The sequence below is a fragment of the Oncorhynchus mykiss genome, chromosome 18, assembly GCF_013265735.2.
Source record: "Oncorhynchus mykiss isolate Arlee chromosome 18, USDA_OmykA_1.1, whole genome shotgun sequence".
Lineage (NCBI taxonomy): Eukaryota > Metazoa > Chordata > Actinopteri > Salmoniformes > Salmonidae > Oncorhynchus > Oncorhynchus mykiss.
In genome coordinates, this window is record NC_048582.1 from 24,827,607 (window position 1) to 24,971,785 (window position 144,179).

At 42.6% G+C, this 144,179-nt stretch overlaps 1 protein-coding gene across 2 annotated transcripts; it reads right to left on the reverse strand.

Moving 5' to 3' along the window:
• Nucleotides 1–35,366: 35,366 nt before the first annotated feature.
• LOC110495893 (neuroligin-4, X-linked-like) lies at nucleotides 35,367–112,316 on the reverse strand. Of its 2 annotated transcripts, XM_036952403.1 has the most exons (7): nucleotides 111,879–112,316; nucleotides 105,896–106,676; nucleotides 91,834–91,896; nucleotides 84,288–84,440; nucleotides 47,981–48,166; nucleotides 40,883–41,672; nucleotides 35,367–37,793 (listed from the first exon to the last, which is right to left on the reverse strand). In XM_036952403.1, the coding sequence occupies exons 2-7, from the start codon at nucleotides 106,401–106,403 to the stop codon at nucleotides 36,899–36,901; spliced, it is 2,595 nt and encodes an 864-aa protein (XP_036808298.1). In that variant the 5' UTR covers nucleotides 106,404–106,676; nucleotides 111,879–112,316; the 3' UTR covers nucleotides 35,367–36,898. The 2 variants fall into 2 exon arrangements, with proteins under 2 accessions (XP_036808298.1, XP_036808299.1); XM_036952404.1 differs by lacking the exon at nucleotides 91,834–91,896.
• Between the last annotated feature and the right edge of the window lie 31,863 nt (nucleotides 112,317–144,179).

Consider the following 144,179-nt stretch of genomic DNA (forward strand, 5'->3'; position numbering starts at 1 on the left):
TTATTATGGTCTGATGTGGAGACTAGTGTGGTGATTCTCTCTCTTAAGAAATACACCTCAATGAGACGTGAATCATTAAAATGACACAATGCTTTACAACTAATGATGGTTCATCCACAAAAAAAAAGATTTGTTTTATGTGTACTTATTACAATCGCTAGTTTCAGGTCTACGCACTACAGTTTAGGTGCACCCACTACAGTTTAGGTGTACCCACTACAGTTTAGGTGTACCCACTACAGTTTAGTCAGTTTAGATGAACATGTTGGCTAGCAGAGTTCATACATGGTTGTGTGTCAACCTCAAGTGCACCCATCAGACGAATCTTAAAAAATGCAATTTCTGTATGTATGTATGTATGTATGGGGTGGCAGGTACCCTGGTGGTTACAGCGTTGGACTAGTAACTGGAAGGTTGCAACATCAAATTCCTGTGCTGACAAGGTAAACATCTGTCGTTCTGCCCCTGAACAAGGCAGTTAACCCACTGTTCCTAGGCCGTCAATGAAAATAGGAATTTGTTCTTAACTGACTTGCCTAGTTAAATCAAAAAAAAAAAAGGCTTTGAACTCAAAGTGCTTTTCTGTTAGCATAGTTTTCCTGATATGTCTGGAACACATAATACCATAGGGACCTGAGTAAGGTCTTCCTTTTGTGTTTCCTTTTGGGAATAGACTCTTTTACCTTGTTCTCTATCAGAGACATCTCTTATTTTCAAATTCCCTTGCTTCTATTCCTGCTCTTGTTCATTTAAAGGTCATTAGTTCTCACCCACAGATCCCCCTCTTCTCGGTGTGATAAATAATGCTCGCTCTCTTTCGCTCTCTCGCTCTCTCTCTCTCTTTCGCTCTCTCTCTCTCTCTCTCTTTTTCGCTCTCTCTCTTTCGCTCTCTCTCTCTTTCGCTCTCTCTCTCTCCCTCTCTCTCTCTCTCCCTCTCTCTCTCTCTCTCCCTTTTTTCAAAAGACAGCTTCATGATTTTATCCGAAGAAGCAGCAACATCCCACACTCTGATCAGAGTCTGATGGTGAGATGAAGATGAGGCTACTGCTATTGCGAGTAGGATAAGAAGCCCAGTGAGTCAGCTGCTTGAGTCAACAGTTGCTCTAATCTATTAAATCATTTTCAATTACTGTGAAGTATTTTTTTTGTAGTGTGTGTATGTGTGTGCTTCATGTTTGCATTCACAACCCTTAGAAACAACAAGCATCACAGATCACACTACTCGTTTGCACTACAAAAACTGCCCCATGGTAGTATGAAATGTTAAAATAAATCTGGACTGTCCTTTGGATCTTATGAATATAGACTCTGCAGTTCCCTTTCGACGCAAAATGCCCATCACTGGAATTAAAATGTCAAGACACAAATGAGCTCCTAAGCCCCATATTTTATAATCAAACAGTGCACTAGGGATAATTTCAATGCCAGAAATAGAACCAAATCAAATGCTTCAATGGAACAAGACGAGGATCGTGCCCCCCCCTCCCCCCCCCAGACCATGTCTACACTGTGCGCAAAGAGGCATCGTGGCCAGATTACTCTGCATATGAATTTCCTTGCGAATATTGCCACTTCATAGCACCCATCTAAGAAATTCATTTACAGCCACTTACAACAAATTGATATTTTGAGGGACTGAGCAAGTGATTACTGTACATCGGCTGGTTCATGAATAATTTCCTTGAAATGAGCCTCTCGAAGAAGAGTGGGAGAGAGAGGGGGAGAGAGAAAGAGAGGGAGCGATAGAGAAGGAGAGGGGGAAAGGGGGAGAGAGAAGGAGAGGTGGGAGGAGATAGGAGAGAAGGCAAGGGGGAGAGAGGCAGAAGGGGAGAGAGACAGAAATAGAGACAAAGGAGAGAGACAGGGAGAGAAAGAGGGTAAAAGAGGAAGAGAGAGAGGGAGCGAGAGGGTTCCTCTTCACCGTGTCACTCGACCCTGGTGTTAGAGTTTCACACACTGAAGAGCCATCTTCGGGGCTGCATCTCTGATACAGAAATGGCATCCCATCCTCGTCGAGAGGAGAGTGGAGGAGAGGGGAGCCAAGGGCTGCGGGCTGATGCAGCAGCCTCCTTTGCATGGTAATTTGAGTAGGAAACAAGGGCCCTGTCATTAGTGCATGTCATCTCACACACTCAGACAGAGAGGAGAGGTAAAGTGAGCAGAGATAGAGAGAGAGAGCGAGAGCGAAAGAGGGAGAAAGTGGTCGGCAGCGGGACTCGTGCGTGGGCGGCGACACCCACCTCAAGGTAGGGAGAGGCCCACAATACTAATGCCAACGTAAATAGTGGGTGAACAGACAGACAGAGAGAGATGGAGATGGATTTGTTCCTATCTCGCTTTTTCAGTGACAGACAGACACAGTTAAACACTGACATGCTAGACAGCCGACTGTTAGACAGGGCAATCCCACTCATTTGTTCTAGTAGTAATGATATCAATATAACCCAGTAATCCTTTTGTTTATGTTACTGGAGGGAAAAGGGTTATATGCTGTATTAATTGCTGAAGTATGGTAGACTTTGGCAGTACTGTTGTTGAGAGGTTATGGCAGTGGGCAAGATTCAAGGGCAAGATTCCCAGTACACCCTGTTACCCAGCTGACTTCATTCAAACTAATGAGGGTATGAGTCGCTCACGCCATACACACATACACGTGCGCGCCGTGGACACACGCGTGCACATACACACACACACACACATGCGTGCCAGTACACACACAAACACCCCACACCACACACATGACGGTGTGTCTGGGCTGGGGAAGCTACATGTCCCAAAGAAAGGTCATGGTAGATGACGATAAAGGCTATGGAATCGAGAGGGTTCTCTCCTGTCACTGACAAGAATCTCCCTTTCGCTCCCTTTCATCAATGGGCAATTGTCAGATATGCTGACTGGGCCTTCACCAATACCTGTCAATCACACTAGCCCATTCCATCCACCATTACACCCACTTACCCTGCAGTAGAGAGAGGAGAGAGGATAGAGATACCATGTTAGGGTTGTCTGATCCAGTGCTGCCTGCTGTTATAAGTCAATTTCAGTCCCGGGCAGAATGCAAGGCCACATTCAGTTGTCGAACATTGAAGAGAGAAATGCCATGATTAGAGCCAACATGATTCCTTGGTCTGTCATAGAGGCATGTTTGTTCCATGTAACATATTTCCATCTGAACGTTCCAAAACATTGAGTCCTGCTGAACAAGCCCATGGCAAGTAACAAAATACGTTTCCACACAACCTAAAAATGTATTTAGTACTATTGTGACCAAAAATGAAATATAACCAAATATAGCCAAAATATAATATAACCAAAAGAATGATCTACCGGGCTAAATACACATCTGTACCTGTTCATCTTAAGGAGTTTTTCTCCGTTTTGCATTAGCTGTATGTCCTGTGAGAAAAACACAGTTAAAGGGATGGGTCCTCTGAGTAAAGCAACAGCTTTGACTGGAGAGAGAGAGAGAATGTCACATCTACATTTATGATCTGGCAGTGGAAGCACAGCCTGAAACACCTCACTGTCGTCAAGGCAACACAAGAAGAATTTGCACACAAGAGGGATGAGCATCCATAGAAGAAAGATAAGTGTTACAAGGGCCAGATTGAAGAACCCTCTCTGCACCTGTTGTTTTTTTCTCCCAGGGAATAGAGTATGGAAGTTAGGATGCTAATCAAACTAAAGTGTAGAGAAAGACAAGGTTATTGTTATTCCTTTTTTAGGCTATGAAAATAAGGAGAACTGTAAAAGTGCAGCTTTCGTAAAACCCTGGATTCTGGCCCTACTCCGTTTTAAACGTAGTCCGCGTAATTCAGTTTTAACTGCCTTAGAATTTGTTGTACAAAACAAAAAGGATTGCAACACACATACACAAATACGTTGCGTGTTCGTTTATGAGATTATATTAGCCACCTGTTGGTGTCTGGCATTTTGACAGGCACAGACAGTGAAATTGGTTCTCATAAAAAGCCCCTGTCAGGTACACATGTCAGACTGCAGTCTGGCCCCAGCTGGAGGAATTAGAAACACAAAGATTATTTCTAAAGATGAATCATGCAATCTGCTTCTATTTTTCTAGTAACCTTTTCAAAGTCCTCTTTGAGTTGTTCTATAACTTTACAGTGGGCTAAGAGTGTTTTGATCATTTTTTGTGGGCGGGTTGTGTCGTAACTTGTGTCGTGACATGCTGTGCTAATCATCATAACAACTCAAATAAATATTTTGTGGAACCAAAAGCTATGTTGTTATTTTAGTTAACCATAGAATAAAAAATATTTGACATGATACATACCAATACTTTTAAGGCCTTGGTTTTATTCATTGCCAGTTCCCTCATAACCGTCATCATGCTGCGATTTCCAAACAAGAATATTAAAATGCTATCCACAGTCCTGTTAGACACAAGTCTGTCACGCAGGATGACAGCAAGATTACTGGTTGGAGAGAGGAAAGAGATGCACTCTTCCCCTTCTGTTTCTGTGCTTTAGAACACATAACTAGTGCTGCCCCATCTCTCCCTCCCTTGGCGTGCTGAAGGACGGCTGAATTAGGTGTCTGACTGTAGGCTTGTTATGCCTGCTGGGGTAAATGCATAGCGTGCTCTGGTGCCTAATTTACCACTGTGCCTTTTACAGACACGACTCCCCCAGATTATACACCACCCAACCCACCCAACATAAACAGCAAAGCGCAGAGACGCACAGCGGCGGCATCTGTGTTCCGTTACGCCAGCCGGGAGTGGAGTGGCGTTGGTTGGAATTGATGATTGATCAGCGGGTTGATTGATTATGATTCATTCATCAGTCGGCAACGTTCACCCGGAGTGTCTCTCCCGACGCTGGCAGCTCATTTGTTTATATTAGAGGGACATCAGGGTAAAGTGGCTTTGTGTTTTAAGGCCTGTGTGCATCAGTCTTCAGTCACTCCACCACAGCACCCATCTTTCTGGACGAGTCACGTATAAAATGTAATGGATCCTAGTATCCAAATGTCCATTCTTTGGCAGTTTTCTGTAGCATGCGACATTAATACCTAGTCAATCATAAATGTGTTCCACGTGGATGAATATTGTGTGCGCACTTTTTTCCAATACACAAATAAACCACGCAAATATTTAAGATTGGGTTGGTGAAAGCCATCTCCAGACAGCCATCAAATGTTAGGACAAAAGTTTCAGCTGCCTGGTCTCGTGAAACAAAAAATGGCTCCTGTTTATCTGACCATCTAGCAGTGGTACTGAACATTAAAGGTGGATATGATCAGTCAGAGAGTACGTGTTGATAATGTCAGACAGATCTGTCGGTTAGAGGAGCTCGATGCCTCCCCAGACAGCTGTACTTTCCTGATATCTGACCTTTAGTGTAATCTACCCATCTTTAATTGTCAGAGTGAACTTTATCTGAAATAGATTCATTATTGTACCCCCTCAGTGCTCCAACTATCTCTTTTCTCTGGCGGTGATGTATATTGATATTTCTTTGTGTCTTATTCTTCAGACAGCGCCCGTAACCCTAGAGCTTTTTGCAGTTTATTTTTTCAGTGACTAAAAAACTGTCTGAGAGTGAAAGTGTTGGTCGATTTTTATGCAATTATTTGAATTTCAAACCCGTCCTTTAAATTGACTGAGTTGATTGAATGGAAGTGAATGTAACGTGTCAGTCATAATGAGGTCCATAGAGTTGGTGGTCAACTTAATTAAGATCTGACTACTATACCAACGTGTAGTAATTCATCTGGGTAGTAATACATGTGTTCACCTCTTCAACACTAAAGGCAAACCCCTGACTTGAGATTTCCACACACACACACACACACACACACACACACACACACACACACACACACACACTTACCACTTCACGCACTCCTGCACATGCCAAACACACACTTATTGACACACGCACACGCACACACATGATCCTGTGCTGTTTCACCTGGAGGGACAGACTGCATTCTGCTGTCGGTCGAAATCCCATTTTGTTTTACTTTACCGTTTCCCTGTTGAGCTTCCATACGTAAAGCCTGCAGACATTTGTTAACACGGCACGATAAAAGGCTGTTTTGAATTATTTTAGCACATTCGTTTTTCCTTCTCTTGTCTCGGGTCTCTCTCGCGATACCCCTGTTTGTGTTTTTTCCCCACTCCCTCTGGACATTATGTATGCGCCAAGCATGTCAACCAGTAAATGGAGCGTCAAGGTCACCGTTAAATGCAGGAAGCATACAGTAATGAACCTTACAATCTAGTATCTAGAACCAGAATGCCTCAGAAGGCACTGAATTCTTCTCACTACAGGATGTTCACCTTATAAACAGTCTTACTACAAAATAAGGTAAGACTTTATTTGGGGCTTCCGAGAGGCGCAGCGGTCTAAGGCGCTGCATCTTAGTGCTAGAGGCATCATTACAGACCCTGGTTCGATCCTGGGATGCATCACAACGGCCGTGATTGGGAGTCCTATAGGACGATGCACAATTGGCACAGCGTCGTCCGGATTAGGGGAGGGTTTGGCCAGGATAGGCCGTCCATAAAATAAGAATGTAAAATAAGAATTTGATAAGAAATAAGAATTTGTTCTTAACTAACTTGCCTAGTGAAATAAAGGTAAAATAAAAATGTGGATAGTCCATCTGTAGATGTTCTACAAACTATCAGGAACATTTCAACTACCTCTCTACCAACCCCTATTCTTTACAGCTTTCACACCTGAAATATTTGTGATGTTTGTTTAAAACCTCACTGATTATAGTAAATAGCGGTGTCTTCTTTGGGCACGTCTCCCTTGTAGAACACTTTAGTTATGTAATGATCACTGGAGGTTTACAGATAACTGCCAAAATAATGGAAACACTTGAGTACATGAGGGATACAATGTATATTGAAAGCAGGTGTGGTTCATGAGTTAATTTAGACCATTATTTTAGCTACCATGGCTCTGCCCCCATAGGATGACAATACCCTGAGCCACAGGGCACGAGTGGTCTCTGAATGGTTTGATGATTAGGAACACTATGTAAACCATATGCCATGGCCGTCTCAGTCACCAGATCTCAACCTAATTTAACATTTATGGGAGATTCTGGAGAGACGCCTGAGACATTGTTTTCCACCACCATCAACAGAACACCAAATTATAGAATTTCTTGTGGAAGAATATTAAAGTGAGAATCCCACCAATAGAGTTCCACATTGTAGAATCTATGCCAAGGTGCATTGTAACTGTTTTGGCTCATGGTGGCCCAACGCCCTATTAAAGACACTTTATGTTGGTGTTTCCTTTATTTTGGCAGTTATTGTACCTGTATGTCAGAGGTAACCCAGCAAACCAAAATTGGTTCTGTGAAAGTTCTCAGAACATTCGTTAGGTTGCGGCTGTCACGTGTGCTCCCTCTCCAGCCTCTAGGTCACCAGGCTGCTCGTTATGGCACACACCTGTCACCATCGTTACGCACAACAGCACATTATGACACTCACCTGGACTCCATCACCTCCCTGATTACCTGCCATATATATGTCACTCCCTTTGGTTCCTTCCCCAGGCGTCATCGTTTCGGTTCCTGTGTCTTGTCTGTGCGTTGTTCGTGTTTTCGTGCGTTGGATTATGTTACGTTGATTTATTAAAACACTCACTCCCTGAACTTGCTTCCCGACTCTCAGCACACATTGTTACAGCGGCAAATATTCTCATGACAAAAAAACTGTCCAACTGTGCTGATGATTATACAACGTTTGTATTAAACATTTGCCTGATGTTGCAAGAACGTTCTCCGAACACATTCATACTTTCACTACGTTCACTACCTGGATACCCAATGAGAACGTTTGGAGAATGGTGGTTGATCTGTGGTGGTTGCTACAGATGTTGTGCACAACATTTTAGTGAATGTTAGGACAATATTCCAAGGATATTTCATTCATAACATTTCCAGATGTAATTCTTTTGAATCCAAAAACATTATTTTAATGTTTTTAGGATGTTATCATCCTAATGTTAGATAAAACCCTAACTTGAACTTAATGGGAATCTTTGCAAATTATCCAGGAATGTTCCCAGTTTGCTGGAAATACAGTATTCCCAAATGTCTCCTCTGATCTGATTTCTTTCAAGTGTGCCACAGTTACTACAACTACCACTGAGCCTTGAGCGGGTTTACTTTCTGTTCAAGTTGAATTGTGTTGCCGCACCAACGGATACGTCAGGGAGCATTTACATTTCATGGGAAGATCCCAGACAAGATCGACTCCATGACCAGCCATTCTGGCTCTGCAGCTCCCCAGGCAAAGCCAACATGGCCGTTAGTTTCCACACAGGAAGTGTCAGAAGCTGCCAGAGGGCAGCGACAGGTTGCCTGTCTGTCTGTTCCTTCTGCACCATTAGAGAACAATGCTTCTCCCAGGGGCCATTTTACTCACTTTAAGTCTCACTGGCATGTGTGATACTGTGACCATGGTGCGATATCACCAGCAGCACTGCCACTGACTGAAATAAGTACCATGTCATAGATGAGAAGGATTGCGTTATTTTGAGAGATCAATCACCCAAGTCCAGAGTAAAATCACATAGTATGATAACCTGCACTAGGACTGGACACATTGCAGCTGCTCTGTAAACCAAATGACAAAAATAACACAACATTTACAAAACAATGCTCATAACATCACGAATATCCATGCCAATACACGATGTTAGTGTTTCTTTTGTTTTGTATATATAATTTGCATCACACTACTCACAGGTAGTTGACATCGTGACATGAAAGATTGAATCAAATAACCTCTAGATCTCCAGCCTAGAAGGCAATCATGTGTGACGGACTATTAATGAGATATGGGCTGTGTCCCAAATGGCACCCTACTCCCTGACCTTAACCCCATCGGCCCTGGTCAAAAGTAGTGTGCTATCAGGGGAATAGGGTGCCATTTGGGATGCACCTACAGACAGAAGAATCACACGAATTAAGAACATGAGAGCAAAGAAGCTGCTCATTACCATTCAAGAGGAGCTGTAAGACAATGACCTTTCCTCTGTCTGCAAGCTAAAACCAAGTTGTATTGCTAAATCACAAGTGGCCATCATTATTCACAAGTCCTTGAATGAAGAAAAAAACCTTAGACTTTATCTTTCAGGATTACATTCAAGAGATCGTGGACCTTGTGATGAAGGCTTGTTTCAAGTGTTTATTTAACCTAACATAGCGGCGTTTCTTTCCTTCTTTTCCCGATGAGCAAAAAATAACTGTCCAGGGAGGTTCTCTTCTGCACTGTTCAACCAATTCAGTAAATATGGATGAAGAGTTAAGATGGAGTGTCGACCTTGTTACTGTCCAAAAGTGGATGTGATGTCACAGGCTCTCTTTACATTTTCCCTGAAAACCGGTTGCACGGGATGCAACCGGTTTTCAGGGAAAATGTAAAGAGAGACTGTCTCTGCCAACCTGCTGAGGGTGGTGCACATGCTACCTGAGATGTTTATACAGTTTTTCTAATTTGCTTAAACGCAAAAATTGGTTCCTGAAGCACAAAAACCTTTACGCCATTCCCAAAAACACACACATTTCCCATAACCGTAAACACGATTCACCTGTTTCCACACGTTTTAATATTCAACTCTTTCTGCAAAACTTTACACAAAAGTGGCTTCAGAAATCATTCATTGCACAATATATTCATTCAGCAGCCACATGCTCTCAATATAATTAACTCAAGTCATCACAAACTAAACTCAAAGAGCACACCTTTCTCCAGGTGCAAACACTAAGCCTCAAAATTGTTAACACACCAATCAGAATTGCAGGATCAGTAAATATGGCCTAGATGCATGTCAATGTGCTTTGGAACAATGGATCCTAACAATGCCGAAGTTGCAAGACAACAGAGAGGAAGAGGACGACAACAACAACAACAACAACAAAGACAATTCATCTCAGATGAAATCCGTGCCACCCTAGTTCATCATGTGCTCGTACATGGGAGGACTATGAGAAAAGCTGGACAGCTAGTGCAACCCAACCTAAGCCATTACTAGGTTGCATCCATTGTCGATACTTTCAGAAGGGAAAACAGGTCGTTTACCTTGTTGTTACTGGGATACATGTAATGTTGTAGTGCATATAGACTGAATCTCCACTTTGTTCTCAGTGTAGCTTTTACCACAGTAATGGATGATAGGTCAGTAATGGTCAGGCGGAGACATATCACAGCTGAGCAGGAGACTGCCCTGGTGACTGACAATAATGCCATCCTTTTGAGGGGAATTCAAACCCAAATAGTTGAAGACCAGGTAGTCTTCCAGGGAATTGACACCATCATCATTTCCACCATTGACTGGATCGTTCAAAAGAACCACATAAGGACAAAGCAGCTGTAATGTGTGCCTTTTGAAAGGAATTCAAACAGAGTTAAAGAGCAACGATGTCCAGGTAATTGCTATTCTGTACAGAATTTTGACAGTATGTAGAGTATGGCCCATCTCTCCAGCATATCAATACTGTACTGTATAGTAATGTGTTACAGTACACAATCAGTACACAATCTTTCATTCCAGTACAGTAGCACACTACAGTACTGTATTTGTAGTACAGTAAAATGTGTGTTTTTGGACTTCTGTAGAGAATCTTTGAGCTGGATGCTATGGCTGACCCACAGGAGTACATGTTCTTCAACGAGGCAGGGTTCAACCTAATAAAAATGTGCAAAAGGGGGCGCAACATTGGTCACCGTGCCATCATACAAGTTCCTGGCCAGAGGGGAGGCCACGTCACCCTATGTGCAGCAATCGTGGCGTCCTCCTCCACCGTGTCAAAGAGGGTCCATACAACACGGCACAACTCCTTCAATTTCTAGATCAGCTGCACAACCTTATTCAACAGGAAGGGGAGCCAGGGCAACCAGACCAAGCCCAATATGTTGTCATTTGGGATCATGCGAGTTTCCATTTGGCTGCTCTGGTTCGCGCCTGGTTCAATGACCACCCCAGGTTCACCCTTCTTTTTTTGCCAGCATATTCCTGCCCAAAAATGTTATAATTCAGCATGGCAGTAAAGAGTGTATGACAGCAACCCCTACGCACAGCAAAACCTCCTGGAGACATTGGTGGACGCCTGTGGTGATGTCTGGAGTCTATCCAGGGTTTTCTAAGGCACACAAGGGCATTTTTCCCATGCTGCCTGGCAAGAGCAAACATAATGTGTGACTTTGATGAGATATTATGGCCTGACCCAGACCTGAGATGAGATGATGAGAATGCTGATGCTGATGCTGAGTAACCTGTACATTTGCTGTATTTGGAAATATAGCTTTTGGACTCTTCCTTACATGTTTTGTCAGTGTGACATTTCAAAGGTCAGGTTTTTGGCCAAAACAGCATATACAGTAGTATTCCCAAATGCACTAATGTAAGAGGTATTTATTACAGTACTGTTTTGAATGTCTCTTGCCAGGGTGTTCCTGAAAGGATTTTCTGGATATTCAGTGCTGTGATTTGACAAAGTTCCAAATTCTTTATCTGAAAACCTATTCTAAACATTTTGGTGGCAGTGTTTTGAATGAATCCCTCCAGTGTGTAAAAAACAGTCATGTAGTCTGTTTTTGACAGCTTGTGTGTGTTGTCTGAGGGCAAAGTTTGAATTGGGACGCAGAAGTTACATGTTTGTACTGTTGTGTGTGAGTTTTAAAATTGTGTGTGAAGATTTGAGCAAATGGTGAGTTGTTTCAAGAATTGTGTCTAAGCAATTGAGAAAAACTGTAATTGAATTGGATGTAAGGACATCAGGGCTGACATATCATTCTCTCCTTCAGAGAACCGAGGTTACTCAAATCAATACGCTTTGGTCATCCTTCAGTCTGTACTGTTGTTCTCAACCGCGTGAAACAAGTAACACAAAGCGCCAGTTTACAAACTGGACCAGATGCCAGAGGAATTGAGTACAGCTTCAGTTTGGTCATCTCTAAGGCTGCCTGTCTAACCATACATACAGTGCACCCCTTCCCTTATTGCACATTTTGTTACATTACACCCGTATTCTAAGATTGATTCAAAAATAGTAATAATCCTCATACATCAACACACAATAGCCCATAATGATGAAGCAAAAAACGATTTTTTAAAAACATTTTGCACTTTTCTAAAAAAATAAAAAACAGATATCTTATTTACATTAGAATTCAGACCCTTTCCTATGAGACTCGAAATTGAGCTCAGGTGCATCCTGTTTCCATTGATCATCCTTGAGATGTTTTAACAACTTGATTGGAGTCCACCTGTGACAAATTCAATTGATTGGACATGATTTGGAAAGGCACACACCTGTCTATATAAGGTCCCACAGATGAGAGTGCATGTCAAAGCAAAAAACAAGCCATGAGTGTGAAGGAATTGTTCGTAGAGCTCCAAGACAAGATTGTGTCGAGGCACAGATCTGGGGAAGGGTACCAAAAAATTTCTGCAGCATTGAAGGTCCCCAAGAACACAGAGGCCTAAATGCCAAGCATCACGTCTCGAGGAATCCTGGCACCATCCCTACAGTGAAGCATGGTGATGGCATCATCATGCTGTGGGGATGTTTTTCAGCGGCAGGGCCTGGGAGACTAGTCAAGATCGAGGGAAAGCAGATCTGAGCAAAGTACAGAGTTCTTTGATGAAAACCTGGGGTGAAGGTTCACCTTCCAAACAGACAACGACCCTACGCACACAGACAAGACAATGCAGGAGTGGTTTTTGAACAAGTCTCTGTATGTCCTTGAGTGGCCCAGCCAAAGCCCGGACTTGAACCTGATCGAACATCTCTGGAGAGACCTGAAAATAGCTGTGCAGCGACGCTCCCCATCCATCCTCACAGAGCTTGCAAGGATTTGCAGAGAATACTCTGAGAAACTCCCAAAATAAAGCTGTGCCAAGCTTGTAGCGTCCTTCCCAAGAAGACTCGAGACTGTAAATGCTGCCAAAGGTGCTTCAACAAATTACTGAGTAAAGGGTATGAATACTTAGGTAAATGTGATATCCTCAATTTTTTTTATTTTATATACATTTGCAAAAATGTTTTTGCTTTGTCAATATGGGGTATTGTATGTAGATTGATGAGGGGGGAAAAAATGAAATACTTAAAATACTTAATAAGGCTGTAACATAACAAAATGTGGAAAAAGTACAGCAGGCCTACCTTCCCATACCCAGACTAATAACTCAGCTGTCAAGCTAGAGTTGACCTTCTGAGTGACCTCGATTCAACCTATCATAGATTATGTGTGCCCCCTGCTAGCCTCCCCTCAGCCAGTGGACAGCATGGTCTGACACTCACCCAATTATCCTCATTCTGGAGCTGGCTGGATGATTGCCAGGCAGTAAAAACACATAGTTCTGGTCTTTGTGCATATTAAGTACAAACAACAAAAAAATTTGCAAAATGTTAAAATAACAGAGTAATATCTTTCTAGCAGCCCTGTGTCACATATTATTGTCCCCCTCAACATCCACATCTGTGATAATATTGGCAGATTGTCAACAAATTCTCACACACAGTGTTGTTGTAATTGATTTGGTGTGTGTGTGTGTGTGTGTTTAGAACCCAGCCTCAGTACTAAGCCTTAATTTAACAAAAGCTACCCCCTGTTGTGAGGGTGGGGTACAGTGTAGACACAGATGAAAGATGCTCTGTCCTACTTTGTTTGTGTTTTTTGTGTACATGTGTGTATTTGTGCCTGCCTGTGTGTGGCTGTGTGCGTTGTGTGTTTGTGAGTGTGTGCGCGCGTACATGCGTGAATGTGTGCGTACATGCGTGAATGTGTGCATGCAAGTGAGTGTGTGTGCAAGCCTGTACGTGTTTTCAGATGAGTAGCTCAGGCAAGTAAAGTGTTGATTAGGACTCACACTGTGTCTCTGTAGCAATTAACACATACTCCAAATTGCTAATTAGTCTGTTTTACTCTCACTCTCTCTCCTCTCTCTCTCTTGCTCACTTGCTCTTGCTCTCATTCTGTTTTTTGTCCGAAGTAATGTGTTTACTGGGCAATATGGTGGCATTAGCTTGTGTTCTTGAAAAGCCTGGCAAGGACATCCAAGAACGCAAGGCAAAAGAAATTGGCCACAAAAAAACATACAATTCCTGAAATCTTTGTTTTGAATTTTATTTGTCAGGTCATGACTCAACGGAATTATATTTTTTTAAGAAAGGAACATTATTTTAATCTCGGGTACTGAAAACTGTTTCAGGAATCCAAACTCATACTGTGAGTTACCTCTCTACCCTAAATGTTTTCTGCCACTGTTGCTATGGTTTTTGATGAATATCCCTAAATGATAACATTATGGCGGTAATCTAAGTCAGTAAATGAAACATTTTCCTCTGCTTTGAATTATCGAGAAAGCACAGAGCATTTACCTACAATACAAGGAAATATAATTAACTTTATGACATTACATGACATACAGTTCTCCTTTAGTCAAAGGTCAAATAGGGGGTGCTTATATTTGTCCTGTTTCATACATGTAACGCGAACCGTGATAAGACCCAGATGCAGCCACAGGAGGCAGACAGTTTGAATCTCAGATGTTTATTACAAAACAGGGGCAGTGAAATGGCAGGTCAAGTGCAGGCAGAGGTCAGTAATCGAAGGCAACGTCAATCAGGGGCAGAACGGCAGGCAGATTCAGGGTAGGCCGAACGGTCAGAACCGGGAAGACTAGAAAACAGAAACTAGAGATACTGAAAACACATTGGTAAGGCTTGACAAGATAAGACGAACTGGCAACAGACCAACAGAAAATGCAGGTATAAGTACACAGGGGAAAAATGGGAGACACTTGGTGGGGGGGTGGAAACAAGCATAAGACAGGTGAATCAAATCAGGGTGTGACAGTACACCCCCCCTACCCGGGCATATATCTAGTTGACAGGGGTGGAACACAGCGATGAGGGTTGGGTCCAGGATGTTCCTAGCAGGGACCCAGCACCTGTCCTCTGGGTCATAACCCTCCCAGTCGTCCAGGTACTGGAATCCCCTGCCCCAAGGTCGAGCACTCCGGAGGCGCCTCACCATGGCCTTTGATGAGATGCGGGAGAAGGAGACAAAGGGCTGTGAGGCATAGGCTTAATCCTAGACACAAGAAAATTGGGATGTATACGGAGGGTGTGAGGCAACAGAAGACAAACAGAAGAGGGGCTAAGAATCTCCTTGGCTAAGAGTAACTTGGGCAGGGGAATGAAATGGGCGGCTTTGGAAAACCTATCCACCACCATAAGGATAGTGGTGTTGCCATCTGATGGAGGGTAACGAAGTAAAGGGATACATGGGACCAGGGGTGGTGAGGAACAGGGAGTGGTTGAAGGAGGCCAACCGGAGCTTGCCGCGGAGTCTTATTCTGAGCACACACTGTGCAGGTGAAGATGAATGCAGAGACGTCAGAAACCAAGGAGGCCACCAAAAATGTTGTTGTACAAAGGCCAGGGTCTGAAGGGAGCTAGGATGATAGAGAGAAATGAGCCCATTCCAGGACCGGGGAACCGGGAAGAGTCTGGGACAAACATCTGGTTAGCCGGGACGGATCCGGATGGATAAAGATGGGAGCTGTGGTGAATCGATGCTTGAGGTCCGAGAATGCCCGATCAGCAGCTGGAGAACACGTGAACGGGACCTTGGGAGAGGTGAGTGCTGAAAGGGGGGAAGCCAGGGTCCTGTAACCCTGGATGAAACGGCAATAGAAATGAGCAAACCCAGGAAGAGTTGCAGCTGCAGGAGAACCGGTTCAATGTCACAGAGAACAGAGTTAACAAGGGCCTGGAACACTGCAGGAGTGTTGATCAGTGCAAATGGTGTATTAAAGGCTGTCTTCCTCTCGTCTCTTTCCTGTACCTGCACCAGATGGTAGGCGTGCCGAAGGTCCATCTTCCAGAAGATCATAGCCCCCCGGAGAGGTTCGAAAGCCGAGGTGGTGACGTTTTTGACATACTGTTCTCTATCAAAGCTCAAATAGGGGGTGCTTATATTTGTCCTGTTTCATACATGTAACACGACCGGTGATAAGACCCAGATGTAGCCACAGGAGGCAGACATTTAGAATCTCAGATGTTTATTACAAAACAGAGGGCAGGCAAACGGCAGGTCAAGGGGTAGGCAGTGGTCAGTAATCCAAGGCAACGTTAATCATGGGCAGAACGGCAGGCAGGCTCAGGGCAGGCAGAATGTTCAGAATCGGTAAGACTAGAAGACAGAAACTAGAGATACTGGAAAACGTGAATACACGCTGGTAAGACTTGACAAGACAACGCCGGTATAAGTACACAGGGGATAATGGGGAGAAATGGGAGACACCTGGTGGGGGGCGGAGACAAGCACAAGACAGGTGAAACAGATTAGGGTGCGACAACATGTACAAGTATTAATCTGTACAAGTGTGTGGTGTGAATTGGAAATATGTTTCTAGCATATCCCACTCCCCCTAAGACACCCTCAGAGAGGGGTAATGCCTCTTTATCAGTGAGTGGTGTTTATGCTGAACCATAAAAGGCCCTGAAAGAAGGATATTAGTGATTATAGTTATTACATACAGGCGTGTAGGCTTTGTATGGTTATGATTGTAGAACATTTAAGACAACACTTTTGCCCGGGGAAATATGGACATAGATTTTTCAATAAATACTGTGAATTCAGAGGAGGCTGGTGGGAGGAGCTATAGGAGGACTGGCTCATTGCAATGGCTGGAATGCAATGACTCCGTTCCATTGATTCCATTCTGGCCATTACAATGAGCCTGTCCTCCTATAGCTCCTCCCACCAGCCTCCTCTATGTGAATCGTAGGCCATGTCAACAAAGCTCCCAAGCTGCGTATCCTTATCTTATGTCTGAACACACAGCCATTTCCAATGGATACATGTAAGCCTTGGTGAGGGTACTCACACACCTATCTCTCAATCAATCGTAGGCTTAAGAGTAACATTCATGTACTACATTTGACATTTACGTCGTTTAGCAGACGCTCTTATCCAGAGCGCATAAATTTTCATACTGGTTCTCGTGGGAATTGAACCCACAACCCTAGCATTGCAATTGCCATGCTCAACCAAGACTACTAACTTCAAATCGGCTAAACAAGATATCTGATATTTAACATTTTATTAAATCATGATTTAACAAATTGAAATCATATTCACTGATATGGCCTGACATCATAGCATGTAATATTCCCTTCTTACTTTCCCAATCAACAGAATCTCGGTGGAAATGTACAGGGCCTTCCATTCTGTGGAGCTACACAGCTGGAACAGGACCTGGGAATGCAATGTCTTGATTTTAGTTGACAGGTTTCCTTCGTACTGCGGCTTGCTTTGCTTGTGAGCTGCAGTGGATCCCATGTTTAAAGACCAGAGGTCTCTCTCTGAGCAGCTCAAGGACATTAGATGGAGTAACAGCCGTTTATTCTGCTACACTGCTCCTCGATGGGTTCTCTTGCGAGAAAAGCAGGCGCTGTGCTAAAGAGAGATCCTTCCTGGGAATTGTGTGTTGTACAATGGTTGGTTAAAAGTTATACTACTACCAGAGTCAGAGACATTACAGTTTGTCAACCAAATCAGGAGAGTTGTAAATCATATACAGTGGGGAGAACAAGTATTTGATACACTGCCGATTTTGCAGGAGTTCCTACTTACAAAGCATGTAGAGGTCTGTGCTTCTACACCTGCATTGCTTGCTGTTTGGGGTTTTAGGCTGGGTTTCTGTACAGCACTTTGAGATATCAGCTGATGTACGAAGGGCTATATAAATACATTTGATTTGATTTGATTTGAGTCTATAATTTTTATCATAGGTACACTTCAACTGTTAGAGACGGAATCTAAAACAAAAATCCAGAAAATCACATTGTATGATTTTTAAGTAATTAATTTGCATGTTATTGCATGACATAAGTATTTGATCACCTACCAACCAGTAAGAATTCCGGCTCTCAGAGACCTGTTAGTTTTTCTTTAAGAAGCCCTCCTGTTCTCCACTCATTACCTGTATTAACTGCACCTGTTTGAACTCGTTACCTATATAAAAGACACCTGTCCACACACTCAATCAAACAGACTCCAACCTTTCCACAATGGCCAAGACCAGGGAGCTGTGTAAGGACATCAGGGATAAAATTGTAGACCTGCACAAGGTTGGGATGGGCTACAGGACAATAGGCAAGCAGCTTGGTGAGAAGGCAACAACTGTTGGCACAATTATTAGAAAATGGAAGTTCAAGATGACGGTCAATCAGCCTCGGTCTGGGGCTCCATGCAAAATACCACCTTGTGGGGCATCAATCGTCATGAGGAAGGTGAGGGATCAGCCCAGAACTACACGGCAGGACCTGGTCAATGACCTGAAGAGAGCTGGGACCACAGTCTCAAAGAAAACCCATCAGTAACACACTACGCCGTCATGGATTAAAATCCTGCAGCGCACGCAAGGTCCCCCTGCTCAACCCAGCGCATGTCCAGGCCCGTCTGAAGTTTGCCAATGACCATCTGGATGATCCAGTGGAGGAATGGGAGAAGGTCATGTGGTCTGATGAGACAAAAATAGAGCTTTTTGGTCTAAACTCCACTCGCCTTGTTTGGAGGAAGAAGAAGGATGAGTACAACCACAAGAACACCATCCCAACTGTGAAGCATGGAGGTGGAAACATCATTCTTTGGGGATGTTTTTATGCAAAGGGGACAGGACGACTGCACAGTATTGAGGGGAGGAAGGATGTGGCCAACAACCTCCTTCCCTCAGTAAGAGCATTGAAGATGGGTCGTGGCTGGGTCTTCCAGCATGACAACGACCCGAAATACACATCCAGGGCAACTAAGTAGTGGCGCCGTAAGAAGCATCTCAAGGTCCTGGAGTGGCCTAGCCAGTCTCCAGACCTGAACCCAATAGAAAATCTTTGGAGGGAGCTGAAAGTCCATATTGCCCAGTGACAGCCCCGAAACCTGAAGGATCTGGAGAAGGTCTGTATGAAGGAGTGGGCCAAAATCCCTGCTGCAGTGTGTGCAAACCTAGTCAACAACTACAGGAAACGTATGATCTCTGTAAATGCAAACAAAGGTTTCTGTACCAAATATTAGGTTATTCTTTTCTGATGTATCAAATACTTATGTCATGCAATAAAATGCCAATTAATTACTTAAAAATCATGCAATGTGATTTTCTGGATTTTTGTTTTAGATTCCGTCTCTCACAGTTGAAGTGTACCTATGATAAAAATTACAGACCTCTACATGCTTTGTAAGTGGGAAAGCCTGCAAAATCGGCAGTGTATCAACTACTTGTTCTCCCCACTGTATATTAATATAGTACAGTAAAATATTGTGCAATTATACAGTATCTAGCATATACAACCCATAAGTATCCTTCCCGTGCCATAAAATTGAGCGTTTGACAAATTAATGTAGGAATAATGGAGATGAACTGCAAAAGACAATAACAAATTCATTAAAAAAAAATGTAGATAATGAGATGATCATAAGTGATCATATCAATGGAGCATCTCCCATTTGTTTAAACAACTGGGTACGGCTACATCCAAACCAGGTCATACATATTTACACGTTACCCATGGAGAGAAACCACATGATTGTAAACGTCCTGGTGCTATCATTTTTCTATACGCAGATACACATGAGGTGTATCTCGCACGGGGTGTGAAAATTCAACTTTGCATTTAGTTACATTTGATGGGGATGGTGAAGATGGTGCTGGGGATAGATTCGTGGCACACATCCACACATCTAACTACCTTCAATTCATGTTCGGGTTAGCACTTTTCATTTATTGGGTACACCTGTGAGACAGTGTTGTTCATTTCCTCCTCGCGCCTCTTCACTGCCGTTTGTTTTCTTCTGCATATACAGGAGCTTTGTGTACATTAAACACGTAGAGGGAGGTGGTGAACTGAAAATCAATACAATCTCCTCCGGCTGTCACTACCTCCCTGTCTTCCTCCCGCTTTGACAGGTCTTTACCTGGCCCTGATTAGATCCCTTGGCATCCTAAGGGCGAGGCTCGCGTACATGATAATGTTGTCCATCTCGAAGAGCGAACAGGGGCCTCAGGTGAAGAGAGAGCGAGAAAGAAAGAGAGCAAGTGAGAAAGAGAAGGACAACAACTTTGTCCTCTGTTAAGAACCTTTCAAATCGTTTTGTTGGATTGCTGCTTGCTTCCCTCTTCTCTCTTCATCTGGAGATACAGGAAGGGGCACGGCGTTACATTATTGGCATGATAATTGCGGGTGACCCCATTAACCACAGGGTAGTTCTATGGGAGAGAAGAAAAGCTCTAGATGATAATGTCCTTTCTAGGGGTTTTCACTGCACTCATTAATCCATCCTAAAACTCTTAAAGTTTCATTCGTAATGAAAAGGAGAGGAAATTAACATTTTGTGGGGATTTAATAATGCATGTATTCCTCCACCTTTGACATAGCAATGCAAAATGTTTCCCTCAATCCTAATCTTTGTTCAGTATCAATATTAAAACCAACTTAGTGTCCAGAAAATATATCGGTCTGCATATACTCTGGCAATTGGAATGCTGAAATATCAGTTGGGTATACAAAATATCAATTTCTTTGCGATTCAATGGAATATGCAGTATGTCTGCCAAATATATATATTTTTAAATGTCCCAAAAAATAAACGAGAACGCATAATACCCTCTTTTGGTCATATGTGAATCCTTCCTTTTTTAAAAGTTGTTCTCCTTATTACTTGTTACATGTGACCATGCCGTCGGTCTATTGACAGGGTCCGAGGCCTTACTCAGCACTCTGCGATTACAATACCAATTGCATTTTACATAGACTATCCATAAGCCAAGCAATAGCTGTAAACATGTTGACATGTACAGTAGCTTTCAATTACTGTGATATAACTTAGAACATTGAACTAAAGCTACTGTTGAATGGAAGCCCTAGAACACAGGTATCAAACTCATTCCACGGGAAGGCCAAGTTTTTGTGGGTTCCACTCCTCCCTTGTACTTGATTGATGAATTAAGGTGACTAATTAGTAAGGAACTCCCCACACCTGGTTGTTTAGGGCTTATTAACTGAAAGGAAAAAAACTAAAACCTGCAGACACTAGGCCCTCCATGGAATGAGGTTGACACCCGGCCCTAGAAAATACTCCAATCCCCTAAATATAATAGAATAGAATGGAACAACTGTAGCGAATGGAACTTGCATGATACAGCCTCTTATTTCCAAAAGCCTATTTTATAATGATAGAATTGGCCCTTTGAAATGAAAGAAAAGTATTCTAATCTCACAAACACACTACTCACTACTCCCTCTATGGAGAGGGAGAGAGGGAGAGAGAGAGAGAGAGAGAGAGAGAGAGACTGCTATGTGTAGTATGGGCGATCTTTACGATCCCTGAGACGATCAAAGCCAGGTAATTACAGTATTCTGATCCTGCAAATTGAAGTCAGTCACTGAGAGCACGGTTTATCCGATTTAATAAAAAAAATATAGCAAATATGGAGTGAAAATAAGTGCCATATCATTCATTCACACCCAAGCCTTACATATAGAGAGGAGAGATTTGTTAGCCTGACAAATATCATTGTAATACCTGCAATTTTGTAATACCTGCAATGAGGTTAATCCACTACAGGCATTTGACTACAACAGTAACCTACCAGGGTTGATTCTGAGTTTCTGTGAAAGAGCTGTCCCTTGCGACATTAAGCAAATGTTGAAGTGGCCAGAATTCTAAATTACACAAGAGGTTAGTGTTCATTTTTGGAGTTAGATTAAAGGGTTAAGGTTAGTGCTAGGTAGTTGCAAAGTAGTGAAAAATGTATTAATTAGATCGCTCATCAAGACCAGTATCGTAGGGCTGTTTGGAATGTTTGATCTGTGAGATAAGCTTAGACAGATGATCACTAACTGCCTTGAATTTGCTCAATTTCATGTCCATTTGAGCAAAATGAACAGATACTGACATTTGAATGGAGATAATAGTACAAGAAATACCTATGACTTAATATTTGTATGGAGAGGATACTATAAGTGAAGATTTGAATTAATACGCTCGTCATTGTCGTGATATGTTTTTCAATATGTGAAAGACACACCAACACCCAACAAACATCCACAGATCACACACCAGCTAGGGCAACAACAAAAAAATCATGTTTTTGAATTCCCGAAAGAGGCAGAGGAAAGATTACATTTTGTGTGGCCAGAGAGCTCCCTGTCATCCCGCAATATTAAAATGACCTCGCGGGAAGGAATGACTGATTGAATTTGTTAGCCTGAGACAGAACCCTTTGCATTTTGTGAGTAACCCAATTTTCTGTTGCATCTGCTAGGCCACTGCAAAGTTGTTCGCCGTGCTCTTGTCATCCTGAGATACAACATAAATCATAGCCGCCATTTTATCTCACTATGGAAAGTGACAGGACAAAAATAATCCCTAGCGACCCTTTTGTCATTCAGTGTGTGCATTTTAAGTGCACTTATACAGGTACTTGATTTTGATCACATCAGAATTCATTTGAATGTTTCCATCACAATTAAAACTATATTAAGACACATTTGACTGATGTGTAACGTTAAATGGTTATTGTTTAAATGGATAAGCATAATCTGTATAAAAAAACCCTGCTGTGTCTAAGAATCAAATGGGACACACAAAACAACAACAAGAGCTTATCTAATGAGTGACATTCTTGGTCTCAGACCAACTTAGTCTCAGAGCATTTCATATTATTCAATACGTAAATCCGAAACACCCAATTCAGTATGATTTGTTGCGTTTCTTATGGCATGTATTCATTTGTGGATCCATTTAAAATATGTTATGAATTACAATTCGTATGATATATTATGAATTGCAAAACATACAATATGTTATGAGTTGGTAAACATATGATATGTTACCAATTCCAATTTGTTGTGGCTAACGTTAGCTAGCTGGCAAACGTCAACGTTAGCTGGCTGGCTAACGTTAGCTAGGCTAGGGGTTAGGGTTAGGGGTTAGGGTTAAGGTTAGGTTTAAGGTTAGGAATTATCTAAAAGGGTTAGGAGTAGGGTTAGAGGAGGGGTTCGCTAACATACCAAGTAGCTAAAAAAGTAGTAAGCCATTGAAAAGTTGCTAATTAGCTCAAATGCTAAAGTTGTCCACGATGAGATTCGAACAACGTCTTCATTATACTGCCACCCATCCACCCCGACCAACCACCCTACTTTCAATTTTGCCATAAGTAACCTTCTGTCTTATGTAACATACCAAACGTAACATAACGTAACCAAACGTAACATAACATAACAAATATAAACATAACATGCAGTCGTTTAAAAGATTTTCCTGAGTTGCAGTTCATAGAAGGAAATCAGTCAATAGAAACAAATGAATTAGGCCCTAATCTATGAATTTCACATGACTGGGAATATACTGTAGATATTCCTCTGTTGGTCACATATACCTTTACAAAAAAATTAGTGGAGTGGATCAGATAGCCAGTCAGCATCTGTTGTGATTACCATTTGCCTCATGCAGCACGACACATCTCCTTCGCATTGAGTTGATCAGGCGGTTGATTGTGGCCAGTGGAATGTTGTCCCACTCCTCTTCAACGGCTGTGCTAGATATGGAATACGCTGTCATACACGTCGGTCCTGAGCATCCCAAACCCGCTCAATGGGTGACATGTCTGGTGAGTATGCAGGCCGTGGAATAACTTTGACATTTTCAGCTTGTTTTGTACAGATCATTTGCGACAGGGGTCATTATCGTGCTGAAACCATGAGGTGATGGCAGCGGATGAATGGCATGACAATGGGCCTCAAGATCTCGTCACGGTATCTCTGTGCATGGGGCACTCTATTTACAACATTGACATCAGCAAACCACTCGCCCACACAAAGCCATCTGCCCGGTACAGTTGAAACTGGGATTTGTCTGTGAAGAGCACACTTCTCCAGCATGCCAGTGGCCATCGAAGGTGAGCATTTTCCCACTGTAGTTGGTTACAACGCCAGACTGTAGTCAGGTCAAGACCCTGGTGACCCTGGTGAGGACGACAAGCACGCAGATGAGTTTCCATGAGACGGTTTCTGACAGATTGTGCAGAAACTCTTTGGTTGTGAAAACCCACAGTTTCATCAGCTGTCCGGGTGGTTGGTCTCAGACAATCCCGCAGGTGAAGAATCGGATGTGGAGGTCCTTGGCTGGCGTGGTTACACGTGGTCTGCGGTTGTGAGGCCGCTGAACGTACTGCCAAATTTTCTAAAACAACGTTGGAGGCAGCTTATAGTAGAGAAATTAACATTCAATTCTCTGGCAAGAGCTCTGATGGATATTCCTACAGTCAGCATGCCAAATTGCGCACTCCCTCAAAACTTGAGACATCTGTGGCACTGTTTTGTGTGACAAAATTGCACAGTTTAGGGTGGCCTTTTATTGTCCCCAGCACAAGGTGCACCTGTGTAATGATCTTGCTGTTGAATCAGCTTCTTGACATGCCAAACTTGTCAGGTTGTTGGATTGTCTTGGCAAAGGAGAACTGCTCACTAACAGGGATGTAAACAAATTTGTGTACACATTTTTTGATAAATAAGCTTTTTGTACGTATGGAAAATGTGTGGGATTTTTTATTTCAGCTCATGAAAATATGCGTTTATTGCTTTATTCAGTACAATTTAAGCAACTCGGATTTAGTTTACTATGTTACGTCTAGTCTATGAGACCAGGCTGCTCAGACAGATATCCTCAAAAGCAGATGCAATTCTTCTGACAACTATAGAAATGGAAGAGCAAACCATAATAATACAGTCTATCTCTCTTTAACGCCTCACACATGTCTGCCATCCGCTAAAGCAAAAAGTTGGATCAGATCCATGACACAGCTGCTTAGCACACAAGATGGCACTGCATCTGTGCTGTGAAGTCACACCCTTCCAATTACATAATTATATTTCATCTCCCCTGAAAAAACGTTTCTCATTCATTTTCTCCCTCTCTCTGTATCCATCTGTCTCTCTCTCTCTCTCCGCATTTGCTATGTATGCTATACATTATTTAATTGACTGGTATTAGTCGAATGTTGCTATGATGAGACGGTGGAAAAGTAAAACATTGAGAGGAGCGAGCTACATTAAGGAGGCACTGCTGTCTGTCCATATGCCCAGAGCTATACGTTCCAAATGGTACCATATTACCACTCCTTTTAAACAGGACCCACAAGGCTCTCATCAAAAGTAGTGCAATATATAGGGAATAGGATACCGTTTGGGATGCATGGTCAATCTCAACATTTTTCAGCAGAATGTCCTGCAAAAAGTATTTGCTCAGCCTCACTACTTAATACCAAGCAAATCATTACAACAGGAAATCAGAAGCTACTGTGTAGTCATGATAGTATCCTTTCAGTAACAATGCTGTGAATAACAAGCGAAATCCCTGAGCCAAGGCTCAAATATATTGTTTATAAAGAAAATACTGTACTAGACACAAACAAGACTTGTTTTATCCACTTGTGAGTGTACAGTCACACTACTGCATTTCGAAAGTATTCAGACAACTTGACTTTTTTCACATTACAGAGCAAAACAAGTTTTTTAGACATTTTTGCAAATGTATAAACACACCTTTGGCAGTGATTACAGCCTCGAGTCTTCTTGGGTATGACGCTATAAGCTTGGCACTCCTGTATTTGGGGAGTTTCTCCCATTCTTCTCTGGAGATCCTCTCAACCTCTATCATGTTGGATGGGGAGCATTGCTGCACAGCTATTTTCAGGTCTCTCCAGATGGCTGGGTCACTCAAGGACATTCAGAGACTTGTCCTGAAGCCGCTCCTGCGTTGTCTTGGCTGTGTGCTTAAGGTTGTTGTCCTGCTGGAAGGTGAACCTTCGCCCCAGTCTAAGGTCCTGAGCGCTCAGGAACAAGTTTTCATTCTCTGTGTTCATCTTTCCCTTGATCCTGACTAGTCTCCCAGTCCCTGCCGCTGAAAAACATCCCCACAGCATGATGCTGCCACCACCATGCTTCACCGTAGGGATGGTGCCAGGTTTCCTCCAGACGTGACACTTGGCATTCAGGCCAAAGAGTTGAATCTTGGATTCATCAGACCAGGGAATCTTGTTTCTCATGGTCTGAGAGTCCTTTAGGTGCCTTTTGGCAAACTCCAAGCGGGCTGTCATGTGCCTTCTACTGAGGAGTGGCTTCTGTCTGACCACTCTACCACAAAGGCCTGATTGGTGGAGTGCTGCAGGGATGGTTGTCCTTCTGAAAGGTTTTTTCATCTCCACAGAGCAACTCTGGAGCTCTGTCACACTGACCATCAGGTTCTTGGTCACCTCCCTGACCAAGGTCCTTCTCCCCAGATTGCTCAGTTTGGCCTGGCAGACAGCTTTAGGTTCTTGGTGGTTCCAAACTTATTCCATTTAAGAATGATGGAGGTCACTGTGTTCTTGGGGATCTTCAATCCTGCAGACATTTTTTGGTACCCTTCCCCAGATCTGTGCCTCGACACAATCCTGTCTCTGAGCTCTACGGACAATTCCTTCAACCTCATGCCTTGATTTTTCTGCTCTGCCATGCACTGTCAACTGTGGGACTACATATAGGCAGTTGTGTGCCTTTTCAAATCATGTCCAATCAATTGAATTTAGCACAGGTGGACTCCAATCAAGTTGTAGAAACATCTCAAGGATGATCAATGGAAACAGGATGCACCTCAGCTCAATGTGAAGTGTCATAGCAAAGGGTCTGAATACTTATAAGGTATTCCTGTTTTTTTTTACAATACATTTTCAAAATGTCTAATAACCTGTTTTCACTTTGTCATTATTGGGTATTGTGTGTAGATTGATGAGGAAAAAAATGCCATTTAATACATTTTAGAATAAGGTAAATGAGACAACAAAATGTGAAAAAAGTCAAGGGGTCTGAATACTTTCCGAATGCACTGTGTAATGGTGAATGACGGCAAACCAAAGAGAGAACATGAAAGGCCTTTAGATCCTTCGATATCACTTGGTATGAAACCACATCCAGTTACATCAACATCTACATCACTTTAGCGCTTTCTGTGTTCCTCAGAAGCCTGTCAGCTAGGAAGACAACAACAGACAAGCTGGGAGGCCTCGATGAGACAGACAAAGCTTTCAGGGAGTGTCATTAGTTTGCAATGCTGCAGATTCTTTCATTAAGACAACATACCAGTCAGAAACACTTGCAAATGTCAATGAAAATTGTGCACACCCACCACCACACACATGCATGCATACACACATACACATACACATACACACACTTACACATGCACAAGCACACCCACACACAGACATACACACACACATATACACAGACACCTGATTTATTACTATCTGAGTCATCAAACAGCAGGCAGTCAGCTAATGGTTATTCTGTGGGGGTGTGAATGTGTTTGTTATGATAGAAGCTGCACTGATAGAATAAAGAAAAATCAATTTACATAAGGAAAGAAATTGGTAACAATTTACTTGACACCCAGTGTCATAACACGTGATGACATGGTCTTAACCAAGTTATAATATGTCATAAAAGCTGACATAACTTGTCATAACCTGTTATAACCTCTTCTCTGATAGAGTTCAGTGTGTCAAATCGGAGGGCCTGTTGTCTGGACCTCTGACACTTCTATGGGTGTGCCACCGGGTTCAATTCTCGGGCCGACTCTCTTTTCTGTATACATCAATGATGTTGCTCTTGCTGCTGGTGATTCTCTGATCCACCTTTACGCAGACGACACCATTCTGTATATATCTGGCCCCTCCTTGGACACTGTGTTAACTAAACTCCAAACGAGCTTCAATGCCATACAACTCTCCTTCCGTGGCCTCCAACTGCTCTTAAATGCAAGTAAAACTAAATGCATGTTTTTCAATCGATCGGTGCCCGCACCTGCTCGCCCGTCCAGCATCACTACTCTGGACGGCTCTGACTTAGAATACGTGGACAACTACAAATACCTGGGTGTCTGGTTAGACTGTAAACTCTCCTTCCAGACTCACATTAAGCATCTCCAATCCAAAATTAAATCTAGAATCGGCTTCCTATGTCGCAACAAAGCATCCTTCACTCATGCTGCCAAACATACCCTCGTAAAACTGACCATCCTACCGATCCTCAACTTCGGTGATGTCATCTATAAAATAGCCTCCAACACTCTACTCAACAAACTGGATGCAGTCTATTATAGTGCCATCTGTTTTGTCACCAAAGCCCCATACACTACCCACCATTGCGACCTGTACGCTCTCGTTGGTTGGCCCTCGCTTCATACTCGTTGCCAAACCCACTGGCTACAGGTTATCTCCAAGTCTCTGCTAGGTAAAGCCCCGCCTTATCTCAGCTCACTGGTCACCATAGCAGCACTCACTCGTAGCACGCGCTCCAGCAGGTATATCTCACTGGTCACCCCCAAAGCCAATTCCTCCTTTGGTCGTCTTTCCTTCCAGTTCTCTGCTGCCCATGACTGGAACGAATTGCAAAAATCTCTGAAGCTGGAGACTCACACCTCCCTCACTAGCTTTAAGCACCAGCTGTCAGAGCATTTTACAGATCACTGCACCTGTACTTAGCCTATCTGTAAACAGCCGATCTATCTACCTACCTCGTCCCCATAGTGGTATTTATTTATTTATTTTGCTCCTTTGCACCCCAGTATCTCTACCTGCACATTCATCTTCTGCCGATCTACCATTCCAGTGTTTAATTGCTATATTGTAATTACTTCGCCACCATGGCCAATTTATTTCCTTAACTTACCTCATTTGCACTCATTGTTTATAGACTTTTTGTTTTCTTTTGTTCCACTGTATTATTGACTGTATGTTTTGTTTATTCCATGTGTAACTCTGTGTTGTTGTATGTGTCGAATTTCTACACTTTATCTTCACCAGGTCGCAGTTGCAAATGATAACTTGTTCTCAACTAGCCTACCTGGTTAAATAAAGGTGAAATATAAAAAAATATATATAACATGGTATTAACACTGTCATGACACATATACAGTACCAGTCAACATTTTGGACACACCTACTCATTTAAGGGTTTGTCTTATTTTTTTCTTATTTATTTACATTGTAGAATAATAGTGAAGACTTCAAAACATGAAATAACACATATGGAATCATCTAGTATCCAAAAAAGTGTTAAACAAATCAAAATACGTTTATACTTTAAATTATTCAGATAGCCACCCTTTGTCTTGATGACAGCTTTGCACACTCTTGGCGTTCTCTCAAACAGCTTCACCTGGACTGCTTTTCCAACCGTCTTGAAGGATTTCCCACATACTATGCTGAGCACATGCTTTTCCTTCACTCTGCTGTCCGACTCATCCCTAACCGTCTCCATTTGGTTGAGGTTGGGGGATTGTGGAGGCCAGGTCATCTGATGCAGCACTCCATCACTCTCCTTCTTGGTCAAATAGCCCTTACACAGCCTGGGGGTGTGTTGGGTTGTTGTCCTGTTGAAAAACAATGATGGTTCCACTAAGCCCAAATCAGATGGGATGGCGTTTTGCTGCAGAATGCAGTGGTAGCCATGCTTGTTAAGTGTGCCTTGAATTCTAAATCAATCACAGACAGTGTCACCAGCAAAGCACCCCCACACCATAACACCGCCTCCTCCATGCTTTACGGTGGGAAACACATATGTAGAGAATATCCGTTCACCCACACCGCGTCTAACAAAGACTCGCTGGTTGGAACCAAAAATCTCAAACTTGGACTCCAGACCAAGCAAGTCTCTGCTTATTATTGGTGTGCTTTAGTAGTGGTTTCTTTGCAGCAAATCGACCATGAAGGCCTGATTCACACAGTCTCCACTGAACAGTTGACGTTGAGATGTGTCTGCAACTTGAACTCCATGAAGCATTTATTTGGGCTGCAATTTCTGAGGCTGGTAACTCTAATAAATGTATCCTCTGCAGCAGAGGTAACTCTGGGTCTTCCATTCCTGTGGCGGTCCTCATGAGAGCCAGTTTCATCATAGTGCTTGATGGTTTTTGCGACTGTACTTAAAGAATTTTTAAAAGTTCTTGAAATGTTCCGTATTGAATGACCTTCATGTCTTAAAGTAATGAAGGACTGCCGTTTCTCTTTGCTTATTTGAGCTGTTCTTGCCATAATATGGACCTGGGCTTGTCACAACACAACTGACTGGCTCAAAAGCAATAAGAAGGAAAGAAATTCCACAAATGAACTTTTATGAAGGCACACCTGTTAATTTAAATGCATTCCAGGTGACTACCTCATGAAGTGTTTTAGAGAATGCCAAGTGTGTGCAAAGCTGTCATCAAGTTAAAGTGTGGCTATTTGAAGAATCTCAAATACAAAATATATTTTGATTTGTTTAACACTTTTTTGGTTACTACATGATTCCATATGTGTTATTTCGTAGTTGTGATGTCTTCACTATTATTCTATAATGTAGAAACTAGTAAAACATAAAGAGAAACCCTTGAATGAGTAGGTGTTCTAAAACTTTTGACTGGTAGTGCATTTAGACCTGTTGTTACATATATTGTGTTATTATATGGCTGGTTATGACACCTACATAAGAGAGTAAAAACCCACAAAACCTAATACGGTAATTATTTTATGACTGGTTATGACACCTACAAAAGAGTGTTAAAACCCACAAAACCTACCACACAAGGCAAAACATTCCATTACACCATAACCTACATGTCAACAGGATGTAAATTGACCGTTTTAAATGATAATTGTAATTGCTCACACATTGATGTCAGACATGTGCCTATCTATATTTCTGATGGCTGGGATGAATGGAGGAGCAGATTTCAGGAGCATGACAAGTCACCCTCTTTTTGACTGATGACTGATATAAGGGCATGCACGTGATAGGCCTATCACTAACATTAACATGGTCATAATGCTTCTTGACAGTGTCATGAAGTGTATTTTCTTAGTCCAGGTAAAATGACACAGGATGGTTGGTCATAATGCTTCTTGGCAGTGTCAGAACAAAGAAAAGGAAACTTCTTGGCAGGAAAAAAATAATTGGAATAAATGTGGGTTTTGAAACTTTCACTGAGCATTGGGACAAGTACATTAGAGTGTCTAGTTTGAGAAACTGGCATCTTCATAAAGTAGTACCCACAAAACACTAGTCTCATCGTCAACAGTGAAGAGGTGACTCCAGGATGCTGGCTTTCTAGGCAGAGTTCCTCTGTCCAGTGTCTGTGTTATTTTGCCCATCTTAATATTTTATTTTTATTGGCCAGTTGAGGACTTGTGAGGCATCTGTTTCTCAAAGTAGACACTCTAATGTACTTGTCCTCTTGCTCAGTTGTGCACCGGGGCCTCCCAATCCTCTTTCTATTCTGGTTAGAGCCAGTTTGCGCTGTTCTGTGAAGGGAGTAGTACACAGCGTTGTATGAGATCTTCAGTTCCTTGGCAATTTCTCACATGGAATAGCCTTCATTTATCAGAACAAGAATAGACTGACACATTTCAGAAGAAAATTATTTGTTTCTGGCCATTTTGAGCCTATAATCAAACCCACAAATGCTGATGCTCCAGATAGTCTAAAGAAGGCCAGTTTGATTGTCTCTGATCTCCCCATCCCGGATCCGGGATCGTGAATACAGACTCAAGCTCATTACCATAACGCAACGTTAACTATTCATGAAAATCGCAAATGAAATGAAATTAATCTATTTGCTCTCAAGCTTAGCCTTTTGTTAACAACACTGTCATCTCAGATTTTCAAAATATGCTTCTCAACCATTGCAAAACAAGCATTTGTGTAACAGTATTGATGGCTAACGTAGCATTTAGCGTAGCATTTAGCGTTAGCATTCAGCAGGTAACATTTACACAAAAAACCAGAAAAGCATTAAAATAAAATAATTTACCTTTGAAGAACTTCAGATGTTTTCAATGAGGAGACTCAGATAGCAAATGTTCAGTTTTTCCTGAAAGATTATTTGTTTAGGACAAATCGCTCCGTTTAGCTACGAAAAAACCCCTGTATCCAGGATTGTGTAAATCTATCAGCAAGCTCATTAGCATAACACAATGTTAACTATTCATGAAAATGGCAAATGAAATGAAATTAATCTATTTGCTCTCAAGCTTAGCCTTTTGTTAACAACACTGTCATCTCAGATTTTCAAAATATGCTAAACAAGCATTTGTGTAAGAGTATTTATAGCCTAGCATTGCATTAAGCCTAGCATTTAGCATGCAACATTTTCCACAAAAACCATAAAAGCATTCAAATAAAATAATTTACCTTTGAAGAACTTCAGATGTTTTCAATGAGGAGACTGTTAGATAGCAAATGTTCCGTTTTTACCAAAAATATTATTTGTGTGTGAGAAACCGCTCCGTTTTGTTCATCACGTTTGGGTAAGAAAAAAAAAAAAAAAAGTCATTAAAACGCGAACTTTTTTCCAAATTAACTCCATAATATCGACAGAAACATGGCAAACGATGTTTAGAATCAATCCTCAAGGTGTTTTTCACATATCTATCGACGATAAAATCCATCGTGGCAGTTTACTTTCAATTCTGAAGAAATGGAATGCGCATGGACCTACAGATTACGCAAACAGGACACCGGGCGGGACACCAGGTAAATGTAGTCTCTTATGGTCAATCTTCCAATGATATGCCTACAAACAAGTCACAATGCTGCAGACACCTTGGGGAATAGACAGAAAGCGCAGGCTCATTCCTGGCGCATTCACAGCCATATAAGTAGACATTGGAACACAGCGCCTTCAGAATCCGGGGCATTTCCTGTATGAAACTTCATCTTGGTTTCGCCTGTTGCATTAGTTCTGGGGCACGCACAGATAATATCTTTGCAGTTTTGGAGACGTCAGAGTTGTGTCTTTCCAAGGCTGTCAATTCCATGCATAGTCAAGCATCTTTTCGTGACAAAATATTGCGCTTAAAACGGGCACGTTTTTTTATCCAATAATGACACAGCGCCCCTATAGGTTCAACAGGTTTTAATCAGCACAACAGTTTTCAGCTGTGCTAACATAATTGCAAAAGGGTTTTCTAATGATCAATTAGCCTTTTAAAATGATAAAATTGGGGATTAGCTAACACAATGTGCCATTGGAACACAGGAGTGATGGTTGCTGATAATGGGCCTCTGTACACCTACATAGATATTCCATTAAAAATGGATTAAATAGAAAAAGTTTCCAGCTACAATAGTCATTTACAACATTAACAATGTCTACAATGTATTTATGATCATTTTGATGTTATTCTAATGGACAAAAAATTGCTTTTCTTTCAAAAACAAGGACATTTCTAAGTGACCTTAAACCTTTGAATGATAGTGTACTTTCAAATGGCTCTCCTGTGAATACGTGCGACATACGCCTAGCTTCTTAAAACGGGACACATGTAATTTTAAAACCAATTGCAATGTTCATTCAAGCTTGATTTATGAATTCAATGATTCGATTTGGGCATTACAAATTAAAAGGTTTTAAATTCAAATGCAATATCCTAATACAAATTCAAAATTATGGAATTATAATTCGATATCCTAATACAAATAGTAAATTGTGGAATTCTATTTAACATCCTAATATAAAATCGACGTTATGGAATTCAAATACAATTTTAGTTGGCACTGAAACAGCTCCATATCTCTCTCTTTCTCTCTGCACAACTGATTTGAAAACTATTGACAAGTACTGAGAATGTGAAAAGAGGACAATATTTTTCTCCAAGCAAAAATCATAAAAACCATTAAAAGGAATTTTCTCTAGGCCATTATCATTACCTTGGCAGCCGGTCAGGTCTTCACCACACACAGATGAGAGTTCCTCTCCACTTAACTGTTCAGCATATATATTGGCTCAGAAGATTTCATATTCATCTATTAGGGTCCTGCCACCTAGGGAGGGAATGCAATCAACTGACTTCGATGCAAGAGGTATTTACCTGCATCTTAATTCATGGTTGTAAGAAAAACACCACACACAGCAATATTGTGAAGGGGGGGGGGGGGGGGTGTAGTAGTAGCAATGGCTGTGTACTAGCGAGCTATGGGCTGGTCACAGTGGGCTTGACTTTATGCCATCATGGGCCCTTCCCCAATGGTATTGAGTCAGACTCGTCCCTCATTCCTGCCCACTCTTTATTTGGTTCTCTACCTTGTCACCGTGGCAATCGATACCACTCGGTAATGGCTCCTTGGAAGAGCTGAGGGACTTGAATGACGGACAGTGGTGGGACCGAGCTGAGCATGTCCCAGGCTGAGCTGCCTGACTCTGAGCTGAGTGATGGAACGCTGTTGCTGGCTTAATTAACTTCCAGTCGAGTCTGGAGTATTCATGCTCAGTGAACCCCACCCCATTACCCCTAGCATAAACAACCTACCAATTAAGAAGAAGAGCTGTTTGCGCGTCCTAAATGATACCCTACTCACTTTATAGGGCCATAGGGCTCTTCAAAAGTAGTGCACTGTAAAGGGAATAGGGTCCAATTTGGGACGGAACCCTGGTCTACTCTACAGACATGCATGGTCGTGTGTTTTCACTGGTTGTCTTATAAGATACATATTTTAACATGCAGTTTGAGACATAACCAGACTAGACAGATATTGTAGATAATGAAGACAACATATTAAATTATCTTGGCACTTTGGCAAAGTTTTTTTTGTTGCCTCACAATAACAATTTTCTTTGCCCCCAATCTCTTGCATCAGGGCCTTATACACTGTAGGTCTACAAATGTCAACGAGATTGTATAGAGAGATCTACTTCGCACCAGTAACTGCATAAAAAAAAGATTACAAATGTAGATTTTTCCTTCTGTCAAGTTAGTTTGAAGAGAGATCATACATTGACCCGTAGGAAGGAGGGACAGCATTGCACAGCAATTTTACACCATACAGGATGCAAACCCTTGTATGCAAATACCACTAGAGAGCCTGCAAATCCAATGCAGCTACACACTTGGCTATTCAGCTCATAAGTGGGTCTGTTTTTTCTTTCCCCTTCCTGAGCAAAGTGGCAATTTATCAAGTCTGTAAGTCAGTGTTTTTTTCTTGGCTAAACTATTTACAAATTCCAAGTTAAAGTTTTGGTTGTTCAATTTAAATTGCCAGTGTTGATAAACTCTAAATTGTTAACTTCATGAGGTTCATGAAGAGTGCATCTGCACAAAGTGAATAGGAGTAGAGGACGGAATTGCAACACGACACAGTATATCCATTTATATGGAAATACATGTCTTCATTGTGTTGGATAGCAAATGAAGGAGTCTTATTCAAAGGCACGTGTTCCAAATCCTGCATATCATCCAACATTTCTTACACAGACTGGCACACACACGTTTCAAAAATGTCCATGAAGCTTTTCTTTAGAAAATACTGTGATATTTTATTAAAAATGCTGCAGAAAATCTTTATACAGGTGTCCAGCCAGAAATATCATCTATCACTGAAGGCAAAACTGCAAACAATATCAGACAAACTAAATCATTTCAAATCCTACATCAAAACCCTTGGTATCTTGACAGTTGATGGACCAATGGTAAGGATATATCTTTCATTGAATTTACAAATGTAGCATTATTATAAACCTTTTTATATGGACTTGCTTTCGTTTTTTTCTGTAATAGGATGCGGAACGGAAATAATCTGGGTTAATGTTGACTTTTTATTGTTCATATAATTGTTATTATTAATAATAGCATGTATTATTATTTACACTCATTCACTTGTGTTGTAGTAACCCAACATATCAAAAGCCTGGCACAATACTTTACATATTGCTAGCATATGACAATTTGAAATATCTAACATATACTTCTTTACAAACATATCCAACTAATATTGATAACAAAATCCACTGCCTTTTTTCTAAGTAATACATTGCTGGTCACATTTGAAGCTCAGACAGTGGTGAGATTGCCTCTAGACATAAATAGCCTACAAACAAAATGATTAAAAGCAGAACAAGTCGAATTCGGGTGACAAAACATGGACTCACGCTATCGAACCTCATTTTGAGACAGAATCAGAATGCTGTCTGAAAATGTAGATTATAAAGCAGTTCCCGGACATGCGTTGTGTCAGAAATGGATACCAAGGACACACAGGACAATGTCATGGTTGTCTAGACGATGCACAGTATGCTCCCAAAATGGATAGTGTTTGCACTTTTTTATCTGCTGGCTGTGAAAACAATGAAACACAGATTTGAATACAAAAACAATGGATAATGACTGATACTGTTTATTTACATGCACCTCAACAGAAAGAACACGCTTGGAAAAGCCATAGTTAAACTCAAACAACAATAGAAGCTCTTTAAATGTCTATTTTTTTTTGTTTATTTTTACTCACAACTATATACTGTTTTTTTTTTTTACAAAGTTTTCATAAATACATGTTAGGCTGGGGGGAGTTTTAAATTCAGTGCCCATGACTAGTCTGTCACACTTTACCAATGCAGTAGAGTGGCAATTCACTGTACAGTTGTGTGTTGTTGTCCTATGATGTACTTGATGGCACAAAAAGCTTTTGGAGAACTCCTTATCATCACTGTAACCCTTCATGTTTCGTATTGTCTATTCAAGCATTCTACAGCAGATTATTCCACTTGTCTTCAGGTGTTGCTCTTTTGGTAAAACTCTCTTCGATTCATTCGAGAAGCTTCACTCCGAAAACGGCGTTACTATGGTAACAGTCACTTTTCAAACACGTCATTAGAAGTTCATATTTGACTTTGATATATACTGTTCAAGAAGGCATGGTAGCAAAATAACATCTCGTCCACGGAGACGAGTTCTGTGTGAAACACAGTCAGTCACTCTGCTCTCTTTCCTTAGTGTTTGTCCAACATAGGCCAGGCAACATGGACGTTTGACTTCTCCACAAAGAGCTATACCCTGGTGGTGGAGTGTCCATGGGGCAGGTTGGTACTGTTCTGACTGCCGCCAAACGTGTTGAAGTTGTGAAGCGGCTGCATGGCAGCCAGCGAGTTGGGGATCATGGTTATGGTGCTGGGCGTCATGAGGGGGATGTCGTCTGGCGACCTACGCAGCGTGAGGGTGTAGTCGGGCGGGCAGGTGAGACGCAGCGTGTCGTGGGCCTGGAGCGACTCACACTCGTGGTGGTGCTCGTGATCCATCTGCTGCTGCTGCTTCATCTGCAGGGACATCAGCTCCTCGCTCTGCAGGTGGGCGATGTCATTGGTGTTGGCCGCCGCGTTGGCAGGCCCGGCGGAGATACGCTGTGGGCTTGGCCCGCGCCGGTTTGACTCGTGCCGCCGCTTGTCCTTCTTGTAATAGAGCGCGGCGAACGCCAGGATGTTGAGGAAGAGCAGCGAGGCTCCCACGGCGATGGTGACGCTCAGCTCCGTGGAATAGTCCCGTTTAGTCTCGATAACCACGGCTGATTCGTCGGTGAGGTCCTCACCTTTCCGCTGGTCGGTGGTCTGCTTGGTGTTAGCGGAGGGAACCCCAGGGTGACGGGTGGTAGAAGGCCGATTCCCCGGGAAACGCTTGGTGTAAGGAAACGGGGTGGTGTCCTGCGGCGGTATCTTGGTCGTTGTGGATACATATTGGAACAACTCATTTATGTTGTGGAGGTGTGGAACTAGTTCCAGCCAGAAGGCTACCTTAGTGGCCCGGTAGTGGTCCCTGACCCTGGGTTTCAGGCCGATGTGCAGGTAGAGCTGGTCCTTGGGGTTGTACTTCGACCAGGCAACCTCTTCAAAGCGGTTGGGTTTTGTATGGATGAACTTGGTGTCCTGAGGAACGGGCTGGTTTGGATCTCTGAAATAGAGAAGATAAAAAAACATGAGTCATTGTGAAATGATTATACAATTGTCCTTTCCAGGACAGTGTTCTACAAAATGTTTTTAAAAATGTAGAGAAAAAGGACAGCATTCTGAATAATGGCCACCTAAGCATTATTTTATCTCTAGGCTTGTGAAGTCAATGCTCGTGAAATAGAAAATTATTGACCCAAAATATTAAAATATACTAGAAAGACATGTTATGTTATATTCCTCCCAAGTGAGTCAATGTGGTCATTATTACCTCTGTAATATATATATATATTTTTTTTTCTTTAAGCCCACTGAAGGGAATCTTCATTAAAGTAAAAAGAAGATGAAGTCACAAATGGCCACTAAAACTACCCATTAGATTCACTTTAGAGCTGAGTCATCCTACTGTACAGTTACAAGACTCATATTATTGATTAATTCAAAGCATATCCTGTGCCCCCATGTTAAACGTTCATAACAAACACCTCTGTTATTCATAGAACAAATCTGCAATAGTATGAAATGTCCCAATATCCTAGATCATGTTAACATTTTACTGTAGCATAGCCTTTTTATTCTCCCATTGACATTTTAAAGTAGATATTATAGTGGACTGCCTCAGAGTTGGAATCGAGCAACTTTCCTGTGACATTGTGACTGTGATTTCATTAACTTTCAAAGGGAGGCAGAGGCAAGGAGCACAATCGAGACGACAACCTTGGAGCCTGATACTGTTGAGTGAGTGGAAGCGTAAAAGGAATGGAATGGGAAGGGGGAATGTCCAGCTGAATGCTGAACAGAAAAAAAGGCCTTATCTTGAGTCATACACTGCACTCAGGCACCAGGGGACACTCAGGACCCATCAGACCATTCAAGATGACCTCGGATGTAGACCTGGGTTCAAATACTATTTGAGATCATCTAAAATACTTTAGCTGGGTTTGATTTTGCTTGCCCGATCCAATAAAACTGATTGATTAGGAGGAAAACAGCAACTCCCCCCACCTGGCACTCCAGGCAGACTAGAGCCAATGCTAAAATACATTTGATAGACGTCAAAATAGGTATGTACCCAGAGGTCTGCTCTGCTTACGAAACGAGCTCTTCGAGTACAGAGAGACTGGGAGACTGGGAGAAGGCTGCTTTTATCACAGCTCCATCCGTCCCATCAGGTGGCCTACTAGATAACAGTGGTCTCAGGGGATCAGGATACATTTAACTGACTAATCCAGCATGACAGTATCTACGGCTGATGGATCACTGTTTAATCCTGTCCTTACCGATCACAGCAGGATCTGAGTATGTCATTCATTTGTAAATGGAAGGATGGACAGAGAGAGAAAAAATAGGAAATTATGTCTGTGCATCCCTGGAGAGTAGGATTCAATTAGATCTGATTCAATATGCTATTATTCAATACAAAGCTAATCTTGTGACATTTTGCTATGTCATTCTATTCGAGAGAACTTGTATATTTGTTTGCATCACTCTGAACGTCATGGGCCACATGCACTATTCCACAATTGCAAAGACGTTTCCAAAATGGGTATATTGCTCGCAGTACTTTGTGTCAAACCCTAGTGCCTTGCTGAATATTTCACTACAGTCTTTGTTAGTAACATCTTCCCATTGACATGTTTTACACTGTCAAAATGTCACCTCTTGGTAAATTAAGCTAATCTTCCTGAAATGGATTCAGTGACTGTCTAGCAATAGCTACATACATAGTGTATGTGCACATGTTCCAGCTAGCATGTGAATCCCAGTACAATATCACTTAAGCCCTAATAGTAGCATATGGAAGCGTCTGCTGTAACAATATGCCGACACCAAAGACTTGGAATAAAGACAACGCTCCAGGCATCCCATGCCCATCGGACTGATAAATACTTAGCAAGCTATTCACATGTATCTCAGAAGGTCCATAAAACATATGCTTTCACCATGCTGTCAGTCTGTTTTGTGTGATAACAGAAGTACATTCAGATGGAGGGCTAGTCTACACCTCCTAAGAGACTTCGTCGTCGCAGGTTTATGGAAATAGCAAAGTCATAGATATAAATAAACCGCATGTCAGTCTACCCAGCCTCTGCTTTTTTGCCAGGGGGAGATGGCTTGCACATACTACTTACACATATAGCAAGCTCAGATGCTCACAAATGTATCCAATCCTATCTCCCTCTGTTTGACACAAAGCCTCTCTTTGCAGGTGAAATAAAACATCTGCTTTTCCAGTCTGCCATGTGTTCCCAGCTGTCTTCATTTTTAGTTGACTATAGCCTGCATGTGCAGTGTATACTAAGAAACACACACGGATACACATACACACAAGCCTCACTCATTGTTCAGTCCTCTATCCACTACGAATAAGAAGAAGGCTTCCCTGTGTATTGTACTTTTCTATTTTGTACATCACCCCATTTCAAAGCACTGAGATGAGTAGTTAATGATATGCCTCTCATCCTTCCGAATCCCCTGTCTGTTGTTGGGAGCCGTTTTTCTGGAAAACCCTCAATCGAGCGAGGAAATTGAGGATCGCAACGGGAGCATTTGCCTGCAGTTGGAGAGACTCTTGTGAAAAACGGACACTCTCGAATGACATGAATTTGCTTTGGGTTCCTGCTTTGTTTGAAGCAGCACTATGGGAAAGCAAAAAGCACTCGGAGTAAAAGAGCCTCCCCGTGTCAATAACGTTGCCAATCTATCCCCTGCTGAACTGGGATCAGTTGGACGCTAGCCAAGCCGGAGAGCTGGGGGAGGGAATGGTACAGCCTATGAAGCTGTTCAAGAATTTATTTATTCACCTTAAAATTAATTTTCAGTGTGACTGGGTCGCAAACATCCTGCTACCTGGCTAATCCCAGGGTTCAGGAAACAAAGACGTGATCCAAATATCAAGTGATATCTGCAAACGGCACAGCCTTAATGAAAACCAAAGCCTCTATAAGACTTGTAGGAGCACTGATTTGTTCCGTTTAGTTGAAGCTATGCTCCCATAACTTTCTACGTGTCTTCTCGATCCACGACGGACATTTATCCACTTCAAATAAACAAACTGACAGACAGTAGTAAAAACAGAATTGGACAACCTACCCTGTCTTGGCGAAATTAGTCCAGTAAGTCATAACAACCGCGCTGAGCATGACGTCGTTCTTGGAAAAGTTGCAGTTGAACAGGTCCGTGGGTCCGATCATGGGGATCCCGAACACATAGGGAACCTCGTCTCCATGTGCCGAGTCAGCCCAGCTAGGCTTCATGTCACTCTGGCAGTGGTGGTAGAAGGCGTAAAAATACGTCGGCGAACCATACTGGGCATGGAGGTCCGCTGTGGCTACGGCCGGCGCCACCCACTGGTGGTCGGTGAAGAGTGCGACTAACGTCTTCCTCCTTGTCTCGGGGTTCTCCTTGTCGGCCCAGTCAGTGTACATGAACTTAATGGTCTCCCTTAGTGTGTCCTTGCCCTCCGGGTAGCCGTAGAGGTGATCCACAAAGTCCGACACGGCAAAGTCGAAGTCGTTGGCCGAGACGCCGTCCTCGCTGTCCACGCTGCCCTCCACAAACTTGAACCCTTCGCCTTGGTTGACCCCCAGCATGATGTCGTAGTTGAGGAACTCGCCCTGCTCCATGAGGATCTGGGGGTCGTCCGGGATGACATCGCCGTCGATGACGGGGCCGAAGGCGATGTGGTACTTTGCGGGTAAGATGTTCTGTTCGATCAGCTCCTTGTAGTTCTTGCTCTGGAGACACTCCACCAGGTCGATGGTGTCCAGCATGTTGCAGCCCACCTTCTCAGCCAGCATTCGTGTGTACTTGGCAGGCTGGTAGTTAACTGCCCAGCTGGACAGAGCTGTACCACTCTGGATGATGGCTTTCTGGAAGAGATCTGAAAGGGAGAAAACTGATGTTAGACACAACAAATCTCACACATGGTGTTTGGTGTTTTTCACAAATGTAAAACATTTTTTGCAATAAAACTACTAAAAGAAAATACACACACCTGGAACAGCCACATTGGTATTTACTCAGTATATTAATCATTTGTATTTTCTGTTCTGTTTATGGTAGATATGTGTATATATGCCGTGTGTATGTATGTATGTATGTATGTATGTATGCAGTGTGTATGTGTATATCATTGTACTGCTCTAGGGATGTAAATATTGTTTGGATAACTTACTATCCATACTATTATGTATTGTATTCTTTTCATTCTATGTGATGCTCAATGCAGAGAATGCCACAAGAAGAATTAACATGTAATTACCATAGTGAATTATTGTAATGTATGTTAATGTGTCAATTAAGGTGATTAGGTGATGGGTTGCCAATTGGCGATCTGACGCAAAAGTAAAATGTAATTAAATTCAGTATTAATTCAGTATTATTTAAGTAATTCTGATGTAGCATCTTCGGTGAGTGCTATAGTCAGTAAAAAATGTTTTGCATGATTACTCCTGTAACATCCACACATATCCATAGAATCAAATCAAATTGTATTTGTCACATTCACATGGTTAGCAGATGTTAATGCGAGTGTAGCGAAATGCTTGTGCTTCTAGTTCCGACAATGCAGTAATAACCAACAAGTAATCTAACCTAACAATTCCACACCTACTACCTTATACACACAAGTGTAAAGGGATAAAGAATATGTACATAAAGATATATGAATGAGTGATGGTACAGAACGGCATAGGCAAGATGCAGTAGATGGTATCGAGTACAGTATATACATATGAGATGAGTAATGTAGGGTATGTAAACATGAAAGTGGCATAGTTTAAAGTGGCTAGTGATATATGTATTACATAAAGATGGCAAGATGCAGTAGATGATATAGAGTACAGTATATATATATATATATACAGTGGGGCAAAAAAGTATTTAGTCAGCCACCAATTGTGCAAGTTCTCCCACTTAAAAATATGAGGTGGCCTGTAATTTTCATCATAGGCACACTTCAACTATGACAGACAAAATGAGAAAAAAATCCAGAAAATCACATTGTAGGATTTTTTATTAATTTATTTGCAAATGATGGTGGAAAATAAGTATTTGGTCAATAACAAAAGTTTATCTCAATACTTTGTTATATACCCTTTGTTGGCAATGACAGAGGTCAAACGTTTTCTGTAAGTCTTCACAAGGTTTTCACACACTGTTGCTGGTATTTTGGCCCATTCCTCCATTCAGATCTCCTCTAGAGCAGTGATGTTTTGGGGCTGTTGCTGGGCAACACAGACTTTCAACTCCCTCCAAAGATTTTCTATGGGGTTGAGATCTGGAAACTGGCTAGGCCACTCCAGGACCTTGAAATGCTTCTTACGAAGCCACTCCTTCGTTGCGTTTGGGATCATTGTCATGCTGAAAGACCCAGCCACGTTTCATCTTCAATGCCCTTGCTGATGGAAGGAAGTTTTGGAGGCGTGCATGGCCACGCAGTCGTGGGTGAACAGGGAGTACAGGAGAGGGCTCAGAACGCACCCTTGTGGGGCTCCAGTGTTGAGGATCAGCGGGGTGGAGATGTTGTTACCTACCCTCACCCCCTGGGGCGGCCCGTCAGGAAGTACAGTACTCAGTTGCACAGGGCGGGGTCGAGACCCAGGGTCCCTGGTTAAATGCTGAGCTGTAGTCGATGAACAGCATTCTCACATAGGTATTCCTCTTGTCCAGATGGGTTAGGGCAGTGTGCAGTGTGGTTGCGACTGCGTCGTCTGTGGACCTATTGGGGAGGTAAGCAAATTGGAGTAGGTCTAGGGTGTCAGGTAGGGTGGAGGTGAAATGGTCCTTGACTAGTCTCTCAAAGCACTTCATGATGACGGAAGTGAGTGCTACGGGGTGGTAGTTGTTTAGCTCAGTTACCTTAGCTTTCTTGGGAACAGGAACAATGGTGGCCCTCTTGAAGCATGTGGGAACAGCAGACTGGGATAAGGATTGATTGAATATGTCCGTAAACACACCAGCCAGCTGGTCTGCGCATGCTCTAAGGACGCGGCTGGGGATGCCGTCTGGGCCTGCAGCCTTGCGAGGGTTAACACGTTTAAATATTTTACTCACGTCGGATGCAGTGAAGAAGAGTCCGCAGGTTTTGGTAGTGGGCCGTGTCAGTGGCACTGTATTGTCCTCAAAGCGAGCAAAGAAGTTATTTAGTCTGTCTGGGAGCAAGACATCCTGGTCCGCGACGGGGATGGTTTTCTTTTTGTAATCCGTGATTGATGGTAAGACCCTGCCACATACCTCTTGTGTCTGAGCCGTTGAATTGCAACTCTACTTTGTCTCTATACTGACACTTAGCTTGTTTGATTGCCTTGCGGAGGGAATAGCTACACTGTTTGTATTCGGTCATGTTTCCGGTCACCTTGCCATGGTTAAAAGTAGTGGCTTGCGCTTTCAGTTTCGCGCGAATGCTGCCATCAATCCACGGTTTCTGGTTTGGGAATGTTTTAATAGTTGCTGTGGGTATGACATCGCCGATGCACTTTCTAATGAACTCGCTCACCAAATCAGCATATTCGTCAATGTTGTTGTTGGAAGCAATGCGGAACATATCCCAATCCACATGATCGAAGCAGTCTTGAAGCGTGGAATCAGACTGGTCGGACCAGCGTTGAACAGACCTGAGTATGGGAGCTTCTTATGAGTATGGGAGACTCCAACAAAATGGAGTCGTGGTCAGCTTTTCTGAAAGGAGGGTGGGGGAGGGCCTTATATGCGTCGTGGAAGTTAGAATAACAATGATCCAGGGTTTTACCAGCTCTGGTTGCATAATCGATATGCTGATAGATTTTAGGGAGTCTTGATTTCAGATTAGCCTTGTTAATCTCCCCAGCTACAATGAATGCAGCCTCAGTATATGTGCTTTCCAGTTTACATAGAGACAAATATAGTTTGTTCAGGGCCATCGATGTGTCTGTTTGGGGGGGAATATATACGGCTGTGATTATAATCAAAGAGAATTCCCTTGGTAGATAATGCGGTCGACATTTGATTGTGAGGAAAGTCAGGTCAACAGAAGGACTTAAGTTCCTGTATGTTGTTGTGATCACACCACATCTCGTTAATCATAAGGCTTACCTCCCCGCCCCTCTTCTTACCAGAAAGATGCTTGTTTCTGTCGGCGCGATGCGTGAAGAAACTAGCTGGCTTTACCGACTCCGATAGCGTCTCTCAAGTGAGCCCTGTTTCCGTGAAGCAAAGAACGTTACAGTCTCTGATGTCTCTCTGGAATGCTACCCTTGCTCGGATTTCATCAACCTTCATCAACCCTCATCAACCTTGTTGTCAAGAGACTGGACATTGGCGTGAAGAATGCTAGGGAGTGGTGCCCGTCTATGGAGCCTGACCAGAAGACCGCTTCGTTTGCCCCTTTTACGGCGACGTTGTTTAGGTTCGCCGGCTGGTCGTAATGATGGTGAGTTGACATTGCTCTTATATTCAGTAGTTCCTCCCGACTATGTAATGAAACCTAAGATTACCTGGGGTACCAATGTGAGAAATAACACGTAAAAAAAAACAAAATACTGCATAGTTTCCTAGGAACGCGAAGCGAGGCGGCCATCTCTGTCGTCACGGAAGTTATGGTCAGACATAGATACATGTTTACTGCATATCCTCCAGTACTGACAAAATATGCAATAAAAGGATGATTAAGGACATGGACAGGGACTCCACATCTTGTCAACCCTGGTCATAATAAATGAATCAGACTGAAAATAAAAAGACACATTTGTTTATTCTGAAATGAGGCCTCGGGCCAATTATTCATCCTGAATTATGTTGGAGCTGCATGTAGCTTCACGATCTGTCTACCACTGCCACTCTGCAAATAGGCCACAACGCACTAGGAACACTTCTTGTATGTTACATTTTTCCCCCAGTATTTTCTAAGTTCTATTTATATCCTTTTGATGGTGACTCAACAAGGACGACTTGAAAAGTATGTTTCCGAGCCGCAGAAGACAAAGTCTCCCTCAAGGCCTAGTTTGCAACAGAGGTTTATTTAGCCCCCCCCCCCCCCCCCCACATTTCCTCTGGTTAAAGAATATCAGTTAAAGCCTGACTCACCAGAAGTTAATTTAAATATGTTGCATCTGCCTCCTGTGTTTACCTCATTCTGCTTGCTGAGGCGTGCCGGTGGAGCCGTGAAACAGAAACATATCATGTCCGACAAAGGGAGCAGCGACGAGGGGCTACGGCTCCCATGCCACCTGGGTCTGGCTAAAGGGAGCGATGCAGGAACATAGCTGTCTGACTAACAACAGCCCTAGCAAATCCATTGGTAAAATGTTTGGCCTAGTGTGAGTGATGGAACCAGGCTGGCGGATGTTAAAGAAATAATCAACTCAAAAACTCTTGTCCCTTTTAGCCCAGTAGTTGTCTCTCCTTAAAGGAATCATTTGTTTCATTAGTCCACTTTTGATACAGTCCCAAAAACCTACTCATTCAATTTAGACTATTTTCTGTAGAATAACAGTGAAGATAATCACAACTATGAAATAACACATATGGAATCATGTAGTAACCAAAAAAGTGTTAAACCAATCAAAATATATTTTATATTTGAGAGTCTTCAATGTAGCCAGAACTATAACTAATTAAACTCTACCCTGTTTTACAATATCTGATTAATAATGTTAGTTCCTGGAGCCTCCCTGGTGGCGCAGTGGTTAAGGGTGCTGTGCTGCAGCTCCAGCTGTGCCACCAGACTCTGGGTTTACGCCCAGGCTCTGTCGTAACTGGGACAAGATAGTAGCTACTAAGCAATTGGATACCACGAAATTGGGGAGAAAACGGGGTAAAAAAATGTAAAAAGTACAAATAAATAATAATAATAATAATCTTAGTTATTAATAATAATAATAATGTTAGTTCCTAAGAAAGAGGTTATGTAGCATGGATAAGGGGTAATTGGAAATGATAGCCATTGTGGAAGAATGGTGTGTGTGTGTCTAAAGTAAGCAAAGAGTATCATTAACCTATGTTTGAACCGACTCAGCTATAACTCTGTGGCGATCAAATAAGACAGCGAGAGCCACCCCAGGTTTTACTAAGCAGAGGATTTATGTTTTTTTTAGCAGCAGCGGGCATGGAGAGAAATTAAAGTCCATTGACGAGTGCAAGACATGTCCATTTCCTGCCATAACTGATATTGATTTATATTGACGGAAATAAAGCCTGAAGTTGCGAGATGTGCCGGGTTAAGATCCATCTGGGGCTTTGCCCTGTGGAGACTGAGTAGGTAATGCTGTTTTCACAGTCATTTACTCAAATAGCTCCTGGTGAGATTCAGCTGCAGAGAAAGAGAGCGAGAAAGCACAGCTAGCTATTCAATTGTCTATCTCCGTTTACGTCCCAAATGATATCCTATTCCCTAAATAGTGCACTACTTCTGACCACTATAGGGAATATGATACCATTTGGGACGCTAACTTTGTTTGCCTCTCTACAATGTGCTGTGCACTGGGCTGAGGAGAACAACAATGACACTTAATGACACTTACATTTCTAGGATACTATTTTCTAATGATAATTTTAAAAAAACAGTGAGATGTAAACGTACTGTAATGTTACGGCGGTGAGCCATTCTAATATTCTTGATATCCACCTACCACTTTTCTCTGGCTGGTCGCACAAATATCTAGTGACTGAGGTAGGCAATATTGTACACTTGAGTGAACCTGTGAACACACTCTAGTTGTTATCTCTGCTATGTGGCCATCAAATGTGACGCTACGTTCTCTGAACAGTCATGATGGTGCATCCTGACTGTTTAAATAACGCATAGTATGCGTCCCAAATGGAACTGTTTTCCCTATGTAATGCAGTATGTTTGATCAGGCGCCATGTAGGGAATAGGGTGCCATTTTGGACACAAAAATACCCTCCCAGCGAGAGAGATATTCCTGTTTGAAACAAAATCCCTCTGTAGATATCTATCAAATAAAGCAATGCATATAATGAAACATGTTGGCACAGGTATTTATTTAATTACCATAATCTAAAATGATTACTGAAGTTCATATGACCATATGAATTGAATTAATAATCATTCAGTCCAGTGTATAAATCTCACAGTGGACGCCGACAATCATTCAGTTTCTGATTCATAAGTCACTGACTTATATAAAAAATAGTATATCATCTCAATGATTTCCAAGGAGGTAAGGGAATATTTTTGGGGACCATACGTACCTTCTGAGTAGTGAGAGAGCGTGAGCAAGCTAACACACGATGCCCCTGCACCAGAGCCGAAGATTGTCACTCTCTTTGGATCTCCTTTGAAGGCCTGAATGTTCTCTTTGATCCACCTCAGGGCTTGGATCTGGTCCAGCAGTCCATAGTTCCCCTTGGCTGCCTGGTCCCCTGTGCTTAGGAAGCCTGTGTGAACAACAAGAGACGGGAACAAACTCATTGATCACCTCCTTCTTGATCTCCCTCTAAAAAACAGCTTGTCATTGAAACAGAGGGGAGACAGAGGGACAATTCTTATTGGACAATATTCTGTACCTGGTGGTGATTTACAAATGTATCATAAAGCAAATGAAATAAATAAAGCATAAAGTGTAAATGCAATGAAATTGAATTTAAATGAATACATTATTGCACCTGCTAACACTTTTCAATGTAGATATTGTCGTCTTTGGGAACATGGGACAAGGAAACACAGTACAGTTAGAGTCACACACAAAGAACAGTACTTACATCGCTAGGGGGTGTCTCACTACATACAGTAATATCCCGTCTTAGACTAAATTTATCACCACAACGAATGGAGGTAAATGTGACTGCATGTGAATACATTGAAGTTCCAAAGATCAGTGAAATAATGGATGACCCCCCCCCCCCCCCCCCCCCCCCCCGGGGATAAATGGCCTGCAAAACACAACACAAAGGGAGTTACCTGGCATTCTTATGGAACCAATTGTCACTGTTCTATAAGAATTTAAGCACTCAGCGAGTCAGCAACACCCGCGTGCTTCTAGTCTTATTATCCAGTCAAATAGCAAAACTCTTCAGTAAGTCACAGTGGTTCCTAATGACCTGGGAATCATCCCTTGCTGTTTAGATCAAGATAATAATGTAGGATAATGTAAGATTGTACTCCCTCAGTCATTCAACCTGAGCTGGCAGGAGTGATTCTAACCGAACCACCATTATACTGAGAGTAGCGGAAGAGAAGACAGAGAGACAGACAGAGCGAGGCAAAGCTCCTTCATAGTCAACATTCACTTGGTTTGGCTTCGACTATACAGTCGAATGTGCAGATAGAGAGACAGACAGAGAGAGAAGGAAAGTTCCCTTTTCATAGTCTGAATTCAACCACACGGCTTTGACTTGGATTTGACTCTATACAGCCGAGTGTCAGGCCAGACAGACAAGCTTGTTGATATGCTTGTCGAAATCAGAAACTTGTTGACAAATTAGCTGATTAGTCTAAACCCATTAGGTGGTGGGCCTTTAGAGTCTGCGAGAGACGGCCACCGGGGTGTCTGTTCCTCGCAAGCGCCAGGCCTTGGATGTCTTAGCCGAGTCCCTGGCACAGACAGCCCCCAGGCAGTGTCCCAAATGGTTCCCGATTCCCTACATAGTGCACTACTTTGACCAGAGCACTGGTAATGTAGGGAATAGGGTTCCCTTTGGGACTCAGGCTCAGCTCTCGGCCTCCATCCCAGGGGGGAGAGCCTAGACAGAGCAGTCTACAGGCTACAGGACAAATCGGATGAAAGGATGGAGAGAAGGAGGAAAAGGAGGAGAAGGGAGAAGAGGAAAGACGTCCTGTGGCCCTGTGATAGGGAGCAGATCCAGTTAGTCATGGTCTGGCTGTGAGGTGGAGAGGATAGAGGGATGGAGGGATGAGGAAGGGTGGAAGGGATGGAGGAGAGGTGGAGGAGATGGAGGGGTGGAGGGGCTGGATGAGAGGTGGAGGGGATAGAGAGATGGAGGGGCGAGTAGAAGGGATGGAGGTGGGGGTAGGGGGATGCAGGAGGGATAGGGGGATACAGGGAGAGGACAGACGGGTGGTGGAGGGGAAAGCAGCAGAGGGTGTTGTGGGATTACAAGGCCCCTGGCAGGACTCACACTCCTGGGTGTATGACCTCCAGGCCTCAGCTTGGTCCTCTCTCTCCCCTACTCCCTCTCTCTCTCTCTCTCTCTCCTCAGTCTCCACTCACCACCCCTGTCTGAGAAGAGGAGCCGGGGAGAAGGTGAGCAGAGAGGATAGCCCACCAGTAACTCCTCAGGGTGTGTGAAAAGATTACTGAAAGCTTCCATTTCAAGAAGTTGCTGCGGATATTACGGAGAACATTGCATTAAGATGTATTTATGGACATGAGCTTTGAAGCTATTTTCTACTATTTGAACTGATATTGATAACTGCTATAACTGATATTACAAAGCTTGTAAAAATACGCTATGCTAGTATATTTAACATCAATATCAATGTTTTGCATGGAAGAGCCTATCTTCACCTGTGTCAAAAGAAGTGCAACACAATGCCTGATTAAATTCACTGTCACAGACAACACAGCTTAAACCTCCATAAAAATGGAGCTAATCAAACATGCTCTTCAGAAATAAAATATTCCTTGAGCAATAATATATTAGTATTGATCTTACTCTGCCTGGGAATGCATCTGAGTAAAATGTTATTTGCAGGGTTGGCCTCACAATGTGCAGAATGTGTTAATATTGTAACAACAATATCACAGGGTCGACAATGTCTTTCCAATGCATTTGTCACGTCTCTGGCTTAAGGCATCCCAGACATTTTGTGACGTTTTTGTTAGTTTTGAACTTTGGTATGGTTTTTTTTCGGCTGTTCAGGCACACAACATTTTATCTCGAGGGCCAGCCGAAGTTTGGGAACCGAAGTCTCAAATCAAATCAAATTTTATCGGGTCACATACACATGGTTAGCAGATGTTAATGCGAGTGTAGCGAAATGCTTGTGCTTCTAGTTCCGACTATGCAGTAATATCTAACAAGTAATCTAACAAATTCACAACAACTACACACAAATGTAAAGGGATGAATAAGAATATGTACATATAAATATATATGGATGAGTGATGGCATGCGGCATAGGCAAGATACAGTAGATGGTGTAGAATACAGTATATACATATGAGATGAGTAATGTAGGGTATGTAAACATGACTAAAGTGGCGTTATTTAAAGTGACTTGTGATACCACCATGTAACCATTATTAAAGCGGCGTTATTTAAAGTGACTTGTGATACCACCATGTAACCATTATTAAAGCGGCGTTATTTAAAGTGACTTGTGATACCACCATGTAACCATTATTAAAGCGGCGTTATTTAAAGTGACTTGTGATACCACCATGTAACCATTATTAAAGTGGCGTTATTTAAAGTGACTTGTGATACCACCATGTAACCATTATTAAAGCGGCGTTATTTAAAGTGACTTGTGATACCACCATGTAACCATTATTAAAGCGGCGTTATTTAAAGTGACTTGTGATACCACCATGTAACCATTATTAAAGTGGCGTTATTTAAAGTGACTTGTGATACCACCATGTAACCATTATTAAAGTGGCGTTATTTAAAGTGACTTTTGATACCACCATGTAACCATTATTAAAGCGGCGTTATTTAAAGTGACTTGTGATACCACCATGTAACCATTATTAAAGCGGCGTTATTTAAAGTGACTTGTGATACCACCATGTAACCATTATTAAAGCGGCGTTATTTAAAGTGACTTGTGATACCACCATGTAACCATTATTAAAGCGGCGTTATTTAAAGTGACTTGTGATACCACCATGTAACCATTATTAAAGCAGCGTTATTTAAAGTGACTTGTGATACCACCATGTAACCATTATTAAAGCGGCGTTATTTAAAGTGACTTGTGATACCACCATGTAACCATTATTAAAGCGGCGTTATTTAAAGTGACTTGTGATACCACCATGTAACCATTATTAAAGCGGCGTTATTTAAAGTGACTTGTGATACCACCATGTAACCATTATTAAAGCGGCGTTATTTAAAGTGACTTGTGATACCACCATGTAACCATTATTAAAGCGGCGTTATTTAAAGTGACTTGTGATACCACCATGTAACCATTATTAAAGCGACGTTATTTAAAGTGACTTGTGATACCACCATGTAACCATTATTAAAGCGGCGTTATTGAAAGTGACTTGTGATACCACCATGTAACCATTATTAAAGCGGCGTTATTTAAAGTGACTAGCGATACCTCTATTAAGTCCATTTATTTAAGTGGCCAGAGATTTGAGTCTGTATGTTGGCAACATCCTCTCTATGTTAGTGATGGCTGTTTAACAGTGATGGCCTTGAGATTGAAGCTATTTTTCAGTCTCTCGGTCCCAGCTTTGATGCACCTGTACTGACCTCGCCTTCTGGATGATATCGGGGTGAACAGGCAGTGGCTCGGGTGGTTGTTGTCATTGATGTTCTTTTTGGCCTTCCTGTGACATCGGGTGGTGTAGGTGTCCTGGAGGGCAGGTAGTTTGCCCCCGGTGATGCGTTGTGCAGACCTCACTACCCTCTGGAGAGCCTTACGGTTGTGGGCAGAGCAGTTACCGTACCAGGCGGTGATACAGCCCGACAGGATGCTCTCGATTGTGCATCTGTAAAAGCTTGTGAGTGTTTTAGATGACAAGCCAAATTTCTTCAGCCTCCTGAGGTTGAAGAAGCACTGTTGTGCCTTCTTCACCACACTGTCTGTGTGGGTGGACCGTTTCAGTTTGTCCGTGATGTGTACGCCGAGGAACTACTGTCCCGTCGATGTGGATGGAGTCCATGATCATTCTTTGAGAAAGTGTATACTGGCTACGGTGTCTAAAAATGGCTAAACAGTACTATTGACATTTTTTTTTTTTCAAGCGAAGGTCTTTTAGAAGAGTTTGCGAGCACACTAGTTTGGTTCGCCTAGCCGACTTCGGCTAGCAGCCAGCCGAACTGAAGCATGCCGACTCCTTTAGAGGGAGATTGCACCATCAGACTAATCTCTCTCTCTCTCGCTCTTTCTCTCAGCCAGCCTTGTACTAATGCTGATGCTGCGGCAGGGCAAGGGGCTGCAAGCTTAATGGAAGTCGGACAGCCATCATTCAGCCTCACCACAGTACAGCTCGGACAGATCTGGGTTTGAATGGCAGCAGTGACATAAGAGGTCTGCTTGGCCACACTGTCACTTTGAAAGGCAAGTAAAGGGCTCCATCCATGTTACCAAGCATGCAGCGGCAGGTAGCCTAACGGTTAAGAGTGTTGGGCAGGTAAAGATCGCTGGTTTGAATCCCCAAGCCAACTAGTTGAGAAATCTGTCGATATGCCCTTGAGCAAGGCACTTTACCCTAGTTGCGCTGGATAAGAGCCACTGGTAAAATGTGATGTTACCAAGCAAATGTCTCTTTGGGACAATAAAGCATTCATTATCCCCTGCATGATACTGGGTGACACATGCATTGCCTAAGGAGTTTTTTGGGGGGAGGGGTATTTATTCCAGAATGCATTTCCTGTGCTTTGTGTAGACATAGAATTATTGTGAGTATGAAGGTGAGTGAAGCATTAAAATGAAGTACAAGCTGCAATCTTCATGCAGTTGTTTTTCTTGGTACTGTGTGTGCCAAAGGCCTACAGTATAATACAGGACTATGACAAATGCATGTACTCTCATTGAAATGTCAAGATACTGTAGTCACACACACATCCTTTCCATGTTCAGGCCATTTGGTGCTGCTGTCTATTGGATATGTTTAGACACCAGTGGAAGCTGCTGAGGGGGGAACGGCTTGTAATAATGGCTGGAACGGAGCGAATGGAGTGGCATCAAACCATGTGTTTTATGTATTCGACATCATTCCACTCATTCTGCTCCAGCCATTACCACAAGCCAGTCCTCTCCAATTAAGATGCCACCAACCTCCTGTGTTGGACACTTTACCTAAATGGTATTGATCCTGTGGAGCCATGCTGTGCATTGACAGGACGATTGCACCGATTACACACCATGGGTCTGCATATTTTCCATGTACTGTGCTAGCCTATTGGCCAGATGCAATGTAGGCTAAGAGCACACTGAGTGTACAGAACATTAAAAACCATGGCTTAGTGTGACCAGATGAATCCAGGTGAAAGTTATGATTGCTCATTGATGCCACTTGTTAAATCCACTTCAATCAGTGTAGATGTAGATGAACGGAAAGAGACAGGTTAAAGAAGGATTTGTAAGCCTTGAGACAATTGAGACATCGATTGTGTACAGTGCCTTGCAAAAGTATTCATACCCCTTGGCATTTTTCCTATTTTGTTCAATTACAACCTGTAATTTAAATGGATTTTTATTTGGATTTCATGTAATAGACATACACAAAATAGTCCAAATTGGTGAAGTGAAATGGGAAAAAAAATTACTTGTATCAGATAATTCAGAAAAAACAACAACAGAAAAGTGGTGTGTGTGTATGTATTCACCCCTTTGCTATGAAGCCCCTAAATATGATCTGGTGCAACCAAATACCTTCAGATGTCACATAATTAGTTCAATAAAGTCCACCTGTATGCAATCTAACTGTCACATGATCTGTAACATAATCTCAGTATATATACACCTGCTCTGAAAGGCCCCAGAGTCTGCAACACCACTAAGCAAGGGACACCACCAAGCAAGCGGCACCATGAAGACCAAGGAGCTCTCGAAACAGGTCAGGGACAAAGTTGTGGAGAAATACAGATCAGGTTTGGGTTATAAAAAAAAATATCTGAAACTTTTAACATCCCACAGAGCACCATTAAATCCATTATTAAATAATGGAAAGAATATGGCACCACTGCAAACATGCCAAGAGAGGGCCACCAACCAAAACTCACAGACCAGGCAAGGAGGGCATTAATCAGAGAGGCAACAAAGAGACCAAAGATAACCATGAAGGAGCTGCAAAGCTCCACAACAGAGATTGGAGTATCCGTCCATAAACCTGCCAAGAGAGGGCCGCTTTAAACCGGGCCACTTTAAGCCGTACACTTCACAGAGCTGGGCTTTACAGAAGAGTGTCCAGAAAAAAAGCCATTGCTTAAAGAAAAAAATAAGCAAACACATTTGGTGTTTGCCAAAAGGCATGTGGGAGACTCCACAAACATACTCCACAAACATATGGAAGAAGGTACTCTGGTCAGACAAGACTAAAATGTAGCTTTTTAGTCATCAAGGAAAAAGCTATGTCTGGCGCAAGTCAAACACCTCTCATCACCCTGAGGACACCATCCCCACAGTGAAGCATGGTGGTCAGCATCATGCTGTGGGGATGTTTTTCATCGGCAGGGACTGGGAAACTGGTCAGAATTTAAGGAATGATGGATGGAGCTAAATACAGGGAAATTCTTGAGGGAAACCTGTGTCAGTCTTCCAGAGATTTGCGACTGGGACAGAGGTTAACCTTCCAGCAGGACAACGACCCTAAGCATCCTGCTAAAACAACACTTGGGTGGTTTAAGGGGAATACACCAGCGGAACCCATCCAACTTGAAGGAGCTGGAGCAGTTTTTGCCTTGAAGAATGGGCAAAAATCCCAGTGGCTACATGTGCCAAGCATATTGGGCCATACCCCAAGAGACTTGCAGCTGTAATTGCTGCAAAAGGTGGCTCTACAAAGTATTGACTTTGGGGGGGTCAATAGTTATGCACACTCAGGTTTTCAGTTTTTTTGTCTTATTTCTTGTTTGTTTCACAATAAATAAATAAAATGCATCTTCAAGGTGGTAGGCATGTTGTGTAAATTAAATTATACAAACCTCCCAAAAAATCTACTTTAATTCCAGGTTGTAAGGCAACAAAATAGGAAAAATGCCAAGGGGGTGAATACTTTCACAAGCCACTGAATGTGTGCCATTCAGAGGGTGAATGGACAATAACAAAGATGTAACTGTAACGCTGCTGGGTTTTTCACGCTCAACAGTTTCCTGTGTGCATCAAGAATGGTCCCTCACCCAAAGGACATTCAGCCAACTTTACACAACTGTGGGAAGCATTGGCGTCAACATGGGCCAGTATCCATGTGGAACGCTTTCAACACCTTGCAGAGTCTATGCCCTGATGAATTGAGGCTGTTCTGAGGGTAAAAGGGGGTGCAACGCAATATTAGGAAGGTGTTCTTAATGTTTTGTACACTCAATGTATAGTTCACTGCTGGATCACGTCTGTAACTGCATGGAAGTCAATGCACAGAGAATATGAAGTTGCTATATTTCTGGAGCAATATATTTCGATTTGACTCCAAACATGAGTGTTTTTTCAAGCCTTTTGCCAAGCCTTCAGCTGGTGCTCATAGCCTGTACCTACACCTTGATCTGACCAGTTAATAGCACTGGCCATTCCTATTGTACACCTTTCTTATTAATAGAGAGAGACAAGTCTTTTCATTTTCACAAGCCTAGTCTTTCACCAAGACAAAAAAAACATAGTTGGTATTGAATTGACAAGCCTGACTTTCTTTGTATCAACAGAACACATGGGAGCAAGGAAGAAAAAAGCTCTGACCGGCGTCTAACCATCTATCCAGACATTCATTGTGGCGGAAATAGTGTCTAATTGTGCTCTCTGTCCAGAGAATAATCCACCCTGTGGCTCCCAGATGAAGTGGTAATTATCAAAGGGAGAGATGTGACAGGGAATGTTTGGAATTAGCTGCTCAAGGAGGTCAGGTCACAGCTATAGCTAGCTCAGTGAAAGCCAGTGATTGGCTAGCATCCCAAATGGCACCCTATTCCCTTTATCCCATAGGGCTCTGGTGAAAAGTAGTAGGGAATATAGGGAATAGGGTGCCATTAGGGACACAAAGAGGTGAATATCTACAAACCAACCTCTGTCTGTATGCCTGTCAGAAATGAATCTCTCTGGCGAGTTCCAGGGAATTGGGAACTCTCACAACATTGCCATCACTGGCCAGTCTGTCATATCAACCCTCATTACGCAAATGTATGTATAGTGGTTTAGAATCCTTTATAGATGTACATCTGCAAGCCACTAAATAACCCCATCACAATGAAAGACATTGCATCCAGCGTACGCTATATTTGTCTATCTTGTCAAGTGGCTATGTTAGAGCCTGTATCTGTTTGTTTAATATAGCAATGGAATAATGTGTGTGAAAATGTGGAAATGTGCAAAATGGGAACGTAATAGATAATCCATACAAAGGAAACAGGCCTTGTCCTTCTATCTATCTTGTTCAGTTTGAATCTATAATCATGGTACAGAATTAGAGTACACCAGAGGCAGGTGGGCTGGTTGTATTTACCCATAATCCCCAGTGATTGACAGACAGCGACCCGGGGAAGCAAAACATAGCAGCTGTCAAAGTGCATTCACTGATGCTGGTAAATTTGGCCATATTAGTGTTGGCGGATTTAAAATAACAGCAGAGCGATTATTCACACTCCAAATGGCATTATAATTATGAGTGAAAAAGACAAATGTGGACATTTTCCTCCCAGTTCTTTTTTCTCTTCTCCTCCCCGGCCGTCATCGTTTACACATTCAGTAGGCTGTGCCCTAATGTGGTTGCTGCTGTTGCTGCGCGTTTGTGTGTGTGTGTTCAGTTTGCGCAAGCAGGCAGGCCAGGGGCTAAACAGAATCATTTGGATTAAAGCCGCCATATTAGAGGTTTGTGATGAGGGGAAAGATTACAGGTCACTCTGGGTTGTCAAATCAGGAGTAAACAATTCATAATAGTAACAATAAATGAAGAAAAAAAAACATCCTGTCATCGTGTTCTGCTTTAATGGAAAGTTGGGATTGATGACTGATTCATTAACCTGGAAAACTCTCTTCCTAAGAGTTACATTATTATTGTGACATGTAGATGTGGTTATTTCCTGGAAGCAATTTGATGTCGCTGAACAATGCATACTTGATATGGGTTTTTGAAGACACATCTTTCAATGAGAGCTGACTTCTCTCACAGTATGAAGCCAAATGTCTCACTGGTCAAAACGGCAGCATTTCTGTTACCTTCATGAAAATATATGGATTTGGCAACATTAGGTTCAAGAGGAAATTAACATTTTGATTGGCTTTTTGACAGATGTAATAATATTCATTCATTTGTGCTTTTTAATGAATAACATTCATTCAAATAATGTGACAATAACCTCTCTCTCTCTCTCTCTCTCTCTTTCTCGCTCTCTCTCTCTCTCTCTCTCTCTCTCTCTCTCTCTCTCTCTCTCTCTTCAAGGTTTAAAACTTGTAGTGTATTCAAGGTTTAAAAAGGTGTCTAAAATGTCTAATTTCCACTTTAAAATGTAAGACTTTATTTGCCCTAATGAAAAATGTGTCGAATCCTACAAAAATTGTCCATTAATTATAATCCACATAATAATTAACATTTCCTGTTGCTGCAGGAATATATTGCTGCTGTAGCAAACTGGCTCAAATTAAGATCCTACGTATGTACCATTAGAACAGCTCATTTCAAATACCTTAGAATGTGCATGAAATCTGAGCACTTTTCCTCCCGCTAAAAATCAATTAAGTTACGTAATACAGAGAGAGAGAGAGAGAGGGAGAGAGAGAGAGAGAGAGAAAGAGAGAGAGAGAGAGAGAGAGAGAGAGAGAGAGAGCAGTATGTTTCTCCCAACCGTGAAGAGTGCAATTGGTTACATCCACGGAGTTAGGGGACAACCCCTACGATCCACCAGCGTATGTTCATTAAATTGTGCAGAGGTAATTAGAATCTATCGGGCACCAGACCAGAGACATTTGCACTGCTTGCAGAGTTCAGAACTGCACAAACATTCCCCAGGCCGCACAGCTCTGAACTGCTTTACAATAGCAACTGTTTTACAGGAAATGCTGCAGTATGAGGTACAACACAAGTATAGTGTGTTCAACAGCTTGTAAGCCTAATTTATGTATGCCTACTGGGAATGTATAAAATAATAACCAAAGACAAATCAATATAAGTAAAATAACGGTATACTAAATTCCACCCCTGACAATTTAACACGTCTGTCTGTTTACAAGTTATGACTTCTCAAGTGTTGCCCTACTCTAAAAATAGCCATGTAAATCAAGTATTGACAACCTCGCGTCTCCATGCCTGAGTCAATGCCACTTCCTACTTATTTATTGTCATTCTGTGCCTGCATGGCACCTATGACACATCCGTTACGCCTTAGCCTGAGGCAGGGCTGTTTGCTCTCCTCTAATTTTGACTCTCACATGATATCGAGTCTTGTGGAATCATCAGTCTCAGAACAGATCTCCACGTGACTGATGATATTCTGCCAAGAGACCGAGAACATGAAGTATGTTGTATCTCTGACAAACCTCCATACTTCCAAACACGATCACTGAAGAGGAAGGAATGGCCTCCTTCACCCACCCACTTGTCTGACTGACTCTACCCTGCTTCGGAAGCCCTGGCCCTCTAACATGCTAGCCCTGTTCCTTTTCCATAACATCGGGGGTATGATGCGAGCCGGTTAGTCATAGAGACAGAATTACCCTTTGGACTTTCCACAAGGACACAGAGATGATTGTGATGATTTGGACGATGTCATGCATATCTGTTCTGTGAGTTTTGCATGAGTAATGGACCCAAAGTCGAATAAAATGATAATCCCTATCTAGCTGTTAAAAAAATCCCAAACAGATCTCAATACTTAGTGTCATTTTAAAAATCGTATACGTAGATGGTGGTAGATAATTAATAGTTAATGACATGCAGGACAAATGTAAAGGGTTTACAAAATACATTTCCATTTGCTTCTGTTTTGTTTAGTTTATTGTGCTTGTCATTGTGACACGATAAAGAGAGGTTATCAACCATTCTGGCCAGGTGATGCGCTGCATCCACACACTCTGTGACTGAACACAGCTTCTCCACATGCTCAGTACATGTTGTCTGAGGCTGTAACTACAGACGGCATGTACTGTATGACAAAACAGTATTGTAGTATGACATGTACATACTACCTCAGTAGGGCCGACCAACCAGTGCTCCCGCACATTGGCTAACCGGGCTATCTGCATTGTGTCCCACCCACCCCCCGCCAAGCCCTCTTTTACACTACTGCTACTCTCTGTTCATCCTATATGCATAGTCACTTTAACCATATCTACATGTACACACTACCTCAATCAGCCTGACTAACCGGTGTCTGTATGTAGCCTTGTTACTTTTATAGCCTCGCTACTGTATATAGCCTCGCTACTGTATATGGCCTCGCTACTGTATATAGCCTGTCTTTTTACTGTTGTTGTATTTCTTTACCTACATATTGTTCACCTAATACCTTTTTTGCACTTTTTAGTTTAGAGCCTGTAAGTATGCATTTCACCTGTTGCGTCCGGCGCACGTGAAAAATAAACTTTGATTTGAGAGAGAGAGAGAGAGAGATACTGTATATATATATATATATATATATATATATATATATATATATATATATATGATGAAAGACTCTGTGGAGTGACAGGTCGTCCAGGAAGGGGACAGCTGTGTGACAGTGATGGAGGAGGAGGGATACAGAGCAGCTCAAGCACACACACACTAGGCCACACGTCCCAGAAGTCACACACCCAAATACACATATAAACACACTCACAGCTGTCCCAGTCACTCCTCCCTTCAGCTTCACCATTTCATGCACACACACAATGTCTATGTCACTCTTCCTTCACTTTATTTGAGTGTCACCACACACACACACACACACACACACACACACACACACACACACACACACACACACACACACACACACACACACACACACACACACACATACATATGCTGGGGAAACATCACTGCTCAGTGCGGATCTGGGTCATGGAGCATTAAATCCCCTTCCTCCACACACACACACACACCACAACCACAGCCACAGCCCATCACCTCAATGCACACCATCTGTCCTCCAAAGCTGGGCTACAAAATCCATTAGGGCCTCATGCAGCGTTCACGACATTTCGGAAACTTGGACATTGTAGAAAGAAAGATGATACCATGTTTCCCACTTAAGAAGTATCAGAATCAACCAATAGGAAGCTCTATGCAAATTACCTACTTTAATTTGAACTCGGAAGTCCTGGGTTTCCAACATGACGTGAATGCGGCATCACAGACAGGTCTCTCTCCCTCTGCAGGAACAGAACTCATGAACCAGCCATCTGATAGACACCCTGGGCTCTCTGGTAGCCATGCTATGGCCAGAACTACTCTGAACTATCTGTTAGACGCAGTGGTGCAGTGGTTCCTGGAGAAGTGGGTATACTCTAATTTGGAAATAAATCCCACATATTGGTCTTTCACAGACAGGCCAACCCTAGCTGTACTTTGCAAGTAGGCTAATAGTAGGCCTACTATCGAAACATAAATGAGTCTGTCAGAAATTCACAGGTTTCTGATTAGAAAGTCACACTTTCTAATAGAAAAACAACACAAATGGATGTTCTAAGTACACAACAATGCTTAAACCACATCAGGGGACCACTTTTGAGGTCTTGGAAAAATCCAAGAAATTGACTTATTTCTTTGTAGTTACTCTTTAATTCAACTACCAAGACATCTAGCACTGTTGTTTGGTTAGTGGTGTTTCTGTAGCATACATAAAATGGAGTTTGCAAAACAAATGGCCACTGGATTGGTGCAAATAATCATGATATCATTCTGCCATGTCTGACCTTGCTTCAAAGTAGCCTTTAGAAAAATTGTTGTTCAAGCTGCCAAAGCCATTATCCTAGTCACATTAGCAACCCATGATAGTTGTTGCATCTTTAGATCTCCCCTATTTTTACATTTCCATCGCTGTCCATGAAAATGCTCTCATGTGCAGTGTACATTTTAGAATGGTGTTTTCCCACAAATTACATTTTGGAACATTCACGCATGTGTCCATTAGCACATTGCTGCTCTTAAAATGTGAATAGATAATAGTTTACCAACATTCTAAACATTCTGATATGCTCCATCAGCCTTTATTAATTGATATGGCGTATACCTCCACTACACTACTTTGATACGCATTGGGGGGATGTGAGTATACACAATGCCCACAAAAAAAGTGTATATAAGTCATATACCTGCGTATACCCTCCATTACACCACCGGTTAGCCATGCTACAGCTAAAACTACCCTGACCCCTCTGTTAACCACGCTACAGCTAAAACTACCCTGACCCTTCTGTTAGCCATGCTACAGCTAAACCTACCCTGACCCCTCTGTTAACCATGCTACAGCTAAAACTACCCTGATCCTTCTGTTAGCCATGCTATAGCTAAAACTACCCTGACCCTTCTGTTAGCCATGCTACAGCTAAAACTACCCTGACCCTTCTGTTAGCCATGCTACAGCTGAAACTACCCTAACCCTTCTGTTAGCCATGCTACAGCTAAAACTACCCTGACCCCTCTGTTAGCCATGCTACAATATGCAAGGCCAAAATAGTCCACTTTCCCAGTTATAGGTACAATTAGCAATATTTATAGCGGTACAATAGTCATTTCAATGATATATATGATATACACCCACTGGCTTTTGAAGAAAACAAATTAAAGGGCATCATAAGGATAATCCACACCTCTGTTAGCCATGCTATTGCTTTCCGTTTATAACTGGAGTCCTAAATAGATCAATATCTACATAGTGGAAACCATCACACTCTCCCAGGCTTGTACATAGGACCTCTCTTAGTTGGTTTAGACTAAACCATTTAATCCAGAAATACAAAAATACAGTAAGTTCACACTCAAAAAGCATTGCAAAAAGCTAACTTAAATGTACAACTTGCGTAATGTTTTTTTCCCCCCAGCATAATAAGGAGAACCAGCACAGCCTCATTATCTTGCAGCTCAAGCTCAACCGCATGGGGGAGTTCAGTGTCTCTGTCACCTTCAAAGCAAACAGGTTTGCAAGCCAGCCAGCAGAGTAAGATAGTTAATGGTTTAGCGGCACATAAACACGTCGGAGGAGGAACTCCCACGGATTGTCACCCCGGCACAGCTCAAAGAGAGATAAGGGACTCCAAATGTCCTTCCTTTGGAATTGAGAAATGGTGTATTTGGGGTACAGCAGTTATACATCTATTTGTTCCAGTCAGGATGAGGGGAGCGAGTTTTTAGAAAACATGAAACAGCAGTAATCACTATCTTTTCTATACAGACAAGACTATAAGACGACACAGTATTGTCTGCAACCAAATTATACATTTGCTGTACATAAAATGCTGTTTGACAATGGTGTACTACCAGTTAGCTGTGACTGGTCCATCCATCCAAACCCTTAACACAGAAATGCATCTGTTTTTCCTCAACCAGGCATTGGCCCAAGTACTGTAGATGTGAGGCCCCAAGCAGCATGCTGCCAGATAATGGGTTATAGCACCATTATAGCACCTTCAGAGTGGTTCTCCAAGACCCACACTGAGAATGATTTACCCCAAATAGTTTAAACAATAAAAAACATCAAGCAACTGTCTGCAAAACATAAAGGAATACGACCAAACTCTTTATCTAAAATGTGAATCGTTGGGGTTAAAGGACCCCAAAGTGACACTGATCGAAGAAGTGCACGTGTCATTGGTTGTTGCAGTATTTTTTTAATTGGCTTGCCTGGCAGTACATAGGGTGCAACTCCACACATCCTCTCCACCGATGTTTAGTCAACAGAAGTAGGTGCCTGGGATCGAGGCAGAGAACACATTACACAAGGAATCGATACTAAGCAAATACATAACCATGTCAAGAAGTGGATAATCCTTTTTGTCTACAAGAGACACAGCTCTTACAGTGACTCAATCCAACAACAACACTGTCTGATGGCTGTCTGCATCCCAAATGGCACCCTATTCCCTACGAAGTGCATTACTTTTGACCAGAGCCCTATTGAACCTAGTAATAAGTAGTGCACTAGGGACTAGGGTGCCATTTGGAATGGAACGAGCGCTGTGTGTAAATGAGGTGAAGAGGAGGCTTCCAAAAACCCTCTCTAGAAAATCAATGTGCCACAGTGCTCTAATTAAGTGATAAAAAAGCCTGTCATACAATAATTGCATAGATGGTTATTTGTTTATTTTGTTGTTTGTCCTTGGTTTCCCCTTACGACATGTTAAAAAAATACTTGCCCTTCCATAATCAAACTGTAATTTGTAAAAACACAAATCTGTAAAAACACCCTGTCTTCTCTTGCTGTTAGTTATAAACTCTTTATAAGATAATTCGTAAAAATCCAAATAACTTCACAGATCTTCATTGTAAAGGGTTTAAACACTGTTTCCCATGCTTGTTCAATGAACAATTAATGAACATACACCTGTGGAACGGTCGTGAAGACACTAACAGCTTACAGACCGTAGGCAATTAAGGTCACAGTTATGAAAAGAGGCCTTTCTACTGACTCTGAAAAATACCAAAAGAAAGATGCCCAGGTTCCCTGCTCATCTGCGTGAACATGCTTTAGGCATGCTGCAAGGAGGCATGAGAACTACAGATGTGACCAGGTCAATAAATTGCAATGTCCATACTGTGAAATGCCTAAGACAGCGCTACAGGGAGACAGGATGGACAGCTGATCGTCGCAGTGGCTGACCGCATGTAACAACACCTGCACAGGATCGGTACATCTGAACATCACACCTGCGGGACAGGTACAGGATGGTAACAACAACTGCCCAGTTACACCAGGAACGCACAATCCCTCCATCAGTGCTCAGACTGTCCGTAATAGGCTGAGAGAGGCTGGACTGAGGGCTTGTAGGCCTGTTGTAAGGCAGGTCCTCACCAGACATCACCGGCAACAACGTCGCCTATGGGCACAAACCCACCGTCGCTGGACCAGACAGGACTGGCAAAAGGAGATGCACTGCAGTACTTAATGGCCACACCAGCTACTGACTGTTACTTTTGATTTTGACCCCCCATTTGTTCAGGGACAAATTATTCAATTTCTGTTAGTCACATGTCTGTGGAACTTGTTCAGTTCATGTCTCAGTTGTTGAATCTTGCTATGTTCATACAAATATTTACACATTTTAAGTTTGCTGAAAATAAATGCAGTTGACAGTGAGAGGATGTTTATTTTTTTGCTGAGTTTATGTTTTCATGGTGACATTGTCATGGTGAAGCACAGATCATTTTCTTGGAACACCTCATACTCTCCTCTACACAACCTTTGCACTGTTTTGATGTGATTGACAAAGACTGTTGCTTTTGACAGCCTTTTCTTTGTATATGACAACTGACGAATGCTAGGCTCACTTGTCGCTGTCTGTGAATAAGAACATGTTATTACGTTGAGTATAATAATAATAATAATAATTTCTTAAACTTTTATAGCGCTTTTTTCATTACAGACAATCTCAAAGCGCTTGTTAAGCAACATAAACAACAATTGACAATTTAAAAATAAATATATATATATGCTACAACAGTAGCTAGATAAGCTAGATCAAATCTGTTTGAGTGAGCATAGGCCTTTCCTGCAGTCACATGACCAAATGACCCTCTCGTGTCCTCATGGGTTTCATAATTAATAAACATTCTCTTTTTTTAAACACTGAAAATCTGGTGTTTCTTTGTCAAACGGCTTTGTTATGTTTCAGTCTTCTGTGATGTATATAAAGTGTAATGTTGGCATGCAAATTCAAAATGGAATACATTTCAACTCTATATCTGACATGGTGTGTAACCATGTGTGGGAGGTGTACACTTTTGTTTAAAAGTTGATTTGTTTAAGTCTACCAATAATCCCTCTGTGTGACCCCACTACAGTGAAAGGATAAATACAATTTTAGAAATATGCATTATTTGTAAAAGAGAACATTTACATGAGTTCCTAACCAAATTAATATATTTCAGAGAGGAAAAGCAATCTGGTGAGAATGTACTGTATGTATGTATGCGCATTCATTTGGATTCAGTCTGGTTAATTAGGGAAAGTACAAACAGTCTCTGAACATCCAAGACTCTGCGTTAGGTGGTCTCTCTCTCTCTCTCTCTCTCTCCCTCTCTGTCTCTCTCTCTCTCTCTCTCTCTCTCTCTGTCTCTCTCTCTCTCTCTCTCTCTGTCTCTCTCTGTCTCTCTCTGTCTCTCTCTGTCTCTCTGTCTCTCTCTGTCTCTCTCTGTCTCTCTGTCTCTCTCTGTCTCTCTCTCTCTCTCTCCCCATCTTCCCTCCAGTTTTTGAACGACATTACATTTTAATAAGCTTTTCATTTGGGGAGGAGAATTCTACCCTGAAGAATTCTGATGCAAATGAACCCAACCCAAAACTCTTTGCTTCATTGACTTCTTAATCTGAGGAATCACTGTGGCAAAGACTGTAGTTAATTGGTACTCAAAGTTTCACGTTATGTCTTTGTCAGAAAGTATTGTTAAATATACATACTGTATATACTGTATCCAGCTGTGCGAGGACATAATATCATAGGTTGGTTGCACAGGTTAAGTTTGACCAATAAGACGGTTCCTCTGTTATTCCCCAGCCTTAGAGGAACAGAAATGTACCCCTTAACCACCAATTTAGCTCTGGGCATAGTGGGGTGGCCTGTTTGAGCTTCCAGCTGGATGGAGCGAAAGTGATCCGACGCTCCTCTCCAGAGAGGTGTCTGGCGGGTGGACACGCACGCACGCTCACTCACTCACTCACACACTCACTCACTCTCACACACACACACACACACACACACATACACACACACACACACACACACACAGTGTGGGTGGCCACCTGGGTCAGTGAGCACGCTTGCATTGGCTTGTTGTGCCTCCCCCTTGTCTATCAAGTCTTAGTGGTGTGTCGATGGCCAACAATAGCAAGCCCCAGCAGAATGTACTGGCAAATGCTCCAGACAGAATAAAGCCATGACCTCCTAGATGTTCCTATCCGTATAGGAAGAGCCTGAAGAAACACAATATCATGTCCTCTCTGAAGATATTTTAAAACAAAATGGCCCTGAAATGTCAGAGCAGTATGAGGGCAAAGATAATTGTGTCGCCAATGTTTGTTTAACTGCGGAGGACAGAGTGAACCATTAGATAGCATCTTAAAATGGATTCAAAGATGTATTTTGGGGCTGTATTTAAACATTTTTAAGACTTTTCTTTCAGGTTATTGTCACGTTCTGACCATAGTTCCTTTGTTTTGTCTTTTGTTTTAGTATGGTCAGGGCCTGAGTTGGGTGGGTTGTCTATGTTAGTTTTTCTATGATTTTCTATGTTTGTGTTTGGCCTGGTATGGTTCTCAATCAGAGGCAGCTGTCAATCGTTTTCCCTGATTGAGAACCATATTTAGGTAGCCTGTTTTCGATTGTGTTTGGTGGGTGTTTTTTTTTCAGTCTTTGTGTGTCTACACCAGACAGAACTGTTCCAGTTGTTGCTTTGTTTTGTTATTCAGTGTTCAGTTTACTATATTAAAAAGATGAACACGCACCACGCTGCGCATTGGTCCTCACCTTATTCTTCCCACGACGACCGTTAGAGTTATACACGTCTTGTACTGTATGTGCCCAGCTCATGATCACATTTTACTCATTGAACACAGTGGGAAAGGAAGGAACAGACTAGCAGAGATAACACTGTATTTAGTTTGTAACACTGAATACAGTTTGTTCCTTACTGGGGTTCAAATGTTGTTGCTTGGTGTTTCCAAGTGAGAACTGCTAAACGTTATATTCAGTAGCAACATTTTTCAAAATAAGTTAAAAAGAATTTTAAAAAATATATATTTAAGTGGGCATATCTAAAACGTCTGCAGTATAGCATTGACTTAGTACCCAACTGCTATAATAAACTCTTGTCACCCGAAGTAAAGAACATAGCATTTTAGAAGACTTTTAAAGCGTGCAAAGAGAATATCTCAAGTGTCCTTAATTAGCAATGTATCGCGGCCATTTAACAACCAGGCATAAATCCACATTCTTAAACTTTGTCTTTAAATAATCTTTTCATTGGGTTTTTTTTTCTTCTCAACAAGTAGCTTCTTTGAACAATACTTAAAAGCCCGGCAGGATCAATATTTTCCAGCACGCATCCAGGAGAAGTGCTAATCGGATTCAAGCTCATGAAATTAAAATGACTCAGCAGGGATCAGGCTGTAATTAGTGTCAAGCTATTAACTTTCTTTTATATGTCTGTTAACTGAATACTTAAACATTGACTTTACTTTAATCATGAACATCCTACACAAACCGAATAGCACTACAGACTTCATTTTAATCCGAGTACCATACACGTCCTACATCGATATGTGTTATGAGAACACATAAGGCACATCAACTATAATCCCCTGACATGGGAATACCACTGCTCATCAACAAATCAAACACATCTTTAACCAAGCACGATCTGGAAAAATCCATCATCTGCAAAACAGTGAATTGTTTTGACACAAAGCGGGAAGTACCTGTTGCGTCTCCCTGGTACTTAAGTGCCATAATGTTTCAGATATCAAGAATAATCAATTCTCTCCTCATTTCCAGAGTTATACAGCCAGGCCATACTGCGTGTGGCTTTTCTGTCATTAAAGTGCTCATCTAGGTGCTGTTGTACTGTCATAATTCAAAATGTCTTCATCCCTTACTTGTGTAGAACATCACAGCAATGTTGACAACACTTTTAGAAAAACATTGCTATCAAGAACCTTAAAGGGTTCTTTGGCTGTCCCCACGGGTACATGTACAGTTCACAACCTGATCAAATAATCCCTGTGGCTATATGGCTATGGCAGGAAATATCCCTTTTCTCATTTCCATACCACTTTCACCTGAGTGTAGGAATAAGCGTGAACAGATAAGAGCATTTTCGTAATATCCTCTAAAAGAAGCTTAAGAAGTCTACACTGGATGAAGCGCAGTGTCTCTACTGTTACCAGGAGCGCAAGTGGCGGGGGACGGGACATCATTTAAATTGTTCTTATCTAGTCGGATAAACACTCCAAACAGCCTACCCGTCCACTCGGAGGCGTCCACATGGTCCTAAAGCACATGTTTCCTAGTTTTCTATCACATTCCAATTATAAAACTGATGGGGGACAAAAATGACATCTCATCATTTTATTTTACTAGGCAAGTCAGTTCAGAACAAATTCTTATTTTCAACGAGAGCCTAGGAACAGTGGGTTAAAACTTGTTGAGGATAGGGGGCAGTATTTTCACTTTGGATGAATTGCGTGCCCATTGTGAACTGCATCCTACTCTGTCCTAGATTGCTAATATATGCATATTATTATTACTATTGGATAGAAAACACTCTGAAGTTTCTAAAACTGTTTGAATTATGTCTGTGAGTATAACATAACTCGTAGGGCAGGCAATCTTTCAAACCTGAAGTGAAATTCTGAATACATGTCTAATTTCAAGTCATCGCCTATCCACTTCCAAATAAGATATGGATCTGATAGCACTTCCTACGCCTTCCACTAGATGTCCTCATTCAGTAGAATGTGGAATGGATCTTCTGGTGTGAACTTTGACCGAATGGGAGGGGAAATAGTCACTGTCCCGACAGAATGCAATTTCCCTGTGGTGCATTTCTCTGTGGGTGCCACCGTCGTTCCATTTGGCTGCAGCTGAAAACGTATGATCCGGTTGGAACGTTATTGGATATATATGAAAATAACATCCTGAAGATTGATTCTCTACTTAGTTTGACCAGTTTATTCGACCTGGAATATATATTTTTGAAGTTTTCGTGCGAGTTGTCCTGGACCAGCGTCAGCATTTGGGCACGTGAGCTGAAAGTGGTAGCAAATGCAGCTAATTGGACACTAGTATTGGACATTATGGAACAAAACAACGATTTATTGTGGAACTAGGACTCCTTGCACTGCATTCTGATGAAAGATCATCAAAGGTAAGGGGATATTTATGATGTAATTTTGTATTTCTGTTGACTCCAACATGGCGGAGGAGTACTTTTACGTCTGAGCGCTGCATGGTAGGCTTTTTCCGTAACGTTTTTAAAAAATCTGACACAGTGGTTACATTAAGAACCAGTGTATCTTTAATTATATGTAGAATGTGTATCTTTAGTCAAAGTTTATGATGAGTAGTTCTGTTATCTGGCGTAGCTTTCTATAATTCCTCCGGATATTTCTGAACATGGCGTCAATGTAAACTGAGATTTGTGGATATAAATATGCATATTATCGAACAAAACATAAATGTATTGTGTAACATGTCATATGAGTGTCATCTGATGAAGATTTTCAAAAGGTTAGTGATTCATTTTATCTCTAATCCTGCTTTTGTGACTCTATCTTTGGCTGGAAAAAAATGGTTGCGTTTTTCCTTTGATTTGGTGGTGGTCTAACATAAATATATGTTGTGTTTTCGCTGTAAAACATTTAAAAAATCGGACATGATGGGTAGATGAACAAGATGTTTATCTTTCATTTGAGGTATTGGACTTGTTAATGTGTAAAAGTTAAATATTTCTAAAGAATATTTTTGAATTCCCTGCACCACCTTTTCAGCTGAATGGGGGGGGGGGTGGAGTTCCCCTTGGGGATTGCCTTGCCATAACACTGCCTTGTTCAGGGGCAGAACGACAGATTTGTACCTTGTCAGCTCGGGGATTCGATCTTGCAACCATTCGGTTACTAGTCCAACGCTCTAACCACTAGGCTACGCTGCTGCCCTGCTGCTGTGGGGGGTGGGGTGGGGGGGACATGTCCCCCCCGTCCCCAGTGAAAGTTGCACCCCTGGATGTTAAGGGCGAAGTAGACTATTTGAAGGAATAGTATCCAACCAAGTGAGATATGGGATGTTTCACACTGCCCGTTCGTCAATCATGTAGGGAAGAAAAGAGGATGATAAAAAGGCATCTAACAATTAAAATATGTAGATGTTGGTCGTGTCAATAGCTAAATGTAGCAGAAAATCTAGAATAGGATTGAACTCATGCCTCCTACAGTATACATAATGCAGTGTAATTAGTGTAATTTTGTGTAAAATTACATTATCTAGTCTTACTCAATTCCTTTCCTCAATGTTAGACATTGCCAGTCTGTTACTGTTAAATTGAGTCTTCATCGCCACCTCAGGAACTGAAGCATTTTAACACCTTGAGCTTTGCAAATAAACAAACTCTGAACATGAATATGCAAAACATTTTACACTGCTAAATTGTGATGCTTAGAGGCTCCCAAAACCTTTAAAAATTGAATAATGCTTAAGAGAAGGTCAAACACAAAACATTTTCTCTCATTTCTTAGCTTTTACAATAAGACTACAGCACAGCTGACCAGGAATGAACCGCATCAGTACTAGTATAATAATAATAATCAGAATAATAATAATATTAATAATAATGATGATGATCATCGTCATCATAATATAAAATAACAATAATATGACAACCTTTCTTCACTATTCCTCTACATATACAAGTGTATGGCCATATTTCAGTAAACTGCAACAGGAAATCATATTTGGGTTGCAACTCATGTGGCTTAATATAGCTGTAACGTCACAGATATTTTGAATCTGTATGCATATTCAATTCAGAGCCACTCTACAGTGAAGTCCCATTCTGTGGAACCATAACATTGAGCGATATACGTTTATTGTTGCTTGGCTGGGTGGGTTTTGATTTAATCTGTCTCTTGACGTCTTCTAAGGTCAACGGACTCACTGTAATCTCAGAATGACCGTGCTCATCAACTGATGGCGCGTTTGCTATGTTAAACCCGTCTTATGGTTTTAGGCTCTTTTTGTTACTCTCTGACAATTACCTTCATACATAAAACTGTAAAAGAGACACATGATATATATTTGCAACTATAGAAAACAGTATCCACAAGAAACATGCAGGCACACCCACCCACCCACACTCTCCTAGGCTTCTACTGCTTCACATTACAGCTGGTATAATAGCAATTGAACCTGGAACGTGTGGGTCGCGAAATGTGCGACCTCCAAACACGGAAGGAGTCACAGGGAGAAATAGACTGTGATGACCTGGTGTTGTTCAGCCGCACAGTCCGCCATAGTGGTTAACCCAGAGGTGGAAACATTGCCACCATCCTTACCCGTTTACTAGCCCCCAGCAGAACCAAATCAACTCCCCCATTGTGTTGTGACTGTCAAAACTAAACAGCTATTACGGCCAACCTGCCATTCCACTTAGCCATTTGCAAATCAGTCATTTTTCGGCAGTCTGAGTCTCATTTAAAAATGTTTACCGTGGCATTTTCCATCCGGCCTCATTATCCACCAGACTGGATAGCGGCGGCTGAGGCTTTTTTAAACCATGGAGGGAGATGAGCGAGCGATGCCCGGTCATATCAACCGATTGTAATTGCCAAAAGTCAATGCAGCGTGCAATTCCATTCACTATACTCTGTGTACCAGACCACTTACTTAAAACAAACTGTACAGGATAAACAATGCATTAGGGAGAGGAAAGGAAGACAGAGAGGGTGAGAGAGGAGGGCATCGGCCATGCACTCATCCTCTGGCGTAACAAAAAAAGGATGCTTTCAGAGAACATGGAGATTTACTGAGCCACTGACCAAATCAATTTAAAATACCACCCAACTTTTTCTTTTTATTATCCCTCAATCTTTCTACTCTTCTGAGATTCAGTATTTGCTGTCCTCAGTGCAACTATTTTTGTCTGTGTGAGTGTGTGTGTGTGTGTGTGTGTGTGTGTGTGTGTGTGTGTGTGTGTGTGTGTGTGTGTGTGTGTGTGTGTGTGTATGTGTGTGTGTGTGTGTGTGTGTGTGTGTGTGTATGTGTGTGTGTGTGTATGTGTGTGTCTGTTTGTGTGTGTAATGTGTGTAATGTGTGTATCTGTATGTGTATGTCATGTGTGGTGTGGTGTGGTGTGGTGTGTGTGTGTGTGTGTGTGTGTGTGTACATGCGTTCGTTTGTGCGTGCGTGCGTGTGTGTGTTGATCCACACACTGATGATGTCCATGTCCCATCTCTCCATCTGGGCCTGTGTGGCACTACGCAAATCTCTCCAGTGCATCTGGTGTACTGTTGCTTTGCATGACACAACTGTGTCAGCTCAAAAGCTAAGAAAAACACTTAAGGTGAATGAATGTGAATGTGATAAAGTATCTCTGTATGGCGGTCTTGGAGAGAGCCTGCATGCCCACTTCCAGAAAAACATAGCTGGCTTGTGTGGTGAGCTACTGCCTATTTTTTATATTTATGTGCTTTATGAGGACATGAAAATAATGGCCACTATTTTTGGCAAAGTAAAAAAAAAATCCCCATGAAAAGAACATTTACAGACCATAGGGAAGAGACAGAAGATATCAATATCAATAGATTTCAGTGTTTTGTTTACAATTACAATGGGCGCTCTTCTACCGAACCATCATGACGGTAATGACCTTTAAAAGTGAACCTGTCTGCGATCAGCCTTGTTTTGCTAAATATTGTTACAAAAAGCAGGACGTGAAAAGCTCAATCACCTCCCTCCTCTAAAGGTCTTCCGAACAAAAACAATCTATTCATATTCACGATAAAAAGCCAACCGTAATCCATAATGATCTGACAATTACTCAGAAGTAACTGTTGACTTGTTTCATTTCTGATTTGCAAAGTCATTTTTTAACAACTCCTTTGTTGTTTTTTAAATTTATTTTATTTTTTTATTTTTTTATTTATCCGTTATTTTACCAAGTAAGTTGACTGAGAACACATTCTCATTTGCAGCAACGACCTGGGGAATAGTTACAGGGGAGAGGAGGGGGATGAATGAGCCAATTGTAAACTGGGGATTATTAGGTGACCGTGATGGTTTGAGGGTCAGATTGGGAATTTAGCCAGGACACCGGGGTTAACACCCCTACTCTTACGATAATGACCTCAGAGAGTCAGGACACCCGTTTAACGTCCCATCCGAGAGACGGCACCCTACACAGGGCAGTGTCCCCAATCACTGCCCTGGGGCATTGGGATATTTTTTAGACCAGTGGAAAGAGTGCCTCCTACTGGCCCTCCAACACCACTTCCAGCAGCATCTGGTCTCCCATCCAAGGACTGACCAGGACCAACCCTGCTTAGCTTCCGAAGCAAGCCAGCAGTGGTACGCAGTCATATTGTCACGATTGTCGTATTGAGTAGACCAAAGCGCAGCCTGGTGTGAAAGCATGATTTAATGAAAAGACGGAAAAAAACACAAAGTACACTAAAAACTAACTAACTAACTAACTAACTAACTAACTAACTAACTAGACGACCGTGACTGCTACAGAAACAATGTGCTAACAAGCAACATAACATAGACAATAACCCACCAACCGCAATCTTCTCTGTATACATCAATGAGGTCGCTCTTGCTGCTGGTGAGTCTCTGATCCACCTCTACGCAGACGACACCATTCTGTATACTTCCGGCCCTTCTTTGGACACTGTGTTAACAACCCTCCAGGCAAGCTTCAATGCCATACAACTCTCCTTCCGTGGCCTCCAACTGCTCTTAAATGCAAGTAAAACTAAATGCATGCTTTTCAATCGATCGCTGCCCGCACCTGCTCGCCCGTCCAGCATCACTACTCTGGACGGCTCTGACTTAGAATACGTGGACAACTACAAGTACTTAGGTGTCTGGTTAGACTGTAAACTCTCCTTCCAGACCCATATCAAACATCTCCAATCCAAAGTTAAATCTAGAATTGGCTTCCTATTTCGCAACAAAGCATCCTTCACTCATGCTGCCAAACATACCCTTGTAAAACTGACCATCCTACCAATCCTCGACTTTGGCGATGTCATTTACAAAATAGCCTCCAATACCCTACTCAACAAATTGGATGCAGTCTATCACAGTGCAATCCGTTTTGTTACCAAAGCCCCATATACTACCCACCATTGCGACCTGTACGCTCTCGTTGGCTGGCCCTCGCTTCATACTCGTCGCCAAACCCACTGGCTCCATGTCATCTACAAGACCCTGCTAGGTAAAGTCCCCCCTTATCTCAGCTCGCTGGTCACCATAGCATCTCCCACCTGTAGCACACGCTCCAGCAGGTATATCTCTCTAGTCACCCCCAAAACCAATTCTTTCTTTGGCCGCCTCTCCTTCCAGTTCTCTGCTGCCAATGACTGGAACGAACTACAAAAATCTCTGAAACTGGAAACACTTATCTCCTGTAACGGTCTTCTAGGTGTGAAGGAGAGTCGGACCAAAATGCGGCGTGTAGATTGCGATCCATGTTTATTGTGACTATAGCAACATGAATCCAAATACAAACAGTGCAAAATAATAAACGTAATGAAAACCGAAACAGCCTAAACTGGTGCAAACTAACACTAAGGACAATCACCCACAAACACACAGTGAAACCCAGGCTACCTAAATATGGTTCCCAATCAGAGACAATGACTAACACCTGCCTCTGATTGAGAACCATATCAGGCCGGACATAGAAATAGACAAACAAGACATCCAACATAGAATGCCCACCCAGTTCACGTCCTGACCAACACTAAAACAAGGAAAACACACACGAACGATGGTCAGAACGTGACAGTACCCCCCCTCCAAGGTGCGGACTCCGGACGCACAACTTAAACCTATGGGGGAGGGTGTGGGTGGGCATCTGTCCGCGGTGGCGGCTCTGGCGCTGGACGTGGACCCCACTCCATAACAGTTTTAGTCCACCTCCTTAGCGTCCCTAGATAGGTGACCCTTCTTAATGACAGCTCGGGACAGAGGGTCAGCTCGAGACAGAGGGGCAGCTCGGGACAGAAGTAGCTCGGGACAGAAGTAGCTCGGGACTGATGGGTAGCACAGCACTGAGAGGAAGCTCAGGCAGGTAGTTAGATCCGGCAGATCCTGGCTGGCTGGCGGTTCTGGCAGATCCTGGCCGGCTGGTGGTTCTGGCAGATCCTGGCCGACTGGCAGATCTGGAAGAGTCTGGTCGACTGGCAGATCTGGAAGAGTCTGGTCGACTGGCAGATCTGGAAGAGTCTGGTCGACTGGCAGATCTGGAAGAGTCTGGTCGACTGGCAGATCTGGAAGAGTCTGGTCGACTGGCAGATCTGGAAGAGTCTGGTCGACTGGCAGATCTGGAAGAGTCTGGTCGACTGGCAGATCTGGAAGAGTCTGGTCGACTGGCAGATCTGGAAGAGTCTGGTCGACTGGCAGATCTGGAAGAGTCTGGTCGACTGGCAGATCTGGAAGAGTCTGGTCGACTGGCAGATCTGGCTGCTCCATGCTGACTGGCAGCACTGGCTGCTCCATGCTGACTGGCGGCCCTGGCTGCTCCATGCTGACTGGCGGCCCTGGCTGCTCCATGCTGACTGGCGGCCCTGGCTGCTCCATGCTGACTGGCGGCCCTGGCTGCTCCATGCTGACTGGCGGCCCTGGCTGCTCCATGCTGACTGGCGGCCCTGGCTGCTCCATGCTAACTGGCAGCTCTGGCGGCTCCTTGCAGACTAGCAGCTCTGGCGGCTCCTTGCAGACTAGCAGCTTTGGCGGCATCCTGCAGACAGGCAGCTCTGGCGGCTCCTTGCAGACTGGTAGCTCCTTGCAGACTGGCAGCTCTGGCGGCCCCTGGTTGACTGGCGGCGCTGGCGCTGGGCTGACTGACGGCACTGGCGGCCCCTGGCTGACTGGCGGCACTGGCGGCCCCTGGCTGACTGGCGGCACTGGCGGCCCCTGGCTGACTGGCGGCACTGGCGGCCCCTGGCTGACTGGCGGCACTGGCGGCCCCTGGCTGACTGGCGGCGCTGGCGGCCCCTGGCAGACGGGCGGCGCTGGCGGCTCCTGGCAGACGGGCGGCGCTGGCGGCGCTGGGCAGACGGGCGGCGCTGGCGGCGCTGGGCAGACGGGCGGCACTGGCGGCGCTGGGCAGACGGGCGGCACTGGCGGCGCTGGGCAGACGGGCGGCACTGGCGGCGCTGGGCAGACGGGCGGCACTGGCGGCGCTGGGCAGACGGGCGGCACTGGCGGCGTTGGGCAGACGGGAAGCTCCGATGGCGCCGGGCAGACGGGAAGCTCCGGCAGAGGCGCCGGGCAGACGGGAAGCTCCGGCAGAGGCGCCGGGCAGACGGGAAGCTCCGGCAGAGGCGCCGGACAGGCGGGAGGCTCCGGCAGAGGCGCCGGACAGGCGGGAGGCTCCGGCAGAGGCGCCGGACAGGCGGGAGGCTCCGGCAGAGGCGCCGGACAGGCGGGAGGCTCCGGCAGAGGCGCCGGACAGGCGGGAGGCTCCGGCAGAGGCGCCGGACAGGCGGGAGGCTCCGGCAGCGCTGGAGAGGAGGAAGGCTCTGGACGGATGGGCCGGAGAGACAGCCTGGTACGGGGAGCTGCCACCGGAGGGCTGGGGTGTGGAGGTGGTGACGGATAGACCGGGCCGTGCAGGCGCACTGGAGCTCTTGAGCACCGAGCCTGTCCAACCTTACCCGGTTGAATGGTCCCGGTCGCCCTGCCAGTGCGGCGAGGTGGAATAGCCCGCACTGGGCTATGCAGGCGAACCGGGGACACCGTGCGCAAGGCTGGTGCCATGTAAGCCGGCCCAAGGAGACGCACTGGAGACCAGATGCGTAGAGCCGGCTTCATGGCACTTGGCTCGATGCCCACTCTAGCCCGGCCGATACGCGGAGCTGGAATGTACCGCACCGGGCTGTGCACCCGCACTGGGGACACCGTGCGCTCCACAGCATAACACGGTGCCTGCCCGGTCTCTCTAGCCCCCCGGTAACCACAGGAAGTTGGCTCAGGTCTCCTACCTGGCGTAGCCATACTCCCTGTTAGCCCCCCCCCAAGAAATTTTTGGGGCTGACTCCCGGGCTTCCATCCACGACGCCGCGCTGCCTCCTCGTACCAACGCCTCTCCGCTTTCGCCGCCTCCCGTTCTTCCTTGGGGCGGCGATACTCTCCTGGCTGAGCCCAAGGTCCTTTACCGTCTAATTCGTCCTCCCATGTCCATACCTCCTCGCGCTGCTCCTGCTGCTGCTTTTTCCTTTGCCCATTACCACACCGCTTGGTCCTGTTGTGGTGGGTGATTCTGTAACGGTCTTCTAGGTGTGAAGGAGAGTCGGACCAAAATGCGGCGTGTAGATTGCGATCCATGTTTATTGTGACTATAGCAACATGAATCCAAATACAAACAGTGCAAAATAATAAACGTAATGAAAACCGAAACAGCCTAAACTGGTGCAAACTAACACTAAGGACAATCACCCACAAACACACAGTGAAACCCAGGCTACCTAAATATGGTTCCCAATCAGAGACAATGACTAACACCTGCCTCTGATTGAGAACCATATCAGGCCGGACATAGAAATAGACAAACAAGACATCCAACATAGAATGCCCACCCAGTTCACGTCCTGACCAACACTAAAACAAGGAAAACACACACGAACGATGGTCAGAACGTGACATCTCCCTCACTAGCTTTAAGCACCAACTGTCAGAGCAGCTCACAGATTACTGCACCTGTACATAGCCCACCTATAATTTAGCCCAAACAACTACCTCTTTCCCAACTGTATTTCATTTATTTATTTATTTTGCTCCTTTGCACCCCATTATTTTTATTTCTAATTTGCACATTCTTCCATTGCAAAACTACCATTCCAGTGTTTTACTTGCTATATTGTATTTATTTTGCCACCATGGCCTTTTTTGCCTTTACCTCCCTTCTCACCTCATTTGCTCACATTGTATATAGACTTGTTTATACTGTATTATTGACTGTATGTTTGTTTTACTCCATGTGTAACTCTGTGTCGTTGTATCTGTCGAACTGCTTTGCTTTATCTTGGCCAGGTCGCAATTGTAAATGAGAACTTGTTCTCAACTTGCCTACCTGGTTAAATAAAGGTAAAATAAATAAAAAAATACAGAAACAACGACAAACACCAGCCACTGATTGAGAACCATATCAGGCCAACACACATAGAGACAGACCAACTAGACATGCAACATAGAATGCCCTCTTATATCACACCCTGACCAAACAAAACATTGAAACAAACAACTCAAGTAATGGTCAGAGTATGACACATACGCTTTATTCATTCTTATCTAAAAGGTAACAGTTCCAAAAAAAATAGTGATAGTTAATTGTTGTACATGGATCTGAATGAACCATTACATAATAAACAAACAGTCAACATGACCCCAATGCCATTTTTATATACACTTTATTTTACCAGGTAAGTTGACTGAGAATGTATTCTCTTTTACAGTTATTTACCATTACTACAGTTTAAGTCCAAATCAACTAGTGTGAAATAAAGAACGAACTAGCCTAGTGGAGCACTAAGTCAAACAAAAAACAGTAGCTCAATGTGGTTCATAACACACCATAAGAAAGGAAAAACTCACTCATTGAAATATGACATTTTAATGGTTTCAGTATGTTCTGACCTATGCTGCTAAAACAATACATGGCAACGTAAAGAATATGTTTTCACTTTCTTCCAGGATGTGCCTTTTGAACCCGGCACCCGAAGACTTGTTGCTACAAACTTTTGAGCTGAGCACGTCAATTTCTCTTTCTATCTATCACACACCGTCATCGTCCCTGAGACACATCAGAGCTGAATCTGATGTAAAAGCTTTTGAAGGAGTAGGCATGAGACCGGTGCACATTTTCAATAGGAGCGTAGTGAGAGAGGACCATTTGTCATGCTAACGAATGCTTTGCCCTCATTTTCCTGCCCCGGCCCATTCCTTGCGTGTGCAGGCCTAAAGGAAATGTATGTGTGTTTGTTTGTTTTCTCCTTTTTAAATGAGCTGTGGCTGCTGAAAGAGAGCTGACCAGGCATCAACACTGGGGCAGTGGGCTGCCTCTCTGTTCTCTTCTCTGTCACGTCAAAGCGGCCTCTCCTCTCTCCTTTCCGTGACTCAGAATTAGTGTGTTTATTGTACAATATATGTCATGAACAGCCTCCCAGCCACACACATATTCTCTTCCCAAACAAGGGTGATATGGCCGACATGTCTTCAACCCTCACTAGCTGGGGGAAATCAACAGGGGGTTCAGATCTTCTCCTGGCACTAGCTGTCCTTGACCCAGTGTGAGTGAAGTCAAGCAGGGACCCCTTTAGGCCCCCTGGGGGGCCCCCTTTAGGCCCCCTGGGGGGCCCCCTTTAGGCCCTCTGGGGGGGCCCCTAGGGCCACAACCAAAGACCAACAACAGCCCTAATAAATCACATCAGCATAGAGAAACCATAAAAAACACAGCAGTATATCTGTAGATAGTGGAAACATAAATACTATGAGATGTTGTTGTGAGACACATCATTCACTGTCTCTCTCAGTTGTTGACATAGACATTACAGACTTACAGTGCCTTCGGAAAGTATTTAGAACCCCACATTTTGTTAAATTATAGCCTTATACTAAAATTGATTAAATAAAAAATGTTCTTCATCAATCTACACACAATACCACATTATGACAAAGTGAATGCAGGTTTTTAGAAATTTTGGCAAGTGTATAAAAATATCTACGTAAGTATTCAGAACCTTTGCTATGAGACTCGAAATTGAGCTCAGGTGTATGCTGTTTCCATTGATCATCCTTGAGATGTTTCTACAACTTGATTGGAGTCCACCTGTGGTAAATTCAAATGATTGGTCATGATTTGGAAAGGCACACACCTGTCTATATAAGGTCCCACAGATGACAGTGCATGTCAGAGCAAAAACCAAGCCATGAGGTCGAAGGTATTGTCTGTAGAGCTCTGAGACAGGATTGTGGCGAGGCACAGATCTGGGGAAGGGTTCCAAAACATTTCTGCAGCATTGAAGGTCCCCAAGAACACAGTGGCCATCATTCTTAAATGGAAGAAGTTTGTAACCACCAAGACTCTTCCTAGAGCTGGCTGCCTGGAAAAACTGAGCAATCTGGGGAGAAGGGCCTTGGTCAGGGAGTTGACAAAGAACCCGATGGTCACTCTGACAGAGGTCAGAGAAGAAGAACCTCCCAGAAGGACAACCATCTCTGCAGCACTCCTCCAATCAGGCTTTTATGGTAGATTGGCCAGACGGTCAATGAAAGGCACATGACAGCCTGCTTGGAGTTTGCCAAAAGTTACCTAAAGGACTCTTAGACCTCTTTGGCCTGTGTGCCAAGCATCATGTTTGGAGGAAACATGAGCATGGTGGTGGCAGCATCATGCTGTGGGGATGTTTTCAGCGACAGGGACTGGGAGACTAGTCAGGATCGAGGGAAAGATGAACGGAGCAAAGTATAGCGAGATCCCTGATGAAAACCTGTTCCAGAGCGCTCAGGACCTCAGAGTGGTTAATCTTCCAACAGGACAATGACCCTAAGCACCCAGCCAAGACAACGCAGGGGTGGCTTCGGGGCAAGTCACGTGTGCCAAACTTGTAGCGTCATAAAGAAGACTTGAGGCCGTAATCACTGCCAAAGGAAAAAGTATATTTTATTACATTTGCAAAAATGTCTAAACCTGTTTTGGTTTTGTCATCATTGGGTAATGTGTGTAGATTGATGAGGAAAAAATACAAATGAATCAATTTTAGAATATGGCTGTAACAAAATGTGGAAAAAGTCAAGGGTTCTGAATACTTTCCGAATGCACTGTATACCATAATATATATATATATATATAACACAAAACTACGATAGACACACAATTTTACATTACATTTTCTTTGCTTATAATAGCATTGAATAAATGTAATGCTCTCTCTCGTAACACTCTTCACAGTGCAAGAAACTGCAGTTAAATATGTGTCATCTGACACAATCAGCAGGGGCAAGGAGGAAAAGAGGCTTCAGGCTGTATTAGATCTACAGAGACTGACAAGTCCTGCTGAGGCAGAGGCTATCCTAATATGGACACTGTATCGAGATCAATCAGCTAAAATAATATTGTGCTAAAATTGTTCTCCTCGTCCGACTGAATAGGCCTAGAATCTTGGACATATTGTGTTCCCAAAACAATATGTCCATTCCATTACAGATTCACCAGTAGAACAAACTATTGGTAAATCCCCCGTTATGTTTCCAGACCTTGTAAGGGTGTAAAAGCCCTCGTCTGGACCTATATCTGGACTGGATTAAGTCAGTATTTAATTGTATTTTAAGACCTGGATGCCAAATACTCAGAACCTGTGTTTACCAGGCAGAGAGAGAGAGAGCGAGAGAGAGAGAGAGAGAGACAGATAGAGAGAGAGAACGAGAGACAGAAATAGAGACTGAGAGAGATAGGCAGAGAAGGTGTGGGGGAAGGTAAGGATAGAGAGGGTTAAGTGTAGGCAGCCAAGACACATGCGTCTGAATCAGGGAGACATCAGCAGGCCCCTCACGTCTCGCCATAATGGGATGGAGAGAGGAGGAGAGGAGCGAAGTGCCATGTGGCTCTGACACATCCCAGCTCAGAGTAATGGAGCTCAGGGAGAGCTCGTCAAACAGATCGGCCCATGTGGAGCTTGGACACAGATGGTGCAGTGTTACGAAAACAGCGTGGCAGCATGGCATGGTACCAACGCGGTCACAGCCAGGGCCAGCCACTGGATACAGAGCCGGAGATGCTATACACACACACACACACACACACACACACACAGCACACAGCACACAGCACAGATGACCCCCCTACTGCTCTTGATTCCATCTCACACACACTCTGCTGCACGGACACCATGCAATCCTGCTGCGTGTTTGTGAGATTAAGAGGCTAAAGATACCATCCGTCACCATGATAGTTGGTTACATAATATAGCACTGGTTGGTTACATAATACAACACTTATCTTGTTAATAAAATGAATTGCTTCTTCAAACCAAGCAGAGTCTTAGAGTTAGTTTGAAATAAATGAACACACTATTCAGACATCAGACTACCTGGACACACTATTCAGACATCAGACTACCTGGACACACTATTCAGACATCAGACTACCTGGACACACTATTCAGACGTCAGACTACCTGAACACACTATTCAGAGGTCAGACTACCTGAACACACTATTCAGACATCAGACTACCTGAACACACTATTCAGACATCAGACTACCTGAACACACTATTCAGACATCAGACTACCTGAACACACTATTCAGACGTCAGACTATCTAGCAAGAGACTGCCCAATGTTCTGGGAGAGGAAGGTGTCTGAGTGTCTGAGGAGAATTTACATTCTGGTCCTTACCTTTATCTGGGATGAATACATTTCTATTTATATGGCAGAATAGAGACCATGTAGCTGAGGGATGCTCTAGCATGAACCTCTACTCTGAGAGACACACAAACACGTGTGCATTTATAGGTACCCACAAAAATGTACGCACACGCACACACACACACACACACACACACACACACACACACACACACGCACACACACACACACACCCCTCATCTCTCTCCTCACCCAGTCTATCAAAGAAGCAGAGAGACAGACTTAACAAGGGCCTTCTTTCTCCTCTCTCCACATTTTTTTTCTTCTTTCTTCCGCAGTGCATACTTTTCCAGAACACCTTTTCCCCCTGGCTCTCAATCGCGAAACTAAATATAGCGAGCAGTGCAGACAGCTCAGCTTTATAGCAAATGGAAAGCAGAGCAGCAGTGGATCCCGGGGTGTGAATATGAATTGAACACCCTGGATGTAGCTTTGGTTTTCTTATGGGCTTAACAACACTTCAGCATCTTGGCCTCCATGAAACTACCAGGTTTAGTCTCGGCTCGTCCCCAGGCTCAATTATTACCGTATATAGACAGTGAGGTGTAGTACTCATAGACAGAGAGGTGTGACAGAGACAGAGCCGGCTGGTGGACGAGATTAGGAGTTTATCCGAACACTGCAGAAAGAACTGTGAAATGTACTGTACAGTGGATTTAGAAAATAAACATGGATACATTTTGCAGATGCTTTTGACTTATATAGCTGTTGGTAAAAATAGATCTATGAACAAAGCATAATGTGGGCCCACATAGTATAATCAAGACAGTATAGCTTGAGTGTTTGGTTATCTTCCAATTCGTAGGTCTGGTATAATTTGGTAAAACATGCACAGTATCACTATGGACTGGGATGACAAAGCCTATCAGCTTGGTAACCTCTCCGACACCATCATCCCCAGAGTTCAGACTGGAGTTACAGGACTTGATATGCTGGGGTAAAATAGCTTAATTCCATGTCGGAACATTTAACGTTGTTTTACCAGAAAACTCTCCTATGATAAATATTATCTCCTGCCATCACATTCTCCTCTCTTGTACTATTAGAGCAATCTTATAGGAGATGTCAACTTCTACCAAATCAGGTAGAAGTAAAAACAAAACATATTTACTCCCCATTCAATTTGTATGGGTTTATTTCCTGCTGTGCCATCAGTTGAGAAAATACTGAAATCCAACATCATTTTACAAAGAACACACATTTTGAAAAATACTAATTGTACCACATAAACCTCACAATTTTAAACGCCAGCATTTACAGAACTACAGCCAACCAAAACACACATCATACGCACAACATGGATGAATCCATCAATCCATAGAAATCACAACACAAAGCGCCAAGAATACCCAAATGTTATGCTGTGACTTACCTAACACCCCGAGCCTGTAGTTTATGGTGATTACGATGACGTTTCCGTAGCTCGCCAGGATACTCCCATCGATCATGTTCCCCGTTCCCTCCATGTAGGATCCACCATGGATGTACACCATGACCGGCTTCAGCCCGTTCTCATCATGGATGTCTGGAAAGAAGAGCAACGAGCATGAGTGCCTGTAGATAACACTGAGTCTGGTGGTACGTCCCAAATGGCACCCGGTTCTGTATATAGTGCACTACTTTTGACCATTGCCTTATGGACCTTTGTCCAACGTAGTGTAGGCTCCTACGCAGGGAATATGGTGTAATTTGGGTGCTTAGGAAGGTTGCCAGCCACACCCTTTACTTTGGGTGCATACGTTTATTTGACATTTTAAAAATCAGCAGGCCAATGGAATATCGGTAGTTCAAAGTGGGTGTCATATGTAAACGCTATTGGACGTGATAGGTCCACTGTAAGTACTGTGGTATTGGAGATACTGTAAGAGGGGAAACTTGCCATATTTGATATGTGATAGCGGCATCATTCTGCAGATATCAGGGTCTATGTTCTTGGAGTTACACCAATGTTTCCTATATAGTGCACCACTTTTGAACAGAGTCTGTATATTGGGAATAGGGTGTAATTTGAGATGCGTACAAACATGACTGCTACAGTACAATTAGGCAGGGTGAGTACTTTGTAACGGAACGTCCCTACTCTGGTTCTGATTAAAGCTGGTGATTAGTACATGTGTAGGAGTTGATTATAAATGAAAAGGGTAGAGCCTTAGCATGAGAGAAGATTGGAGAGGGATATCATGTTCCACAAACAACCAGCCTGCTAGCAGGATAAATCACAATTCAGTTCAGCCAGCAGTCACGGGCCTCCATAAGGTGTTGTTCAATGACTTATGGTTGATTCCTATGGGGTCCAGCATCGCAGAAGTCATCGCTCAGCATTCTACCACTGCTTTTCACATTCTACCTCCTTAGGACATGGTGGAGAAGCAATGAGTTTAGAATCAATGATTTGGGGAAGGAGGGATTTTCAAGGATTTCCTTACTTCAACACAAAAAATAAAAGGTGTTCTTCTAGCCTCTGGGTAAAAATACTATACAGTGCAAACCAACTTTATCTAAACCTCAATTTACAGTGCATTCGGAAAGTACTCAGACCCCCTGACTTTTTACACATTTTGTTACATTATAGCCTTATTCTAAAATGGATTAAATAGTTTTTTCCCCTCATCAATCTACACAAAATACCCCACAACGACAAAGTAAAACTGTTTTTTAGATTTTTTTGGGGCCACTCAAGGACATTCAAAGATGCCCCGAAGCCACTTCTACTTTGTCTTGGCTGTGTGCTTGGCGTCGTTGTTCTGTTGGAAGTTGAACCTTCACCCTAGTTTGAGGTCCTGAGCGCTTTCATCAAGGATCTCTCTGTACTTTGCTCTGTTCTTCTTTCCCTCGATCCTGACTAGTCTCCCTGTCCCTGCCGCTGAAAAACATCCCCACAGCATGATGCTGCCACCACCATAGGTGCTTTAGGTGCCTTTTGGCAAACTCCAAGCGGGCTGTCATGTGCCTTTCATTGACCGTCGGCCAATCTACCATAAAGGCCTGATTGGTGGAGTGTTGCAGATGGTTGTCCTTCTGGAAGGCTCTCTCATCTCCACAGAGGAACTCTGGAGCTCTGTCAGAGTGACGATCAGGTTCTTGGTGACCTCCCTGACCAAGACCAATCTCCCCAGATTGCTCAGTTTGGCCGGGCAGCCAGCTCTAGGAAGAGTCTTGGTGGTTCCAGACTTCTTCCATTTAAGAATGATGGCCACTGTGTTCTTGGGAAACTTCATTGCTGCATAAATGTTTTGGTACCCTTCCCCAGATCTGTGCCTTGACACAATCCTGTCTCGGATAAAAGTTGCTTATATGTGCCTTTCCAAATCATGTCCAATCAATTGAATTTACCACAGGTGGACTCCAATCAATTTGTAGAAACATCTCAAGGATGATCAATGGAAACAGGATGCACCTGAGCTCAATTTCGAGACTCATAGCAAAAGGTCTGAATGCTTATGTAAATAAGGTATTTCTGTTTGTTTTAAATACATTTTCAAACATTTCTAAAAACCTGTTTCCACTTTGTCATTATGGGGCATTGTGTGTAGATTGATGATTGTTTTTTATTTGATTTAATACATCTTAGAATAAAGCTGTATCGTAACAAAATGTGTAAAAGGGAAAGGGGTCTGAATGCTTTCCAAATGCACTGTATATGCGAAAGTATGTGGATACCCCTTCAAGTTAGTGAATTCGGCTATATCAGCCACACCCATTGCTGACAGGTGTATAAAATCGAGCACACAGCTATGCAATCTCCATAGACAAACATTGCCAGTAGAATGGCATTACTGAAGAGCTCAGTGGCTTTCAACCGGGCCACCTATCAACAAGTCAGTTTGAAACATTTATGCCGTGCTAGAGCTGGTCAACTGTAAGTGCTGCCATTGTGAAGTGGAAACGTCAAGGAGCAACAATGACCTTGTATTGGTAGGCCACACACGCTCACAGAACGTGACCACCGAGTGCTGAATCGCCTAGTGAGTAAAAATCATGTGTCCTCGGTTGCAACACTCCCTACCGAGTTCTAAACTGGCTCTGGAAGCAACTTCAGCACAATATCTGTTTGTCTGGAGCTTCATGAAATGGGTCTCCATGGCCGAGCAGCCTCACACAAGCCTAAGATCACCACGTGCAATGCCAAGCTTCAGCTAGAGGGGTGTAAAGCTCGCCGCCATTGGACTCTTGAGCAGTGGAAACGTGTTCTCTGTCATAATTAATCATGCTTCATCATCTGGCAGTCCAACGGACGAATTTGGGTTTGGCGGATGCCAGGAGAACACTACCTGCCCGAATGCATAGTGCCAACTGTAAAGTTTGGTGGAGGAGGAATAATGGTCTGGGGCTATTTTTGTGGTTTGAGCTAGGCCCCTTAGTTCCAGTGAAGGTGTGAAGAGCCCTGACCTCAAGAACATCGAACACATTTGGGATGAATTGGAACGCCGACTGCCAACCAGACCTAATTACCTAACATCAGTGACCGGCCTCACTAATGCTCTTGTGGCTGAATGAAAGCAAGTCCCCACAGCAATGTTCCAACATCTAGTGGAAAGCCTTTTCAGAATAGTAGAGGCTGTTATAGCAGAAAAGGGGAGACCAACTCCATATTAATGCCCATGATTTTGGAATAAGATGTTCGACAAGCAGGTGTCCACAAACTTTTGACCTTGTAGTGTATCTCGTAAATATCTACTACACTGGCTGAACAAGTGAGGTTATGCATCATCCGTGACCATATCATCAGGGTTCTATGTCATTCTTCAAAATGTCACCAAGGATGAGAACATCAACGATGGAAAATCATAGCACGGCCCCTCCACAGGATTGGATAACATTCAATGTGAGTGTGCGTATGTGTGACTCACCAATGTATTTTTGAGGATGTGTGATGATCCTCAATGTGAGTATGTGTGAGATAATGTTAGTCAGCGTGTACAGCAATGTAAATGTATGTGTACTGCAATGCTATTTCAAATCATAGAATTCCAAATAAATAAGATTCCACTTGGTCTAGTGTTGCAGGGGCCAAACTATTGGTCATGGAAGCAGGCAGCGGACTAAACGAGTCAGGGTTTACCCAGCCATGACCCGAACTATGTAATTGGTATTCAACCAAGGCCTCCTCAGTACACTCCGATTATTGGTTTCTGTTGCATCCGCCATTGGCTGCTGCGGCAAGGGGGCGGGCCAGCTGCCTGGCTGGCCTCTAGGTCACATTGCTTCTGCCTCCGCAAGCTTGGCAGTGAGTAGCAGGGCCTATGGGCAGACAGACGACTGCCTTGCATTGGAGCTCAGCTGAGTGTGTGTGGGTGTGTATGTGTACGCTTGTGTGCGTGCGTGTGTTTATATCGCTTCCCCTCCTCCGCAAAAAAAACAAACACCAATATATAGAAAGGAGGGGTGAAAAACAACCCACGGTGGTAATTAATCTCTGCTGTGTTCTGAGTGGGCGCCTAATGCTACGACAATGTGAATGTATCTATTTCACAACTCCTCACATGTTAGCACCAGCCTAGCCTGTGCAGTGTGTAGCCTGCAGTCTGCTGTCGTGGCCGAGGCCGTCTTGAGAAGGACCCCCCCGCTTCACCTCCGCCACGCTCCTCTTGGGCAGGCGGCCAAATACAGTGCACTTTACAGATAGACTGGGTCGACGAGACAAGTTGGAGGAAGGGTAACTAACTCATATCTTCTAACTTATTTAATGGGTCACTTTCTCCATTCCACGCTGAGGTTCTTACTTGTATTCATTGGTAGGATAGGAGCTGCTGAAACCAAGTGGAAAATTCCAGATACACATTAAACAAGAGGGGCAGTACATAAAGTGGTCAGTGGCCCCAGTCTAAAACAGATACTGATCTGATGCAGGCACTTCTTTAAAGCTAGGCTCTGAGTTCTATGTTCTGAGATGGAATTTGGCGGGCCTTCGATCGAACATAGAAGGCAAATTGGCTGTCACTCTACATCTCGAATGTCGATTTGCTCTGGGGAGGTTGAACTGGAAGAGATTAAGACAGATAAGCAACTTTGATCCATTCCAAAAGACCATGACAGATTTTAGGAACATGGTTTTTATTTTTGATCTTTTCGGGTCGTCTTAGGGTCTCCTTGGCCCAGCGTGTCCCCATCCGGTCACTGCAGAGCACTTAAAACAGATAAATAGAGAGAGAGGGAGAGGAAAAAGAGAGTGGAGACAGAGATGAGGGAGAGAGAGAGAGCGCCATGAAAGAGAGAGAGAAGAGAGAAGAGAACACCTCTCTCTCTCTCTCTCTCTTCTCTCTGTGCTCTTTCTGTAGAGGAGCTGCATGGAGCTGCCTAGCTGAGAGCTGCCTGGCTGGGTGACTCTGCAGTGAGCATGCCCTAGATATTCATCACTGCCACACCGGGCCGGGGGGATAATATATTCCTCCACGGGCACAGCGGCGCCGCACACATTACTCATCTCTACATGGTGTGGGAAGGAGGGAGAGGTGGGGGAGAGGAGGGAGAGGGAGAGTAGGGAGAGAGGGAGAGGTGGGAGAAAGGGGGAGAAGGGAGGGATTGAGTAGGGGGGGGGGGGTAATCAGAATTTTCCATTGGTTTCAGCATTTTCCATGTGTTAGTAATGGGATAGAGGGATGAAAGGGAGAGATGGAAGGAAGGGATGGAGGTTTGGAAGATGGCAGTTAATGACCATGCAGGGGGAACAGTGAACTCCTCCAACCCCACAGTCAGACAGGAAGTAGCTGGTCACTCTTCCTGTTTTTGTTTGATAGATCTGGTTCGTAATCATGAGAGGACATTGGAGCAAAATGTTTCGCAACCGTTAACTAGTGTTTCTTGTAATCCCTCTCTGTTTCAGTACGTTTTTTTCCAGTTTGGTGCCTAATGGATACGATCTTGCTTTAACACAATCTCTACACACGTCTCCATGTGCCATACCGAGACCTGTCAAGGAAAACAGAAGGAGGAATTCCAAAAAGAAAGCTTAGTGTCAGATGTCTTTAAGGCGTTATATTAGCTACCACACTATAGAGTATTGAAGTACATACGTACACACTCCACACCTCTAATGTACTTAGACATGGTCTCAATTACAGAGACATTTCGAATAATACCCTTTCTGTCTTACTCCAAACTAAGTCATGAAATAATAAGGATATATTTGATCGCTCATTTCAAAGTTTCCTTGAGGGCAGAGCAAAACAACGTTTTTCAAATGCAGCCATTTAAAACTTCCAAGAGAATAGGAATACGCTTCTACCTCATTTAAGCCTGCGGTGAGGTTTTTTAGTGAGGGAACTGCAGCAGAGGAGATGGGAGTTAGAGGAAGGAGGGACTCAGTGAGCTGCATTGCTGTGCTGTGAGCGAGGTGTGCATGCGTGCATGTGTGTGTCCCTTCCGTGCGCCAGTGTGCCTGTCCGCGTGCGTCCTTTCCATGCGCCAGTGTGTTTGCGCGCGTGCATGGGAATGCGTGCATGTGTACACGAGGTGTCTCACTGTACTCTATGGCAGCAGAGTTATAACCTCAGGGGAACTGGAGGGGGGGGGGGGTGTAATTCATCACCAGGGCAGACGTTCAAACAGTCAGTGAGCATCGATCCTCCGCCTGCACTGGTCGTAGCACTCCTGAAAGCACAGGCGTGGGTTTGACACGACACGGGAGTAGTTCTTAAAATCCAGGCACGTTTAGTTAGTCTGAACGTTTAGTCAAAATGGTGTAGCTGTACACACAAGTACACACCGAGAGATAGATTCTCACCCAGCTGATCAGACAATACACATTGAGAAAACAGTTATAAATGCATTCGTGGTAATGATCAGTAGATTCTAAAGGTTACAATATATCTTTCTGAAAAATCCTTTGACTATTTCTGAGGGGAACAAAAAGAAGAAAGAAACGTAGCTGATAATGCCAAGAGAAAAAGGTTATGAAGAAAAGGTAATGCACACAACATGCCCTTTTAGTAATCTTCCCTAATAAGGATTTAAGGTGAACCGTATTCACAGCTTTCACTCCTACCTATCTAAGCCTATTACCATTTCACATCATCAAGGCGGCTGGCTATAAGAAGGCAATCTGGATTAATTTGTTTTACAGTACATCATTGAGAGGTAGAAAATGCCTAGATAAAGCCTGGTATGTACTGAAGAGATAAAAAGGACACTTTCTAGTGTTGTAGCTTTTGAGAGAGAATGCCAACCGTCGTAGCGCAGTGATCGAAAAATGTCAGCGCTCTGCCCTTTGATTTTAAAACCATGAAGACAACCTGTGCCTTAACATCCCTGAAACATTTCCCCAGTGCTTTCACTCATCTCCTAGCCATCCCCAGATCTTTAGAGAAACACAATCGAACCACCATTTTGGGTTAATAGTATCATGCACAAGAAAGCGAGCAGAAAACATGTGACAGAGATTTTGACAGAGTTACAAATGAACAAGGTTTCCAAATGTCAAAACGGAACAAAGGTGGGTTAGTGTAGTGCTCATGCTTCACCGAGCAATGAAGAAAAAGAAAGAAGAAAATAAACTAAAGGGAAAACAAGACTGTTTAATAACTTCACCTCCGAGGAGGCCAGAGAAAAGACATGCAGAGTTTCAATTTAACATCTTTCACTTTGCAGCAAAGGGGGAGTGAGGCGGGACATTCTTGTAAGTGGTGACTATTGGAGCGTACACCTCATTCCCCATTTAGAGGTGACCTTTCTTTCACCCTTGGTACACGATCTTCTGATTCGCTGTAAATTATGATCTGCATCTCCAAAGAGGAAAGAGGTTGTTAAAAAAAAAGGAAGATCCCAGAGGTGCCCATTGATACGCACTTCAAGGGTTAAAAAGAAGAAGAAAAATCAACAAAAAAAGTCACAAAAAATGTATCTATAAATAGTTTTGTGCATGCACGAATATCAGGCTTTTCTTTTTTTGGGGTCAAAAATAGAAAAAGACAGAAAAATACCTTTGTCTTCGTCACCATCATTATTGGTGAAATCACCGCCTTGACTGTTTGAGTTGGCTCCTACTGTCAACAACAGGAGGGAGAAAAGTAGAGGGGATGAGGGGAGACAGGCTTATAAAAACCCAAACATTTTTTTTTTTTGTGGAAACATATTCATTCTAACAGTAAGTGGTTCAACCAATTGGATAGCATGACACACAAAATTAGGAGCACCAACACAGTATTCTAATAACAACTGTTCACAAAACACAGCTGTTTAGTACAGGTAAGTATATCTAATGAACAACTCTCCTTCCTATTAGACAATAGATATGGTGGCCCTAAAGGGCATAGGAGCTTTTAAAATGAATTGCCCCTTAGGGACACTGTTGTCATGACGTTTCCTTGTTGGGTGAGATTTATGACCCCCCCATAAATACCTTTCCCTCTTTTCTCTCCACTCTACAGAATGGACTCTTGGAAAGCCCTGTGTTACCACAGAGAGAGTATGGTAACATCAAAAGGTTGGGGAGTGGAACAATATTTCCCTTTCTCAAACAGTTGAAAGTGTCCGTCGGTACTTAAAGAATATGATGTCAGATCAGTTGTTGTCTGGGACATTATATCTGATGATAGGACGACAAATTGAATCTTGGAAAGTCTACACATTCTAGTTATCAGATTCACATGAAATTGTTGTGCAATTTAAATGTTTAAAGATGACTCTATTTGTGAGAAGATTAAATGTGATTTTAGCTCCTAAATGAGAGAATTGTTTTCATAAGTTAACTTATGCTCATTCCGTGGTCACGCCCAAGTGAACAGACATTGGTTGGAGAGGGATGAATCATACCCTTCTCTTCCCCAGTACAAAAGCCCCCGTGACCTAAATTCACATTGGACGAAGCAAACCCCGGTGTGAGCTGTGGATGCAAATGGTCGAACGACTACTCTGTCTAACAAAATGTACATAAGACCAGATCACGTGGAGGTGACGATCAACACGCTGGAATGGTGAACTTTGACTAGACCAGCCAGAATACAGCACGAGCAGATTATGGCAACTTGGTATGAACTTTAAACTATTATTCACTAAAGAAGAAGTGATACATCCTAGAAGTCAAGTTATCAGCTTCAGCTGTAAACGTATGTGGCCTAAGAAAGGACAGACAATCTCCTAAGAACGACAGGGCACTTCAACGTATCCGCTCTACAACACTACGACCAAAAAGATTATTCAAAGGACAATGGTGATCTCTGCTGGGTAAACCAGTCTTTCATCTTCGACCCATCTATCGAAGCGCAGCTCAGAGTAAATATATATCTTGCATTTTTCTTTTCCGAAGGGCCGGTTATTTGAATGCATAAGATACTGTATTTACGGTACTATAGCTTCTAAAGGTCCAATAGAGACCCAATCCCTTTGTCCGTCAGTCTTCCCGCTCTTTCATTCAAACCCAGCCCCCTTCCTTTGTGTAACCAGCCGTCATATCGGGTTATGACACTAGGGGCTTTTCATGACATGATTAGCAATCGATGTATGATCTATCCTGTGTATATACAGTGCCTTGCCAAAGTATTCGGCCCCTTTGAACTTTGCGACCTTTTGCCACATTTCAGGCTTCAAACATAAAGATATAAAACTGTATTTTTTTGTGAAGAATCAACAACAAGTGGGACACAATCATGAAGTGGAACGACATTTATTGGATATTTCAAACTTTTTTAACAAATTTAAAAACTGTAAAATTGGGCGTGCAAAATTATTCAGCCCCCTTAAGTTAATACTTTGTAGAGCCACCTTTTGCTGCGATTACAGCTGTAAGTCGCTTGGGGTATGTCTCTATCAGTTTTGCACATCGAGAGACTGACATTTTTTCCCATTCCTCCTTGCAAAACAGCTCGAGCTCAGTGAGGTTGGATGGAGAGCATTTGTGAACAGCAGTTTTCAGTTCTTTCCACAGATTCTTGGCCATTCTAACACCTGGATATGTTTATTTTTGAACCATTCCAATGTAGATTTTGCTTTATGTTTTGGATCATTGTCTTGTTGGAAGACAAATCTCCGTCCCAGTCTCAGGTCTTTTGCAGACTCCATCAGGTTTTCTTCCAGAATGGTCCTGTATTTGGCTCCATCCATCTTCCCATCAATTTTAACCATCTTCCCTGTCCCTGCTGAAGAAAAGCAGGCCCAAACCATGATGCTGCCACCACCATGTTTGACAGTGGGCATGGTGTGTTCAGGGTGATGAGCTGTGTTGCTTTTACGCCAAACATAACGTTTTGCATTGTTGCCAAAAAGTTCAATTTTGGTTTCATCTGACCAGAGCACCTTCTTCCACATGTTTAGTGTGTCTCCCAGGTGGCTTGTGGCAAACTTTAAATGACGCTTTTTATGGATATCTTGTCCTATGGACAGAGTCTTCCACCTCAGCTGTAGATCTCTGCAGTTCATCCAGAGTGATCATGGGCCTCTTGGCTGCATCTCTGATCAGTCTTCTCCTTGTATGAGCTGAAAGTTTAGAGGGACGGCCAGGTCTTGGTAGATTTGCAGTGGTCTGATACTCCTTCCATTTCAATATTATCGCTTGCACAGTGCTCCTTGGGATGTTTAAAGCTTGGGAAATGTTTTATATCCAAATCCGGCTTTAAACTTCTTCACAACAGTATCTCGGACCTGCCTGGTGTGTTCCTTGTTCTTCATGATGCTCTCTGCGCTTTTAACGGACCTCTGAGACTATCACAGTGCAGGTGCATTTATACGGAGACTTGATTACACACAGGTGGATTGTATTTATCATCATTAGTCATTTAGGTCAACATTGGATCATTCAGAGATCCTCACTGAACTTCTGGAGAGAGTTTGCTGCACTGAAAGTAAAGGGGCTGAATAATTTTGCACGCCCAATTTTTCAGTTTTTGATTTGTTAAAAAGGTTTGAAATATCCAATAAATGTCGTTCCACTTCATGATTGTGTTCCACTTGCTGTTGATTCTTCACAAAAAAATACAGTTTTTTACCTTTATGTTTGAAGCCTGAAATGTGGCAAAAGGTCGCAAAGTTCAAGGGGGCCGAATACTTTCGCAAGGCATTGTATATGTAATTCTGCGTGATTATTTCGGTATTTAGTAAATAAATAATTAAGTCAATTTGTGTATTGCTGATTCAACTTGTTAGTCAGGGTTTGTGCAGTGCCATGTACTTTATGACCATCAGAATGAGACTGAATAATAAGGCGACGATTAATAATTGACTGCTATTGATATTAAAGATCTCCAGATCATTAAGAGAGTGGATTCGGGAGATAACTGCTCTATATAAATGAATGCTTCTGTGGTGCCCCAGGATATTAATGGTTTAATTGTTGCATAGAGAACAGTAGAGAACAGCATCAAGGCTAATCAAGTCCACTCCAATCTTCCTCCTAAATTGGATCAATGATCAAATATAATCAGATTCTATCACTAACTCATCAAATATCCAGAGGTCAAATTCCATGTTTAAAAAATGTAAATCACCATATGCTATGTGAGTATTGTCCCTTGTCTTCATATAAGACGTGGTAGACTGGTAAGGTCCACACCAAATCAAATCATATTTTATTGGTCACATACACATGGTTAAGCAGATGTTAATGTGATTGTAGCGAAATGCTTGTGCTTCTAGTACCGACAGTCCAGTAATATCAACAAGTATAACAAGTAATCTAACAATTCCAGAACAACTACCTAATACACACAAATCTAACGGGGTGACTGAGAATATGTACATATAAATATATGGATGAGCGATGGCCGAGCAGCATAGACAAGGTGCAATAGATGGTATAAAACACAGTATACAGTTGTGGCCAAAACCTTTGAGAATGACACAAATATTAATTTTCACAAAGTCTGCTGCCTCAGTTTGAATGATGGCAATTTCCATATACTCCAGAACGTTATGAAGAGTGATCAGATGAATTTCAATTAATTGCAAAGTTCCTCTTTGCCATGCAAATGAACTGAATCCCCCAAAAACTTTTCCACTGCATTTCAGCCCTGCCACAAAAGGACCAGCTGACATCATGATTCTCTCGTTAACACAGGTGTGAATGTTGACGAGGACAAGGCTGGAGATCACTCTGTCATGCTGATTGAGTTCGAATAACAGACTGGAAAGTACAAAAAGAGGGTGGTGCTTGGAATCATTATTCTTCCTCTGTCAACCATGGTTACCTGCAAGGAAACGCGTGACGTCATCATTGCTTTGCACAAAAAGGGCTTCACAGGCAAGGATATTGCTGCCAGTAAGATTTCACCTAAATCAACCATTTGTCAGATCATCAAGAACTTCAAGGAAAGCTGTTCAATTGTTGTGAAAAAGGCTTCAGGGCACCCAAGAAAGTACAGCAAGCACCAGGACCATCTCCTAAAGTTGATTCAGCTGCGGGACCGGGGAACCACCAGTACAGAGCTTGATCAGGAATGGCAGCAGGCAGGTGTGAGTGCATCTGCATGCACAGTGAGGCAAAGATTTTTGGAGGATGGCCAGGTGTCAAGAAGGGCAGCAAAGAAGCCACTTCTCTCCAGGAAAACATCAGGGACAGACTGATATTCTGTAAAAGGTACAGGGATTGGACTTTTCTCTGATGAATCCCCTTCCCGATTGTCTGGGGCATCCGGAAAAAAGCTTGTCCGGAGAAGACAAGGTGAGGACTACCATCAGTCCTCTGTCATGCCAACAGTAAAGCATCCTGAGACCATTCATTGATTATGCAAGAATGGGCTGCCATCAGTCAGGATGTGGCCCAGAAGTTAATTGATAGCATGCCAGGGCGTATTGCAGAGGTCTTGAAAAAGAAGGGTCAACATTGCAAATATTAACTCTTTGCATCAACTTCATGTAATTGTCAATAAATGCCTTTGACACTTATGAAATGCTTGTAATTATACTTCAGTATTCCATAGTAACATCTGACAAAAATATCTAAAGACACTGAAGCAGCAAACTTTGTGGAAATTAATGTTTGTGTCATTCTCACAACTTTTGGCCACGACTGTATACATAATATATGAGTAATGTAAAATATGTAAACATTATTCAAATTGCATTATTTAAAGTGGCATTGTTTGAAAGTGACTAGTGATCAATTTATTAAAGTGGCCAGTGATTGGGTCTCAATGTAGGCAGCAGCCTCTCTGAGTTGTTGTTTAGCAGTCTGATGGCCTTGAGATAGATAAAAGCTGTTTTCTAGTCTCTTGGTCCCAGCTTTGATGCACCTGTACTGACTTCGCCTTCTGAATGGTAGTTGTGTGAACAGCTAGTGGCTCGGGGGGTTGTTGTTCTTGATGATCTTTTTGGCCTTGCTGTGACTTAGGATGCTGTAGGTGTCATGGAGGGCAGGTAGTTTGCCCCCTGTGATATGTTGTGCAGACCACACCACCCTCTGGAGAGCCTTGCAGTTGAGGGCGGTGCAGTTGCCTTACCAGCCCGACAGGATGCTCTCGATTGTGCATCTGTAAAGATTGGACAGAGTTTTGGGTGACAATACACATTTCTTCAGCCTCCTGAGGTTGAAGAGGCATTGTTGCGTCTTCTTCACCACACTGTCTGTGTAGGTGGACCATTTCAGTTTGTCTGTGATGTGTACGCCATGGAACTTAAAATGTTCCACCTTCCCACTGCTGTCCCTTCGATGTGGATAGGGGGGTGCTCCCTCTGCTGTTTCCTGAATTCCACAAGGAATTCTCCTTTGTTTTGTTGACGTTGAGTGAGAGGTTGTTTTCCAGACACCACACTCAGAGTGCCCTCACCTCCTCCCTGCAGGCTGTCTCGTCATTGTTGGTAATCAAGCCCACTACTGTTGTGTCGTCTGCAAACTTGATGATTGAGTTGAAGGTGTGCATGGTCACGCAGTCGTGGGTGAACAGGGAGTACAGGAGGGGGCAAAGCACGCAACCTTGTGAAGGCCCAGTGTTGAGGGTCAGCAAAGTGGAGATGTTGTTTCCTACCTTCACCACCTGGGGGTGGCCCGTCAGAAAGTCCAGGGCCCAATTGCACAGGGCGTGGTTGAGACCCATGGCCTCCAACTTGATGATGAGCTCCTATTGAACATACTTCTTTCCGAAAAAAATATTATAGTTTGATTTCATTTTAGGGTGTCTGAGGAATAAATAGAAACATATTTTGACTTGCTGAAACACAGTTTAGGGGTAGATTTTTGGATTCCTTTCTCTGCAAGTTGAATCAATCGATTGCGCCAACTAAACATACTTTTTGGGATATAAAGAAGGATTTTATCTAACAAAACGACGCTACATGTTATAGCTGGGATGCTTTGGATGACAAATCAGAGGAAGATTTTCAAAAAGTAAGTGAATATCTCATCTTTATATGTGAATGTATGAAACCTGTGGAGGTGGAAAAATATTTTTATGTGGGGCGCCGTCCTCAAACAATCAAATGGCATGTTTTCGCTGTAATAGCTACTGTAAATCAGACAGTGCAGTTAGATTAACAAAAAGTTTAGCTTTCAGCCTATATAAGACACTTAAATGTACCTAAATGTTTAAAATCCATACTAACTATTAGAATATATTTGAATTACGCGCCCTCCAGTTTCACTGGAAGTTGCCCTGCTAGCGGGACACCGATCCTTAATTAGTGGGCCGTGACGGTGGCACTGTATTATCCTTAAAGCGGGCAAAGAAGGTGTTTAGTTTGTCTGGAAGCGTCAAGTCGGTGTCCGTGACGTGGCTGGCTTTCTTTTTGTAGTCCGTGATTTCCTGTAGACCTTGGCATATACGTCTCATGTCTGAGCCGTTGAATTGCGTCTCCACTTTGTCCCTTTACCGGCATTTCGCTTGTTTGAATGCCTTGCGGAGGGAATAACTACACTGTTTATATTCAGCCATTTTCCCAGACCTCTTTCCATGGTTAAATGAGGTGGTTCACACTTTCAGTTTTGTGCGAATGATGCCATCCATCCACAGTTTTTGGTTAGGGTAGGTTTTAATAGTCACAGTGGGTACAACATCTCCAATGCGCTTCCTTATAAATTCACTCACTGAGTCAGCATATATATTGATGTTGTACTCTGTTGCTGACCTTAACATATCCCAGTCAGTGTGATCAAAACAATCTTGAAGCATGGATTCTGATTGGTCAGACCAGCGTTGAATGGTTCTAGTCACTGGTACATCCTGTTGTACACCTGTTGTATTCTGCACATGTGACACATGATATTTGATTTGATTTAGTAGTGTTATGACCTCATGGCCTTAGAGACACTGTGCGATTTATGAATACAGGGATTGAATGGGTTGTAATATTTTCTGTACTGTCATGTGCAGGTAGTGTTAGACCCTTCATCTACAGGTGGGCGTGTTGAGGTGGGCGTGTTGTTAAATTTAGATGACGTGATTAGCCATTGCTAGATCTTCAACTGGACCGTTAGCCTGCTGTGGTGTGAGAATACCTGGTTGATAATAGACTTAATTCTCAGATAAGCACTACAGATTGACTCACTGACAGACCCATCAGAGTAATAACGATGATCGTTAAGATTAAGACAGCTGAGACAGGAGTAGCATCCTGTAACTTTGAGTAGTCACTTTGCTGGTCTCAGACTGCGGTTGCATCCCACCCGCCTTCAAGAAAAAAACCACATGATTTGACATGTGAAAACGTCTTTTTTGGAACACTTTGTATCCCACTGGGCACACACTGGTTGAATCAGTGTTGTTTCCGTGTCATTTCAACCCGTGTGGAATAGACGTTGAGTTGACATCTGGGATGTGATCACATGTTTTCACGTGTAGTTTTTACATGTCGTTTCACAGTGTCGCTTTACATGTTGTCACGTTATCAACAATAACTTCACATAAGATCACGTGATCACATGAAAACATGTGTTTTTGGAACACTTCACGTGTTCATGTGAAATTCATGTGGTCTTTCCAGAAGGGTCTATCCTCTATATAGTGCACTACATTTGACCAAAGCCCTATAGGCCCTGGTGACAAGTAGTTAACTATACAGGGTATCGGATGCCATTTGGATTGCATCCTAGTACCAATTAAAATATTATCTCATTTTAAAAAAGCAGCAAATATTGCTATGATAACTGTTTGTTTTGACACTATGTTGGTCTGGTGTCTCTGAGGCGCTAGATCGCTAGCTGGTTGGTACATAATGAGGCCTAAGGCTTAACACAACACACACACACACACACAACTGAACAGGCCTGTAATCTCACAGTTAACGGTATCTCAAGCTGTACAAACAAAGGCAAGTGGCATGTCAGTTTAACGCAGCAAAGCATAAACTCCCACATCTGTCCTGTACAGAATGTCCATACACACACCCACACACGTGCACATACACATGCATGCACTCGTGCACACATTCACTTTACGACCATCAGACAGACACCCAGCACATCTGTCAGAACAGATGAAAGAAGAATTGAGTCTCTGTGTTTGACTGAGTCTTAGTTTGTTGGTTTCCCTTGTAAAAGTCAAAGGGAAAACTGAGAGCATGCAGAGTTGTCCAAGGTTTGTAGTGATGCACGTCTTTGAAGGCTGAATCGCAAATGGCACCCCATTCCATATAGTGCACTACTTTTGACCAGAGCCCTCTCTCTTCCTCTTTCCTAAATAGGCACCTATCCCTATTAGAGCTCGACCGATTATGATTTTTCAACGCCGATACCGATACCGATTATTGAAGGACCAAAAGAAGCCGTTACCGATTAATCGGCCAATTTTTTTATATATTTTTTATTTATTTGTAATAATGACAATTACAACAATATTGAATGAACACTTATTTTTTAACTTAATATAATACATAAATAAAATCAATTTAGCCTCAAATAAATAATGAAACATGTTCAATTTGGTTTAAATAACGCAAAAACAAAGGGTTGGAGAATAAAGTAAAAGTGCAATATGTGCTATGTAAAAAAAGCTAACATTTAAGTTCCTTGCTCAGAATATGAGAGCATATGAATAGTCTTCAATATTCCCAGGTAAGAAGTTTTAGGTTGTAGTTATTATATGAATTATAGGACTATTTCTCTCTATACCATTTGTATTTCATATACCTTTGACTATTGGATGTTCTTATAGGCACTTTAGTATTGCCAGTGTAACAGTATAGCTTCCGTCCCTCTCCTCACCCCTACCTGGGCTCGAACCAGGAACACATCGACAACAGCCACCCTCGAAGCATTGTTAGACATCGCTCTGCAAGGTGAACAACTACTTCAAGGTATCAGAGCGAGTGACATCCCCGATTGAAATGATATTATCGCGCACCTCGCTAACTGGCTAGCCATTTCACATCAGTTACACCAGCCTAATCTTGGGAGATGATAGGCTTGAAGTCATAAACAGCTCAATGCTTGAAGCACAGCGAAGAGCTGCTGGCAAACGCACAAAAGTGCTGTTTGAATGAATGCTTACGAGCATGCTGCTGCCTACCACCGCTCAGTCAGACTGCTCTATCAAATCTTAGGTCGTTAATATGGTCAAATCCGGAAACTATAATTTCGAAAACAAAACGTTTATTCTTTCAGTGAAATACGGAACCGTTCCGTATTTTATCTAACTGGTGGCTTCCATAAGTCTAAATATTCCTGTTACATTGCACAACCTTCAATGTTCAATGTCATAATTACGTAAAAATTCTGGCAAAATAGTTTGCAACGAGTCAGGCGGCCCAAACTGTTGCATATACCCTGACTCTGTGTGCAATGAACGCAAGAGAAGCGACACAATTTCCCTAGTTTAATATTGCCTGCTAACCTGGATTTCTTTTAACTAAATATGCAGGTTTAAAAAAATATACTTCTGTGTATTGTGCGTATTGATTTAAGAAAGACACTGATGCTTATGGTTAGGTAGAGTCGTGCAACGATTGTGCTTTTTTCGCAAATGCGTTTTTGTTAAATCATCCCCCGTTTGGCGAAGTTGGCTGTCTTTGTTAGGCAGAAATAGTCTTCACACAGTTCGCAACGAGCCAGCCGGCCCAAACTGCTGCATATACCCTGCCTCTGTTGCACAGAACGCAAGAGAAGTGACACAGTTTCCCTAGTTAAAATAAATTAATGTTAGCAGGCAATATTAACTAATTATGCAGGTTTAAAAATCTATACTTGTGTATTGATTTTAAGATATTTGTGGTTAGGTACACATTGGTGCAACGACAGTGCTTTTTTCAAGAATGTGCTTGTTAAATCACCCGTTTGGCGAAGTAGGCTATGATTCAATGATAAATTAACAGGCACCGCATCGATTATATGCAACGCAGGACAAGCTAGATTAACTAGTAATATCATCAACCATGTGTAGTTAACTAGGGATTATGTCAAGATTAATAGTTTTTTATAAGATACGTTTAATGCTAGCTAGCACCTTATCTTGGCTCCTTGCTGCACTCACATAACAGGTAGTCAGCCTGCCACGCAGTCTCCTCGTGGAGTGCAATGTAATCGGCCATGATCGGTGTTCAAAAATGCGATTACCGATTGTTATGAAAACTTGAAATCAGCCCTAATTAATCGGCCATTCCGATTAATCGGTCGACCTCTAGTCCTTATAGTGTACTAACTTTTGACCAGAGCCCTCTGTGGCACAATTGTGCTGCCTCATGACCTAGCCTGGAGATATTGTCCCCTCTCTGCCTGCCTGGTCTTGCCTGCCTCTCCATGCACATGACTGGCTGTCTGAATCACACACTCACAACAGACAGACTGGAAGCTAATAGCTCAGGCTCCAGTGCTGTGAACCCAACTGGCATTGGCAGGCTACTTATGCTCAGTGAAGGGCCTGCGTCCCAAATGGCTCCCCATTCCCTTTTAGTGGACATTCCCTATGGGTCCTGCTAACAGTAGTGCACTATATAGGGAATAGGGTGGCATTTGGGAAGGACCCAGAGAGCACGACTCTCTCTTACACAAGCCACTCACACAAGAAAAAGCATTAGAGCAAGGTAAACCTACTATAATACTGTATTGAGCTGTCATTCAAGCCCTGTCAATGTATTTGTTCTCTTTCTTCAATGCACTGTAGCTTTTCTCCCTCCTGTGTTTCTATGCAAAGGAGAACTAGATTCATAATGAAATACAATAATTCAAGTTATCTGCTGCACTAGCCCATTGATGGATGTGAGTCTGAAACGGCACCCTATTCCCCATAGAACGCATTACCTTTGACCAGAGCCTCATGAACAGAGCCCGGTACCGTATATAGGGAACAGGGGGGCATTTTGGATGTACTGTAGCAAAGGTGTGGGCCACAGCCATACACCCCTATAATCAACAAAGATCTGATAAATCACAGCTCACCATTGAATTGTAGAGAGGCCATTATCTCTGGGAGCACACATGAAGGTAACAAGCAGTAGATTTATTGTAATTTCTGCTTTCTATTTCTGTTCCAGTGTTGAATACTAAAACAGAACTAATGTAGGACGGTGTTCATAATTAAAGATGGAGGGAGAAAGAGATGAGGCCTGGCATGCATTCTGCATAGTACACTACTTTTGACCAGAACCCTATGGGCCCTGGCCAAAAGTAGTGCATTACATAGGGGAAAAGGGTGCCATTTGGGACGCGGCCCTGCTGTGGTATTGTCTTCTCACCCAGAAGAGCCCTCAAGAGGCTCCATATTCACTCTGATTAATTCACAATAAAACAGGATCACCTCACGGGTCTCCGCAGTAGTACCCAGTCTGCAGCCACTGCAGAGGCAGATAGAGCCAGCTCCAGCAACAGCTCCAGGAGCTAGCACGCACGCACACACACACAAACACACACAGAGACACTGCAGCTTTTTGTCTGCACAGACAAACATAGCATCCAAAATTAAGTAGCTCTGGCATTAAAATACAATCCCAAATGTGCCACTTTTCACAAGCCAACCCCTGCTAGACAAAATGTCATTCACCACCCACACTGCACAATCAAAAAGGATACAAAAGAACAGAACTTGTGCAGGTTATCAATATGTCACACCCTGATCTGTTTCACCTGTCCCCCCTCCAGGTGTCACCCATCTTCCCCACTTATCCCTGGGTATTTATACCTGTGTTTTCTGTCTGTCTGTGCCAGTTTGTCTTGTTTGCCAAGTCAACCAGCATTTTTCTCTCAGCTCCTGGTTTTCCCAGTCTCTCTTTTTCTCATCCTCCTGGTTTTGACCCTTGCCTGTCCTGACTCTGATCCCGCCTGCCTGACCACTCTGCCTGCCCCTGACCTCGAGCATGCCTGCCGCCCTGTATCGTTTTGGACTCTGCCCTGGCTATGAGCGCTTGCCTGTCCCCGACCTGCCTTTTGTCTATCCCTTGGATTATAATAAATACCAGAGCTCAAACCATCTGCCTCCTGTGTCTGCATCTGGGTCTCGCCTTGTGTCGTGATACAAGACTTAACCATATATGGCGTAGTCTTTTGTACTTAAATCAGACGACACAATGGAATGCCTTTTCTTAATCCGTCAGTCCATTTCAAGAGGACAACTATAAAACTATAAATCCTCTTTTCTGATCCTGGGCTGGCAGGATGTCTCCACGTTACACGGGATTTGAAAAGGCCAACACTGTCTGTAAGGATGACGGGCAGCCGGGCAGTATGGAGGAGGAGAAGATGAACAGAACAGGGAGAGAGAGATGTCTTCCATGAAGCACTGACTGACTCCTCAAGAGGAGACAGAGTATGTGTCCCAAATGGTGCACTACGTTTGCCATGTAGTAGGGAATAGGGCCCTGGCCAAAAGTAGTGCACTGTGTAGGGAATAGGGTGCCATTTGGGATGCAGCACAAAAAAAGAATATGGAGAGAGATGTCGTCTTGACTCCTGAAGAAGAGCTGTTGAGTTTTTCCTTCAGGCCAATTACATTAAGCTAAGAACTGTAGCTTTAGGTCAGTTCATTTTCAATACATCAACATTCATGTTCTGCATTCATACATTTTAATGCCAGCAAACGTATCGTAATATACTGATACTGAAACTGCCTTCATTCTGTAATTGACATCTATGAATTCAGGTTAGAAGGCATAATGTATCCAAATGAAAGATACCTGAGGCTAGTTATATCACCTGAAGGTCTAATACTACCAATACACAGACCAAGGAGTTCTAAGAATTCTAACCCTTGGTCCATCCACTCCACTTCTACGTCGCTTTCCTATCACATTATTGCTAATGCCACACTACAACAGAATTGACTGGATATAATGGATAAACTTGGACATCCTACGTATTTGAGTCCAATTGCCTACATGCAAATGAAAAAAAAGTACACAGGGATTTCAGTTCATGTCAGTGATTTATAGTAACTTTTCTTCAAAAGTCTCTGGAGACTGTGGAATAGTATGTCAGAGTAACGACCCAGGCTGTGCATCCGGACTGGGATTGTCAGATTATCTATCCCCTCCTGTGGTATTTAATCTAGCAAGAGCTCAGACTAAATGTAGCATAGAGAGGTCTAGAGTTCTGTATGAATACATTAGAGAATTCTCTTCACATTGACCTTCATAGACCAGGAAGAGTCTGTCTCTTTAGAAGAGACAGCGACAGCCCAGCAACAGTTCATGTTCGACCTTCAACATCTGTGTTCCAGTTGCGCTAAGTTAACCAACTCTTCGTTTCATTTTATCTTGCTGTAGGTGTCTGATAGTGGGGCCTGAAGGGGGTAAGTGCATTACATCAGTGGTGTAAGTGTCAGGACTACTCCGAGTCAGGAGTGCTCACTCTGCACTGCACCTTATCAACAGGAGAGAAGGCTAACTGCTACAGAATAGAATAGACAGGAGTGGGACATCCTGCGCCCTCAGACAGTAGGGAGGTCTAAATATCTATTTTCTCTCTCTCTATTAGACCACATTCATTTCAAGCCTTCAGTCAAAAAAAAGCATTTTGCCCGTTGGTCAAAGTATCGCACTATAATCAAAAGTGCACCAACGTTTCTGGTTCAAGAAGTTATCCCAGCCACTTTGAGCTGCTTCAGAACAAATGGACCTGCAAAGTGAAATGCCAAAGCAAACACAGAGGCAAACAGATGATAACAAGATATTTGTGTTAATCAAGGTGTGACATACCATCCTCAGTTGGCACGTATATGTTTAAATACAGGCAGTCCTCGTTCTGATCCTGCATATAGGTTACCACTGTATCCAAGTTGGCTGTGAACCACACCGGCAGCATGTCGTTGAGTAACTTTTCCTCCAGGTACTGTGGACACACAGGGGCGAACTGGGTAGCATTCCTGATCCCAGGCCAGGACATGGGAGGCTCGGGGGGCTGGAAGCGTCTCTCCCCTGTAGGGGCCAAAGCGTACGGGATCCCCAAGTACTGCTCCACGGGCCCTAGGATCTCATTGGGCAGCGTCGTCTTTAACCCCCGCAGCTTCCCGTAATTCGTGGTGACAACAGGGTGGACTGGGGTCTGAGCCACGACCGGCATACACACAGACTCTAACAGGAAGCCAATCCATAAGAGAAGATAGACCTTAGATAGGTAGACCATCCCCATTCCATGGGCCATATTGGCTCCTCCAGAGCTCCATGGAGAGGTACTGCTTCCCACTGGCCTGCTTCCTCTCAACATGCTCCTGCTGCGGTCAGCCAAGCAGATTGTGGTCCTGGAAATTCTGGAACTCCTCTCCCACCCCCCCACAGCTCCCAGACCAATAACCTGCTCCTCAGGCTGTGATTGACAACTGACAGACAGAGCTCCAGCCAATCAGAGCAGCTTTGTGCAACTCGGTGCCCCCCATCCTAAGAGAGTGGGTCTACTTATAGATTGTTGGTCGGGAGCAGTGCCTGTATGTGTCTCCAGATGCCTTTGCTCGTCGACCCAATTCCAGCTTGGTTGGTTACCCTGCAGGGAAGACAGAAAGGGACATGTAAATTAATCCTTGACACATCAAAGGCTACATACAGTATGATTTCCAAATCCCTTCCAATAGATGTCCACTTGTTGAGCATATAGCAAATATATCACTGCAAGTCCCCTCTGTGTATAATCAAAATGTGCAAGAGATGCAAGGCATGAAATTGTATCTTTCTAACAAATCAATAGCCTGGAAAAGACAACAACATAAAAGTGTGGTTTCGAGTGGAATCAACAACAGAGATACTATATTGTCAAACTGCTTTATTTTGTTGTGTGACGTCATCGTTATGGTCAGGATAATGTTGCACATAGCAGCAGTTTCAATAAAAGAAAACTCCAAGGCTGCATCCCGATGATTCTCAACCCATTTCCCAAAGTGTGCACTTGCACACTTGCCATTATGGAGTTAACAATGGTGGAAACTCTCTAGCCAATGATTACAGCAATCCAATGCTTGCAAATTCATGACAGGAAGTCTGAAAGTACACACTTCTGGAAAAGGGGGGAGAAAAAGGACACAGTTTACTATAGAATACTACAGTACTTACTATAGAATTCTGTAGTTAACTGTAGGATACTGTAGAATACATTACTACACACTGTAGTATCCCTTGATCATGTGTACTATAGTACTTAGTATTATAATACTAATACTTACTAGTAATACTAGTAATAGTATTATCCACAAAAAAAACTGTAGTAAATAGTACAGAAATGTCTGCAAAAACACTACAGTCCACAAAAACACTATAAAAAAACTATAGTAAATATGACAGTATTTAATTGGCATATACCCTACCCATTCCCCTCTCCCATATCCCAAATTGTGCCATCTGTAAGTGACAAACCTACATGCCAAGTATAAACCATATATTGTGTAACCTATGATTATAGAAAGGAGAATAAGCTCTGAAATCTCTGTTCAGAACCCAATTCTACCTACCTGCAGGTTATGGACAATTTGCATACAGTGTTTAGCATTTCTCCAGTAGTTTTCCTCTAGGAAAAAGCCCCCCGCTACTATGTAAAATATAATAAAACAAAAACACTATACTAAATCTTACAGTAATGTCCCCAAACACACTTGAGTAAATATTACAGTATACCGCACTATAGTCCGTAAAAACACTATAGTAATTACTATAGTACATACTACTCTTTTTTTACTACAGTATTTATACTATATACTGAGGACTTCAGTCGCAAAAACACTACAGTGAATACTACAGTAAAGTCCTCAAACACTACAGTGAATACTATTGTATTCCTACCATAGTACTTACACTATAGTATTATTTTTTTTCATATGAGAAGGTGCCTAATCACTACATAGTGTAGGAAACATTTCCTCGTGGTTATCCATATAAATCTAGAGCACCCCATTCACAAAACTAGCCAACCTAGGTCCTCCTTCACTTCAATACAACCAATCAGTATTCTGTTAGTAGTATCATAGCCAAGCAAGGGGGGAATATACTCCAGTCTACTGAGTAGATTATTTCTCTTAGGGTACTTTAGTCCACCAAGGAGCTTATGTGTGAAGCCTCATGAATAGGAGAGCTGGCCGGTTAAGAAGCCTCTCACAGACATTTGTGTCAGAAGCAGATGGCTTATGCATGCAGCAGGTAATTTCATTTCGGAGGAGGAAGAAGAGACTCTCCTCTCTCGCCTCATTCCCCTGCATGCCCTCGGATGGGGTTGAGACTGAGACGATGGTGGTCTGCTAGTCAAATCAGGGACGTCGATGAATTACTTTCCCACTCTCGTAACACAGCATGACAATGGTACTCACACTGCCAGGGGGGATTACATCCGTTGCCTAACTGCCATTGATGACTTCATATATTCTGTTTGACATCAAAAATGGAATAATTCAATAAATAAGTAAAAGTTTAACGTGAGAAACAGAACCAGAATCTTCACAAAGACAGGATAAAGAATGTGATCCAAGAATATGGTCCAGTTTAATGTTGATTGAGGAAATAATAAGATGGGATGGACTATGTTCATATATTTCAGCAGTTCCTGTATAAATGCAATACATTCCAGTCTGCCTCCTTGCCAGTAACACACAAGAAAGAGAGAGTGAGGAGAAGAGGAGAGAGATGGAATATGAAGAGATGGAGAGATGGGGCATACTATTCGCACTCTCGGTAAGATTACAAGAGATAAGTCTTTTGAATTTCAATAAAGGCTGAATCCATCATTTGCATTTTAATTATTCCAAAACATGTGGTTCAGGGAGATGTATCTCCTCACTGAAGTAGGTAGCCGGTAGAAAATCTTGTAACACTCTTCAGGTGCCAATGTCCTTGAACGGACCAAAAAATAAAACATCAATAAGCGACGTCCAAAATGGCACCCTATTCCGTATATAGTGCACTACTTTTGACCAGGGCACATTGGGAATAGGGTGCCATTTGGGACATGAGCCATAAAACAAAACTCAACATGAACTTTACTTGACCTTCTCATGACGCACATACAGGACATCTTTCACTGGCCTCTTAAAGATGGTGATAAGCACTGCACAATAGAAAGGAAGCCAGACTTCCTCCCTGACTAAAACGAGATAGAGGGCCAACAGAGACCCCTTGACAACCAATAAAGGATTGATATTTATCAAAGGTGACAGTACTGAGCACAAAGGTATTGTCAACCGCTGAGCCCACACTCGAAAAAAGTGTGTGTGTGTGTGTGTATGTGCGTGCGTGTGCGTGCGTGCGCCATTTGTAATGATAGTTTTGTTGACAATTCATGTTGAACTTGGTCAGAGCAGACACTTGTTTTTTTTAAACAGGAACGATTTGATAAGGATAGATCATGACGTTGTGATACTGTAATAACCTTGCTCTGTGTAACCATGCCAGCAGACATGGGTCAAATGTGTGTTCCAGTAACGTCCAAATATACATGGATATATGGAACAAAGTTGTTGAACTATTGAACTTTACTTCGGTAGGGTAACACTGTGTAGGTCCTGTGTGGCTCAGTTGGTAGAGCATGGCACTTGCCAGAGTTGTCGGTTTGATTCCCACTGTGGCCACCCATACAAAAATGTATGCAGGCACAATAGTCACTTTGGAGAAAAATGTTAGCTAAAGGATGTATAATTGTATATTATAATAATACAGTTGTTTTATGCAGTCTTGCAGTGAATGACTATGCCTAACATTGAATTCCAAATTGAAATGCTGCACAGAATATTTGGATAGGCAGGCCTACGCTCTATTTTGACACTTATGCCATATTATAACCAGGATGTCACCCATAGGCCTGTCACCCATAGGCCTATTCCTGATGAGAATTGCACTAGTGAGGTAAAACGTCTCCCAATTGTGAATGAAATCTCTTATTTTCCGATGGGGAGGCCTGACTGACTGACTCAAATAGGCCTATAATGATGTCACCAACTGGGAGAGCTATGATAACAGTGTGTCACTCCAAATATGTCAAGTGTATTTGAAATAGGCCTAATGTTCAAATAATGTCAAAAGTAGGAGTATTTGGTCAAACTTTCCATAAAGAACATACCCATGATGCTTTGTAACGTATTTTGTGCATCAATACACTTATAATGTGTTATGACAATTTAGACCAATTATTTACAATAAGTATTTGGGTTGAGACCCGGATGCCTCTCCAAAGCTTTCAGTCAACCATCACATCGAATCAAAATGCATGCATGCAATGCTGTAGTACTAGGGAACAGGTGTAACCTATTGAATGTATTGGTTGTGATTGCCTTTATATTGACGTAATATTAGAATTTATACATTTCATTCATTACAAATAATACTGTTCAACCCTGTTACATTTATAACCATGTCTATAATATTATTCTCAGTGTCAATTCGAATAGCGCACGCCGATTTGTAGTCTGGCGGAAGACTGTGGAATAGACTTGAAGACAGCTTGACGAATCATTGATAGGAGAGTGACAGCCTTCTCTCATGCTTTCCCACCTACATACTGTAGATTGCTGCCTACATAGACATGAGAATATGATATCTTGCTTTCCCAAAGATTAAACATCTTTAAATGGCTCACTAGAATGCAACCGAGATACAATTGTATAAAAGGGTTTCCAGTGTGCAAGGTAGCAGAACATAGCAGGATTCTTTAAGGTGAATGTTCAAAACAGTAGGAAAAGCGCATTTTACCCAATTTGTCTCATCCCCAAATATCCACCAGATATCCACAGTACCATCTTGTGGTTCTCCGCTGAACTCACTGGATGGGAATCTGCAGTCTACAATGCACCTCACACCTTTTGATAGGTATACGGAGGAGTTCCAATTATGCTGAATGGTGGGTCAAACACACATTCACTGCAAGACGCTCCTCTTCCATTCTAAAAGTCTGCTATTGTATGGAATCTAGATGACAGACAGACAGACAGACAGACAGACAGACAGACAGACAGACAGACAGACAGACAGACAGACAGTGGACCTGGCCCCTCAACACTGATGGTGAGTGTATGGTTACAGTTGCACTCATAGCAGCCTATTTTCTTAAATGGCATTAATTATGGCATCTCCATAGCAGTGCTGGCAAGAGTCGCTTTGTCGTCTGCAGGGATTAAATAGCACTGGACATCATGGGTGCTGCTCTCTGTTCAAACACAGATAGCCCTTTCCTAGGGCTTGTGTGAAATAATGTGGCCAGAGGCGATTAGGTTTATGAATGGCATGTCCCTTAGGCTATAATGCGTTTTTGCGCGTTTGTCTCCATAACCAATTTGTCATTATCGAATCCAACGCATGTTGCTGTGGCTCTACATAACAAGCGAATAAACCCCAATTTGATCATTCTGGCTTTGAGCAAAGAAACACCTCAACACGTCTATAAAGTGCGTAGAACATGGATCAATCGTCTTTGCAATGCCAGGCGATTTTGTTCAACACATGGCTTGTTTTCATAATTACATTGAATGATGATCATACACATTTCTGAAAAACTGGTTGCGCGCCACGCACTTTAAGCAAATGACAGAATGAATTCCCGGTGGTAGCAAGCTCTTCTCAAAATGTCTGCAGCGCGAGTCCGTACAAGCCATATAACTGGAAAGCCGCCAGAAAACATCCAGAAAACAAACACATTATAGGTGGTCTAAATTAAACTAAACTGTGTAAAAGAGAAAATGGGTTTACTGACTATTTGTACGCTAATAACAATACTTACCTTTGCGTTATTCCCACTGTATGAATTTAGCTCGTAGTCCTGACTTCAAGGGATGTGATAATAAAATATACACCACCACACAGGAAAAAAATAAATCTCAACAGTGTGCGCTCCTCTGAAAATCCCAACGTGATAGTGCGGTCCAGATAAAAACAGTCAAACTCCGCTTCAGGTTCTATGCAGAAAAGAAAAATGTAGCTTTCCGTTTGTTAATGACACACATAGCCTATACGGTAATTTCAGTGAGTCATTGTAGTAGCACGGTCAATTGTGCAGAATCTAATTGCCGTAATAGAGAGAAAGCGCGGAGAGATCGGACAGCAATGACGAGAGATTAAGGATAGATTGACCAGGGTTGTTCAGTCGCGCCCCCCTCTCTCTCTCTCTCTCTCTCTCACTTTCTCCCTCTCTCTAGCTCCAGTTGCTATTGGACTACACTAAATGAAATGTACAAAGCCTGCAGCCAATGGATTGCCGCATTCTCTCCATCACTGTTAACCAGCTGCCAGTATGGACCAGTTTTGGCATCCGTGAGGAAAAGGACAGGAGGGTAGCAGGTGTAGTAGGGCATACTGTAGTTTTGTTTTGCTGATCATATTCACCCAGGCTGGCTGTTATACCCATGTAGGTACCTGTCATGAAACGTGTATCAAAAATCTATTAACCAACTATTCAGCTTTACAATGAGCCAATTCATTACACCTGATATGCAACATGAATTCAGCTTAAGCAAAGTTTCGATCCAGTAGCCAAGCATTAACATTTCTTATTTGAACTGTTAGTGTTTTCTTATATATTTCATTAAGGTTAAATGGAGGTAATCTGCCCTTAAACTGGCTGAGACACCGTGCCCTATAGCTATCAATAACTGAATAATAACACAAAGTGAAAAGTAATTTGGGATTTTCAACAAGCAGAGAGAAGCCAACAGAGCCAAAACGCAAGAAACAATTATACGGAAACCCACATTTACATTTTAGTTATTTAGCAGACGCTCTAAACACAGAACGATTTAGAAGAGCAATTGGGGTTATGTGCTCTTTTCAAGGGCGCATCGGCAGATTTTTTATCTAGTTGTCTCTGGGATTCGAACCAGCAACCTTTCAGTTACTGGCCCAACGCTATACATATTTTATCCTGCATTGCAGAGAAAACATGTCACAGTTAAGTACAGTATGGATTATCACACACATGCAGAAAGACAGACCACATAAGACATGATCAAAGGGACCAGGAGATCTCCCTCTGAGTTTTGTTTCCAGCATAGATGAATGCGGTCGCCTCGGGCAGACTAACGTAAATACGGACAGCCAAGCTTGCTTTGCCAACATGTTGGTGCTAGCAAGCAAGCTAAGTAGTGCTAGGTATCAATAGCCAATCCAGTAGGGGCAGGAAACTATAGTGAGCTTCGATTGGTCAAAAGCAACGCGATGTCACGGAGTATTTGTATAAAGTTCAGCTTTCCCCAACTTTGGTCCCACGCGGTTCTCTCTTCCGTGCCCATTCCGTGCCCATCGCCCAGCTTTATTGAGACGGCAATAAGGAAATAAGGAAACCCTCAATTCCCTCAGTCCCACTGAGCTAGCTAGCGCACCGAACCTATGTCTAATAATTTGACATTTCTGTCTATTTAAGGCAGAGATTAGCCTACAAAGTAGCCTAGATGTCAATTAATTTTGTGTTAGTCAGTCTCTAATTCACAAAGGCATGTAGCCTGTGCTGAATGAGTTTATGAAAGGTAAATACTTCCTGTGCTTCTCTTCAGGGATCCTCTGACTGCACTTTACGGTCACTGCCCAACGTCCTTTGGAGCTGAACATTAGATCGCGGGATCCAAATTTTGCCGCTGTCCGTGGTGCTGAAATAACCTCTCACCACTGTTTGCTTGTATGTTCAGGCCTACACATCTGAACTTTCTAAACAAGGAAACGTCACTATAGTAGGCTAATGAATTGCCTTCAAGTCATGTTTACCATTTCCCCCTAGGGTTGGGTTGCCAAATTCCTCATAATCACTACAACACCTCACCACAACATGGGTGTCCCAGTCAGAGGTCAGTGTGGACAGAATCACGTCCCAAATGGCACACTATTCTCTACATAGTGCACTATTTTTGTTAGGGATTTTGGCAATGAAGTCCTTTATCTACTTCCTCAGAGTCAGATTAACTTGTGGATATCACTTTAATGTCACTGCGTGCAGTTTGAAGGAAGTTGCCAACTAGCATTAGCACAATTACTCCAAGTCTATGGAAACAGCTAGCCTTAAAGGGATAGTTCTACCGCTCTAATTTCCTTCATACTGGACACAAAGTTCATCTGACTCTGGAGAAGTTGATAATTGGCTTTATTGCCAAAATCCCTAACTATCCCTTTACACACTCACACACACACACACACACACACACACACACACACACACACACACACACACACACACACACACACACACACACACACACACACACACACATACACACACACACACACACCTGTACAATCTACGTAAGGTGTCATGCAGAACCATCCAACATTCTAGTCAGAAATATAAACATGATCATTCTCATCACATGTTAACAATGACATCATTTTGTTAACAATGACATCATTTTGTTAACAATGACATAATAAAAAAAAAAATGTTAATACAAAATCTGATGTGTTCTGATAATCATTTTTAGCCAATTACCTGCTGGAAACTGAAAGTTTGCCTAGTCTGTAGATGACAACCATTCTCTCTCTTCACTCTTTGAATGCACTGTTCTTATCTCAACAAAAATGTTCCCCTTCTTGCAGAATCTATGGGAGGAGCTATAGGAGGACGGGCTCATTGTAATGGCTGGAATGGAATGGTACCAAACACATCAAACAAATAGAAACAGTGTGTTTGACTCCCTAGAGTTCATTCCAGCCATTACAATGAGCCCGTCCTATAGCTTCACCCACCAGCCTCTGGTGTATACTGCATCTACCACCATACATAGATTCACTCATACAATATTTGGGATGTTTGAGTTTCTCCAAGAAATGCAGCATTGCCAACGGCATTGTGCGTAAATTATAACAACTTTTTCCTTTTTCCTTTTTTTCCTATTTCGGAGGAGTGATTTACATAAAACATAGACTCCAATTCTATCTCCACAATAATGTTTGAAAAAACTTGCAACAGATGTATCATTTGGGTTGAGCATTGAACACCAGGCCGCACATCAGTCTAAGTTATATTGAAACAGGAATTACTTACAGCCTTGAGTTTGGGTATCTACTTGGCTTAGTAAATATAGAAATGCAGAGCTGCTATATGAATGTTAATGTGTCTGTTAAATATGAATGAATTCATAATTACTTGCTCTGCCTAGATAAATTAAAGGGGATTCTTTAATGCAAGAAATTATTCAACAGTTATAGGTTTCTTTCGGATTCTAATGTTATGCAAATGATTAAATAAAACAGTTACTGGAGGTAAGAGTTGCTAAAGCTACTGTAATGATGTAATATTCATGTCATTTTCCGTTTTAAAATGAACAGGAACACACAGGTCAATGGTCACACCGGTAGACATACAGTAAGGAGCTAAGTGGCTTTGTAAACTGCCTGGTATCTGCCCCTGCATGTCAGTGGTCTGTTTACTCTAAAATACAAAGCTATTTCTGGATTTTCAATTGTGTTCTTTTTCTCCTGACTCTGGCCTTGTCTCCTCCTTGATCTTACTGTGATCGTTGTATTTGAATGAGGAGAGTGAGTTGCCTAGAGGACTCTGAGCCTCATGAACTTGGAGTGATTTTATGCCCATCAGGGTTTCCCCAGCCCCACCTCTGACCATGGAAAGTCCAGACCTTTTGATCAAAATCACAAATGGCAGCTGCCACAGCAAGTGAGCACGAAAGGCAAATGGTTTATTATACACTCAGATAGAAATAGGTTTGGTAGATATCCAACATAACAAAAGACCACGATCACAATAAGGAAGAAAGGTCAAAGTCCTCTGACTATCGCTGTTAGGTATTTCTTACTGGATTCTCTCTCGTCATTTATTGCGCCACTGATCCCCTTTAGCCGCATCTACGATGTCTTGACTATAGTGTACATGTTGGATCCTGGCCATCTATGACTTCTACTGACTCACCATTTCCCAATCAACTTGGCTATGATCACCACAAATCATCTCCAGTCACACCCTCTTCTATGACTGAATCTGGATCCTACAGTAACATACTGGATCACAGTGTGGTGAATTAATGAAGTTCTCTGTATGTCTGGTCTACAGTAAAATGGCTTTCAGCCAGATTATGTTGATCCCTGATCTATAACACAGTGGGGAGGAGTGTGAAATTCCTCCATTCTGAGGGTGATTAGAAAGTCTTTAGCCTAGCTAATTTGTCAACGAGAGGCCCCTTCAATGGTTGGACTGTGAATAAAGGCCTGGGATGCCCAATAAAGGACTCTGTTAATCAAGGGGAATGAGATGACGAGGAATGTTGACCATGTGGATTCAAAATCCCCTCCTAAATGGGGTTTATGATGATTGACTGGACTCGGGAACACATTGAAAAATCATTAGTAGCAATGACTTCTGTTGTCACCGGGGTAGCCGTCAATCTTTCCCCATATCCATATTTTTGTGATGATTTGTTTAATTGTATGGTTTCATACTTTGTTTTTCGAACATTACTGTAGTGTAAAGTGTAAACCGGCCTCTAAAAGTAATGTTCGCGCTATACCCTTGTACCTTCCACTTCAGTCGGTGATTACCTAATATAACATGCAATGCTCTTACCTAAGCCCCTAAGTCACCTCTTGTCCTAGGTGACTATGGAGTGTGGAATGCACAGGAGGCCTCAGGTTCTGTTGCCTGCATGAGGAGTCTGCAGAACACCTGAGCCCGTATACATAAAACTAGGATCAGGTCTTCTCTGTCAATATAGTCTTATTCATTAAGATCTAAAAGGCTAAACTGAGAAGGTCTTACATAGTGGGCCTCAGTGGATGACAGCTTCGTTCAACATTTATCCTCAGAGTTCCTGTCTTTCACTGTTTTAGGAAACGGTTTCTCAGACCCAGAGTAAGCCTAGCAAGAAGCATATTTAATGGATTTCTGCCATTTAAAGTGCTTTTTAGTCTACGATTAGGCTTAATCTGTATCTGGCAAACCGGCCCTAGAGTTTTTGTTTAAGGGTGTTATTTTGGATCAGTAGCATCGATGTCAAGATCATTGAGGGGCAGCGGGACAAACATGGCAACTTGGAGTGGTTCCTGACGAGCTGTAGCCTGGGAAAACAGACTGTTCATGGAAATGCTCATGTACTTACCCTCGGCTCTATGCAAAACATGTTATGATTGCCACTGCCATGAAAAACAATTATATTTTATGTATTTATTTGCCTTAAGCAATCTGATAGCTAATTTGTTGAAGCCTATTGGTGGTGTCTATCTAGGGATGTCAAAATGCTGCAGGTGCTGAATTAAATAGCAAAACAGCTATACCTATTCATTTATTCATTCATTTCACATTTGTGAACACCGATAATATAAGGGATCAAGGTAAGACCCAGATGCAGACTGTGTCGAAGAAACAATGTTTATTACATTAACAGGGGCAAAGGTACAGGACAGCAGGCAGGCTCAGGGTCAGGTCAGGCAGAGGTCGATAATCCAGAGGTGGGGCAAAGGTATAGGATGGCAGGCAGGTACAGTGTCAGGATAGGCAAGGGTCAAAAACCAGGAGGATGAGAAAAGAGAGACTGGGAAAAAGCAAGAGCTGAGTACAAAAACGCTGGTTGACTTCACAAACAAGACGAACTGGCAAAGACAAACGGAGAACACAGGGATAAATACACAGGGGATTATGGGGAAGATGGGTGACACCTGGAGGGGGTGGAGACAATCAGAAAGACAGGTGAAACAGATCGGGGTGTGACAGATAAACGTCAGAGAAATGCGATATAGCTTTTAATTGCACTTAACAGTTAAATTTGCCTTTTGTACATGTTTTTTACTGTTGCTGTGATTTTCTGGTTTGTTCGTTATTAATGACTCTAATGGTCTTCACGTTGATGTCTCTTCCTCAAAACAGCGTGAAGTGTCACAGAAAGAGAGACGAGGGAGAGGACACCAGGGAAGAAGATCTGGGCAAGTTTAGCGAGACATATATATACAGTGAGGAGAACAAGTATTTGATACACTGCCAATTTTGCAGGTTTTCCTATTTACAAAGCATGTAGAGGTCTGTAATTTTTATCATAGGTACACTTCAACCGTGAGAGACGGAATCTAAAACAAAAGTCCAGAAAATCACATTGAATGACTTTTAAGTAATTAATTTGCATTTTATTGCTTGACATAAGTATTTGATCACCTACCAACCAGTAAGAATTCCGGCTCTCACAGACCTGCTAGTTTTTCTTTAAGAAGCCCTCCTGTTCTCCACTCATTACCTGTATTAACTGCACCTGTTTGAACTCGTTACCTGTATAAAAGACACCTGTCCACACACTCAATCAAACAGACTCCAACCTCTCCACAATGGCCAAGACCAGAGTGCTGTGTAAGGACATCAGGGATAAAATTGTAGACCTGCACAAGGCTGGGATGGGCTAAAGGACAATAGGCAAGCAGCTTGGTGATAAGGCAACAACTGTTGGCGCAATTATTAGAAAATGGAAAATGTTCAAGATGACCCCAATCATCCTCGGTCTGGGGCTCCATGTAAGATCTCACCTCGTGGGGCATCAATGATCATGAGGAAGGTGAGGGATCAGCCCAGAACTACATGGCAGGACCTGGTCAATGACCTGAAGAGAGCTGGGACCACAGTCTCAAAGAAAACCATCAGTAACACACTACGCCGTCATGGATTAAAATCCTGCAGCGCACGCAAGGTTCCCCTGCTCAAGCCAGCTCATGTCCAGGCCCGTCTGAAGTTTGCCAATGACCATCTGGATGATCCAGAGGAGGAATGGGAGAAGGTCATGTGGTCTGATGAGACAAAAATAGAGCTTTTTGGTCTAAACTACACTCACCATGTTTGGAGGAAGAAGAAGGATGAGTACAACCCCAAGAACACCATCCCAACCATGAAGCATGGAGGTGGAAACATCATTCTTTGGGGATGCTTTTCTGCAAAGGGGACAGGATGACTGCACCGTATTGAGGGGAGGATGGATGGGGCCATGTATCGCGAGATCTTGGCCAACAACCTCCTTCCCTCAGTAAGAGCATTGAAGATGGGTCGTGGCTGGGTCTTCCAGCATGACAACAACCCGAAACACACAGCCAGGGCAACTAGGGAGTGGCTCCGTAAGAAGCATCTCAAGGTCCTGGAGTGGCCTAGCCAGTCTCCAGACCTGAACCCAATAGAAAATCTTTGGAGGGAGCTGAAAGTCCGTATTGCCCAGCGACAGCCCCGAAACCTGAAGGATCTGGAGAAGGTCTGTATGGAGGAGTGGGCCAAAATCCCTGCTGCAGTGTGTGCAAACCTGGTCAAGAACTACAGGAAACGTATGATCTCTGTAATTGCAAACAAAGGTTTCTGTACCAAATATTAAGTTCTGCTTTTCTGATGTATCAAATACTTAAGTCATGCAATAAAATGCAAATTAATTACTCAATGTGATTTTCTGGATTTTTGTTTTAGATTCTGTCTCTTACTGTTGAAGTGTACCTATGATACAAATTACAGACCTCTACATGCTTTGTAAGTAGGAAAACCTGCAAAATCGGCAGTGTATCAAATACTTGTTCTCCCCACTGTTTATATATGGAATAAAAAGAGATTCCCACTGAAAGTGGATCAGGGGAAGGGGTTCCTAAACACATAGCTGCAGGCCTTGTATTTTTTCCAAGCAAAACCAAAAAACAGTATGATCACCAAACACCGTTAAATACATGGTTCCAATTTGTCATCTGCCGTAATTGTCTGTTTTGGCAACACTATTCCACTCATTGAGAAGAAACCCATGGTTTATTATGAAAGACAGATATTACATAAAACAATTACTGCTATATCAATGACTGTATCAATTTACAGTGAAATACCATGAAATATGGCACTGAAGCTACAGTATATTTAGATATGGGCACCAAGCATGAAATCCTTCACCAGCATGTGTTTTTTTGCATTGGGACTAAGAGTCTGACAAAGAACCATCACCCCTCAACCCCTTCTTGTCATGTATTTCACATTGTCAATGGCACGTCCTGACCTTAGTTCCTTTTTTATGTCTCTGTTTTAGTTTGGTCAGGGCGTGAGTTGGGGTGGGCATTCTATGTTTTTGTTCTAGGTTTTGTATTTCTATGTTTGTCCTGGTATGGTTCCCAATCAGAGGCAGCTGTCAATCGTTGTCTCTGATTGAGAACCATACTTAGATAGCCTGTTTTCCCACTATGATTTGTGGGTAGTTATTTTCTGTTTACTGTGTTTTGCATCTGACGGAGCTGTTTCGGTTGTTTATTTTGTTCCTTGTTGTATTTAGTGTTCAGCTTATTAAAATAATGATGAACACTTACCACGCTGCATCTTGGTCCTCACCGTCTTCCACCAACGGTCATTACAGTGAATGTGTTAATGGTAAGGTTTGAGGCATTCCCATACTGTATACTATTCCTGTAGGAGTCCATCTCACTCCCATGTTTTATACATGTTGTCACAGAGACCTGTGTAATAGACTGTGTCTGTGTCCCAAATGGCACCATTTCCCCTATTTAGTGCACTACTTTTGGCCAGAGCCTTTAGGGAAACCCATAGAGCTCTGTTAAAAAGTAGTGCACAACATATGAGAGGGTGCCATTTTGTGACGCAACCTGTGCTTTCTCATATCTCGCAGAACATTCTGACCTGGTCAAATACTGTGTAGCACAGCCTCAACCATTCCTGCTCTCTTTGCTGCAGTCGAACACACAGGGAACCAACTTTTTATTTATAAAATGCATTTTTATAAAAGAGAGATAGTTGGTCATGTATGACATCACCAAACCAGTTATATCACCCACAATTCATCTTTAAGACTTCAACTGTGAAGATCTTTAAGGTAGAGAACCTAGTGGGCTCATGGGTTCTGGTCTTTAAAGCAAAGCTAAAGCATAATAGTAGCCTAGTGTACCAGTGAATTGATGACGGTCAGTTTAATTAAACATAACAACCAGCTAACATGGAGTACAGATTCAACTCACGTGACACACACACACAATGTACACTGCTCTTCCACATGGCTTGGTAATGTGAACTTGGCCAGCCAAGGTGCACAGGGTCCAACCTATACACCTTTCCCTGAGGTTCTCTCTCTGTTTTTTTATTCATCAACTCTCTGAAACCTCTTAGGTCTTCCATGTGTCTGGGACAATGTAACTGTAGTTGTCTAGCTCTGGGAATTCATTGTGTTTCTCTTGTTATTTTGGTTGTTGTCTCTAACCTTGTGCTCTCATACTGTGCATAACATGATATGAGGACATGACTGGCCCATGATTGGCCCATGACTGACTCCGAGCCATCCAGGCCGTGAAAGAGAGAGGCAGAGAATGCCCACCCCTCACTTCAGACTCAGAGGCTCTGCTTTGGGCAACACTCCCTCTGACATGCAGCATCCCTCCACAACCAATGGCTCTCCACACCCCATGTAACTGGCTCGCAGCACTGCCCCACTTCTCCCTCCCGTTGTGAAAGCATTATGCATGTCCTCTCTCGGCGCCCGCCCGCGCCGAGAGAGGACATGCATAAAACAAGACTGAGCTGAGCCCCAGAGGTTAGTGTGTGGACGAGGGCACAGACGCAGAAAATTCACTGACACAGAAAACCTCTTATAAAACAAGAGAGGAAAGGATATGCTGCTGGACATGTTGGGAGTTGTAGTGTAAAAAAAACAGTTTTTTTTTACGACTTGGCATGTATTTGTTTCTATATTTAATGAGAGTATCGAATATTTCTGCTGTTGGGTACATTCTATGTAGTGTATTGTATGTAGCGTCTGCAGTAATATGACATATTGATGTTAGATATTGTACACGAGAGTCGTCTTCTGTATGTTTGTGGATATTACTCTAGGATCACAGAAGCTGATTAAAGTAGGAGAAAAATCATTCAACCAAACGCATCAAAGAAGGATAGAATAGCTTGGCTTATGTCCTTTTATGATGTACAGCAGAGTGCACATCAGTAAGGGACAACAGATCAGAGGCTGCTTCCCAAATGACACCCTACTCCCTACATAGGGCACTACGTTTCAACAGAGCCCCTTCATCCCCTTATGGCCCCTGGTCAAAAGTAGTGTATTATTGTATTGCCAATTGGGATACATCCAGAACGAGCCATGAACAGGGTGTTGGATCCATGGGACATTTTCTTGGAATGACTTGATGGGTTTTGGTTCGGGTCGATGCAGTCACCACCTGCTGCCCATCTGTAATGTGTTGCTGGCTCCATCCCTCACGTTAACACCTGTGTGCCGCCTGTCTAACCCTGCAGCTTCTCCTGGAGAAAGCTCACTGTCCAAGCAGTTACAACTTCCTCTGCTAAGAGGGCAATGGGGGGGTCAGAGCCATATATAGCCTTAATATATAGTCATGGCTCTGGACGTGGTTGTCACGCCTGCTCCGGCTCTCAACGTCGCCGGTCCACTAACCACCGGCCCTCAGTGGCCTCAGTCTACAGGCGGTATTGGTTTTGTTTTTATGTCCAGTACGCGTCTCTTGTTTTCTATATCTTCATGTTCTTGTTATTAAACTCACCAACTGCACTTGCTTCCTAACTCCCTGCGTCTTCGTTACGCTGGTTCCTGTTTTGTAGTTGTTGTTGTTCTGGGCTTGTGCGTTCATAATCAATCTTGGAGAAATAAAGTAAGAAAAATGCTTCATAATTTATCTCCCATTATTGAAATGAGCTTCTTTAAAATGTGACATATAGACAAAGATACTTAACTACTTTTGAATGGGTGTCCGATATGTGAACCATGTGATGGGAGGGAGGCCTTGCCCTCTGAGCTAACCTGGCCAATACAACGTCTCCATTCTGCTGAGCTAGGAAGGGGGCCTTAGCTTGGCCCGTCCATCAACTCTACCAGACTCTCTTCATAGGCTACAGGAGCCTATGTTGAGGGAAGCAGTAGTACAGCACATTACTTCCATTCAGACGGAGGCGTTCTGGTGACTTCTAGACTCGAAAGGACACATTTCATTGAACCATTCATGCCAAATGAAGCTTCTGAATTAGCCGCCACTTGTTATCTCTTCAGACTAACAAATCTTCACTCATTGACATGTTTTATCAGGAAACAGGCATCACTTTAACAGGAGAGTGTGGAAGTCATGCAATATGAATCAGAAACATCTTAACAGGGTTCTGATTGATTAATCATAGTAGACTCCATGGGCTGGGAGGTTCAGTTAAGTATTGAACTAGCCTCCGGCTAATAGCAACCATTTAACTGGGCCTAAACAGACTTTTCAGACATTTGGCGATTGCATAAATCACAATCTCTGTGTGTGTGTCCCAATCCGTCACAGGCATTACTGAGTACTCTATCCAACTCTAGCCACAGGATCGTAAGGAGAGGCTGACCATAGTGTCCCCAGATACACTCTCCAATCCAGTAATGGTCAGTCATTGGATCTATCTAGAAATACTGTGGTTGCAGTGCAACCCATGGGGATGCTGCCCATGATGTCTTCATTTGAAGGTGGAAATTGTGTGTGGAGATTAGAACAGTCACCTCTGTGTGGTGTGTGTGTGTGTGTGTGTGTGTGCGCATGTGCGTGCCTGAGTGCCACTGAGTAAGTTCCATCAGCTTTATAGTTCTGTGTCTAAAATGTGTCAATTGTAAGTTTACTATGTGAAACGTCTGATATTACATGAACTCGGTTCAACCGTGCCTGGAACTGCCCATGCTCAGGAGTTCCAGTGAGATTCACTCAGAACCCTATGGGCAAATAAGTAATTGGATCACAGGTGGAAAACTAATCCTCGCTTGGACTATAGTAGTTGCTAGGCGGATTTGTCAACAATTATAGAACATGTCCTGGATTTGACAGCCATGAAGTAGGGTTATTACAAAAGACAGACAGGCAGATGCTGCCTCCCCCCGTCTTCCTGAAATGTCTCCCACAGCCAAGGACACATCAGACAACACAATTAAATAATCAACACATCATTTATTTTGAATTATTCTCAAAATGATTCAATGCTTTTTGTGTTATTATGTTACAGTGAATAGACACATTAGTCATCACAATTCAAGAGACCGTCCATTAAATTATGATGCTTCAGGTTATAATCATCAAATATTTATTTTAATTGTGCTGAAAATGATCCCATGCTTTTCCTCATGATTAAGTCGTAGTGAATGGTTGACAATAATATCTCCGAGCTGGACTGTTGGCTGACAGTAGTGTTGCAGCTGGTCTCTCCCTCTCTCTCTGTTGAGCTGAGCTGCCTCTCTCTCAGTCTAACTGTCACAGTCTGAATGCTTCTCTCTCTCTCTCTCTGGTGAAAGCTATGCTATCCCTTATTGATGTCACATGTTAAATCCCCCTCAATCAGTGTAGATGAAGGTCAGGAGACAGGATAAAGAAGGATTTTTAAGCTTTGAGACATAGATTGTGTTTGTGTGCCATTCAGAGTGTGAAATGGGCAAGACAAAATATTGAAGTGCCTTGAAACAGGGTATGGCGGGCATGCAACTCAATATTGGGAAGGTGTTCCTAATGTTGGCATACTGTACTCAGTGTAAGTCAACTTCAGATCCTACACCTGTGTGGCTACGTTGGTAGAGCATAGCACTTGCAATGCCAGGATCATGGGTTCAATTCTTTCCACCAATGCAAAAAGTATGTGTGGACTAATGTGCTTTGGGTTCAATTCTTTCCACCAATGCAAAAAGTATGTGTGGACTAATGTGCTTTGGGTTCAATTCTTTCCACCAATACAAAAAGTATGTGTGGACTAATGTGCTTTGGGTTCAATTCTTTCCACCAATGCAAAAAGTATGTGTGGACTAATGTGCTTTGGGTTCAATTCTTTCCACCAATACAAAAAGTATGTGTGGACTAATGTGCTTTGGGTTCTATTCTTTATTTTGAAGTAACTATCAAGTTCATCCATCATCACATTAAACTCGACTCAACCTTGTAAACGTTCCTGCAGTATTCTAATTATTAATCAACCTGAATAAAGTGAATTGTAATAGGCATTTAATTGCTATTGATCTCATGGCTGTCTACATTTTAGAATAATTCAATTTGGCTTGGGTACCATGTTCCACCAGCTGGTCTCTAAACTAGCCTAGTCTCAGACCAACAAATGACTCACAAGCCAACAATACTTTATTTTGCCTGTAATGAGAGAAAAAAAAACAAGGATATTAATTTGCTTCATTATACTATTAAGTTACAGAATAGCCCAACGGAAGTATTTCTGATTCTGAATAATAATTCATTAAGCCGGCCCATTTTATTCTCATTGAAATATCCATTCCAAACTCTCAGAAAGAAGATTATTCATTGTTTTGTTCATTCGCTTTGCATTGTTCTAGATCTGCAACAGTGTGAAAAGCCTCCCCAAATCCAGCGCTCTCCGGCATTAAGCCTGTCTAATTCAGTCCGAGTTAGAGCATGAGGCTGAAGCAGCGACTGCAGACAGTGTCTATCAACACTACGGATGCCATTTGGTACACAGCCTATATCTGAACAGTAGCCTCGCTCTCTGGCCGATGGCACAAAACTCATTTGTAAGCCATGATGGAACATTGGCTTTTTCATAGCAGATCAAGATTTGGCGGAGTGTATGCCATATGTGACATTGGTGAGGAGGTTTAGACAGCCTGGATTCAATTGAACGTTTGATGAACGGTCTGTACAGTGAAAGGCAATTGACGTGACTAAAACTTGAAGAGGAGGTGGGGATGGGCTGTGTGTGTTTGTTGGCTGCAGTGATCAAGTTTGCTTACAATTTGTACATCCACCATGCTTCAAATATATCCGGTCTTGGTCATGAATACAACATGCATTATGTGTTTTGCACATTGAAAGCCAATGGCTTCTGCAGACACCAACAAAGTCTCAAGGTCTCTATCAAAACGGAAGAAAACATTTGCTACCCAAAAGTGCCAATGGAAAAATATGCGATCTGACGCGCAGGTTGAGTTTGGAAAAGTAGATGTAGCCATGATTCATTGAAACAAGTGATAACTCCATGTCAAACAATTAAAAAAAACAAGCACCATGATATCAAGCACTTTTTGAAAAGACGTATTAATAGAAAGACAAGCAAAGGTGCAGTTTCCTGGTTACAGATTAGGCCTAGTCCTGCAAACTCAATAGAGAATCTCCACTGAAAGTGTTTTTTAGTCCAGGACTCGCCTTAATCTGTGTCCAGGGAAACAGTCCTAACTGTTCATTGATAAAGGCAAAAAGTATTTGTTGGTCCCCACTTCTAAAACATGAAACATCTCTCCTTGGATTACCCACCCACGCCATTGGAAGGAAGGAAGGAAGGAAGGAAGGAAGGAAGGAAGGAAGGAAGGAAGGAAGGAAGGAAGGAAGGAAGGAAGCTCTACTTGAGCTGGGATCACACGGGGAGAACTTTTAATTAAAGATCATTTCTGCATTATTTATGAATGCACTCTCTCTGCTACCCAAGTTCCTGGGTTGGCTTCTTTCTTCTGCATCCCAAATGGCAACCTATTCCCTATGTAGTGTGCTACTTTTGCAGTAGGTGACGTGAAGGAACACAGCCCATTGGAAAGAACTCATTTCAAGACTTCAATTAACAATACATGGTTTAAGCATTAGCACAGAACAACTGCGTACTCTCTTGCTGCTGCCTGAACAATGAGAGAGAGAGAGAGAGAGAGAGAGAGAGAGAGAGAATAAACCAAATTACAACACAGTCAAAACAAAACTACATCACTTATTGGGAAGCACAAAGCAAAATGCAGTGCTATCTGGCCTTAAATCAACAGTACACCTTGGCAAACTATTTGACCATGGTTACTGATCGAAACCTTAGAAAGATCTTGACGGGCCTCCCGAGTGGCGCAGTGGTCTCAGGCACTGCATCACAGTGCTAGCTGTGCCACTGGAGATTCTGGGTTCCAGGATCTGTCGCAGCCGGCCGCGACCGGGAGACCCATGGGGCGGTGCACAATTGGCCAAGCGTTGTCCCGGTTAGGGGAGGGAAGGGAAGTACTTGTCCCACACGCTGACATGATCACCAGGGGTATTGTGTTTCTTCCGACACATTGGTGCGCCTGGCTCCCGGGTTAAGTGGGCATTGTTTCAAAAAGCAGTGTGGCTTGGTTGGGTTGTTTTTCAGAGGACGCACGGCTCTCGAGCTTCGCCTGTAGCAATGAGACAAGACTGTAACTACCAATTGAATACTACGAATACCATGAAAAGGGGGTAAATAAACAACAACAAAATCCTGGACAAAGTACAGGCTCAGTGCGCACAGCCTTGCAATTGGGAAGAATAGACACAGGAAAACCTGGTCCCCTGTAGAGGAAAGGCTGCTCACCCACTGCACCACAGCAGAACCCGAGACGGAGATGCATTTCCTGACAAAATGTAAAAAATATAAAACAATTAGAGTGTCATTTCCACAAATTTGAAACCCTTAGACTACCCATCCTGTTGGGGGAGGACTCAGAGAGCTGTGGGTTGGCAGACCAACCAACCTGCATATGTCCTCTACACCATTGTTATTGTTCATTGTATGGTTATTTTGACCCTTGATTATTGTTGTTACTGTTGTCCCGATGACAATATTGATTATTTTAATTTTAATTTTGTTCATATTGTAAATCTCCAAAGTAAGCTTTGGCAATATGTACATTGTTGCGTCATGAAAATAAAGCAAATGTAATTGAATTAGAGAGAGAGAGAGAGAGTGTGAGAGAGAGACAGAGAGAGACCGAGAGAAAACAGAGACAGAGAGAGGCAGAGAGAAAACAGAGACAGAGAGAGGCAGAGAGAAAACAGAGACAGAGAGAGGCAGAGAGAAAACAGAGAGACAGAGAGGGGCAGAGAGAACAGAGGCAGAGAGAAAACAGAGACAGAGAGGCAGAGGGAAAACAGAGAGACAGAGAGAAAACAGAGAGACAGAGAGAGGCAGAGAGAAAACAGAGAGACAGAGAGAAAACAGAGAGACAGAGAGAGGCAGAGAGAAAAGAGAGGCAGAGAGAAAACAGAGAGACAGAGAGGCAGAGAGAAAACAGAGAGACAGAGAGAGGCAGAGAGAACAGAGGCAGAGAGAACAGAGACAGAGAGAGGCAGAGGGAAAACAGGGAGAAAACAGAGAGAGGCAGAGAGAAAACAGAGAAACAGAGAGACGCCGAGAGAAAACAGAGCGAGGCAGAGAGAAAACAGAGAGACAGAAAGAGGCAGAGAGAAGACAGAGGCAGAGAGAAAACAGAGACAGAGAGAGGCAGAGAGAAAACAGAGAGACAGAGAGAGGCAGAGGGAAAACAGAGAGACAGAGAGAGGCAGAGGGAAAACAGAGAGACAGAGAGAGGCAGAGGGAAAACAGAGAGACAGAGAGAGGCAGAGAGAAAACAGAGAGACAGAGAGAGGCAGAGAGAAAACAGAGAGACAGAGAGGCAGAGAGAAAACAGAGAGAGACAGAGGGAAAACAGAGACAGAGAGAGGCAGAGGGAAAACAGAGAGACAGAGAGAAAACAGAGAGAGGCAGAGAGAAAACAGAGAAACAGAGAGACAGAGAGAGGCCGAGAGAAAACAGAGACAGAGAGATAGAGAGAGGCAGAGAACAGAGAGGCAGAGAGAAAACAGAGAGACAGAGCGAGGCCGAGAGAAAACAGAGCGAGGCAGAGAGAAAACAGAGAGACAGAAAGAGGCAGAGAGAAAACAGAGGCAGAGAGAAAACAGAGACAGAGAGAGGCAGAGAGAAAACAGAGAGACAGAGAGAGGCAGAGAGAAAACAGAGAGACAGAGAGAGGCAGAGAGAAAACAGAGAGACAGAGAGAGACAGAGAGGCAGAGAGAAAACAGAGAGAGACAGAGGGAAAACAGAGAGACAGAGAGAGGCAGAGAGGCAGAGGGAAAACAGAGACAGAGAGAGGCAGAGGGAAAACAGAGAGACAGAGAGGCAGAGGGAAAACAGAGAGACAGAGAGAGGCAGAGGGAAAACAGAGAGACAGAGAGAGGCAGAGGGAAAACAGAGACAGAGAGAGGCAGAGGGAAAACAGAGAGACAGAGAGAGGCAGAGAGAAAACAGACAGAGAGAACAGAGAGGCAGAGAGAACAGAGAGGCAGAGAGAGAACAGAGAAAACAAAGAGAGAGGCAGAGAGAAAACAGAGAGAGGCAGAGAGAAGAGAGGCAGAGAGAAAACAGAGACAGAGAGAGGGGGAGAGAAAACAGATAGAAAGAGGCGGAGAGAAAACAGATAGAAAGAGGCGGAGAGAAAACAGAGAGACAGAGAGAGGCGGAGAGAAAACCGAGACAGAGAGAGGCAGAGAGAAAACCAGAGGGACAGGGACAGAGACAGAGAGCTACCACAGTGCAGTTGGAGACTTTGTTATTTTTGTCACCAATTATATCAACAGAGAGAGAACATAACATACTGTGCATCCGTGGGAACATTATTTAGTGATGTTGGCTGAGGTTAGTTACAGCTCTGTTAGGACTATGCTTTTCAATCTACAGCAGTTTGTCACTCAATATATGGAAAGATATGCTTGAACATATAGTGGCTCACTCATGTCAAGTTTCCGTTCAAGTGTATAAATGTAAAGTCTGTTTAAAAAATAAATATTAATGTTCTTCACATTGTGCATTTATGCTAGCTGGAACAACCTGAAGAGTGGCGGTCCTTTCTCTTTCATTGGGTTTCACTGTCTGCAGAGTAAACTAAGCCATAGCTACAGCCCCATACAGTCACTGTTGTCATGGACGTGCCCTGAGCAGCAGTTGTTAGACACGGTCCTTTTTGTGTTGAACAATGGAAATAAGAAAGTGAGTCATTGGCTCAGGCAGACAACATTGGGTTGTGATAAACACAAAATAGGTCTCCTCAGAAACGCACTCAACGGTTCCTTCTGTGTATTGAAAAAAAAAAAACACACCAATAATGGAATAAATAAACCCTAGTAGTGACGTGAAGTCGGGAGTTTGAAGGAGAGAAGAGAGACTAAAGTTTTGTACAACAGTCCTTGGCTCTTTCAGCGTTAGTGTTCTCAAAGGCTATCCATCCAGGCCACACATTTTATAGCACAGATTATTCTGTACGTCAACCAATATTGTATCTAGTCTCTATATCAGTGGCTCTCTGTTGGTGTCAAAACAGAATAGTGGTTGTCCTTTTATTATTGATTCCCGTAACTACCTTGAACATGTGTGGAGATCAGTGGTCGTTACTAAGGGACAATAGAATCCACTTCAGAACATCATGGTCCACTTTATAAAAGTGTCATATACAGCCAGATTTAACCTCCTTACTCCACATCATCACAGCAGGGTTATTTATTCAGAGATCTATTTTGTGTTATTGCGCTCAGTGATTCTGTTTTAAAAATGGGACAATTTCCCTCAAGTATCTTCTCTTAATTTCATTCTTACTTTTTCTTCTGCATTGTTACTGACCATACAGAATGGTCATAGGTCGGGCTGATTCTAGGATGATATTTCTGGGCGGGCACAGGGCAGTTTGGCCTGTTTCTGAGCTAATATCCTGCAATTTACAGTTTAACATGACTCAAGCATAGTCATTTGGGTGGGCAGCAGAGAGAGAAATACGGATGTTCCCAAATAGCCAAGTTAACTGTAAGGAACAGTTCTCAACACATTCTGTACAAAGTAGTAGAAACTCTAGATGGATGACAGATATGCAGGTAGGCTTGTGGCTGTCATGTCATTTCGCCAAACGGCGGTTGTCAAGCAAATAACTTCCAGTCTCACGATAATTGCCCGCTAAATAACTTAAACACATTTAGCTTCTCCTTGGCTTCCACACATAGCCTGCAAGCCGCTGATGCAGACCTTTGGAACATCTACGGTCTAATAAATCCATGTAGACCTTCACAATAAATCCATTATTTATTTTAGCCATGTCTAAAAAAAATAAAAAATGGAAAACATGATATGAAGAGAATGTAGTCTATTTCAGAAGAACATAGTAGCATACTCTGAGTTGTCCTTACGTTTTTTTCTTTCTTTTCTAAACGTCTTAATTGGAAAGAACATACTGAGCGGGTTCAGTCTGGCTTTAGATCGGGGAACAGCACCACAACTGCAGCTACAGCCGTGGCAAACGACATCATTAATGCACTTGATGAAAAGCAGCATTGTGCTGTTCTGTATGTGGATTTATCAAAGGCCTTTGATTCAGTTGACCATGAATTGTTGCTAGCTAGACTCAGTGAAGGGGCAGTAAATTGGTTTAGGAACTATCTTTCTGACAGAACACAATGTGTATATACAGACAATCACAAGTCTAGCTTTCTTGAGATGAATAGAGGTATGCCTCAGGGTTCCATTTTAGCTCCTGTCTTGTTCTCAATTTTTATTAATGATTTGAGAAATGGGATGCAACCAGCAAAGACATCTGTATGCAGATGATACAGTCATATATTCATGTGCTCCTTGTCTGGTTCATTCTGTTGAAGAGCTCCAGACTGCTTTTCAGTCACTGCAGGCCTCCCTTTATGGTCTCAAACTGGTCTGGAATGTACAAAAAACGAAATTCATGACCTTTACCAGAGCTAGAACTCTGCCAGAGAACGTTAGCATTGTCACATCAGGTGGCTTATCCATTGAAAAAGTGTCATCCTACAAATACCTAGGTATTTGGTTGGATGACAAGATGTCCTTTAAAGTTCATGTGGATAATCTTGTGACAAAGCTTAAATTAAAATTGGGTTTTTATTTTCATAATAAGGCTTCGTAATAAGGCTCGCTTATGGCTAGAAAGAAGCTTGTTCAGGCCACTTTTCTCGCTGTAATTGATAATGGTGACTTGTTGTATATGCATAAAACCTCCTCCATCTTACAGAGACTGGATCCTGTCATGCATCCTTGCACTTTATTACAAATGCCAAGTCACTCACCCACCATTGCACATTGTACCAAATGGTAGGTTGGACCTCACTTTATATGTGCAGAAAGATACACTTGTATGTGTTCATCTACAAAACCCTTTTGGGTAAACTCCCTTTTTTACCTCTGTAGTCTGTTCTCCTTCTCCACCAGCAGTTACCATACACAGTCTGCTAGGTGGTTGCTACTTAAAGTCCCCACTATATTCACAGTATTAGGCAAGACTGCCTTCTCTGCTTGTGCACCAGATGCATGGAATAATCTACATTCCATGCGTCATCTAGATATGTTAGTGCCACTGAATGAATTTCAAATATTGATAGGAGACTCTCCCTCTCACAGAAGAGTGTACATGCTTTTTTTTGGACTGGATCATGTTGTTGTATTGTATTTTTGTATGTTTTAATTATGTAATGCATTGATTGTTGCTGTCTTGGCCAGGTCTCCCTTGAAAAAGAGACTCTGGTTCTCAATGGGTTTTCCTGGTTAAATAAATAATAAAAAAATGGCTATGCCATTTGGCTGTGGGCTACCCTAGTTAATTTAGCAGACAAGATTTTCTTGGAATAACGTGGCATTATTTTGTAGTATTTTATAGTACGAAGAGTACAATTGAACAAAGCTGAATAAAATAGAAAGGATATTTTCACCAAACAATTTGAAGTAGTGTGCACTATTCTGTGTTGAGCAGTTAACAAATAAACAGGTACTCCTATATGCTTTATTTAGAGGTATTTATGTAACTTTAGTTGTGATGCAAACGTTGGGCTATATGTTTAGATTTTTAATACATTCTTTATATTGATGATTTCAAAAAAGTTGCATGAAAGACATGAGCTCTGCTTTGTTTTTTTACGCAGGCTATACACTCTTCATCAGTCTCTCATTCACAATTTGACAGGCACTTAATAATGCCTCAAATTTCCCAGCTGCATCCCTTTGTCTGGCATAATGCCCCCTAAAAACATCCATGCCTTTTAGGCCATGTGTGCTGCTTGCTTCTCCCTGCGTGCTGCTTGCTCCGAAGCACGTCTCATTCACATGGCTCTCCGTCATGTGATCAGGTCTTTCTCACAGGCTACAAGTGAAGACAACACATCGGGGACGCAACTGCACGCGTCCTTATCTAATTCGGAAGCATATATTGAAGATATTGGAAGAACTGTCCACATTTACTTTTCCTCAACCAACAATATGAGTAGGCCTAATGAACAGTAAAAACACTAGGCTATGTCAATCTAGTATCCACGATAGAACAAAAGTTGACCTATTCTCTGCGAGAAAGAAATACTCCAAACATAGTCTGGGACAGTTGTGGAATGCGATAGATCCCAAATGAATACAACCACTAGCATAAAAAAAAAAGTTTTTTACTCAATGAGCAACAATGCGCACATGGTAGTATGCTATAAATGCAAATGTTCCATTCGCGGAAAACACCATCAAAAGTGACAGCAAATGCGATATGCATGTAATGCTTTTATTATAAAAGGTGCGTTTTTATGGTGACAATTATCTTCCACAAACTCACGTGCTGCTCATGTATGCCAGTTAGGCTCTACACCCATTGTAAAGCAGATTAACGTGCTTAATTTTAAGAAGTTATTTGGCCACTTTAGTTGGGCTAGGCTACATGAGGTGCGGAACTATGATTTGAAAAAGTCACAAAAAAAAGGTATGCATTGTTTCTTGCCTTAACCTGGGCATTATTCACAAGTGATACTATATAATTCATAATTGATAGGCTACTATTGTCACCCATCAGAGTATTCTTAATTTATACTAAATAATATGTTCAGTTTGCTTGCAGTTTACCAAAAGGCACCTAAAGGGCTCTCAGACCATGAGAAACAAGATTAGTTGATTTGATGAAGCCAAGATTTAACTATTTGACCTGAATGCCAAGTTTCACATCTGGAGGAAACCTGGCACCATCCCTACGGTGAAGCATGGCGGTGGCAAAAACATAATGTGGGGATTTTTTTTCAGCGGCAGAGACTGGGAGACTAGACAGGATTGAGGGAAAGATGAATGGAGAAAAGTACAGAGAGATCCTTGATGAAAACCTGCTCCAGAGTGCACATGACCTCAGACTGGGTCGAAGGTTCACCTTCCAACAGGACAACGACCCTAAGCACACAGCCAAGACAACGCAGGAGTGGCTTCGGGGGAAGTCTCTGAATGTCCTTGAGTGGCCCAGCCAGATCCCGGACTTGAACCCGATCAAACATCTCTGGAGAGACCTGAAAATAGCTGTGCAGCATCACTCCCCATCCAACCTGACAGAACATGAGAAGAGCTGCAGAGAAGAAAGGGAGAAACTCCCCAAATACAGGTAACATTTGATTTGATTTGATATTTTCAATGTACAGGAGCTAGAAAAAATGTTGTAGGATAATGTGTTTTAAAAGGAGAAAAATCTGTTGTATACACTGTTGAGGCTATGAAAAACAGCGTGATAAATCTTCCATTCTCTCTCCCATGCATAAAGATAGCTAGATAGAGAAATCAAATGACTAACACAAAACATCTAAAAATATAAATGACCTCTTGCTAGTCTACAGTCGTGGCCAAAAGTTTTAAGAATGACACAAATATTAATTTTCACAAATTCTGCTGCCTCAGTTTGTATGATGGCAATTTGCATATATATTTGCCATGATGTAATATTTAATGAAACGAACTGAAGACTGAGATACAAAACAATAAAGTGAACGAACGAAAACCGAAACAGTACCGTGTGGACCAAACACTCACACGGAAAGCAAACACCCACAAACCAAAAGTGAAACCCAGGCTACCTCAGATTGATTCTCAATCAGGGACAACAATTGACAGCTGCCTCTGATTGAGAACCATACTAGGCTGAACTCAAAAACCAACATAGAAAAACAAACAGACTGCCCACCCAACTCACGCCCTGACCATACTAAAACAAAGACAAAAACAAAGGAACTAAGGTCAGAACGTGACAGGAGGCCTACAAACCTGATCAGTTATACCAGCTCTGTCAGGAGGAATGGGCCAAAATTCCCCCAATTTAAACAGGGAATTATTACTAGGATCAAATGTCAGGAATTGGCCAAGGTGTTTGTAAACTTCCGTTTTAGCAAACATTTCTAAAAACCTGTTTTTGCTTTGCCATTATGTGGTTTTGTGTGTAGATTGATGAGGGAAAATAACTAGTTTAGAATCCATTTTCCAGTTTAGAATAAGGCTGTTATGCAACAAAATGTGGAAAAAGTCAAGGGGTCTGAATTTTTTTCCCGAATGCACTGATTGTACATCTTTAATCATACTTAATAGGTTTTATGTAAATAGCTGAAGAAATTACTGCAATTCAAGTCTTGATATCATGAACTGGATTCCTGGCCGTAACGTGATGAAAATCAGCGTTGTCAACAAGCTAGCTAATGCTAGCTAGCAGGAGTGTGTTTTAATTTGAATTATACCTAATGAATTTGGGTTGTTTTCCACCAATGGTGACCCCTGAGTTGGCAATGGGCCAGCTTTTGCTGGTCAAGATGATACTTCTGAAGTAAGGAGTGGGCTGTGGGGAGCTCCAACTTCATCACTGAGTCTCAATACAGAGAACTTGCAGACAGCGGACACACCCTGATGCCATCAAGCTGCCTGCCTGCCCTTGGACATGCTGACATGACCACCACCTCCGACCACCACCTCCGGCTGACCATCTACCAGCGCTATGAGCTTCCAGATCCCCTCATGACCATGGCTACCCATCTGCTGGATGCTTCAAGAAGCCCTCAAACAGACTTGATCAAGCTAATTGCTCCTGTACAGTAAGTCACTCTGGATAAGAGTGTCCACTAAAATGTATTTTTTTAAATTATTTGTTTATTTTGTTTAACAAGTGCTTTGAGATTCTGTCTGTAATAAAAAGTACTATAAATGTTTAATAAATTATTGTTATTATTATTTCCTCATACTTAATGCTTCTTCCTTAACATGATCTGCTGGAGAATGGCTGTTGAGATCCCTTGAGATCACCTAGGTCAAAACTTGAAAATGTCAAAATTGCTTGCAAAGTAGATTTATTCATAAAACTTTGAATAATAAAGAAGCACTTTAATGAACGTCCACTGACCTCCAAGACTTGCTTAATTTCATCATCACTTTAATATATACTGAGCAAAAATACAAATGCAACATGTAAAGTGTAGGACCCATGTTTCATGAGCTAAAATAAAAATATCCCAGTAATGATCCATACACACCTTGCCTCCAAATTCTGTGTACAAATTTGATTACATCCAGGTTAGTGAGTATTTATCCTTTCCCAAGATAATACATCCACCTGACAGGTGTGGCATCAAGAAGCTGATCAAACAGAATGATCATTGCACAGGTGCCCCTTGTGCTGGGGACAACAAAAGGGTCACTCTAAAATGTGTTGTTTTGTCACACAACACAATGCCACAGATGTCTCAAGTTTTGAGGCAGCGTGCAATTGGCATGCTGACTGCAGGAATGTCCACCAGAGCTGTTTGCTAGAGAATTTTATGTTAATTTCTCTACCATAGGCCACCTCCAATGTCATTTTTAAGAATTTGGCAGTACTTCCAACCAGCCTCACAAACGCAGACCACGTCTATGGCGTCGTGTGGGTGAGCAGTTTGCAGAGTGCCCCACGGTGGCGGTGGGGTTATGGTATGGGTAAGCATAAGCTACAGACAACAAACACAATTGCATTTGTCAATGGCAAACTGAATGCACAGAAATACCATGACGACATCTTGAGGTCCGTTGTCGTGCCATTCATACCTCATGTTTCAGAAGATAATGCATAGCCCCATGTCGCAAGGATCTGTACACAATTCCTGGAAGTTGAAAATTTCCCAGTTCTTCCCTGGCCTGCATACTCACCAGACATGTCACACATTGAGCATGTTTGGGATGCTCTGAAATCGACATGTACGACAGCCTGTTCCAGTTCCCGCCAATATCCATCAACTTTGCACAGCCATTGAAAGGAGTGAAACAAAATTCCACAGGCCACAATCAACAGCCTGATCAACTCTATGCGAAATAGATGCCTCGTGCTGCATTTACCTCGCACTGCATGAGGTTAATGGTAGTCACACCAGATACTGACTAGTTTTCTGATCCACACCCCTACCTTAACATTTGCATTCCCAGTCATGTGAAATTCATAGATTAGGGCCCAATTAATGAATTTCAATTGACTGATTTCCTTGTATGAACTGTAACTCAGTAAAATCTTTGAAATTACATGTTGCGTTTATATTTTTGTTTAGTATATAGACTGTACGTCTTATCACAATGAGAACATTGAAGTCGTAGTACTGTTCCAGAGTTTCCAGAAATGAAAACTGCCAACCTTACATGTTCAAATGCATCCTACTCAGTTGGGAGAGGCTAGACGGACAAGTCTGGTGACGATCTCCTCTGAGTGTACAAAACATGACATACACTGACCAGGTGAATCCCTTATTGATGTCACCTGTGAAATCCACTTCAATCAGTGTAGATGAAGGGGAGGAGACAGGTTAAATAGGGATTTTAAAGTCTTGTACAATTGAGACATGGATTGTGTATGTGTGCCATTCAGAGGGTGAACAGGCAAGACAAGATATTTAAAACTTGTTACGGAGGTGGTCCCTGCACAGGGACAGCTCAGCGGAAATTTCAGAGCGCCACCTATAGTACTCGAGTATAGTACTCGATAAATCTCAAACTTTCATAAAAATACACATGCAAGGTACTGAATTAAAGCTACACTCGTTGTGAATCTAGCCACCAAGTCAGATTTGTAAAATGCTTTTCGGCGAAAGCATGAGAAGCTATTATCTGATAGCATGCGCCCCCCCAAAATACCAGCACGACACGTAAACAACAGATTTTGCGGTAGCCGGCGCTACCCAAAACGCAGAAATAAAATATAAAACATTCATTACCTTGGACGAGCTTCTTTGTTGGCACTCCTATATGTCCCATAAACATCACAATTGGGTCTTTTTCCCGATTTAAATTCGTCATTGTATACCCAAAATGTCATTTGCTGAAGGCCAGTCTGATGCTGCAAAAAGCCCATTTACAAGACGCAACGTCACTTTTTAAAATTACAAAAGTCGCCTATAAACTTTTACAAATCACTTCAAACGACTTTTCTAAACCAACTTTAGGTATTAATAAACGTTAATGATGTATCAAATTGATCACAGGGCGATCTGTATTCGATAGCAGCAAGTCTGGAAATCATCTTCCATTTTTTCAGTTTCACAACATACTGTGGTGCGCCTCAAGAAAGGAGGGGCTTATTCGTGTTGTAACCAAGGATAAATAAGTCGTGTGGAAGCTGTAGGCGTTTACAGGGGGTCCTCATTTATTTTAGGTCGCCTTAAACAATACATTGAATGGCGGACAAATATTTTTTTTGTGTTTTTGGTAAACAGTTTTACCAGGGATTTTTACTCCTAAACACGTTCTGTTATAGCCACAGACCCGATTTAACCAGTTTTAGAGACTTCAGAGTGTTTTCTATCCACACATACTTATCATATGCATATACTATATTCCTGGCATGAGTAGCAGGACTTTGAAATGTTGCGCGATTTTTAACAAAAAGCTGCGAAAATTCGCATCATCCATAACAGGATGTTCCTTTGAACAGGATATGGTAGAAAGTGCCAGGCGCACCGGATTGAGTGTGAAAAACTGCAACGCTGTTGGATGTTGTTGTGTTGCCGGCTTGTAGCGCAAACTCTCCCCAATGAGCAGTCGACTGTATCACGGTGACATCTAGATTGTTACTATACTACCAAATGCCAATATTACAAGTTGTTTTTCTTGTAGGCAGCTATCCTACTCAAAATATAATTGAGTGGGATGGAAAAAATTGCCCACGTTGCTACCACCAGTGACACATGATACAGCTGCCCAGTGAACAACTGCTGCCCAGTGGAAAGCAACACTAGTGGGAACTGGGAAGCACCTCGATACAACATTGTTGCACTGGTCATTCACACCAGCTTGTCATTACGTTAGCTAATTGGCATGTCACAGTGATACTACAAGTTATTTCTCTCTCACCCATCGAAATAAACATAACTTTCTTTTGCAAGCGCCATTATGCTGTTGTTGCCAGCTAGCCAGCATAAACTATCTAGCTGGGAAGGGCTCATCATCAGGATGATTTATTGAACTGACTGAACCAAATCCATTCGTCTCGACTCAACTCTCAGCTGCGCGACACACGTCATCAATTTGGGCACCAGGCGTGTCTGTATAGCCTCTCCCTACTCAGTTCAGTAATTTCCCACAGTCTATTGGTCAACAACAATTTATCCTTCGCTACTGTCATTTTCCGTGGAAGACCAATTCCCCATTCCTTTACCTTTAAACAGGTCAACATTCACAAGGCCGCAGGGCCAGACGGATTACCAGGACGTATACTCCAAGCATGCTCTGACCAACTGTGTGTCTTCACTGACATTTTCAACCTGTCCCTGCCAGAGTCTGTAATACCAACATCTTTCAAGCAGACCACCAAAGTGTCTGTGCCAAAGAACACCAAGGTAACCTCCCTAAATGACTACCGACCCATAGCACTCACGTCTGTAGCCATGAAGTGCTTTGAAAGGCTGGTCATGACTCACACAACACCATTATCCCAGAAACCCTAGACCCACTCCAATTTGCATACCGCCCCACAGAAAGATGCAATCTCTATTGCACTCCACACTGCCCTTTCCCACCTGGACCAAAGGAACACCTACGTAAGAATGCTATTCATTGACTACAGCTCAGCGTTAAACACCATAGTGTCCTCAAAGATCATCACTAAGCTAAGGACCCTGGGACTAAACACCTCCCTCTGCAACTGGATCCTGGACTTCCTGATGGGCCACCCTCAGGTGGTAAGGGTAGGTAAAAACACATCTGCCACGCTGACCCTCAACACGGGGGCCCCGCAGGGGTCTGTGTTCAGTCCCCTCCTGTACTCCCTGTTCACCCTTGACTGCATGGCCAAGCACGACTCCAACACCATCATTAAGTTTGCAGACGACACAACAGTGTTAGGCCTGATCACCGCCAACGATGAGACAGCATATAGGGAGGAGGTCAGAGACCTGGCAGTGTGGTGCCAGGATAACAACCTCTCCCTCAATGTGATCAAGACAAAGGAGATGATTGTAGACTACAAGAAAAGGAGGACCGAGGACGCCCCCATTCTCATCAACGGGGCTGTAGTGGAGCAGTATGAGCGCTATCACCATTAAACTATCATGGTCCAAACGCACCAAGACAGTCTTGAAGAGGGCACGACAGCGCCTATTCCCCCTCAGGAAACTGAAAAGTCTTGGCATGGGTCCTCAGATCTTCAAAAAGTTATACAGCTACACCATCAAGAGCATCCTGATTGGTTGCATCACCGCCTGGTATGGCAACTGCTCGGCCTCTGACCGCAAGGCACTACAGAGGGTAGTGCATACGGCCCAGTACATCACTTGGGCCAATCTTCCTGCTATCTAGGACCTCTATACCAGGCGGTGTCAGAGCAAGGCCCAAAAAATCACCAAAGACTCCAGCCACCCTAGTCATAGACTATTCTCTCTGTGGTACCGGAGCGCCAAATCTAGGTCCAAAAGGCTTCTTAACGGTTTCTACCCCCAAGCCATAAGACTTCTGAACAGCTAATCAAATGGCTACCCGGACTATTTGTATTGTCTCTGTTTATTATCCATACATAGTCACTTTACCTCTACCTACATGTACATATTACTTAAATTACCTCGACTAACCTGTGCCCCCCGCACATTGACTCATTGTACTGGTACCCCCTGTGTATAGCCTCGCTACTGTTATGTTATTGTTGCTCCGTAATTATTTGTTATTATTCGATTTTTCTTATTTAAAATGTTTTATTTAATTGATTTTTTTTTTACTTCAGTTTATTTTAGTAAATACTTTTTTTAACCCTTTTTTTGTCTTGAAATTTCACTGTAAGGTTGTATTCGGCGCATGTGACAAAAATTTTTTTTATTTGATTTAATATACAATGAAATCAAACACAGACTAGCCCTTGCTAATCAGGAAACAACTGTGTTTGTAGTGTGGCTCTGAATTCACTGTCAGCATGCAGTCAATGCTATAACCACTTTTGGAGCCAACTAGTCCTCTCAAATGGTATCCTGATGTCGACAGCAGATAGGAGTTATACTCATAACATTGCCAACTTAGCTAGCTAACATATATGTTGAGAAAACAAGTTATATTAATTAAGTCTTGGAACCGGTTCAAGGAACAGAAACAAAAACCAGAAAAAAACTAAATTATTTGAGGAACAGAACCTGAACCTGAAACGAAAGTGATCTATTTCATTTTTATTTTAAAAGCATGGGAACTAGTTAATAAGATTATTTTACATTCCAGGCATTGTTTTCCAGTCACACAAAAATCACAACAAAGCACCTATGCAAAGCCCACACTTTCACTAACAAACTTGTTCCAGCATCTGCCAGCTGGAAATCTTTTAGTGTGTGTGTGTGTGTGTGTGTGTGTGTAAGCTATCTGCTCCCCCCTTCTGAAGCTGACATACTGACGACATTACAAGCATGGTTCAGAAATCAGGGGGAGAAGTTTAATTAGAAAAGAATGTATTAACTTTTTCAATGCTAGTTAAAGATACTATAGTTATCATGTTTCACATTGGATTTATTAACTACTAAAAGGTAAGGTGTTTTTAAATTATAGTGCTGCTCTGCACACACAAGCTTGTTAGCTAGCTAGTATTTGCTCGAAAAATTCTACATCTACAGGCTCTGCATTTCAGGAATCGCAGTAACAAGTACTCCTGGTACACTATTAAATTATTTAACCATTAAAATGTCATTTTTGAACCAGTTCAGAACTTTATTTTGCTGCTCGAAACAGTGGAACAGAGGGGAAAAAAAACATTCTGTTCAGAACGAAACGATTGGAAAATAATTTTGGTTCCAACCCCTGATATTAAGTGGCTAGGTAGCTAGCTTTAGCAACGTTTGATGGCCAATGAGACTGAGAGCTTGCTAACCAGCTGAGCTAGCAAACAATGTAACAAAAGTATAATTTCGGATTCTAAAAAAAATACTCCATCAACAGGCTTTGCATTTCAGGAATCACAGTAGCAAGTACTCCTGCTACACTATTCAATTATTTAACCATTAGAATGTAGCCATGAAAACTCTCTGGTTTTGCCATTGCCCTGACACTGGTTTCCATGCGAAATTTAAACATGAGCTTGTCCGAGGTGTCGGACTCGACGACAGTTACTATCCATTGGAGCGCTGCAATTGGTTGCCCAAAATTCTGTCCGGTGGTTGTGTATTCATGTTTATACATCATTGGTTACAATGGCTCACGTACACTGTGAAATGCATCTACAGTAAATCAAAATGATGACACAATGATTAATACAAATGTGTGCACTATAATGTATTAATATTTCTAGGTATTTACTATCGCCTATTAGACTGACATCAACATACAGCACCAGTGTGCAGGACAAAGTAATACTAAAATCACCGATAGAACAATAAGCCAGATGTTTTAACCGGATGTATAAATCTAAAGCATCCGGTTGGCATTTCCACTCACCACCAAATATGGTAATGAGAGGAAACCCAGCGGCTGGCAGGGGGAGAATATGGAGTGAGATGGGGTTTGGCCGTCATTTTGCTAATTTTGTAGTCGATTATACATTTGCCAATACAGTTTTCTGTTCGCAAGACTAAAATATGTTAAGAACAGACTGGACTAAATTTAGTAGACTTGACCCTTTCTAAAAATGGTGTTGTTTAGAAGGAGTGCATGGGCGAAATGAGTTATTGCACTTCACAGAATAGGTGTTCCCTAATGGAAATATCCAAATACATGCTAGGATGCCAATAGGCTCGCTAGTTCGTGCTTGGCTCTGCCCACCTCCTTGCTTGTTCTGTCCACTATAAAAAAGCTCTGGTCTAATCTTGGGTTAATTATAAAAAATCTTTGCTACAATACTGCAACTTCAGGTCTATATGTAAATTCTATGTTGTATAGGTTTTTGCAGTTGTTGCTCTCTTAAGTTTTTAAATATATTTATGGTTTACCAGACTGCGAATAATGTTATGGTATGTACTATGTGACAGGTGTTAAAAAAGTATTGAAAATGTATCCTTTACTCAAAGCTTTCTTTTCTTACACGAGCTGCTTGTTCAGATCAAAGTCTCCACTATTCAACCTTGTTGCTTAAACCCGGGGCTGTAGCTCTTTCTTTGTCTGTGTGCTTTAATGTTTTAATGGCTCCTACTGCTTTCTTTGATTATTGCAAATGAAATTGATGTTGATAGAACATAATCCTCCACTGGATTCGTCTCTCTCTGCCTTACCCAATTGTTTTTGCGCTTCTGCACCTCTTTTCAGTCAGCCATCTCCCAGTGGTGGAATTGTACCTATTTTCTGTTGTTCTCCTTCCTTTCTTTTCAATATCTGTTTCCCTAAGATAGCATAATAGCCACGAGAGAGGCTTGCGACGACAGCCTCTCAACAATTCCTTTTACGGGGAATTGATAGCTAGTCGAGAATAACATTCATGTAAAATTAACATACAGTGGAAGCCGGAATTTTACATCAACCTTAGCCAACAACCTTTAACCTCAAGTTTTTCACGGTGACTGACTTTTAATCCTCGTAAAAATTCCCTGTCTTAGGTATGTTAGGATCAGCACTTTATTTTAAGAATGTGAAATGTCAAAATAATAGTAGAGAATTATTTATTTCAGCTTTTATTTATTTCATCACATTCCCAGTGGGTCAAATTAGTATTTGGTAGCATTGCTTTTACATTGTTTAACTTGGGTCAAACATTTCGAGTAGCCTTCCACAAGCTTCCCACAATAAGTTGAATTATGGCGCATTCCTCCTGACAGAGCTGGTGTAACGTGTCATGTTTGTAGGCCTCCTTGCTCAAACACGCTTTTTCAGATCTGCCCACAAATGTTCTATGGGATTGAGGTCAGGGCTTTGTGATGGCCACTCCAATACCTTGACTTTGTTGTCCTTAAGCCATTTTGCCCCAACTTTGTAAGTATACTTGGGGTCATTGTCCATTTGGAAGACCCATTTGCGACCCAGCTTTAACTTCCTGACTGATGTCTTGAGATGTTGCTTCAATATATCCACGTAATTTTCCTCCATCATCTTAGCAAGGTCTGTTGCTGTTGTTCTGGGATTGATTTTCACTTTTCGCACCAAAGTACGTTTATCTCTA

Excerpts from the sequence above, each read along its gene's own strand:
- LOC110495893 (XM_036952403.1), bottom strand. The coding sequence starts at position 106,403 with ATGTTGAGAGGAAGCAGGCCAGTGGGAAGCAGTACCTCTCCATGGAGC. Across the intron at positions 48,167-84,287 it reads CTACAGGCTCGGGGTGTTAG|GCTTCCTAAGCACAGGGGAC; the intron begins GTAAGTCACAGC and ends TTGTTCACACAG. Across the intron at positions 41,673-47,980 it reads GCTCTCTCACTACTCAGAAG|ATCTCTTCCAGAAAGCCATC; the intron begins GTACGTATGGTC and ends TCTCCCTTTCAG.